This window comes from Amyelois transitella, chromosome Z (genome assembly GCF_032362555.1).
Source record: "Amyelois transitella isolate CPQ chromosome Z, ilAmyTran1.1, whole genome shotgun sequence".
In the NCBI taxonomy this organism is placed as follows: Eukaryota; Metazoa; Arthropoda; class Insecta; order Lepidoptera; family Pyralidae; genus Amyelois; species Amyelois transitella.
This window is the reverse complement of record NC_083535.1, coordinates 3670161-3792377: the sequence shown is the minus strand read 5'-3', so window position 1 is coordinate 3792377 and position 122217 is coordinate 3670161. Positions and strand designations below refer to the sequence as shown.

At 34.4% G+C, this 122217-nt stretch overlaps 2 protein-coding genes across 3 annotated transcripts; one reads left to right on the top strand and one right to left on the bottom strand.

The window, feature by feature from the left end:
• Nucleotides 1–2779: 2779 nt before the first annotated feature.
• Nucleotides 2780–102614, top strand: LOC106130527 (high affinity cAMP-specific 3',5'-cyclic phosphodiesterase 7A). Of its 2 annotated transcripts, none has more exons than XM_013329379.2 (12): nt 2780–3242; nt 6496–6544; nt 27112–27293; nt 28440–28503; nt 58190–58386; nt 61251–61382; nt 72200–72370; nt 91428–91668; nt 92284–93261; nt 93369–93518; nt 94102–94244; nt 95930–102614. In XM_013329379.2, exons 1-12 carry the CDS (start codon nt 3123–3125, stop codon nt 95972–95974), a joined length of 2472 nt encoding a protein of 823 aa, XP_013184833.1. In that variant the 5' UTR covers nt 2780–3122; the 3' UTR covers nt 95975–102614. The 2 variants fall into 2 exon arrangements, with proteins under 2 accessions (XP_013184833.1, XP_013184834.1); XM_013329380.2 differs by having other exon boundaries at nt 94102–94254.
• Nucleotides 102615–105544: 2930 nt separating this feature from the next.
• LOC106130610 (paraplegin) lies at nt 105545–121281 on the bottom strand. Its single transcript, XM_013329502.2, has 15 exons — nt 120995–121281; nt 120453–120602; nt 119853–119993; nt 119558–119695; nt 115000–115093; nt 113368–113501; nt 112319–112483; nt 111766–111917; nt 110979–111201; nt 110113–110246; nt 109466–109602; nt 108775–108977; nt 107526–107645; nt 106955–107140; nt 105545–106529 (listed from the first exon to the last, which is right to left on the bottom strand). The coding sequence occupies exons 1-15, from the start codon at nt 121172–121174 to the stop codon at nt 106323–106325; spliced, it is 2364 nt and encodes a 787-aa protein (XP_013184956.1). The 5' UTR covers nt 121175–121281; the 3' UTR covers nt 105545–106322.
• Between the last annotated feature and the right edge of the window lie 936 nt (nt 121282–122217).

Below are 122217 nucleotides of genomic sequence, written 5' to 3'. Positions count from 1 at the left end.
AAGACATTGGAATGAACACGGTTTTACCTCGTAGACCAAGAGATATACACAGCTAGACGTTAAAATTACTTTAATTAGAACACTAACCGATGCTCTTACGGTGAGGGAAAACATCGTGGAATAACCTGCACATTCAGGTCACCTATTAGTTTACCTGCAAAGGTTGCGGAGCTAAGATGGAAGTCGCTTCGTATAAAAACTTAATTCACCAATCTAGGATCCATGGTCATAGAAATACCCCGGGCTTCTTTATAGTGATAAGCATACAACTGGGATTAAAAGCCAGGAAGAAAAAAAGAATGTTGTTTCTGACTATCCCGTCAGAGATGTTCCTACATACTTACTTAACTCTATATAGGTATATATAAGATATAGAAGGAAAAAGGTAGACAGAGGTGAACTTTGCGTCATTTACAACCTATTCCATCCTGTTTCATAAGAACGTGGGCCTGTATGCAGACACCATTGTATTAAAGGGTGAAAGAGAAGAAATCATAGTCGATACGTTTACCTACTTCATTAACAGCTAGACAAGTCAGTGTTTCATTGTACTCACATTTTTCATTTTGCACTCGTGTTTTCGAATCAACAGTGGCGCATGGGGACTTAATTTTAGTGAAAACAATTTTATTCCAATAAATACTCTTAAAAACTAATTGAATGAATACAGCCTTAGCTCAAAGGTATTTGAAGTTAAATCCAAGGGGTACACAATTGGAACGCCACATATTTTTATATCAATTACCTACCAGTCTAATACCCCTACATAGATACTATAACTTTATTTTTTAAATTTCTTTCTCACCAACTTAAATAGGTTAGTAAATGAAGATATAGAAATAATTTAAAAAAAAACTAATATGAACCAAAAAAAAAACCAAAAAAGCTTAAAAATAATTGAAAATTAATTGGTCGTACCAAGGCGATTGGTGGGTTGGTACCTAAACCACCTACATCATTACACCGACTCCAAAATGTTGGTAGGTTAGGTAGGTACCTACCAGCCAACTTATCGCTTAATGCTAGCTTTTAATACGCTGTTAACTATACTGGTTTTACTAGTCACTTATTTAAATAAGTGACTAGTAAAACTAAGTAAAATGGTCTTCCTGTCTCCTTGTGAGGCATTTGCCAAATACACCATTATTGCATATTATCTGAATTACATGGATGTTTCAAGGGTGCCCCTGGAATATCTTCGACAATTTGACCAGACCTTTCAAAATCAATTTCTATGGGACTACACGGACACTACTCTTTTGAATGCAATAAAAAATTTTCAAATCGGATTATAAATACCGAAGATATGTCGTAACATATGCACTTACAAAAACAGAGGTAATTCTGTTTATGTTTGAGGTACCTATTTCCTGGAATTTATGACCACACTTTAACCTAATTTTAATCAATCAGACACTATCTACTCTATTGAAAATATTTTTTTTAAATTGGATTTTAAATGCCAGATAGGCCGCTACATAAAAAATACAGTCGAATTGAAAATCTTCTCTTTGATGTCGAATAAAAATAATTTTTGTGAAGTATACGATTTTGACTTAGGTAGATAAGTCTGACTTATAACGTAACGTCGTCGGTAAGTGTAGTCTCTATCTCCTACCACGTTGAGAATGACGTATAATATTTAACCTTGGTAATCAAGAGACATAAAGAAAACTATAATATACGTACACCACAGATATTATTATAAAATGTTTGATATCCGCGCATGGTGTGGAACGTCCCTTGCCTATTCCAGCCTCTATGCCAGTCACCAGGAAGCGGTGCGGGTTTCTCACTCAACTCAATGTCAAGCAAATTGACGCAACGACATTTAGAATAACATTGACATAACTTGATATTATTGCCATAATAAAAACGGGTAATATTATTTTGTAGGCAAATTAATATCATTTGATTAGGCAGTAAAGTACAAAGTTTTATCTTGTAGAGTATTAATAATAAAAATCCTAAGAAGTAATCAAGTAATTAATCCTAAGTAGTCTGTTTAGTGATAATATTCGAGCAAATAATTAATAATAATAAAAAAACCGGCTTCAAAGATTTAATTAACTTCAGCACTGTAACTAATTCACGCGGTGGCTGAGTTCGCGAGCGATCAGTTTTCAAATCCCTGGTTTCGATCTGATACAGAAAAAAACTATGAAGCCGAATGCCACGAAACGGTAAATTAAATTTCATACAATGGCAACACGTTACAAGGCTCCCCAAAGAAGCATGTTTCCTATTGGTTGATGCAAGAGTTCAACAAGCAAAAAGGGGCAACTAATTTTTTACATTCATGTCATCCTGTTTTTTTAATGGTATGATGTAGCATTCAATGCCGTTGCCCAAGTAAAAATTTAATTGTCTAAGCTGAATCAATTTGGAGCAAAGAAATTTTTGTAATGTATTTATGTTTGTACATACGTATTATTAAAATCATATCAATATCCCTTGCGGGGAAGACAGAGTCTTGAAAAGAAAATGTGGCCTACATTTAGCCGGTCTTTTAGATACTTTTATATTTATTATAGGTACTTTTCAATATTGGAGGTGTTTAAATAATCATGGGTTAAAGTTTGCAGCAAACAACTAGTTACGTAAAATTCATCAAAATCGATTCAGCAAGTAATGCTTAGAAGGGGAATTAACACATTTACACTTCAATAAAATTTGAGTCGGCCTTTTTACAAACATAACAATGCCATATCAACTTTCATATAGAGAAAATCATACTTGCTCCTTTTTGGGCAAAGCCCCAGTGATAGTCGAGCGGGTGGGCGCCTAGGAGTAGGTAACAGGCAAGCCTGTCGGCCGATGGCCGTTTGACGTATCGTTCGTCCGTTTCTTGTAGTTGTCTTTCAGCTATCGGTATTTGTTCTATTAACAAGTGTTCTTACAGCAATTGTAATAAATTCGGACGTCAATAATGGGATCGATGTGATCATGATTCCTTTGGAGCCGCGCTAAGCGCGCCACGCGTTCCATCGCGATTTCACGCACCAAAATACGAGTTACGGACTGAAATAAAATGGTTTTATCGGGGTGATGACAAAAATCTTTCATCGTGTCGCTCTCAGCGGCTTTCTCTGCACTTAGACAATTAACAAAAATATAGAACTATGCAACAATGTGGATTCTGCTCTATATTGTCCGGACTCTTACGGCGTGCCATGTGTGTAGGCAGCCGGAGAGGGAGCAGTGAATCCTACTACCGGGAGCTGGGAGACCAAGACACCCTGGTAAACAACTTCTATAGAATGCTTTGTTGATTTACTACAGCTGAATTTATGTTTGCATGTGCCATTCATTCATCAAATTGCCTAATTTGGGTGTTATTTACGTCGCACCTAGAGCAGTAGTGTCGTGATGTAGGCCGCAATATCTTACTATTTTGCTACTTTGTGAAGTATACACGATCTTAAAACAAAACAAACCATTTCTAAATTATGAATATGATTGTGAGCATTTATGACAACTTTTATAAAATTCTTTAATAGTTTGTACTTTGCATGCAGTATTAGCAAAGTGAAAGTTAAATTTCACTTGATGTTGCCAATTGATTGCTGATTTCATTTTGGTTACATGTTTTGGTCGAGTTCTGTTATAATTTTGTAATAATTAGTTATTACAAAATTACATCTTGTCTTGATAAAATCTGAAGACAATTGAAATCACTCATGATTTCTACAATGATATGTTAATTATAATGTTTTATTAATTTGCTATTTGAATTTTCTAAGTAATTTGATGCAATTTAAGTCTAGATAGTTAAGTCGCATCAATAGAAATTATATCAAACAACTATTTAACGAGATTGAGTAAATTTTACTCAAAAAACATTTTTATTAAATAGTGTGTTTTATAATATAGGTACATAAGAATACTTGAATTGTTTGTTTTAGGCATTAATCTTACTTGTAAATTTTACTTTAGCTGGGTAAACTAATAATTGCACGCACACACACACACACAAAACGCACATTTTAATGTAAATGAGTGAAATACTCAATTACTACAAAATGATGCTATATTCAGCATATAAACAGAACAAATTGAACATTAATTACATAGTTGAGGGTTATAAGATACTTACACAACAACACTTACCAATTTATTTATTTAATACCTACTTATATAAGTAGAGAAATATTCAAGCTACATATACCAAAGTGCGTAGAACAGGCTGTCAAAAAACATTATTTTTACTTCAAATAAATTGAAAGTAAAAAAGCTTTATTATTATTTCTACAAATTAAAATAATACCTATAGATAAAGTATAAACATAATAAATGAAAAAATGAGAGATATGTATGCCATACTTCAAAAAAATATGTAATGTAACATTCAGCTTTGCAGTCATGCAAACTTTGACAATTGACATCACCCAAAGCTGTTTTATTGTGCTTACTTTCTATAATTTCTAATGTTATATTTATTTCTTTCTAATGTTCAAGTTCTTTACATGTAAATGAAAATTTAAAGATAAGATGGTTTATGATATAACTAACAATTATTAATTAAGAACCTAAATACTTAATACTTTAACGAACCAATTCATCTTTTGATTTATTAATTTACTGAAAAAATACAATGTTATTTAAAAATGAATAGGTACTTAGTTATACATACAGCATTAAATTATTATTTTTATTCCCTTATATCAAAGTTAATCTTTGATATCTAGCCCAAACCAAATATTGGATAAAAGACAAATTATCAGATTTTTCTAAATTGTCATTTAACTAAATAGTTAGAATTTTCTTTCCTAATTTCGTTGTCATTAATTGAAGCATGTTCATCTAATTCTTCATAAACCTTTGTAGAGAGAGATATGGAAAAGATTTTGCCTACAATGTCTAACGCTTGAACGGGCAAATTACCGGTTCCTATTAGTATTCTAGATTTTTTATCACTAAAAGTGAACATTGCTTATACTTTCCAAAAACCAATGTACCAATTTTAAGCTTTCCATGACAGCTGTGCGTTGTGTGGCCTGAGAAACGTCCAATCTAAACTGACCCCATATTTAACCATTCCATCATACTATTGTAAGCTCGTCATACATTGGTTTCGTTAATCTCCAATATTACATTTTTCATTTAGTTTTTGAATGTTTGAAAGAATTATTGTTACCAAAAAAATATGTACATAAAAATCAGGCTCGGTTCACTGTACCAATCCTATCACTGGTTTAGACAATACAATCCCTTTTCCATCTCTCTATCTTCGGATGACATGGCGTGGGCAGGGAGAAAAGAAGAAAGGGTCAGCAAGGGTCCGCTCCGCTCTCTCAGAAAGGGTCAGCAATTAACTGGTCACCCACAATATTAAGAGTCGCCCGTGGAGCCAGAAGGCATCATGGTACAATTCAGTGCAATCTAGTGAACCTTTACATGGCAAGAAGGCTGCGCCGCAAATTAAAACCTATCACCACCTAACCTTCTTACTAAAAAGAGGGTAGCCTAGCAAACGAGGTGCCGGGAGACCCACTTTCCCTTGGGTGAATTGCCGGCAGATATAAAACTTTCCCTCAAAAACTAATGGATTTTGTCATCTTTTCCGTTTTGATTATGCGAACTGCCTCGCTTTGGAAATCCTTCCCCGCATCTCTGGCCCTTGATGTCTAAACTTAAGGGATTTTAAAGGCATGAGGAATATTATTTGAGATTAATTGTACTACTTTAGTCCTCTTCTTGTTTTTCCTATCAGGGAGATTGGTAACAAACATACTCGGTTTTCCAATTAAAAAGGTGCAAAAACTGTGGTCAACTTTTTAAGTAAACTTAATAGTTTATTATAATTAATGCACTCTTTCTCTATCTTCGTAAGTTCCCATTTTCACCGGAAGCTTGTCTTTGAGTATATCTCGCTAAAAGAGTTAATGCCAAGTATTTACTCGTGCCTTGACAATCCCTAAGCTGTAAACATCTGAAAACACAGATACGTTTAGGGATTATATATGTTACCTGTTAAAATCCTGTTACTGTCCAGGTTAAATAGCAAATGCATATAAAACACACATAAAGGAGCGTTCACATACACACAATACGTGTATCGCCTATGCAGTCTGTGTGCCAGGTGGTTCGCGGCATGACCCATTGTAACTCAAATTACAGTAATTTCTTTAAACTGCAGCATTGACCTACCTCACTCCGGCTAAAGTGGTTTATTATAATGTCAACTGATCACTATTCTATTGCCTCGCTTTGTGCATGTTATTGTTTATATAATGTTTAAATCTTGATGAATATAAGAAATGCTGACCGACTGATTGACTGATATAAACGCACAGCATGTTAAAACAGCTACGTCTAGAGATTTGTAATTTGGCATGTAAGTTCCTAATGTAGTCTTAATCCAGGGGCACCGAGAGAGAATTTCCCAGATGAGAAAGATTATTACGTGGACGTAGCCGCAGACGTTCTTGCAATGCCTAATAACCATTTTGTGTTTAATTTATGATTAATTGAAATACGTTTGTTTTGTTTCAGAAAATTGAAGATAAATCGGATATTTCAGATGACTCTGAAGAAACCACAAGTAAGTGCCCTATACATATTTTTTCACAAAGATGAAAATGCATTTCTATTCCTTACAGGGTAGACTCAATGGTACTAAATTCGAAAGACACGTTGGCTTAATGTAACAAAGATGATAATTTCACGGGAAACATATATGTATATTCCCTTTTCTGCAGTATGTTAAATTTCCTGAAAACGATGGACTTGTAAGTAGACTAGAAAAACCAGGGGACCACGCACACATTTGCGGACAAAAATATCTGTGGCAGACGTTATTGCGTTGAATTGTCAAATGTCACACATCATATGAGACTACGGAGAGGGGGAGAATCCATCTGCAATGATAAATATGTATATCCAATCACGTCTATATCCCTTGCGGGGTAGAAAGGCCAATAGTTTTGAAAAGACTGAAAGCCACGTTTAGCTGTATGACTTACCTAATGATGTAATTGAGATATAAACCTGTAGTGGCAGGTTGCTAGCCTATTGTCAAAGAATTCTAAGTATTTAAACCTTTCCATAAGTCGCCTTTTTCGATATCCTAATTATATTCTAAAATCGGGAAGTGCTCAGCTATGTCTACAATATTCTATCTACAGGTCCAATCTTAACTAAAATAGTTACGTTACCTCACAGGATTGTTATGTACGAGTATGTAAGTTTCAAACTTATGACCCCCAGGTTATCAGGCAAAAGCGTAGCCTTCAACTCTCGACGTCTCTTTACTTGTATTGGTAATGAATAACATATGTTCTCGTCGGAGGAATATAGGCTAAATTTTATTGCGAAAAAAGGGGAGAACGTGTCAAAAGAGGGGATCAAAGATTGTCAGTGAACTTTTACGGTAAACGAAGTCGCGGGAACTGTTATTTTTTATATGGCTAAGGCAAACGGGGCTGTTAGAATGTCGCAGTACATGCCATGGGCAAGCGCATGAGTATTTTTAGATCGCGCAATCGTTCCTAAGGTCGCTAGCACTAGTTATAGGCCAAGCTATTTTGAAACTACATAGTTTCTTATCTTACACCAGGGTTCAGTTAGAGACCATTCAATTTGTTCATGATATATGTATATTTAATTTTAAATATATAACACTCGGGCTGCTAGAATTAAAACAAGTTTTTTTAGAGATTTTCATGACCTATTTCGTAATGATTTTTTTTTATTTTAAAGTGAATAATAATATACGATCATAAATTAATATAGTAATGGGATATTGAGTTTTATTAGGGACTGTCTTTTTAAGACGCGTAGAAAAGGTCGTAGGACCGTAGTATTAAGTTACAAATAATTTTTCCCGTGGCCATATCTGCTCGTTGGGTCCAACTTCACAAAATTTGCCCGTAGCCCGGATATTTTTCATGGAAACCCGTGGAATCCGGGTTAAACCGAAGGGGGTAGCAGTGACACCCAGATATTGCGGGTGTCAAAATTTAAGTATAAAATTATCGTTAGACTACTCACGTATTGAAGAAGATAATAAATTTTAAAATTAAAGCATTGTATGAATTTTAGTTTTATCTTTGTTGCAAGGAAAGATGTATTGCAATGACGGACTTATTCAATGTAGCGATTTCTTTCAGTCTAGGCGGCTGGAATGTTATTAAGGAATTTGGTATGCAGGGATTCGGATTTCAGATGTCTCATTTCAATTTTTCGTGGCAAAGTCTCCGTCTTCCCCAACGGGATTGAGGTGTGATTTCGTAAATGTATAACTGTGATGAAATCTTCTATTTGATGAAGGTAAGGGGGACAAATCGGTGGGCCACGGCTACATGAATTAATTAAACCGTATTGACATATTTTGATAGGACCACTCATATTCTGAGATGGGTACCAATATTTTCTCCATTTCTTACACCATCTATGCTTTATTAAATTAATTAGAATATCTTATACTAAACTTCTGCGAAAACCATAGAAATCTGAACACATGTATATTTAATCTAGATTTACATTACTAGTGGCAAAGACGAATTTTATCGAGAAATCGATGCTGAAATAGTGTGTTATGATTGAAGTGTTTAGGGCAATGAACTTTGGCAACAAAAGCCATCCGACACGTTTGTCACGATTATAATGTTTAAAAACCAAGTGTAAGTCGTGTTCTCACACGAAGAGTTCCATGCGTCTGTTGTATGAAAGTAAACATATTTTTAGTAACAAAAAAACATATATTTCTTTAGAACCAAATATTTAAATTAATTGTGTATTAAAAATTCTAATAGGATAACAGGCAAGGATATGTACGCCATACAAATGTCATACGGAGTACACGTCACGTCACTTATGCGTTGCTTATTCTCAAAAAACATTTTCACTTAGGACCTTGTACCTTTTTTTTAATAATAACACTTCCATGTTTCCTAACTGAACAGAAAAAAAATCAAAGTCATATTATTTTCGTTCAGTCACCTTTACATTTATTTAATGAATGTGAATAATGTCTGCCCTTAAGCAGTATAACACAACCCTCTGAACACGCTAAAACAAAGCCATGGAGTTACTGACACAACGGTAAAACCTTTGATACACCTATATCTAAAAGTTACATGTATCGTATGGGTTTTCAAAGCTTATTTTATATACATTGGTTTTTCATTTCCAAGAAAAATGTTGGCGGTCATATTTCCATTATGTATGCTTTGAAGTTGCATCTTCGTCGACTCTAACATATCCTACTATCCTACTACTATTATAAAGGCGAAAGTTTGTATGGATGTTTGTTACTCTTTCACGCAAAAACTACTGAACCGATTACCATGAAATTTGGTATGTAGGTAGCTGAAGACCCAGAATAACACATAGGCTACTTTTTATCCCAGAGTTCCCGCGGGATTGATAGGGTTTCCATGCGGACGAAGTCGCGGGCGGCCTCTAGTGTAATTATAAATATAATAAAATTGTTACTGACAGATGTCTTGTACTTGAATTGCAAAAAAAAATTGCTGTTATATATTGAAATTGTCAGAGAACTTTTACGTCTCAGGAAATCGCAGGCAACAGCCAGTATTAGTTAAAATAAGCTTTTCAGACCTGAAATATTTTTCTCCAGTTCCCCCCTGCATTGAGAAATGTTCATAACTAAAACATTGATAAATTCTCTAAAGGTATTTAAAAATAGGTGACTTATATGACCACGGAGTATAAATATCTGTTCGTTTGTTTCCTATTTGTTTCACCAACCCCAGCCAGACCAAAAAAGCTAAAAATTGACCGGATTTGGTATAATATGAATTATTATTAGACTTATGATGATGATATATATGATGCGAAATTATCAGTTCAGAAATATGATTTACAGATGCCGCGTAAAATTTTGTTTACCTACTATACTAATTGAAGCACATCCAGCCATACCAATATTAAAAAAGTGAAATTGTGGTGTGTTTCTTTGTCCGCCTTTCACGTTAAAACCACTGAACTTATCTCCATGATTTTTTTTTATGATAACTAGGAGAATATTCAAGTGCAGAATAAACACAATTTGCAATCCGCACCTACCTGGTCGTTCTGTGCTTTTCTATTTCCTTTTAACACAGCACAGAATCCCCACGTTTATTAGTCTAATCCGGCCATGATAATTGAAGCCTTTGTACAACCTCTTATTTGTAAGGTAGGAACAGGCAGATTGACGCTCATTCAGCCTTTTATAAAAGCGCTTCGCTAAGGTACGGCGCTTTTTTCCCATTTTATATGCTACAAGTTTAATATGTATCTGAATATTAAGTTCTTTGTATAAAAAATACTCTTTGTTCACTTGTTGCTATAGAGAACAATTTTTTTCCTATAAAAGTGCTACGAAATGATAATTGATTTATTTGCGTGATTTTAACTTAACTCTCAATAAGTTCAGTGTTTTTAAGGATTTCGTTGAAAAGTAAGGAATCTCATATATACCTAGTTAAGTTTTGTTGGTTTGATGTAAATTTTGTTTAGATATATTTCAATATATATCCAATCCATCACAAAATATAATATAGTTGGTCGCAAAAAGGCTCGTTGGTGGTCGTGGTTAGTTCGTGGTCGCAAAATGGATTAAATTTTTATCGAAATTGCATACAAACAATATCTATATGATATGAATCCCAATGAGTTGAAACGTCATTTCCCGACTAAGGTTAGTCATGTAGTGTATAAAATCAGTGCAAATATTTGCTGAAATTGAAAAGTCACTTATCAAAAGAGTAGTTTAAAATTGTATTGATTACAATTCAGGTCATAGATAACATCGATAACGTGTTTATCAGAACAAATCAGCCTTGCGTACGAATTTTATCATGTTTTACATACATGTCTCACGATTTTACAGTCCCTATTTATCATTGTGGTTATAAAAAATACGCATTATCGATAGAGCGAAATGTTTTTAAAGTGCGCATGTACTCCTAAGGTAGTTGAAGGTAGGTCCTTATAGTGATTGATTTAATTCGTTAAGGACTTTGCTCAGTAAAATTGAGATTTGAAGTACTTTTAATTTTTTCAAAAAATTATAAAACAAGTTTGCATATCAGTATTGCAGCATCGATGTTTTTTTTGTGATCTTCTTTATATTGAACAAACTAACACCATTTTTAAGGTCAGCAGACAACGCACCAAACTGGGATATATTTTAATTCAGGCTCTTATTTTAAGTGCTTTTATCCTTCGGTCTTATTGTAAATGGAGTAAAAGACGTAGTTGGTACAAGATGAATTTGATATGTTTTTTTTTACTGTTCACGAAGAAAGAAATAGTTCTATTGATAAATGTACTCTGCTGATAGAAATCGGGTCCCCACATAACCTTGAATTTGAATTGTATTGTATTAGTACAGACATTCCATATCTGAGATCATCATATCACATTTCAAATTTGGAATATTCTTTTATAATTGAGCCGAGTATTTTAATCTCGTTACCCTACCCCATGGCACGATAAAGTTTTAAAAGGCTTAGAGTTTTGATGGTCGAACGGTCAATAAATGCACGAATAAAAAATAAAGGAAACAGAGAGCACTGCACAGGTTCAAATCCTATCGCTGTCTTACAGTTAATCTTTTCATCTTTTGTTATATTAATTTCATCGCTTACCGTTGCTCTTACGGTGGGGAAAACATGAGGGTACAAATATTTTGGTCCCGTTCATCCATTCCCTGCTAAGGGTGTAGAGGTCAGACGGGGTTCGCTTCGTATAAAAATCTGTCGATCATGGTCACAGGCAAACCTTTCATATAGGTGGGTACGTAACCGGGACCAACAAGGGATATGATGGCCTCAAAGTATACCTAGCGTAATGAACAGAGAACAGATAACGTGCCGTGTGCTCGTGCTCGTGTGTAACGTCGCTTTTATGCCTGAGAGATCTTCCCAAGATAATATGTATCAGCAATATTCGATATAACTGTATTATCACTGATAGAAACTTGCCTGATAGCACTTTTTCATTGCCAGGTTAACAACCAGCTTACATGAGTAGTCAATTCAGCGCATGCGTAGATTTACAGTTTAGGTTTTGAGTTTAGAAACGTGAGAAATAAATTTTAGCTTGTTATGTTAGACATTAAGTATTTACTACTACCATGGCGTTTTATTTTTTGATGAAATCAACAGAACTTGTAATCTTATCCTCTATTACTTATTTACAAGTCATTACATTGAAAAACTTGTGGCGACATGTATATGCCAAAAGTCACAAGAATAAAAAAAAATCACGCGACGCGCTGTCAGTCAAAAACTGCGAAAAACCTAAATCGCGCAAGTAAAGACACAACATCGTCGGATTCCCGGTTCCCCGGGCATAACACCTAACCTGGCGGAAGATCTTCCCTTTGGTGGCGGTCGAGCCCGAATCATATCGCTCCCGCTACAAACTCAAATCTTAGCTGCAAGCCACTGGACATATACCTTCTCTGAAGATCTTGACTGGTTAAAAGCCGCTTTCTTTCAACTGCTTGCAATTTGATTAAGGTCTGACCACTTAATGGGTGATTCTAAGTTAACCCTCATGATATGTATCGTCGTATTAAAACCATTTTATTCCCATTTGTCCTCGTAGATTTGGCTGGACATCGCGAGGGATATGTGCACAGGACCGGACAAGGTGAACAGTTACGACTGTTCTCTTTGTTGACGTAATGCTCTAACAGACCCTGGTCAGCTCCAAAGAATTGCAGTAAAAGGTGCAACCTAAATCTAGGGAGCACGCTAAATAAGAAGGGAGAGATGTGCCATCTTCTTTTCTTGTACTATGTGTTTTATGTCTAGCCTGTACCATCCTTCTGTAAGTTCTTTTGCTAGGCTAAATAGGTGAATTTAATTTTAACTTCCACGGGCCTCCTGATTCCTGATATGATCACGCAGAGAAATACCAAGTTTAACCCATCAATAGTACGCCGTTACCTTGAAACTTCTTAGCCATAATCTCTGGTAGCACACATTGATTATATTCTATCGCCTAAATAAATCGTGTGCAATTAAATCGAATCGATTTCAGGCTTCAGCATATTACCTTTCTAACTTCTCAGGGTTGCGTTGTAGAAGTAAGAAGAGCCTTTTTATTTTTACTGTTGTCAGTCTGTCTTTTAAATACATTGTTCATGATTCCGAATTACTTTAAGCTCTGAAAAATATCTCGTTTTGTTGGTACAATAATCGTATCATTGTTTTTTTTAATAATTGTAATTCTTGTCTCTTTAGCGATATGAGTGAGGTTTTTTCCGCCAAAAACATAAATGTGAAAATGAAAGGCCAAGTTCAGTTTCTCAGTCAATATCGTGTATTTTTTTAATTTTAGGATACCCAATAAAAAAACTTAATACAGGTGTAGTACAATCGTGTGCCTAGATTATAATTATCTACATTTTGGTCCATATGAGATGTGTGTCACGTGATAATATGGTTGTCGAAAAAAAATATCACAAATAGATTCATGCAACAATGTCGAACGCAATATAATATAGTGCAAACTGCACTTGTTTTTCCGACCGTGAATTTCCACACCTCTCAGTTCGCTATAGTTTCACGATATTAAAGCAGTTCATAACTTAATGTATCTGTCCTCTAACTAACTAACATATAGTTTAAAGGTGAACGCATTATTATAAAGTTGTATGCAACCTCGTATTTACCCAATGTTAGTAATAGTTTTCACAAGACAATTCGCTCAGTGTTAAATCATGTGTGTCATCATCAGGTTGTTTTATACATTCATGTTTCTATTCCTTAAGGAGTAAATAGGTTCTCTATCTATTAGCATAAAATTTTGTGTCATAATTTTACATGGCATACCTTTGTTTAGCCTAATAATTGTTACGCATAATATTATTTGGCATAACTTCTTAGGCATATTTCTTTAAGCATACCTACCATTAGCATAACCTAACCTAACCTAAAAAGTACTCGCCTTATAGCGCATTACACTACATCTGCTCCGCCCAACAATAAATTAGTCTAAACTATATTTATGCCTATTGAAATAGGATGCCAAAACCAATTATGCCAAAAAACTATAATGACAAAAAATAGTATGCGTAACTCGTTACGCCAAACTAAAATAGGACATAAAAAATTTGTCGGCTGAAAGGGATCCCGAGTAAATATAGCTAAGTCACATGACTCGAAACACATTTGTGGCTCAATGGTATATGGATATATTCAGAGATACATTTTCATTCTTTCCCTTATTTTTTGTTTGGGGATCGTTGCAAGTAAAACGATATCATCTCTGCCTATCTCTCCGGGAGAGAGGTATGATTTTATGTATGCAGCCTGTCTTGTGATTTATTTACAATCTGCTGTGCGCGAAGCAGTTGGCTTTCACTATTTTTAAAATTAGCTATCTACTACATCAGTGTGGAACCATATTTTGTTATATTCCTTTTTATCACGAAGACCACCAAGAAATATCTTGGTAAGTTATTCTACTTTTTTCGGTGAGTTTTCTAATATTACCGTTATTAGATTTGTCCTCGAAGTAGGTGTTATTAATTTGTTTATTGGCAAGTATCTGTTCGGCTGATATGGTATCATATCTTTTTTATGCGGTTATAATATTTTGAAGAAACGACCCGGAAAATTTATACCACTTAATGTTGGTAGGGTCAGTGTTTTTGTGTCCTACGGTATCTCTTTGATGTTGTTGTTTTATGTAATTAGGTGCCTTGTTTTCCAATTAAAAATAATTTCATTGCACTATAAAAATAATCTTATAATTTCTTATTTACTACTAATGACAAATTGTAAAAAGATTTCAGAGAGATAACATCATGTTTTAATTACTGCACTGCTTAAAAATTAAGAGACGTGATATGAAAAACACATGAAATTCATGGGAAATAAAAAAGTGAAACAAGGCCTTGCCAGAGCAAGATCGCGATTTTCCGAGCGTGAATTTTCAGACCTGAGGGCTCACAATAGAACTCGCATCAGCAACATAAAGTAATGATGCCATAGAATAAACACTTAATATAAATAAACAAGAGAACGCCTGTGGCTCCGCCCGCGAAAAACGAACATCACGTGTATTTCCCTACCTGTGGGAATTTCTTTTATACTACGACTATTATACTAAACTGAATAAAATCAGTACAGTATATTTTGCGTGAAAGGGTAACAAACTTACTTACAAAATTTCGCATTAGTGATATTAGTAGGATAAGAACAATCATAAACGGTAACACTTTCATCAGCGACTTAGCATGCAACAGTGCATGTTAAAGATAGAACCAACTGAATTTGTTATACATAAAGCGTTCTTGTTTTTTTTCGTTGTCAACACGGCTACAGAATGTTAAAAACTCTGTATCCTCGTTTTTGTCAGAACTTTCAGAGCAGTTTTCAACTCGTGCCATAGGTGACTCATCTGCTGCTAGGACAATATTACTTTTTCCCGTGTATCTTTTGTATGGGGCTGCGCCGAAGAGTGTTATGGGTGAATGTATTTCCTTATTTGTAACTTCCTAGAGCCTTAAAAATATGCAATTATCAAAGTAAAGTATTTGAGTAGGTTACTTTTTCACGTGATTTCTGATCGCATAAAGATGGAAACTCACTCATGGGCGTTTCGTGGGCTCTTGTTTATGTGTTAAAATAGTTAAAAACCAAAAAAATATTTGTAACTTGAGCGAATATGAAATGGCCGTATTTGACTGCTTCATATTTTCAGTGACTAGTGGAAGATGATTCCGTTTTATATGCTGGTGATGTGTTTGTGTCAAGTGTCATAAATGAGTGTTAAGTATCTTTATGCAAGTTGGCAATCAAGATGACATTTATATGCATTATAGTTTCAACCTTATGTCTGTCAGATTATGTGAATGTTTATGATTTTAAAGGTTTATGTTCTCTTCTAGCCTAATCTCTGCCAAATATATCTAGCGACAGTCTTAAAATAAAGTTTATGTCTTCAAATTAAGACTGAAATGAAAATCTGGTTAAAAGTGTCATTTTTATTATATTCGTAATGTTGATTCATACAATGTAGGCGTAGCAATCAAATGTAAAATGCAATTTTAAACCCGTGATTTCTATTTTAAGGCTCTGCTTTGTAACGTAAGTAGAAATGATTCATTTCTTAATTTTATAATGGGTGAACAAATAAATTATTTAAGAAATTACATAATAGTTTTACATTTAAATAAACCTTTCCTCTATAAAATTGAGTTACTTCACCCCGTAATGCGAAGAAGCTAACAAATTAATTTGATTTCAAAATTCCTAGTAATGAAATATTTCAATACTGAATCTGCAAATCTGGTTCATCTCAAAATAGATGGACAGAGAGACAGACAGGATGATAGGCACGTGGTTAGTCCGTTGCGGTGTGGTATATAACCACAGGATTGATAATATTACTCAGACGTACAGATCCCGCATCCTCCCGATTTAGAGATTTCATCGATGTAGGTATACCTACGTCCAAATTTTACATTCATTAAGGGAACAAACGATTAATATCAGTAATAGGCTAGGTTGGATTGTGGAACCCTGTCTCTAAAGCGACACCGGTAAATGCAAACGTATTCTGATGATGATGATGGACTTTATAATGAAAATCGAAAAAATTAACTTTATAACGGTAGAGATATCTACAGCTTTACTTGAGTGTAGGGGGAGCGACAAAAATGTGAATACAGCCTCTTAGATTTATTAATTCTTTTCACCAAAGCTGTGTTGCGAACTATGTTTAGATATATATTAAATGAATATCAAAGAAATCGGAATATGTAATATTTTTAATTTTATCTCTCTATGATTTAGATACATATATTTTGATAAGGTATTACAAATTTGGTCATGTGTAATTTTGTAATGAAATATCCTTGGCTGTAGACCTTACTATCAATGGTGAGTAGAATATTTTCCATAAGGTAAAATCGTAGTAGAAATTGCCCGAATTGTGATGTCTGTCACGCCATGGTCTAGGCCATTAAACGAACGGTGATTAATATTTGAAGAGAATCGATTTATTTAAAAGACGTCAGACTTGCAATTTGCGAACTCTTTATTTAGAAACCATTATCGTCATCATCACTTCCTTACGTTTATCCTGGATTGATACCCTGGAAAATATAAGGGAAGGTACACTATCGAAGGATAAATGTAAGGAAATGATGGTATCAAAAGTAACGTATAATTTCAAAATTTAAGAAAGTATGAACTCAAGGGTAACGGTATGGTAGCGAAGATAAAACATTATGAATCCTTCTTCTCGCGCAGATCCTTAAAATCAATCTAGCAATAAGCTACCCAACATCTCCGTTGTCGGAAACTTGCTAGACATGCCTGTTAAAGTTTAACGTTCAACGTTCAAATGACTATCACTTTCGTATCTAAAGTTTTAACTAAGCTGATTTCCCAACCCGATGAAGTACCGTACCTTTATACGAGTAGGAAAAAATTTGGTTGCGATGTTGTAGGTACACATTTGTCAGTGTTATTTGCGACGTTGAAGTTGAAAAGGACGCATCGGTTACATTTAAAAAAAAATCTCGAGCATTGTAAACAATATTAAAACTAGAAGCTCTTTTGTAAAACATCTAATTTGCAATTCATTTGCTACATATAGATTGTTGTTTACAAATTATCATTATAGTTTTATCTGCTTCCTATTGATATATATACAATACATATATATTTATAGTCAAGTACAGTAGGTACACTAGTACTCGTTTTTATGCGCTGTGGTCTGTGTATGAAAATTGTTATGCTTTGGACCTCAGGGTCCGCTTATGACAATTTCCTCCCCGCTCTGACTAGCAATAATACAGTTAGTACTTAGTGTTTGAAATATTCAGTCCCATTTTCTCTACTTTGATCCGTTTCAATAGTATTGCGACTGTATCCTTGGTTAGTTTCTAAGTCATTGATTACTTAATCGGTTCGTTAGACATACAGTATAAAGTTACTATAATTAGCATTGTTTATTGTTCTATAAGTATATTTTCATTCTCTCATCCTTAGATAACGCTTCGCGGAGCATGGAGTCTTAGGGATACATATAAATATAATATTCACAAATGACATGATCACGCCTCTTTCCCGGTTAGGAATTCAGATGTCACATATTTATTCTCACAACGATCCCTGCATAGGTAATCGTACTTCTTTTGCGTCAATCTTTTCAAACAAGCTCGCTTTAAGGGTGCTTTTGATCTGACCTTTCACCGATTTGATCAACCTCAAGTTTGTCTAGAAAAATGTATTGTGTCTCGAAAAATGTTTTAAGCTTTGTTTTTACACAAACTGGAACGTGTTTTGGTAGAAAATAGTAAATTAAAAAATATAGAAAACGATATCTATTGTTTTTATTCCGTGCCGTGACGTTATAAATACTTTTAATAACACCTTTCGCTCTTGAATCTGTGTATCGGAGCAACAGGTGGCAATTAGGCACTTTGCTGCGCAACTACTAAAATTCAAATTTCTCTTTTGACTGCTGAAATTCAAATTTTGTGACTACTGAAATTCAAATTTTTTGACTGCTGAATTTCAAATGTCTCTTTTGACAAACGCCATTGAGTTTATATAAAAATTTTTACTCTATTCCTCACTCAGGTGCCAATACAATCGACCCTGCATCCTCAGATGTCAGACCTTAATTAATAGTAAAATCACCTCTCCTTTTCAAAACGACTTTATATTTTTTCCGTAGTTTCTGAAGATTATCATACTTTTGTATGATGTAATGTGCGTTTTAATATCGATACATACTTACATGTTCTAAAAGCCGAGATTCTTATTTTTCAATTTATAAATTATTTTAACCTACCTATAAAGCCGAGGCGACACTATACAAAGAACGTTTGTGAGCATTGCAAATGCATTTACTCAGAAGCCTCCTTGCTACACTCGTCTTGCTCAATCTCCTATGGGACTGCAACGTTGGAGATGCAATCCAGACGCCATCTTGGGATATGCACGATTGCAAAGGTTCCCGCGTTGAATATTTTATTACCCTGAAGTGTATTTTAATCCGTGTGTTTGCCACATCACTAACGAAGTAATTTGAATTTGTTAACTAAATAGTCTTCGACCAATTGCCTATGCTTAGTTGTTTTCTGAGTACTCTTTTGCAAAGATATAAAAATAATGTAATTCTGTCTTTACCGATTATGCAAAATAATTGAGTTTCATATTGTGTGCAGGGCTCATGCTTTTACGCTTTAAACAGTACACCTTTTCTTCCTGATATTTCTGGTTATTACTTTTTGTATTAAAGGGCGGGAACAATGAATCACAAAAAATATTTAACTTGTCATAGTTATACTCATCAAAAAATAACTATAATCAATAGACGTAGTAGATGTTATTTGTCATGGAGGTTTCAGGAAGAGAAGCGCTGAAAGGGATTATTTCAAAATGCTGCGAAAAGGCACAAAATTAAAAAATAAACGCAGCCAAGTGCAAGACTATTCTTATTTCTTATAATTTAATTTTTCTAATCTAATTCATTTTAAAGTAGGTCAAACATCTTCCTCCGCGTTTATAATAAGTTGCCGTTATTTGCTCTGTATTTTATTATTCAAAGTAGTTTACTCTATAAACACCACTTAAAGAACGTTAGAACTCCTTCAAACGGCTCACGAGTTATGAAGATATAAGTTATTCAGTTATCAAGTAGGTACCTGAAGCCATCCATATTGCAAGAGCGTCGGCTGGCAATTTGTGCTAAAAGGTTGTCAACGGGCGTTCATAACAACGCAAATAATTAATGAAACAAAAGTGCGCAATATAAAAAAAGAAACAACTGCAATTGAGGTTAAAATAGTGACAGGTTACTAGACCATCGCTTTAAAGATGAGTCCCAAAGTCGCCTTTTACGACATCCATGGGAAACATCGTGGTCCTATTATTTTTTCTATTGGTGCCAGGAACCACACGGCAGGACAATATTCTCTACTTTAATAGATATATATACAGAGATTAATAAAAAGTATGTACATTGTACATAGACAAAAATCTAAAAACATGTAGTTCAGGTATTATTACAAAATGAAAAAACAGAATCCTTATTATAGAGATTACTTGTATGTCCAGCCTATCACGAAAATATACTGTGGCAATGTACGATGAGTGACGATCACAGCGAGGGACTGATGTTAAATGATATTGAAGGATAATTAAAATAAACCTACAAACGGGTTTTCAACCTACCCTTTTCAAGACTAAATACGGAGATATCAAAAAAACATGGACCATTTTATACACATATCTTGTCTTTTGTAATGATTAAAAGAAAATACTTCATAAAATTGGCAATTCTCTTGCAAATGCTCCTATGAAAAAGTTAATTTGATACCCTCAGTACGACGGTGAGGAAATGTCAATAAGTTATTAACGATTCTAAATACACTTAAATAAAAAAAAATGAGGCAACATAATTTATGTTAAGGTTTTTGGAAATTCTTTGAAAACGCCGTCTTATACTGAGGAGCTTAAGTTATTTTCTTTTATTGTATCTGACTTTCATTGTAATGGAATTAATGGAAATTTGCACAAGTCATATTTATATATACCTGACCTGACATAAGGAAATCAGTATCAGTACCCACTGTGGTAATCAAATCACACTTTAGGTAATATAGGCTAGCCTCAAAATAAGTTTGCGACTTGTGGGATGACTAGCATAACGATTCTATATATTTTATAATATTACACTTTTGAGATCCAGGCCAATGTAAAGCTGTGTAAAATGTCTCTGGATGTTCTCTCTCGAACGTTTCTAGTTGCACTCCCGGACATTTAGCTTAAGAACTCATGGCCTGGATCTCAGGAGCCTGGAGCCTTCTGATATTTTTCTCACTATTTTGCGCTATTTCGTCGGTATTTACCACGAAATAAAAATTGGTATTCTCAATTTCGAATGCATTAACTTGTCTATCAACCCTAGCGAAATCAAGCCAGAATTTTTCCCTGCAGTAGCAATATAGCCAGACATTTGTTCTCCAGACAGTTTGAAAGACGTGATCATACCGGCAACTAGCGTAGGCGATAGGCGGCTGTTTTGCATTTTGTCTGCTGTCTCGGACGTGAATATTGCTGCAAATTCGTAAATACCACATGCGGTCCCTTGCTACTCTTTGATTTATTTTGTTATCCCGGTGAAGTTATTTAAATTCTCTTTATCGACCTCCGATTGATAAAATCGATAAATATTTCTCTTGAATAATGATCAACACAATTTTTTGATATCTATATTTCTCATCAATTAATGATATTTTCCGTGGATAGCCCACGAGGTTCTCCATGATTTATCAATAAGGTTAGAAATTTTCAAAACACAGTTTGAATATGCAGTGAATGACTAATACAGAAATAACCAAAAGTCGAAGCCGAGAGGCAACACTAAAAATATAGATGTCTGGACCAAAGAGCGGCCTAAGAAAACCCAAGTAAATTATTCTATTTTGGCCTCTGTGTGTACCCTAGGATGAGTGCTATTTCCAGATGAAAAAAAATCTATTTTTAAACTATTTTTGAACGTACAGACGCAGTAGTAGCAAACATTTCCCATATTGGGTCTGATAACAAATGTAGTTATAATGATTTTTGGCCTTCAGGCAGAATTGCCAAAAAATTAAATGAAGCCTTCGTTGTAGCCTATGTTTAAACGGTATATGTCAAAAAGCATTGTTTTTTTACCTATTTATTACATTCCATTTCGCCTAGGATATTTTTTTCCATCTATGAAAATCGTGATAACAAAACTTTTTTTCAGGTATAGATTTTTCTGTTTTCCTTAAAAAAAATCAATTCAAACAACTAGGGCTTGTCGGTAAGCGTAAAAGACTTGCTAATATGTACGTATTTGAAATGCTAAGTAGATTGCATAATAGTTACAATATTGGCATTCCAAGCTTGCGGTTTTCTCAGAGGGATGCAATTCGGTATGGGTATTTTCTATTGTACTAATAAATGTCAAATGGAGTTATATGGTTCCAATTTGAAGTTCAAGTATAATAAATACCTATATTAATAAGATTTTGTTTAATATATTAGTTTTTGTTCATAAAATATATGACTAGCTTTGCCCGCGTTAATTTTACAACGCAAAAATTTTAGTTTTTAAACTCTTATTTAGAAAAATCGAATATATTGGTTCAGTATATAACGCGTGAATATGCATCAAACAAACGAATTAGCTTTTACATTTAAAATATTTGTATGTACTAGCTATTGCCCGTCACTAGGTTCACGCGCCGTAAAAGTTTACTAAAAAAGCTGACCCCTGAATTCCCAAAGTTTTCCCATATAAACAGACGTTCGGACAGACAGAGAGACAGCCAGAAATTCTAAATCACGTGTTTGGCTTCTGCTGGTCTTATACTTATAGATCCCCCATATCGATTTTTTTTGTCAATATCTTTTAATTACCTACAGACATCGATCAGATACAATTTTATTTTATGTATGAAAATGACATGGATTTGGAATAAGCTAAATGTTTATACTCGTACTAACCCTTTAAATGCTTTTGACTTCTTATATCTTAATAGTATAAAGTACTTAATTGACGTTGTAAGTGCCTTTTAAATTTGATGGAAAACTAAATGGTTAATCTTGACCCTAACATTAAATCATAGACAAACTACTTCAAGTAGTAATTAAATATTTTATCAAGGTAAGTGTTGCAATATCCTATATAGGATAGACAAGGCGCCCTTCTGAATAGCAGTCGATCGATTTAAAGACGGAAATGAATTACGAGCATTTATTTAATTGCTCTTGGACCTTTATGTATGGCGCTAAACAGAAAAGAGATTATGCGGCGTTCGACAGGTTTCCCCACAATTATGCAAATTTTGTATTTATAAGTGTGTGTTTACATTATATTCACCCGTTCTAACAGTAATTTGAGACATACCTGTAGAATGTGAAAAACCTTAAAAAAATTACACACATGCATATAAACATGTTTGCATCCTCCACGCGGTAGACAGAGCCAACAATCTCTAAGATTTAAAGGTCAGCTGTATCGCTGAATGATGGAATCTTGATTTAAATAGTGACTAATTGCTAGTCCATTGCCTACAAGAAGAATCCTAAGTTATCTTTCAGTCCTTTCGAGATGGTTGACTCTGTATTCCGCGCAAGGGATATAGACGTGATTTTATGTATGTGCGTATTTTAAAAATTATTATAAAACGATGAGTTTGAATGTTTTAAAATTTCAGCCGGATTAACTAAGAAACTGTGCTCAGAAATAACATGATTGAAAACCTATGTAATTAAATTTGTAAGGGGGAGATGTTGTAGGAGGAATTCAAACCATGTGAATGTGCCCGAGTAAGTATTAAATGAAAGGGTTAAATTTGTAAATTAATAAATCGGTGTTTTAATGAAAATCTCTTCAGCCGTTTAAAAGTTATTGGGGGTAAGAGTAATTAAATATTTGATTTGTTTACGTTGCGTTTTTAGTATATCTGAGCAGAATTATTGCATATTTTCCGATATTAACATTCAGTAGTGGAAGCCTAGGTGCCGTGTGGTTCTTGGCACTTTAGAATAGGAGCACTCCATCTCTTTCCCCTTTTAGGCGATGGGTTACCAACCTGTTACTAGTTGAATCTTAATTGCATTATAAAGTTATACGTCTGAACGTGACTTTATCAAGACTGTTGGCGATTTAAGCGATAAAGATGTGATTGTAATGTGAATATTACATTCGGAAGGCGAAGGCTTAGACGCCCTTTGATCAAAGGGATCAAATTCTGATCGTTATGGTCGGCATGAAAATATTGATGAATGTGGATGAAGCAAAAGAAGTATGCTCTGTCATGACAAGTGTAAAGATTTAATCACTGCTCATTATAATTAAGATATATTTTATCAATGGTCACATAAAATTGGCTCCTCCAGCTAAAAAATCTAGGATTTCTATACCTGCCTACTTTTCGTACGAATCAAGGCCCCAAAAATATATTTCATCGTAATTCAACTGATATTTTACATGAACAAGTTTTAACATTTTTCTAATAACATTTTTGGGTTCCCTTTATATGAAGCCCACTGATATTATCTCTTATATTTTCAATACGCACAATTTGCACTACAGATTTATTTAAAAACGTAATATTATGCCTATATTGCAGAGAACGCGTTATCTTAATGTGTAATTGAGTATGCACTATCGTTAGTTGCACAAGTATTTGTTGTCAATGTGGAGTTTGATAAATATGGCTCAAGTTAATCAGATATGATTTTGATGTAACACTTTGGAAAGGAGACGACACATCTTTGTGAACAAATCGCAAAAGTGACTAACTGACTGATCTATCAGCGCGCGGCCCAAACTACTGGACCGATCAGGCTGAAATTTGCCATGCAGATAGTTGATATGATGTAGGCTTCTGCTATAAGAGAGTGAGAGAGCTAGTTACATTTGCTATATACATTCATAAAATCATCCCTTTTTCCAAGAGGGGTAGGCAGAGATAACATATTTCCATTTGCCACGATCCCTGCATACTTCCTTCGCTTCATCTTCATTTATAACTCTCTTATGCAAGCTTGTTATATATTTGTATATATATATATCATTTATTAACATATATATTTGTATATATATGTTAATAAATGATTCATAATGTGAATACATGTAAATGTTTTATTTAACAGCATTAATCTAAAAACGGCCTATTGCGAGTTGTACCAAACAAATTTCGTTATTAATACACAAAATAAATACTAAATTCAAAACTTCACAAGTATATTTATGTTTATAAATTTCTCGGAAACTAAAAGTTATATCGAAATGATCGTATAATATTCCAACTTTGGTAGTCTAAGATACATACATATCGGAAACGGGAAACTTGTTAACAATATTTCAAAATGTATTGAAAGTTTTTGAAATATGTGTAAGTATAAACTATGAGTTTCTGAAGAGCACATGCATATTAAAGACGGTTTATTTCTTTTTTCCCTGTGCCATTGTGACTAGTGGCCTTTCTCAGTTGGCGACGAACCGACATGTTAAGCACTTTATGTTGTAAAATTATAGTAACCAGTTCTACAGGGTCCACTCATTAATTGTTGTGTAGGTAAGTACTAGACACAAGTGACATTATTCAATGCGCCTTCGTAGACTTGTAAAAAAGGGATGAGAAGATGTTTTTTATGTTTGTATTGTACATAAGGTTATTATCGATGTATATCTTACATAAATATATGCATTAGAACCAATCACACACATGCAATTATCTCTGAAGTAAGTTCGACGCTTGTGTTAAAGCGATATTAACTATAATATTTTGTAATAAATAATATTATCCATGTCAAAAGAAAAAGTTCGGGTATTGAATTCCCGACCATGTAATCAGAGCTTAGTAAAATATATAATGTACTTATATGTTATGTATAATGTACACGTATTTCAATATAGTGAAACACTAATGTATGTATCTTAATACATTAGTCTTAACGTCATTCACTACATGCAGCTGTCCCGTATATAGGTAACTTTCATTGTACATTAATTTTTATTTGGCTCTTTAAAGAATCTATATCTCAGAAAAAAATATAGTATTTTTTTACCGTTAGGTAATAATTTAATACGTAGGTACGGATTTCTATTAAAATTTTAATTTATGTTATAATTTGATAATAGTATTTCTTAAATCAAAATGCGAATTATATTTTTATATACAAATTGATTGACGTATCCAATAGACTTATTTTTTACAACTAATATAACACACGATCATAAAATATAGTGTAGAAATTAAGTTCGATGTAGGTACCTATCTATCTAGTTTTGGTGTCTGTTATCGCGGCTACTAATCAAATGGATGCGGTGTTTTCTACGAAATCTATGGCTTTTACTAAATACATATAATCACGTCTGCGTCACTTGCGGGGTAGATAGAGCTAACAATCTTTAAAAGATCGAATGGCCAAATTAGCTGTTCGGCTTAAGGTGAAATTAAGATTCAAATAGTGACAGGTTGCTAGCCCATTACCTACAAGAAGAATCACAAAATTATTAGCCTTTCTCTTACTCGTATTTTTGGCATCTATATTTTTTATAACGACTGATTTAAATCTGACAATCATTGATTGAGTTTGATTCAAAGCTTTTAAACATTTATATAAAGCAAAAAGATTATAGGTATTTAAAAAAATATTATAAATCTGTGTATAAATAAGATCCAACTTGCTTTTTTCAATGACAAGATTCATTGTCTACTTTTGTTCTCGTGCTGCAGTTTCGATGTTTACATACGGTTAACTAGACTATGGAAAAGATATTTCCTATACTACATTTGGCCGGCCTGTTTCTGGTTATATATTTTTACAAATTCTATAACGTCCGTCCATCGTAAACGCTTTCATAGGCTTTTTATCATCGTTAGTAAACAGTGTTTGATAATGCCTCGGTACCTGATAGTTGATAGACATTTCGTATCGCTATCTGATTTGTAATCGAGGAATCGTTGTGTCAAGTCCCTTGATTTTTATTACACGCCTAATATTATTTATATTTTGATTTTTTTTTTTGTTTTTATATTATCAACTGTGCTTGACTATGGATAACTGAATATAGCTTAAACACATATTTTTTTGCTAGCAGTATAGAATTATTGCGCAAAAGATTCGCGCGATTTTTGCTTTTAATTTTTATTTGTTAAACACTTGTGTAGTATAATTTTTAAAGAACTTAATGTTGGGGTGATGATGCATAAATTTTGATTATATGATAAAGACTGAATAATAATAATTATTTAGCAATACCCAACATTTGAAAAAAAACTCTCCGTCAAACATGTACGAGTAGATAAACGTACTTATAATATTAACTGAGGATAAAACCGGGAATATATCTAGATTTAAAGATTTGAGTTTTACGCTTGCAAAAGTTAGAAACGCTGTTTATTTGTCAATATCTAAAAACCATCGTCACTTCATAACTGTCTGTATTATACATTTCTGCAAAATTCATTCAATAGGTCGACTGTACGTTTATATGTGAATAAGTAACTTCACCGCATAAATAATATTACATAACCTACAATTTTAAGTGTTTCTTGTATACCTTTTTTTCTTCCTCCAGGCGTTAGTCCCGCTAGTTTAATATATGTATATATTTTCTCTCTTGCTTCAGGGCAGGCGCTTCAGCACCGCCTCTCTATCGACGCGTCTGATGAATTAGCTGGTATGACCCAGAAGAATCTCGCCACAGGCCGCTTCCTGACAATGCACAAACGTCGGAGAAAGAGGCTCCTTACACGGTCGCTCTGCTATAACAACGCTTTGCTTGATGACCTGCACCATGGTTTGGTTCAGGTGAGTAACTTTCACACCGTCTTTAATGAATTTTATATTTGCAATTGTTAGCTCACTGCGAGTTCTGATATAGCGAGTTGCATCCGTGGCGGAGAAAAGAATAATTTGTAGTCTTTATCGAAAGGGGCGAGTTTAAAACGAAGAGGGTAACATTACATATCAACTGCAATGTAGCGAGAATTATTCTGTACGTAATCTTGCTTTTGTTATGCTCCTATAGCTATATAGATAGTGTTGCCAACATGGATACGTCACGCGTCGACTCCCGCCATGGTCATTCCGACGGTCCTTAACTATATTGCAGTGTATTGTTCCTCGCTCCGCCACAAATTTAAATACCATTTGTTTGTATTCATGAAGCGTCCTCACGTACTATTTGTGGGTATTTTCTTGTGACATATTGTCGGATAACGCTATGCGTTCCGAGCAGTTGAAGCAAGGACGCGCTCAGCAAATAAAATCAATTTTATTAACAAAACTAAGGAATAAATTTTTTTCCTACACTCAGACATGTAGAGTACACGCTATTGGCGTCACGAAACATGAATTAACGCCATCATACTCATGTTTCGTGGATATAAATATAATAATCAAATTAATAAGTTAATAAAATTAAGTTTATGTGTTTACGTTTGAGAGCCAAAGGGTGCGAATGCGAATCATTCGCTCAAATAAACAGTTACGCTGGTTCGCTATCAAAACATAACAAAGTCTAAAAATAACTGCATCGTAGTCACCGATGTCTGCGACATAGCGGAGTTATATGAGGAAGTACCTCGTTTTTCTTGTGTGCGTTATGTACACACACACACACATAAATATATACGTAGTTATTGTTTATGTGAGGTTTTAAGATTTCTTCCCTATGTTGTGGACATTGACAATCGGCCAAGAATCTGGTAAACACGACAAACGCTTTGTTTCATCCGGACCGATTAACCATTATACCAGATGCATGTGGAGGTCATTGGCTTCGATGTGCAATTTCATTGTTTACAACTTTTTCCTTCATCTGCGCGAGTTTTATTTTTAATATTGCATGGCGAATTAACATATTTCGCGGTTTTTATTAAATATCTAGTACGTAGGTTTGTTTGTTTCATAACCATATTGAATTGTAATAATGACTGTTTTGCTTTTTTGCAGTGCATCCTGAGTCAGTCAGTGATATGGAGGTTCAATGCATTTGCCTTAGAAAACGTCTCTGGCGGTAATGTTTTAATTATAAATGTTTCTTTTTTTAATAAACACTGCACACTTTTAAACTTTTTCATAATTATTTGGGAGCCGACTTTACACAATATTGATAAGATATAGGCGTATACCTACTTTATATTTATGTATGTATAATTATTTTATTTCATTGCACCTAACAATTTTCTTAATTCTATGTTCCTTACATGTCAAAAGTAACGGTTCCTTCTTTCTCTAAATTATCCCTTTTTGCTTTTTTGAGAGATAGAAAAAAATTGAACAAGTATTCTTCTTTAAAATATATTATGATTAAATGCAATCCCTTACCGGCATTAAGCCCGCCTTTTGTACATTTTTTTTTGTGCAATAAATTTTTAAATTAGTAAAAAAATCCCTCTACTAAAATGAATTGATTGTTTTATATACAAATTCAACTACACTTACACTGTACAGTAATTTAAATTTTACATGTATTATGGCTTCATTACTTTTCAATAATTTTGCAAATTTTATTACTCGCTGTTTGTGTGTTGGCTAAATTGTTTGTTGAAATATAATTTTGCTAATTAGTACCTTATTATACGGAGTTAGAATGTTACATGTTGTTTGATACCTTTCTGCATTTATGCGGGTAACCCTGGATTGTTCCAAATTTAATTCCAAGATGGCATCAGTATAAACACGAAATATTTATTATATTTTTATGTATATGACTTTTTTATAGTAAAAACATTAATAGGATACCAGGATTCTACTTGTTTTAGTAATATAAATATTGTATGGTTGTAATACATTGATAAATATTTAATTACTTGCGATTTAATGCAAAAAAATATATTTCACCGAAGATCAGACTGTTAGCGTTCGGTTACAGTAATTTGGTGCAACACATCGTTAGTTTGAGTTAAAATGATGACGTTGAGTAATTCAACGTTATATTTACATTTTCCGTCTATTAAATATAAATTTCTTATTTCAATCAAATATATATTTAAAGGTAAATCTGTAGGAACAGTGTTGGTTCCATTTTGCTATTTGGTATTTCAATATAGTCTAATTTGTTACAATGGGTTCCAAATCATACGTATGTTTTATATATAAAAAGAAGATTTTATATTCTTTTTTTTTGAGCTAAGGTAAGTTTTAACGTACAGTGATCATCGAAAGGGTGAACGTGGACCGTTTTGGGCACCTCAAAACTAGCACGAAAGGTAAGTGCACACATAATGATATCCCATCTTAATCACTTACTGGGAAGACAGATCTGCAGTCACAAGACTCTACGGATTCGGTTCAGTTTAAATTGAGACTAAGAAATAGCAACAGGTTGTTAGTTCATCGGTTACAAGAAGAATTCGAAGTTTATAGCCATTTTAACAGCCTTGATTTTAGTAAGGTTAATACTGGGTACATCGTAACGCGTAAGTAGTGACCAAGTGAAGAAAGCGTCAAATTTGACCAGGCTTTTGATACATTTAATGTAATAGGGATTTGACATTGATAGGGCGAGCGAAGCGAAGGTCTACCAATAAACATGAGCCATTTTTTTAGATGTATGAATGTTTGTGACGCAATAACTTACGAACCGCTGGTTTATTTAGATTAAATTTAAAAGGTATTTATGATTTGTCAATAGAATTTGTTTTGTGGGGCAAGGAAATCGGCTAGGTCTCGTTGCCCGTTTTTGAAATATTCTTAATTTTGTTAAAGTGTTCTCGAGGCCTAAGTTTGCTGCGAACGACTTGTTTTAAAAATAATCTATGAGGTTATCTTAAGTCCATACCCGCATTATTTTTTGTAGCAGGTAAACATTGCATTAAATTACATTGTTGTTTATTAATAAAGAATATATAATATAAAATAAACTATTGAACGGTAACGAAGATTTTTAAAAATAATTAATTTTATAAAACTAAATCTATAAATATAAAAACTATCTGACGTTAAACATATCATAAATATCTGGATAAGCAATTGAATTGGGTAAATTCCAAGCCATTTAATTAAGTCCTGAGGTGCCCAGAGTGGATTAGGAGTCATCCACCCTGAGTGTTTGCAATCCAATACTTGAGTGCATGTGTATGTGATACATACGTATGGCTAATAACAAAGATATAGGTATGCACTTTGATGTCTGTCTGTCCAGGGTGGAAACTAGGGTTGCTAAATGCAATGTGAAATTTGGAATCTGGATGAAAGTGTCAAACCCTTTTTTGTTAAATCTCGCCTGTTCTTTTCTCAGCCTATTTATTTAAAAATGTATTTCTTTTTAGTTGGTTAAAAGATGATAGAATCTATCTATTTTAGCTGCGTTACGGCAGCCGATAAAAACCGAAGAATCTCGCGATTCCCAGAGAGTTGGCAACCCTGGATGAAGCGTATGACGGTCTTAAATTCAGCTAGGAAAATTGGCTTGGGTGCTTTAAAGTGTAAATTTATTCAGTCGCATTATTATTGCTTCTACCCTTGGTATATACCTAGATATTGTCAGGGCTCGTTCGCTTGTCATCCAATCAATCGAAGTAAAATCTACTGACAATTATTAAGAAAATACTCTAATAACATAAGCTTGGTTAGTTTTAATAAATAAATAAATATAAACGGGACAAATTACATAGCTTGATTTAGCCTCGAAGTAAGTTGGAGACTTGTGTTACGAGATACTTACTCAACGATACTATATTTTATTTGTCCAGGCCCATCAGAAAAAGTTCTTTTCTCATCATGCCCTGACCGGGATTTGATCATTGATTATATCATTAAACTGAACAAATCTAGAGCTATCTTTCCAGGCGGTAGGCAGAACTTCAGAATTGTTATTTAAATATTTAAATGAACGTGTTATATAATCAATTAAGTTTCCATAAGAATTCTATGATTTTATCTAACAACTGTTTGTGCCCGTGATTCCGTCCGCTTAAAATGTCTAATGTCGTTTATTTCCCATCCCCATGGGAATTTCGGTTATTTCCGCATATTTGTTTCGGGTTCTCTATTACCTTTTCCAAGGAATCTAAATACAGTTTGTATATTTCCATAAGTCACTTAAGCAAATAAATTTTAATACACGGCGCCAATTGATGAAGGAGTTAATGTTAGAATGAATTGTTCATTAAAAGAACATCATACTAATCATAGTCATACTATTATTATAAATGCGAAAGTTTTTATTGTATGTACTATGTAACTATTGTACGCAATATCTTCTGGATGGGTTTGGATTAAACTTACAGGTTCTATAGTACAATAGTTGAACTTAAATATTGTACTATATATTTAAGCCTGAGCAAAGACGTCAGTTTGTAACGATGTGTGTTTATTACTCTTTCACGAATGCTACTACTATACCTATGGATTTTCATGAATCTTTGCAATAATATATAGGTAATAAAATATAAAGTTATAAAAATTAATAATATAAAAATATGAATTCGCGGGCACCAGCTAGTAATGTATATAATTAACCGTACACGAACTTAATTTAACAATTCTGTTTTTGATGTACACAATACACCCTTTAATTTCTCAGTAACACCTGTTGTTCTACCGACAATGAAAGCACAACTGAGTCTGCTGTTCACGTGTTTATTGTAATAAAGATGGTGAATTATTTTATTTTGAACAAGATAATCTTTGACTTTCAAAATAATTGTATAAAATTATTTTTAAAGAAAAGGTACGTAATTTGTGTTTAAACATCATTTAATTGAATCTTGCTATTGCTGACGTTTTGGCCGCGTTTCAGCGGCACAAATTACTTTTGGGCGTTGGCCGTATCTTGTGTCCCGCCATAAGATTTCCAATATTTATTATATAGATATATGTATATATACACTTTATAACTTAGTCCTCACATTAATCAATATAACATATTATATAAAAGAGGTAACTGACTTCTTGATTGGCTGCCTGATATATCAACGGACAACCCGAACCGCTGAGTCTGGACGTTTGACATGTAGATTCCTCATGTGATTCATTGGTGTAGGTACTGTGATTTGTTTCCTTCGGGAACGGAAATTGATGGGATTTCGTTTAATCTGGCGGATATGTGAACGTATTCTAGTACCTAAATAAAAAAAATTAATAATTAGAAATTAAAATAAAACTTTGTAAGTAACTAATTGTCTCAGCAGTAAAGAGTAAATAAGCACATCATGAGGAAGCCGGCAAATTTGTTTGCAATTCGCTAGTGTGTGAAATGGAAAGGGGGTGTCAGTAAACCACCCCATACATTCTCCTAAGACGGTACTCGGGTGGCGTGTATCTTAACTCACGTTTACACAGACGGATACTAGCTCTGCGTTTTAACTATAACTATAAGTTATAATTACGAAAACAGACAATTTTTCCTATTTTGACACGTTTCATGTCCTCAGGCGGCCGGTTAGGCGTTTTAATCTTCGAGCGACTTCCGACTCTTATTAGCTTTATAGAAATAATATTTAGATAAAATTATCTCTTACGTCGTTTGGCGACGTTAAGCCTGGCTTTTTTCAGCTTTAACACTTAGTTTCGTTAGTGTCAAAATAAACTTTATGCTATTTAAGATAAATTTATTTTGGAGACCCCTTATACTTTGTCATAACTTTCTCCACTCTTTTCTACCGTTTAGGTTAGGGTTAACCGCAGAGTAAGAGGAACAGGGAAGTTAAGATTTATGTCCTTACAACCTTCGTATTAATCCCCTGCCTGCATGTTTCGTTTTTAACGTGAAAAGAGACAGCGACAGATTTTCGATTTAAATGGTGTCGCGCGTGGCGTCCTATGGTGTCAAGGGTGTCAAGAACCTGAAAAACCGATCACCAGGTGGACCTGGTGATCAGTTCAGTAGTGGACTAATGGTATAATCATACATTTCGGGTCATTACAAACACAGTTTTATAAAAGAGATGCAGGAGACATACGTTTTTCTCCTTACAATAGAAGTCTTTGGATTAGTAAAGAAGCTTAATGCATTGCTTAAAATAATGTTGACAATTTGTCATTTAGTTGCCTTTATCCATTGAAAGAAATAGTGTGGTCTTTCTTTACCCATTAAGTATAATGATGAACACGCTGGCCAGCGAAGCCAGAAACCAAAATACGAACACGGAATTAAAATTCGTTAATTCATATTCAAATAAACTGACACAATTTTAAATGAATAAGTTTTTAATTAAGCAAAATGCGTGAGAACTCTCAAAATTGATAAATCGCTAACACCACAAAACGACATGGCAAACAGACCGCAGAACTGTTGCTAAATTGCATGTCGACTACGGATTGTTCAGTAATTAATCCTTTGATTCGTATTGAAACCGTATAGTTAATAGATATAGTTGTGCGCTAATTGGTTCGTGGAATCGCATAGCTTTTCATTAAGCGAACGTCAATAAGTAAACTAGTTAAGTGAACGTTAAAGCCAAAGCAAAGAGCGTCGAGAATTGTTTAGAATCGATTTAGAAAAAAGGTGCCGGCACGATATACTATAAAGACACAAGTTTGGAAAATCAATCGTGGGAAGGGCTTATAAATTTGTCTCCTTTTAGGCGATGTGCTAGCGACCTGTCTGAATCCCGATTCCATCGCTAAGCCATTCAGCCTTCAAAACTTGCGAGTATTGGCCCTGTCCATTTCGTAAGTGAAAAGGAATCGATTTGTATTGTTAAAACTTGATTTATAAAAAATCACTACATACTCGTAGTATAAAACAAAGTCGCTTTCTCTCTCCCTATGTCCCTTTGTATGCTTAAATCTTTAAAACTACGCACCGGATTTTGATGCGGTGTTTCAATAGATAGAGCGATTCAAGAGGAAGGTTTATATGTGTAATAACATCAATTAAATAGAAATACGGTTATTTTTGTGGTTTCTAATGTGATGTCGTTATTTAAGTATCATATTTTTTCTGCTTACATTGCAAACGCAGGTCTGAACCCTACGAGATTTATCAAAATTATGTACCTACTACACATTAAAAGGTCTACAGAAAACTCCGCGATGGTATATGTCTATCTCTCATGAATATCCCACAATAACATTTATTTGTAATTTACTTTTTAGGATAATCAGCATTGCATCCGTGCGAAGCCGGGGCGGGTCGCTAGTAATCGATAAAGCAATCATAATTTCAGCATCACAAATGTATAACGCATGTTAAGCAAATAAAACTTGCCTTTGTATTATGTAGTATATTAATATACAAGACATTAATTTATCAAGCAAGAGGATGAATTAACGATGATTCGGTAATAATTAGTAATCGTAATCGTTAATCAGTTTGTATACACGCCTCTAACATGGATAACACCTGTTGATTACGGGCCGGTGTAATTTAAGTGGTAATGTAATAGCATAGACTGATTAATGAGATTAAATTAATAAGTTGAATCTAACCCGTTCTGTGTAGGTCGGCATTATTTTGATTAAAATTTCGATAATCTGCATTTAGAACGTCATATGTGATACTTTTCAATGAAGAATTAAAGATACCTACTATCGATTGTTTTTGTTGACTTATTTTAATATTTCTTCGCTCTTTTTAAGAATTATCGTGATATATGTGAAATAATTACTGATTAAGTACAGATAAAGATCGTGAAAAAAATACCTAAATCTTAAATTTAAACCGTTATTCTTTTGGAAAGAATTCTGGTCGTTCCCATTCAAATAAATCACATCGTTAGGGTTTCTTTCCAGTAGTAGAGGTAGTCTCTGCCTACCCCACCGGGAAAGAGGCCTGATTTTATGAATGTATGTTAGGGTTTCTCTCTATGTATTATTAATGAAAATAGTTATAACATTATCACATATCGGGATATCAACTACCTAATTGATACGATATAATCATCGCCTGCCAAGCCCCTTGGTGGTCAACTTCCTTATATCGATCCCTTTTGAACAAACATGGGTCGGGTCGCAAAATTAGTCAAGCGATGCCGCAGGACGCGTTTGTCCAAAAATATAATCCGCACAAGGCTGAGTGTTCAAAAATGGAGCAAACAGAATGATTCTTCCTACGGGCGTTCCCTACGTGCTCTTAAACCCATCGTATAGTAAACTTGGACTGTTCTCTGGAGTCTGGGGTGCGCATTTGATCATGATCTAGGATTGGGTTGCGTGAATATATAGGTTTCCTCACGATACTTTTCCTTATGGTGAAAATCGATTAGCAGTCATAACCGAATCATATCACGAATGTGCATTTCTAAATGCGATCTAAGTTATGGCACGCCTCTGTTTTTGTTATAGGTAATTTATTTTATGAACTGTTGTAGAAAATGTAGGGAATACTCGTAAAAACTAGAAACATATATCTTCTATTGTATTTCTTACGAGTAAATTTGTATTCTAATCAATAATTTTTGTATTATAATTAATAAGATAGTAAAAAATAGTTTTTTGAATTCACAAGCATCATTGCCTTAAATAATTCAGGGGTTTTCTGTGGGATAAAGGATACCAAGCCTGAAAAAAATTATATGTTACTAGTAAATTAATAAGTTGAATCTAACCCGTTCTGTGTAGGTCGGCATTATTTTGATTAAAATTTCGATAATCTGCATTTAGAACGTCATATGTGATACTTTTCAATGAAGAATTAAAGATACCTACTATCGATTGTTTTTGTTGACTTATTTTAATATTTCTTCGCTCTTTTTAAGAATTATCGTGATATATGTGAAATAATTACTGATTAAGTACAGATAAAGATCGTGAAAAAAATACCTAAATCTTAAATTTAAACCGTTATTCTTTTGGAAAGAATTCTGGTCGTTCCCATTCAAATAAATCACATCGTTAGGGTTTCTTTCCAGTAGTAGAGGTAGTCTCTGCCTACCCCACCGGGAAAGAGGCCTGATTTTATGAATGTATGTTAGGGTTTCTCTCTATGTATTATTAATGAAAATAGTTATAACATTATCACATATCGGGATATCAACTACCTAATTGATACGATATAATCATCGCCTGCCAAGCCCCTTGGTGGTCAACTTCCTTATATCGATCCCTTTTGAACAAACATGGGTCGGGTCGCAAAATTAGTCAAGCGATGCCGCAGGACGCGTTTGTCCAAAAATATAATCCGCACAAGGCTGAGTGTTCAAAAATCGAGCAAACAGAATGATTCTTCCTACGGGCGTTCCCTACGTGCTCTTAAACCCATCGTATAGTAAACTTGGACTGTTCTCTGGAGTCTGGGGTGCGCATTTGATCATGATCTAGGATTGGGTTGCGTGAATATGTAGGTTTCCTCACGATACTTTTCCTTATGGTGAAAATCGGTTAGCCGAATAACCGAACCATATCACGAATGTGCATTTCTAAATGCGATCTAAGTTATGGCACGCCTCTGTTTTTGTTATAGGTAATTTATTTTATGAACTGTTGTAGAAAATGTAGGGAATACTCGTAAAAACTAGAAACATAATATATCTTCTATTGTATTTCTTACGAGTATATTTGTATTCTAATCAATAATTTTTGTATTATAATTAATAAGATAGTAATAGTTTTTTGAATTCACAAGCATCATTGTCTTAAATAATTCAGGGGTTTTCTGTGGGATAAAGGATACCAAGCCTGAAAAAAATTATATGTTAACTAAATTTTTATTACTTGTTTTGAGTTGTAAAGTAATTAAAAAATATTGAGATAAAAAATTATATTTATTTTTTTTTGATATTTTTTTTTCAGTTTAAAATCATTGAAAGGAATGACATTCTGTAGCGGTGCAACTCTTGTCTTGAATCTTGTCCATCTGTGAGGTTATTTAGATTCTGTAGTGTCTTTATTCTATGATGACCTTCAGAAGGCTACGCGAATGGGTCGGGGCTCATTGCTAGCGAGAAATTTAGCACAAGTGTTAGTTTATTTGCAATTCTTTTGATCTTCGACATGATTCACAACTTCACACTTTTGTGCTAAAAGTAATTTAGTTTATGGTTTGTTTTGTGTTACTACACTTACTACTGCTACTATAAGGTCATCTTTATTTTTCTTGAGACTTAAAATACAAAATTCAGATAATCGTGTGTCGTTTTTGACAAATATAATTTCGCTGATAATACCCACTGTCTCTTTTTACGACGCGTATTGTTGATTGAGTTTTTGTTGGCATTTGAGGTATGCTGCTGATATTCGATGTATTAAAGATATTTCTTTTATAGAGATTTGACAATCTATTGAAAGGATATTATTCTTCATATTATTGGCACAATAGTTACGGGTGAAATACAGCTTATTATATAATTTTAAGGATTCGTTATCTCTGTTCACATCGAGCCCACACCATTCTAGCGTGACAGACTTAAGACACGTGAATCTAACTCAAGTTTACGACATATGTTTCGAACCCAGGCTATTATTGTCTCAACTTACATGTAAATTGCCAGTTCGTTATGCTTTTGTTCATGCGTTAAATATGGATAAGAATACGTTTTCTAACCAGCTTTTTCCCGGGGCTTCGCTTCTGTGAGTAATGTTAAAAATCCTTTTCTACCAAGTCTTCGTTGTTTAAAAGCTGTTTTTGCTAATTTTAGCAATCAAGTTCTTTATAACGTGGTTTCAATATCGCTATTTCAATTACAACCTTACCTCTCGCCGGCTCGTGTGATAGAGGACACTTAAAAAATAGCTGCAAATTTGATGCGGTACGTACCAATATATTTATAAAAAATCTTAATATATACATAAGAAAGGACATTTCGTGATGGCTCAGCGTTGACACGAACGATCACCTTTTCCTTTTATTAGTAGATGCAAGATTGATTAGCTGTGAAATTATCATGTTGTGGTCGACTTATTTTTACAAGTCTATTTCTGTATATTTGTTTATTTTAGTTATATTTATTGGTCTTGGGCGGCGCGTGTGCTCGTCTCTCGGCGTTTTAGTTGATTTTAAATCATAAGATTTTAATGTTATCTTCCTCAGTCGATTTCGTTCCACCTGCTTTATTTTTGCTCTCCTTCTCTTTGCTTATTTCGTTGAGCATTTTTGATATAACAGTTGAAATTATCTGAAACAGAATGAAAATCTAAACTATGCGCAAATAATTCTATAGACTGTACTGTGTCCGTCAGAGTTTCAAAATTAATTTATGTGGCACCCAGATTAATTTCTACAAGCATAAAAAACCATTGTTGAACAAGTTAACCAATATCACTTCTTTAAAATTGGTACAAGTATAGCGTAAAACTCTTAGAGAAGGCATGACGTATCTACTTAGTAGCACTGCATTTCAGAGTTACGTACATCACGAGGTCATTGCACCTTGCTAAGACGTCACGAAGAAGCTTCAGATAATCGCTTGATTTACCACTAATATTGATCATTGTGGAAGCAATTACGTGGTGTAACAGGATGTATTCAAGTTCTGTAATTGCATTAGCTCTGCCAGGTTCCTGGAATTAATTTCTAATCACAGAATTATTAATATTACCTTGATGCAGCTAGCTCGAAGTCTAAACCGAACCAAGTGGAAAATGATTAATTCTGAGCTGAGCTGTTTGCAATTCCAAATCCGATATTACTAGCTTAAATTCCAATACAAACCTTCTGAAATTGTGGTATTCGGTGAAGGCACTGTATTATTTATTGTTTCTGAGCAGCACATTATTATTTGTGTAAGAAAAAAAATACAGATAGAAATATTATATTTACCAGTTGCTGTAAAGGCATTTGAATAAGTAATTTAAATTAAAACATATTTCTGCGATCTACCATTACGATTTCTAAATACTGAAAGTATAATTTTCCAGTGGAAGTGTACTGACCAATCTTCCTGTGAGCGCCGTTATTAACTAGATATTATTAGTATTTCTTTAATGAAAGTTTAAAAATAGCGTCCAATTTTTTAAATCCTGAAAACCAATAAGACTTGCCTTCAGTAGCGCTCTCGATGTATTTTTCTCGATCTTCAATTGCTGATAACAAGCTCTCAGCTTTGCTCGGTATTATCAACTAGAGAGTATAATTAAAGGGCTTATTTATAGATCCGTTTTAAGTGGACCTTATCAGACGTTTATTCTAAAGGCACAGAACTCAAAGCAGTTGGTAATTCCTGAAAATGTAATACGCCCTTAGAAATACTGTCAGTATTTGAAACCTTTGAAAGAATTTTCTTATATCTACTGGCACTATCTGTCTGTATTATCTAGACTTAGCAAAGATTAGAAATTTATTTATATTAATTCTTTTGATGTTTCGTAAGGTAAATAATTCTCGGTAAAGGTTTTCTTCAATGTATTAAATAGACTCTGTAGAGTTTTCTGCTTTTCAACAAAATATTTATCAAAATGCTTAGAAGTAATATTATTTTTTTATTGTAAGTAAATTATTTTGAAAACCCTTGCCTTTGACAGCCCACTTCATTAGTTTGGAATAAATTTTATTATCAGGCTCGGAAAATTTTCTTTTTATAATTTTATATAACCAGGGCTAAATGTGATATACACATAATTTATTTATTCAATAATAATATAAAATAATGTTTACAACATTTAAAATTGGTTTATGCTGGTATTAGCGTCTGGGGGTTTCGTAATATACACCTGTCCCCGCGTGCATAGTATGGCGTTTTTATCGCGCGATAAACTATCGCTGTCCCGTTTTTCGTCATTATAAAAAGCGAAATAGCGATAGTTTAAATTAGAGTGCCATGCTACGGTGGCTGGAAAGAAAAAAAGTTTCAAGTGTATTTTGACCGCGTAAACACGTAGATACGCCTAATACTAGTTTTCGCCCGCAACTCTGCCCGCGTTAATAGTTTCCTTCTTCGTACTAAACAGCAATTTTGACGTGAAAGTGAAAAACAAACACACAAACACGCTTAGGCATTTAAAATATTAGAATAGTTTTAGTATCGATGTAGCACATATATAGCTTCAGAAACCCTGCTATTAAGAGATTATTATGTTCTACATTCTCACTCTATTAATATCAATTTCTTTGAGTAGGTGTGTCTATCAAGCTTGATATTAAATGTACATTAACCTTTATGCCTTGATAAGGTTATCTTTTATTTGATTCTTTGTGATAAAGAACATTTCTCTTAAAACGAGCATTGTTAACGTACTTTTATTTTCAAAAGAATGTATGTATGTATGTGTATGGGACGTTTTAATTTGGATCCTTCTTTCAATGTATAGTTTCGACTAAATCATTAAATTTAGTTATATAAAAAAGTCATTGAATGTTTGACTTATATACTTAAGCACAGCCCAAACCGCTGGGTCTAGTTTCAAGTTTTGCATATATGTATATACAAAGGTTCCTTAATGTGCATTAGTAGAGGATGATTTCCCGCGAGAATGGGATTCTCCGTACTTTGCCTTTTAAATTGCCAACAAACTCCCATGTCTTTTGGCAAAATACCTATGTAAAAATGTATGTAATGCTTACTAACTGCTTTTGATTAAAAAAAAACGAAATATTATAAATCACTTATTTACAGAGCCTACAGTTAGTGTTTGTGACGTTTGATTGTGAATACATATATTGTTTCAGTCTTTTTACGATTGTTGGTAGGTACTCTCTGAACTCTTAATGGATAAAGAATGATTAAATGTATGCATGTTTATTCTTTTGGAAGAAAGTTACGGGATCACACAACTCTCTGAATTGTCAAACCTTAACGGTTACTACGAGTACCATGCTTGTCTTATATGATTTTCTTCGGATTGTGGTTTTATGAGTAAGTAATCGTAAAGTGACAAGTATAAAGGGTTAAGACATGACTTGGCTAGCAAATTACAAGACGAACGTCATCTGTAGGGTTGGTTTTGCTTGGTTTAGTCATTTTTGGAGCACCAGTGGGTTACTGCGTTAGGAAAATCTCACCGGTACAGTAAATTTTATTGTGAAATAGGCCTTATAATCCGTGTCGAATACAAAGGTCCATATTTTTACTTTATCTAGCTTCTAGTGTATATTATGATTTGGTGTGATTTACTTAGTTAACGTAGTAGTTAACCTGACCCTTTATGTCCTGTCAAAAGTACCCGAAACCGCCGAGCTTGCATGAAGAGAGTTATGAATGTGGATGAAGCGAAGGAAGTATGCAGAGATCGTGGCAAGTGGAAAGAGGTAGTCTCTGCCTCCGGGAAAGAGGCGTGATTTTATGTATGTATGTATACTAGTTAACAAAAAAAAAACATAAATTCATGACCTAAAGTTACACTTTTATGGTCGGTTTAAGTGTGGACACTAAATATACATAGATGCTGAACTAAATTATTGACACAAGTAGACTTATTTTAGAAATTTATTTTTCTAATTTTTAGTTTTCTACATAACTTCAAATCGTAATCTTACACCAAATGTACTGGAATAATTCATCTGTTATATAAGATATGTTTTATTTACAGTGTATGACAGCGTTCTTACATTTCATAAAGCATTCAATGCACAGACACCATTTTACATTACAATACAGCGTTCGCCCGTTACAAATTAGTGCTTGGCAGACAATCGCGTCTTTTTAGTCGATGTCGACATATTGTAATGTTATGGGTATGGTTATGTCACAGCTTACAAAATTTTCTGGTTTATTTGCAACCTTGACGGGTGTTCGCGTACTTGGATTTTATTTTCTGATCATTTAGTCATTTACGCCTCATTTACTTGAAGTGTGTTGTGGACACAAACACCTAGGTTACGTTCTTTAACTAGCTAAGGCCAGTTGTTAGCCATGTGGCCTCGTAGAATGTTCAGGTTCTTATTATAAATTATTTATATCCCTACACTGGATAAAATTACAGAAAAAAAGCAAAATTGAAAAAAAATATATCTTTTATCGCTTACACAGCTACTGATTACCGAATATGGGTCTCTAAACTTCCAATCAAAAAAATATAAATGGGACTTGCTGGTAATGAGTGTGGAATCATGGAATCTTTTAAATTAATTTACAACAGCACATATAAAAATTAACTTAAGAACTAAAGAAAACTTTGTACAAAGGCATTACTTATTTGCAAAGAAATTTCTTCGAGTGGCTTTGTGACTAAAAGTCAAGAACATTTGCAATGCTCCACAGAAGAAGGTTTATTATAACTTGGTTATGTTAGACTTTGTTACAAATAAATAGTATTGTTGTAGAAAAGGTCTCGCATTTTCTTGACTAACCTTGAGAGCTCTTCAGAAAATTTCAAGTGGTCATACTCTTGAGGAATGAACAATGGCACTTTCCGCTTTTAAAAGACAAAATTTAAACTGAAATCTGACGAGGAATATTACGCTTCCGTAATTGTGCCGTGTGGTTTCCGCTACTTTAGAATTATTAAAAGCAAATAATTCTAAAGTAGCCATTAAATATTACTTAAAGGAAAGGCCAATAAATATTGTAATTCTTCTGGTAGGCTAGCAATCTGTCACTATTTGATTCTCAATTCCATACAGCTGAATGGAGCTTCCAGTCTTTTCAAGACTGTTGAATATGTCTACCCCGTAAGGCATGTATACGTGACTATATGTATGAGTACATATGAATGTTTGAACGCGATAACGTTTATCTTGTTCTGATGAAATATTAAAAGGTGATATGTCAATAGAATTTTTAAGTTCTCGTGGCATCAAAATAGATCAAGTGATTTTTTTTAATTATTCACAATTTGGTTAAAAAAAATTGGAACAGGTCTGCTTTTGCGGTGAAAAACTAGTATAAAACGAAAAGACCTAAACGAAGTTACCCACCGCAGACTGAATTCAAGCCAAAATAAACCAATTACATTCTCGTTAGCGACAAATGCACTCTGCAAAGCTCGAACAAGCTTTTTTTATTAAACAAACCGACACTTTGAGCGTTAGTAGTGTTCATGGAAGCTTTCAACCGTGAAAACTGAATTTATGTTTGAAAAATAATCCTGAAAAGTACGAAAGCTAATAAAATAGCAAATGCTTTCTAGTGCCTATTGAAAGTTGTAAGCTCCTTATGTTTTTTTTTTACATCTAATACATGTAAATTTTCATTTTCTTTTAGTCGAATGTAAAACGCTATTTATAACTTATTAACCTGTGTAGGTCAAAGCGGTGAAGAGTGGCTGTATAGAATAATCATTAACATTTTTACATTACACTTGATTTTGTATCTACATAGGTGTAGATATATAGGAAGGGAATATGATTTATCGACTGACTGGCATATCAACATACGAATACAACCCAAATCTCTGGTCAAGAGATTTGGATCAAAGGATCTGTTAGGTGGTCTAGGGGTGCACTAAGACAGAATTTCTCGAAATTTAAATGTAATAAATCGATCGAATCAGCAATCATCTCATTAATATATGTATGTGACCCCCCTTAATCTCATGCAACAATGACGGCCTATTTTATGCAAAAGTAGTTTGGGATAGCTAATTAATATGCATGTTATAAACCTAAAAACTGTGGTTTGGCGGATTAGTACGAATTTATCCGCATTAGATAATGTTATTATCCTATCTGGGTCAATTATCGCGTTGCTATATAATAGTAAATAGTTTGAAAATCCTAAAACCAATTTACACATAAAAGACGTTGTAAATTGTAAAAGCTGTTTACGGCTATTTAATTGGCTCGCGCCATTCCTTGATCGGTTATAGAGACCGCCTTTGGTAACAATCCAGAAGTAAAAGGTCGTATAGTTACAGTAAAACGACATCTAGTCCTCCGAATTAAAAAGGAAATCGATATTGAAATTGTATCGTCATAAAATTGACTTAGGAACGATATGCCGACCTTCCTTATATCAATAATACTAAAATAAATTATATATATATTTATGGGACAAATTCCACAGATTAAATTCGGAACTTGTGTTACGAGACGCTACTATATTTATTATAAACACTTTAAATAAATGCCGTGTAGTTCCCGCCTGTAATACAAAAAAAAGAGTAGGACCACACTATCTCTTCCCCATGAACGACGTAAAAGACGACTAAGGGATAGGCTTGGGATTCTTTTGTTTAAGGCGGTTATAAACTTGGGATTCTTTTGTTTAAGGCGGTGGGCTAGCAACCTGTCACTATTTGAATTCGCAATTCTATCATTAAGCCAAATAGCTGAGCGTGCCCTATCAGCCTTTTGGAGACTGTTGGCTACCCTTGTTGTATATGAATTTATGTATATAATAATTATCCAAAACCCTGGCCAAATCGCACGTTGCTTCCGATGGTTCAATAATTAGAGACATAAAAGTACGTTACTTTTAAAAAATATTTTCTAAATTAACGTATCTTCGTGAATTCTTGTCATTCCGTGACGATGCACTCTCCCGCGTGAAATTCTTGTCAGGCGATGAGGTAAAGACACAATGCATTTCTGAATAGTTTGTCAACTTGCTCTCAAGTTTGGAACACCTCTTATTTTACGCGGCACATTATTATTATTTGTTTGACCGAATTGGCCATACTCGCGTTGAGGGTACGACAAATTTAACCTTTTTACTCTCCATTTGATTAAATATTAAATATGCAACAAAAAGATTTTGAATTTAAATTAATAAAAAAAAGCCTCATTTTACCTGTAAGTTTCAGATAGAAATCAGGAGAACTACTGAATGGAAGACTGAATTATACATTGTAGTGATTTATACTTGTTGTAGGTAGAGAAAATCTTATGCAACGTGAACTAAGTTTCGGGCAACAGTTAGTTTTATATAAATGTCTAGTTAAAAGAAATAAAAATGTTTGCGTTCAATATAATATATTGACTCATACCTACATTACACATGTACCGTATAAGTACTCGTATTTGTTTGTACACAATTTCATTGGCGGCCCGGGGCTAGTTTTATTTTGGAGCGAAATTCATTTATCGCCTCTTTTTTGTTTCTTCCTCTCACATTTGTTCTGTATTAAACTAAATCTGAATTATCAATAGCTGGCGTAAAACATTTTGAAAAAAAAATGTGGAAATTCTTATCCCCGTTTTGATTATTTCGGTTGTTTGATGCTTACAGTGAGAATTTCGTTACCATGTCGGGTTGGTCTTGGTCAATTTATGTACTTGATCGTTTCCCTGTTGTACTCTACACGTTTCAGCTCAGCTAATATTAACTTTCACATGATATTTATTCTACAACCCGCCGAGTATTCGAAAAAAAAAAACGCGTGCAGGTATTTCAGTCCGCATGAATTGCCCTAGAATATTATCATGATGATATTATATTTTCACGTCAAAAAATATCTGCACTTTATGAGAAGCTCTGCATGTGAGCAGCTCATTACCGTAATGTGAAATTGTGTTCATTGGCTCGGGGAAAAACTTCCTTCGTATTTACCGTACAAATTAAATAATGTTTGTGGAACGAGAAACATTTTGTTTACTTTCTTTATAATTAAGTGTTTCGCTATCGCCTTTGCTTGCGAGTAATAGTCGTTTACTGCATATATGTCTGTGGGATACCTGCACGCGTTTTTTATTTCTTTAAAAGAACTTAATTGGATTATCCAATAAAGTTCTCTTACGTATGTACTGCAAAACTATAAATCGCCAAACGCCCCTTGCCTCAAACAATACGAATAGTTTTTGAAATCTTCGATAAATCGCGCTCATGACTGGCATTTGCAGAGGGTGGAAGAAGATGCCTTAGCCCGGCGATGGGACATGATAATAACACAAAAAAAGAGAGAAATCTCAAATGAAATTGGCGAAACAATACTCGTAACTAACCTTTTCCCAAAACTAATTCACTCTAAAGTAGAATTCTGTAATTACACACACGCTGCACTTCCAGTCGAGTAGGTACAGCCCTTCAAAGCATATTGGATTCGCGTTTGAAAAGCTTGTACCTACACGCGATGTTGAAATGCTTTTAATAACTGCATATGCGGATCGGACATGCGAATTACTGAAAAGCATTTCAGTCCGACTATGAAGTTGTTTATTTATTCAAAAAAATAAAATAAATTTCAATAAAATATAAATGTATTTTCATGACAAACGGATTATTTTACATTTTAATTTTAAAAAGAGGCATTACGGAATAATCCTTTAAATTCCATAATAAGTCTTGAGATTTTCAGGGCTTCGTTGCTAAGTGGATAAGCGTCAATTGAGCGTAGGTTGTTATCCATAATTTATAGCTACTAACTTTTAAATTCCATTTAGATTTTGAATTTTTATCCTCCTTTTTTATTGTGGATTTCACCGGTAATCGTAACACGGGTATACGGGGCAAATAAATCGACCTATTTATTTATGTTTTGCATTTTTTCACATTTACAAAGGAGCTTTGATAGCTTCAGGAACTGACATTTATGAGGGAATATCTGACATGTTCCGATAACCACATATGCGCAATGAGTAACGTTAAAATGGTAAGGCATTTAGGCAATTCAACGTACAGTTTAGAATTGCATTCGCGTAAATCCCATCTGTTTTTCGGAATTTAATTACACAGCTTAGTGGTAGGCTTTGGCCCATTGTTGGCCTAGTTTGAAACATTGCGTATAGGTACACCATACCGCTTTTAACAATGCAGGAATTTCGACGTGATGCCTAACTGCCATTAATCATTGAAGCTCATGTGACCTGATTCTGTCGTGGTCGGGGCGCATTCTCACTGAGATCAGGGGTGATTCGCTAAAGTTGACAAGGCGGTTACATTCCTCTTTTTCTTTCTTTAAAGTTATCCGTAGAGAAAGAGAGTTGGAAGTGAGAACATGACAAGGCATAAGTTAACATTGCTTGTTGTACAAGGGTTACATTTATTTAAATTCTGCCTGTCCCTCTTTTTTAAGTAAAACGAAAATACCACGTTAACCGCCGTAACTTCGGAAATCCTCTTTTTTTAAGATCAAGTTTCTAGACCCAGCGGTTTGAGCTGTGCGTTTTCTATAAATACAGATTATTTATTTTTTATTTTACCTTTGTTAATTTCAATCAAAGCACAAGTTAACTAATATACAAGACATTTTCTCCTCGTTAGTGCTGCCAGCTCGTGCAATATCACGGTAATAAGACTTACCTTTTAATAGACTACATAACATAATTACTAACCTGTAGACTTAAACTAGCCCCATTAATTAAAGTTTCTTTGTTATTTGTTTTTGCGTGTACGAGTCTTTTAAGTTTGTTTTGCAAATACAATTCCAAGACTCTCTATTATCTAACACTTTGATTTCAGTGCGACTCTCCTTTCATCTTCGTATTTTTTTACCTATGCCGTTCGGCCCTTTTAAATGATATTCTGGGATTTCATACTTCTCAAAAATCTTAATCAATATTTTTTTTTAATTTACTTGGTTTTGCCTAAAGAAAGTTAATAATTGCACATATGTATATAAAGCTCTGAATTTGATTGACGCCCGCATCCATGCTAATTTGTTGAATTCGAAAATATGTTTCTCTTTTAAGGAAATTGGTAGTAGTTTTATATATTTGCGGCCATGTTTACTTAATCTTAAGTTATAGCAAAGGCACTAAGGCGATTCGGTCACTTCAAACGCTTCCATATTCTGTATGAATGAAATTGCGTAAACACTTCTGAATACGCGCCCACGTTCTCAATGTAAATACGCTTTAGGCCTCTCAGGATCACATATATGTATATATACATATACGTATGTATATAAAATCACACTTCTTTCCGGAGGGGTAGGCAGTGACTACTTTTTCCGCGATAACTGCATGCTTCTTTCGCTTTATCCATCCGCATTACTTTGTTCATGAAAGTCGGTATGTCCCTCTTTTTATAATTATGCTCGACATATCACAAAAGTAAATTCCACATTAATTGGACGTAAAACTCATGTCACCAGCTAAATGTTAACTAGATACTGTAGAAGTTTTAATTAGACTGCTTTCATATTGAATCGTGGTCATAGCTGAACCCCATATTTAACGGACTTTTACGCTGGGATGGTGATAGCGCATTAATTTGTTCTCAATCATCATCACGCCTCTATCCCAAAGCTAACATTTGCGTGATAAATACTTCGACGGCAACATTCGATACCGATATGATAATAATAATTTCATTATTTACCCCGGCATTACCCAGTCGCGCTGTGTGCGTGCCCCGATCGACTGGAACGGGTTTTGCAGCTTAGTTTCCAGATAGCCTATCATGTAGATTCAGGGATGGCTGTTTCCCATCGATAACCTTGACCTTGCACGTGCTATGGTATTAGGAAAATTTTGCGTAACATCAAAAAGGAAAAATTTTTTTTTTCTTCTTTGTCGTCGTCTTAACTTGTATCCACAACAATTCGAAAAACGAAAAAAATCACGTTAATTTCCTTTCGTATGGGAATTTTCCGAAATTTTTACAAACTTCATGCCTAATCTATATATATAAAACTCTTCCGTTACTGAGTGACTGACTGACAGACAACGCACAGTCGAAACTACTGGTCGTAGACAGCTGAAATTTGGAATGTAGGTTCCTTGGGATATGTAGGGGAGCACTAAGAAAGGATTTTTGGAAATTCAACCCCCAAGGGGGGGGGGAAAAGGGGTAAAAACGTTTCTATGAAAAATCTTATTCCTTGGGTTTATAAACTTGAAACTTGGCATGAACACGTACATAGGCAAGTAAATATGTTTGACATTATAAGTTTTTTCAAACTACCCTCCAATCGTGATTTAGGGGGTGCGATTGGGTGACTGATTTATTAACGCACAGCCGAAACCGCTCGGTATAGGAGTCTGAGATTTTGAACAGAGGTTCCTTTAGTAACATAAGTGAGCACTAAGAAGGGATTTTTGAAATGTCAACCCCCAAGGGGGGGAAACGGGATAAACTGAGCCGGGGCTGCGGGAAAGTTCTAACGAGATACCGTGGCCCCGGAACGCAAAGGGCAACAGAAGGAACGAGGTGGGTTTTAGTCAGTAAAAGTCTGACACTCCCTTCCGTTCCACCCAGAGCGGGAGAGGTCATTTGATGATTTCCCATCCTTAAAAAAAAAGACTTTGTATGACAACTTTCAGTCGTCTCTTTAACATACATAATAACATACATAATTATGTACATACATGCATAACATTAATAACATCACGCCTTTAAATCCCTATTTTGTGTTAACACTACCCATACAAACAGCTAAAAGGAAACAAGTGAAGAGACGAAATTTGTCCGCATCCATTTTCACCTAAATTCTTAACGTTAATGAGATTTACTTTTTATTATCAGGTCAACCTAATAGCCTCACATGTACGTATAACTTCGTAAGAATTTTCTTTCAACTCCTAACCGTTGAGGAGTTGTACCTTCCATCATCAGCTCATTCACATGGGATGATGACTATCAGACGCAAATACATAAACAGATCTATGAAATTGTGAAAAACGTAATTGCCTGTAAATTTGAGGTTTGCCCTTGATTTCCCTGGAATACCATCATCAGATCCTGACTAGGTAACAACGGGACCAACTTGAAAGTATACTCTACCGAACAAAAAAAGAATCACGTAAATCGGTCCATAAATCTCGGCGTAATCGGTATGCATAAATAAAACACCCGAATTTTATTTTCTATTAACTATCACGAGGCTACATCATCCCTGAGTAACACAGGCTATATTTAATTCCAGTTGTAACAAGATTTCAGCCTGTGGAAGAAAAAGCCCTGTCGAGATCATTAAAAAACGCTATATATAACCGAATTACACGTGGGCGAAGCCGCGGGCGGAAAGCTAGTTTCAAATATTTAGTCACAGCGTATTGAGCTGTACGTCCATATGTAAGTCTGTCAATCAATCTGTTTCCTATAACTGATTTTAAACTTTCGCGGTGCATTATACTACTTATAAATAATACAGGTATTTAACTACGCTGATTACGGATCACTGTAACATGAGACACGTCCGAGATAAAGGTACGTTTCGTGCGCGTTTCGTACCTGTATTATTTATAAATTGGTTTTCTCGTATGTAAATAGGCTGATACGAGTATGACTGTTAGTATCCTGTTTAAGGTGGTGGTGGTATATTTAGTGCTCTGTTGTAATTGTATAATGTAAGTCATAAATAAAATTCATTTTCCGAGCTAGTTAACTACGTCTGGGCACTACGTCTGTAGTGAAAACCCATCAAGTGGAGTAAATAACAATTTCCGTTGGGTGTTTGACCGAAAGCATTTTAAGTTTTCAGTTAAATTGCACTCCGTTATCGTTATATTAAAAATTCTATTGCAAAATATGGAAGTTGGAAATTGAAAAATTAATTGTATCGTAGGTAAAGGGTATTTTTCTTTTACATCGAACTTGCGATTTTAATTTTTCACATAGTATTTTTTTATAGCTCAAGCAAAGTTCAGAATTGGTCCTTAGTCCTTCTGATAACACGATAATCTCTTAAAATCGATTAACTTCAATTTATTACTCACAATGAGTATAATGAATGCCACACTTAGCTTTTGATAGCATTGGTGATTTGAAATTAAGACTTTAATCTATACGAATATTATAAAGCTAAGTTTGTTTGTTTGAACGCGCTAATCTCAGGAACTACTGGTTCAAATTAAAAAATATTTTTTTGTTGAATATATAACATCACGCTGCAACTATTAGGAGCGAAGAAATAATGGAAAATGTGAAAAAAAAACGGGGAAAATTATTCATCCTTGAGAGCTTGTATATAACTATTCCACGCGGACGAAGTTGCGGGCACAGCTAGTAATACATCAATTAATTCTCTTCATATATTTTATATTGATTGTATACGGTCAGCAGCTTATCAAGTTATATAAATTCGCCTCTTATACTGCGAAATATTATTATCTCGTCTTAGTTCAGGTGTAGATTACATAGCAAGTGGAAGTGTTTAACTATAGCAACCTATTTAATAAATTCTAACGTTTCACTTGTTTAGTACAAAATAAATGGATTAATTGATCGACCGAAGCGTAATTAACATTGAAGGGTATGCAAACGCTCCAATAGTTATTTAAGAGGAATCGATATTGCAATTTATATTGTTTATTCAGTTTTTGTATTTGCATTGTTCACCAAAGCTTTGCAAGGTTTTGTTTACAGATGTACGTTTGTACAAGTTTATATCGAAAACACTGTCCGATCCTCGAAAGATTATGTAGGCTAGGTTCTATTTATCGGCCTATTTACTGGTTCTTCGCCAGAGAATATAAAAATTACCCCGGTTAAAAAATATTAAATTCAAATATATATATAACACTCATGGCAACAGTCATAGATTTTCTTTGACGCTTGTTTGGCGATACGTGCCGCAAGCGAGACGACGTTGTCACTTTCCTTGAACTTTCTAAAAATTGGAAAATTTATGTTAATTGCTTTTTTTCAATTTGATAACCATTTTGTTGTTATTAACTTGATCATTCACGTCTTATGCCCTTTTCCGAAAAAATAAGGTTTTTGTAGTATCAATATCGATACCTTGGTGTGTGTAAATACCTTGGTGAAATTGAATGTCATAATGAATTCATAGGTATATGTTTAACTAACAAGCGGAAACCACTGAAAAGTGCAATTCATTGACATACTTATCCTAAATAATATTGACTAATAGTTTCGGGTCGGTGGTTCTAACTGGTAAACAGAACTTGACGGAGTTTCGAACAACTTGTTGCAACTTGCATTGGGATTGGCACTTGGAAGGTTTAAATAGTGAATAGGTAAGTAGAAACCTTCAAGTGTCTACTGCATCACTTCTGAGTTCGACCTGTGTAGGAAATTACACGTTCCTTTGTGATGCTCGAACAAAGACTACTTAAAGAGGGGTATTGCATTGAACAGCGCCATGAGGCGATGTTGGGTTAGACTAAAACCCTAAGGTTACGTGTAGCGTCCGCTCGCGAGCTAGCATTGCTCGCATTGCTTAAAGGCAAAGTCCAAGATACTCATCCCACCTCGGAACTTGCGCGCTTTTGCTTAAAAGACTTAGGAGGAGCGACAAGCCCTAGCCCAAAAACGTCCCGCTAGTGAATTACCTTCATGAAAACTGTTCGTGGCATTTACTGAGTCTAACTTCAAAACGGTAAACAAATGTAAATCAGGCTGTCACTTTGATAAGCGTGCGGAATTGGATTACAATCTTCGCCTCAATGATTTGGCTGTTGCATCTAGGTTGGCGAAATATCGTCTCTATGATAGCGGTTGTTGCAAATCCTTGTTCCAATTCTATCCTAAACCACCTCTAGGCATTTGATCTGGTTTAACAACATACCTTCGGTAGCACAAAGCGGCCACGTACGGTTCCCGGAACCAAATAATAGGACCACTCCATCTCTTTCCCATGAATATCGTAAGGCGACTAAGAGATATAAACTTCAGATTCTTCTTCTAGGCGATGGGCGGCCTGTTACTATTTGAATCTGGATTCTTTCATTAAGCCTAACAGCTGAACGTGGCCTATTAGTCTTTCAAGACTTCTAAGGGATATAGTGATTATATGAATAAATTAATGAATACTGAATGCTACGGTAGCAATCTGGATTATCCGTTAAATGTATATTCTGATGATAATCCTACAATCAGTTGATTGAAGGATTGTGGCTAGTGGAGATATGTCCTGCCTACTCTTCTGGGAAAGAGCCGTGATTTTCTACATGTTTGTTTTTTCTATCGCTTACGGTACAGACAGAGGCTAGGTAACGGTAATAAAAAATTACGTCATGTCATCTTGTATCATCCATTGAATAGAAGCGACCGGCGCGTCGTACCGCGCTCTGTGGTTTTAACGGATGGCTAAACAGAACTCCTTAACGCGGTAATATTGAACTTTCGATATGAAGTTAATCGTACGTGTCGCCGTTGTAAATGAAATATAGTAGTATCGGGTGAAATAGAAATTGTTGAGAAATAATCAGGTGTCTCAGTAGATACTCGTGATATTATTGGACCACACAGTTACAAATAAAAAAGCGTGATGCACAGGTTAAAAATGTACGACGTCCATGTATGACTTCAAATGCATGTCATTTTGTTTTATTACGATATCAATGGGTTGATCGCCAACCGATGCCCTTTGGGTAAAAGAGTACATATATCGTGAGGAAACTTGCACATTCAGACAACTGCATATAACCATAATAATTTTTGGGTTGGTTTACCTCATCATTATTTACTGATTGTGAGTGGCGCACCCTGGGCTCCTTTTTGCAGCACTCATTTAAATGCTCACTTTGTTCAACTTCCATAAAAGAGTACATAATATGATTTTAGAATTTATTCACCAATAAGAATAGGACCACTCCTTCTCTTTCCCATCACTATTTGAATATCAATTCTATCATCAAGCCAAAAAGCTGAACGTGGCCTATCAGTCTTTTCAAGACTTGGCTTTGACAAGGCTCCGTCTACCTCGCAAGGGACATAGACGTGATTATATGTAGGTATGTAATTTGACTGTTTATTTGATTAGACAACGGATTCGAAAAGTATTGAATAATAGTTGTCTTAGTTGGTGCTCTAATTAACAAAAAAGAACCAATAGCACGATGTATGGAGAAGATAATCAAATTTACTTTGACGCTATGCTGACTTCTGCGGAAAGCGTAAGAATGCATTCGGGACTGTCATTTAGGTCGAATATCGAGTATTTCTTCAAATAAACTATATTGTAATCATGAGATTAGCTAGGGCTTTTGACACAGCGTGGATTCCAAAGAATTCAAATTCTGTATTCAAATACTACTCTGTCAAGAAAGTAGCAGGAAAAGATCAATAATACACAAACTGTTTGTTATTCATCCAAATTTATTTTATCACCTTCAAAATATGCTCCTTTAGAAACGATACACTTACGCCAACGAATAATCCAATCATCAAAACATTTTTTAAACGCTGTTTCCGGAATTGAGGTCAGTTCTCGCCGCGAATTCTCTTTTATGTCTTCTACCGATTGAAAACGGGTGCCACGAAGTGGTAATTTGAGTTTAGGAAAAAGAAAAAAGTCGGCTGGAGCCATATCTGGTGAATATGGTGGTTGCTCGATGGTATTTGTTGAGTGTTTGGTTAAAAATTCGTTCACAATGGAAAACAGTTGTGCCAATCTAACAACAACAAAAAAAAACAAAAATTTGAATTTGGAACCATAAATAAATAATCCATTCCCGATACTTTTCTGACTGAATGTATTACGCGATAATGATTAAGACCTATCACATGCTGATACTCAATATTTAAACTTTGTTGACAAAACAATTGTTGTATCAAAATAATAGGTTTTAAATAAAATTATTTTAACATAATTCGTACTGTTAGTCATTTTTCAGCTTTTATTATTGGATACCGAGAAACGTACAATCAGTTTAATGCCATTGTTAACTAAATTATTATTAAATATTTTAATTATGCGGCTTCCACGTAAGCCGCTAAAAGGTATATTTATTTCATACGCATTAAATTTTCTGCGCGGTTATTGACAACAAAATGGCCGCTATTTATACAGGCTAATTAACTAAAATCACGGCTAGGTAGTCAAATACAATAACTGTTATCATGTCAATAATTTTGATTTATTAGAGTTTCTGAATAACAGACTGAATAAAACAATACACATATAAAATCAATGGGAGTAAAAAGACGAAATCTAGCATGTATTTTCACGAAATCGTCACAGAAGGTTAACCAAATTTTACATATTATACGAAGCTTTGGGGAAAAGCTAACAATTTATATAACTTGAGTGCATTTCATCAGGTATACGGGAACTCTACAATCAAAGTTGAAGTCGGCTTATAATCTAACAACTGATTTAATAATGCCCCGGTTTGCAGAAGCGGGGCGTGTGAGAGAAGCGGGGTAATACGGCACCTGACTTACAAGTGACGCTAACACCCCTTTTGTCGATCCAGCTTACATCGTTTAACTATATTCAAACACCTAAGTGCTTAATCCTAACCAAACATAACCTCAGTTAATCTTCGTTTGCCACAATCGAACGTCAAACTTATAACACTCTCTCGTTACAGTTAAGTCGGCGATGAACGGCATGTTGAAGATGGAAATAGTGAAATTGAATTTTGGATTTGTGCGTGTTAATCCTTTGACATTCATTCGAAAACTTTTCATACGTTTTAAGCTTTTATTTTGTACAATCCCCGTCAATATTGGTATTGGATGGAAAAATACTCTGCTTCCAGTTTACTTATTTATCGACTATCTGAAAAGTGCGAATCAGGAATTTCACGATATTTATTAAAAAAAATTAAGGGGAAAATTCCATTAGATTTTTTTACAAAGGAATTTAGATAAAATTCGAAAATTTCATTGTAAACAGATAAATTCAATGTTTTTAATACTATACCTACAAAATAAAAATTTTTTTTATTTATTATTTCAACTTAAACTTTGTAGGCTGTATATCCGTTGATCGGGTAAAATGTTTGCAGAAATATCAGCAGCTTGCTTTGTTTTTTATTCTTTGCTTGCAAACCGACATTTAATATTATAAATAACGTCCCAATTTCATGTTAAAACTTAATTTTCTAATTACGGACATTTTCGACCATCAAACGATACCCTATAGCCTTGAAAAATCGGTTTTTGCTTAACTGTAACTCTAACAAAAAGTAATAATATTTCAAGTACTCGTATCTTAAAAGTACGATTTCTTATAAAAGCATTTGTAACTTGGATTATACAAGATTGTAATATGCCATACAAGACCCACCACTCTTTGTCATCTCGACTAATAGGCTTTTCTCCTTTGTCTGTTCTGAACGACTTGTTGGTCGGTTAGGCCGAAGCCACATAGCGTAATTGAAGGTTCCAGGCCAATATGGGATTTAAACGTTTGTTGCAAGTTGCAAGGCAATTTGTTATAAACCTTTGTAGTTGCAATTATTCAAACCAATTGATGTTTAAGGTGCAATAAGCATACCTGTTGAGCAAATATATCTATGTTTTAGTTTCTGACCGACTAGTCTTAAAATCGATGATCTAAATATGTATTACAGTTGACTAGTCCTCATACCTATCAACGATTCATACTAAGAAATCGTTGAATAATGTTTAGATATGAAATGTAACTCACGATTACAATATAAACTTAAAAATTGATCCCATCTAATATTATAAATGCGGAAGTAAATTTGTTTGTTACCATTTGACGCATTACGATGAATGAACTTTTTTTTTCAATATTTTGCGTATTTACTCATACATCATATTTTACTAGTCCCTTTTAACATTGCTAAATACTGCACTCTAGTGTTTGTTTTTATGTAAAGTGACCCGAAATTCAGCTAAATCCAAGCACTGTTTAGTTGTGGCACATAAAATTGATACTTGCAACACTTGACTTTATGGGTGTGGCGGGAAGATATATTACAGTGTTTTTAAAAAATATCACATTGTGGTGTTCTTAACTTTCTCCGTAATAGGCTACTCGATAAATTGCATTTAATGAGACTTATTATGGTCACAATGTCCTGTACATAACGGTCGCTAAGCTTAAGATCTTACAATAGATCAAGGGTCTTAAACACAACAAAAGGCAGATTTTCTATTAAGAGAAATCTCTTTGGAACATCAGTATCACATTCAATTTGGTAGACCAAAAACGAACGATGATTTATGAAAGAAAAATAATATTCATGAAAGGTTTGTAAACAGTTCGGGAATCGGCTTAATGTTTTTATAAAAACTCCAATGGGAAAAGAAAAAATTATTTTGTTCTTAAAGGCAAAAAAATGTTGAGGTTAAGTTTGAAAAGTTAAGAAGGCGACGAGAGGAGTTTGGCAAATACTTTTTCGTTGAAATGAAAGAGATAGTTTATACGGCATGGCTTTTGAATGAAAATAATAATAACTATCAAAGGTGCTATTATATATAAGGATATAAGGGTGCAACTGAGGTACCGGGAACTTTGGAACGTTATATCAAGTAATATATTGGTACTCGCGTAACAAATTTATGTTGTTAGTTTATCAATAACACCATAACAGTTTGCGTGCTATACAGAGTTCAGTGTGTGTAAGGGTGTCGTATTAGTCAGGGTAGGGTACAGTGTTATCATCCAGGGTGGCATGATTCAGCGATGACAGAGTTTGTGTAAAACGAGTAGGGATCCATGCATTTTAGGTCAGTATTTTATAATGGAGAATAAAATGATGGATACAATATACATATATAAGCGGACGCAAGGGGCGTAGGCGGAGGTTTAATTGGGATTGGGGAACAAGCAAGTATAATAGAGGAGAGAAAGAATGCATGATGGATTATATCTTATATAAAATTAAATTAAAGTAAAATTCTTTAAACCACGTGTATTCTTGACAGAAAAATGATATTGCTCAGTTGAAGAATGTTCAGTCGAAGAAATTAGATACATTTATAACACTTATTATTATTGTTATTTAAAGTGAAACTTTTAATTATTATTATTAATGAAGGTACATTAACATCTTATTTACAATATGTGGACATCTGTATTTAATTTAATATAAGTAAACAAAATAATGTGAATTAAAATATTTGCATGCCAACATTAGGTTCAGAGTGAAAAGCTTGTAACACAAGAAATAATTGTAAACCACTTTAATCGCATTTTTTATTTGAATCAATCCTTATCATAGATTACCTCCATCTTTATTTGGGGGCAATCTGTGGTCCATATAAATTATTTTTTACTCAAATAAATTTTCAATACACGCAAAGCAGAAAGCGTACCTATCCATGTAACATTTTATTCTTTGGGGCAGGAATAAAACATTAATTTAATTAATTGTTATCTTCAATTATTTTTCCTTTCATTGCACCGAAATTTTTGTTTATTTACACATTTAACAGTTTAAATTCTTTGTTCAACAGGTCGTTGCCTCCCGGTCCTCTGCGTCCACTTGTTCCACATTTACGGCCTGATGACTCACTTCCAATTGGACGCGGCCAAGGCCTGGAAGCTGTTCAGCCTGATTGAAGAAGGCTACCACAGCACCAACCCGTATCACAACTCGATCCATGCGGCTGACGTCACCCAGGCGATGCATTGTTTCCTGCAGCAGAAACAGGTATATTTTTAGTTAAAAGTAAAAAGAACGAGACTTGTGTTAATGGAAAATAGCTCAATGAATTACTTGTTTGCTACGACCAAAGACAATTGTAGAATTTCTTCAATCATGAGCTGGCTGGGGTCGAACCCGGGGATTGCCGTTTAGTGCCACTGCAGAGACCTTGTTACTCTATGTAATGATTGACGACCACGTATACTTGGTCAATAACTACTCAGTAGTTTAAAAAAAAATGTGCAATTAAATCTGAATAAGGCAATTCTTTAATTTGCACTACTAGCCGTAAATCTATCTATATATATAAAAGAAAGTCGTGTTAGTTACACAACTTATAACTCAAGAACGGCAGAACAGATTTGGCTGAAAAATGGTAGGGAGGTAGCTTAGAGCCAGGAGACGGACATAGGATACTTTTCATCCCGTTCGACAGCGTTCCCGTGTGACTTGACATGAAACGTCAGTCACTATAAATCGTGGTATAACAAAAAAGAATCAGACTTGGAATAACAAAACGCAAATGATAGCTATGTAATTGACGTAAAATGACAGCTATGTAATGACGTAGGATGTAAATTTGTATGAAATTTCGTCAATTTTAACGTTGGGCACATGAAATTTTAGAATGTATGAAATAATCATTTAAACATTGGATTTTAAAAACTGCATCTCAAGGGCGAAAAATAACAGTTGGAAGTTTGTATGAAACTTCGTTTTTTGATAGGTGTCGAAGTGCGAGAAGTCTTAAATATTGGTTAGTAAAAAATACGTATCAGTTGCGGAAAGCAGGATGGCACTAAATAGGATGGGATGGGACAGGATAGGACTGGACGGGGCAGGACGGGACACAACAGGTTGGGACGGGACGGAACAGAACGAGAAGAGACGGGACAAGACGGGAGAAGCCATATGAATTTAAACCAAATATAAACTTAAAACAGTCCCGCACGATACGGGATAAAAAAATGGGTGAAATTTTATGGCGTATCCTTATAATCTAAAATACATTTGCGCGGGCGAAGCCGCGGGCAATAGCTAGTTTGTAATATAAGAATGGATTGGATGGTTGATCGAAGCTATATGATAGTTGTAAGGAAAAGATGTTTTTGTATTTGCGCTAAACCAATAAAGTTTATTTATCATATCAATTAGAAACCCATAGAAATACATAATATTATTTATCTAATTTGAAGTTACATCAGAAAAATTTTTGGGTGTCTAAAATTAAGACACTAAAGTCTTACAAATATTTATGAGGTTTATATAGATTTCCCAAAAGACAATATGCTCTCTTAAAAAGGCGTAAATAAGATCCTACAAGACAAATTCCTTCTTTTTGCAATTTCAGACTACGTTCTCTTAATTTGCATAAAAATGCTTTGGTGAAGAGATAATGATATAAACACCATGTGTTGAAAGAATGCATAAGAACTGTACGCGGTCTACATTGCCGTGGCTAAATTAGTAGGTAAAGTAGTAATAGTTACTTACATGAGTACAACTGGCAAAAGAGGCTCATTTTTGATTTTTTACCTATACAAATACAAATATCAAATGCGTAAATGACCACTGATGCGAATAGAAATGATAATGATGATGCGATAAGACGATTCCATTAAGGTTCATACTAAGTGTTGCTAATTTTATACCAATGTCTTTCAATGTCAAGGTGCGGAAATAAAAAAAAAGAAATAGTACTATTAGGGCGCAGGAAAAAATCGTGTAAGATAAGCTCCTTTAAACAAAAAATCTTTACCCTTTTGTAAAATTAGTATAGATAGATATATATAGACCTTGAGGTCACGTATTGCTTGTTGCACCCTATATAAGGTTTTAGTTCTATTCTGTGTCATATCCGTTGAAATCAAACCCTTTTTGAACGTCAGCGTTGACATTATTTGTTCTGTATTCACTTGCACATTAGCGGGCTATTTTTACGATAAATCGATGCATACAGAAACACTGATCTAAAAATATGTCGCATTTGAATGTATCATTATCGATTGAAATCTCATATTCCAAGGAGAATGCACATGGGCTTCTATTATTTATACTGAAGGAAAGTTTTCGTGGCGAAGATTGTGAAATATGTACGTTTAAAGTTGTCATTATCTAAAAATTAAATCATGGACTGCGAGAATCTTGGAGACTATTGGCTCTGCCCACCCTAAAGTCCTAATATGTATGTTTGTATTTCCGAATATATTCTCTCTATATACAAACATATTCTCGTCCTCTAGCTTTGAGGTTGGGTCCGCTTAGGACAGAAAGTTACTTTCATGAAGTAAAAATTAAGAAAGTTTTAACGGTCGGCTGCGTGCCATGTTAAGATGTATAGCAGTATGGCTTTTTAAATGTTCCGTGCAATAAAGCGATGAATTATTTTGATGTTATTTGAGAGAAGCTACATTGGTTTGATTTCAACTTTCGTTTCTGAATTCCAAGATATCTTTTCTGTTTCCTTGACCAAATCAGAAACGGACATGCAAAAAATCAGATCCTTAGAATCAGCAGCCAGCTTTGTGTTTATATGTCAATCAATCAAGCATTTAATGTCTTCTTTTATATATTAACACCTAAGCTGTCCCGGCAAACGTTGTTTTGCCATATAAATAATTTTCAAGTTATTTCTAGTTAAAAAATGTAAGGGTGGACAGCCGTTATAACTAAGGGGTATGAAAAATAGATGTTGGCTGATTCTCAGACTTACTCAATATGCTCACAAATTTTCATGAGAATCGGTCAATCGATTCGGAGGAGTACGGGAACGAACATTGTGACACGAGAATTTTATATATAAGATAAACTCTAGGAAATCAACATACATACAAATTATTTCTCACCAATCTTTTTTTTTTTTCAACCAGATACGGGACCACCTGGAGCCTGTGGAGATCATGGCTTCGCTTATTGCGGCAATCGCACACGACATGGACCATCCAGGTGTGAACCAGCCGTTCCTGATCGCCACCTCTAATCATCTGGCGGCGTTGTATCATGTAAGTACTCCCTTTGTGTATGAATAAATACGAGTATATAGGCACCGGACAAATCAGGTAGAATGAGTATCTCAAGTATAATAATTCTGTACCATATCAAAATTCGATAAGGTGTGATGATGATCATGATGATGAAACTCAATGATCCTAAATTTTCTCTCTAATCAAGGAAAGTTTTTTCTATAAATACCTGACCGGGAATCGAACCGGATACCTGTGATTTAGAGGCAATAAAGAAATAATATACTACTGTTTATTTATAACATTGAAGCCTGACAAATCAATAATTTTAATAAATTTTAGTTTTATCCTTATTTGTTATCTATATTATACGAAAATAGAACACGCCCGCGGCTCTCAGCGAAAGAAAAAAATGGCGTTCCTGTGGGAATATTATATGTGTGTGTGTGTAACTCCTTGTGGAACATACATTCCAAATTTCAGCTTGCCATGCCCTGAAGCTTCGGCTGTTTGTTGTCATGTCATCAATCACTCAATAATGCAAGTTTTATATAATTGAACGACTCATGATTTAGCCCAGCGTTAACACTAAATACGGTTTTAGAGTTGAGCTGATTCATCATATTAGTGTTATTAGTATAAATGTACCAAAATTATTATGGAAAGCAACAAAACAAACTTATTTGAATGAAAACATGTTTTGAGAATAATTTGTAGTAAAGTGTAAACGGCAAAAGTTTGTTGTACAAAATAAAGTTCGGACGCCTAAAAAGTGTGGCCATACCAGTACCTAAGAATGGATTTTTTTTACTTAAAATAGTGGTGATGTTTTAGGTAAAACGTCGCAGGTAAAAGAAATGAGAGATTATTTAAGATCCATAGAATCATCACACATACAATTTTGGACTATTTTTACAAATTTAAAGAGGTCGCGAGTTAAGCTCTAGACAGCAAGTAGCCGCTAGAGGAAAGCGGGCTACTTGTTGAATGCTGTAGCAGTCCAAAGATGAGGGCTCAGGGTGTTCGCGTTCTTTATAGGGCTCCCGGTATATATTAGTATGAATTTTGTATTATTGATGTTGTGGCTCAATAAAGCATATGTTTTAGCATTTGCATTCTAAAGCAATGGAAAGTTACAATCGAAAAGACCTTTGTTTAATGCTAAAAGTTTAGCATATGTAACGCGTTCATTCCATACATAAAACGATGTTGCAACAACCTCCTCGAATGTATATTCCTACTTTTAGGTTATTGCTCCATTTCAATGTATTCCTAGATATTTATGGAATATGTTACTGGACGCAAATAAATTCTACTTTTAAATCAGTGTTTACTGCGCACGATGCGTTTCATCTACGCGTTATGTTAATTATATAGGCCAGGTATTTGAATGCGTACTATGGTTTTGTTTTGCCTAACGACACTTAGAAAAAAAAAACGAAATGTAAGACGTTATTATTATAGTCACGTGAATAAAGCCTAGTGCGTAGTAAATATCGCTCCAATTCTGTCTTTCTAGCTTCGTCTCATCTTGAGTTCTAGTTACTATTCGTGGTCTCTACGTATATATTTGTATTTAATGATATGAATATTATTCGTCTTATATGTCGAATATTTTAGTAGTCGTTTCTTTTTCTCTCAGAATACAGAGAGATTTTCCCATATGAAGCCCATCCATCTCTTCTTTTTTAACTAGACTGCCGGATTCCTGTGTTAATTTCACCTTACCTTGTGTATGGACTCGTGCGAAATGATGATGCTAATTCTACATAGAAAGCACGACAAGTCTCAATTATAAACTCTGATGAGACTTGGAGAGATGGTTCCTGTTAACTTCATTCTCTGAACTTTAAGACTTGAAAATTAATACACATTCAGTTTGAAAGTGAATTGCGACACCAGCTGACTTATAATCCTGGTAATTTAAGAAGTCACGTAGTACCTTTAAAAGCTTTTAAGTTTGTTATATCCGCTGCCCAGTTTACCAGAAGGATTAGATTCCTAGAAGGTTGAAGCAAACTCGTTTACGAGTTTATTTTTGTAGCCTGTTGCCTCTAGCCAAGCTCGAGTGAAAATTGTATTATAACCTTCCGCGTATACTTGAATTTTTTCCAGCGATTTACTTAAAAATAACTTGTGTACCCATATTTTATATTTTCCTTGGTATTTACTTTCAAGTTTCTTAAAAGATTGTCAGACTACGCACTGCTCCAGAAACTACGGAAGACACTAATACGACAGGCGTTTAGTCCAGGAATTTTCAGAGACTTTCTGTACACTTTCTTTACAGCTTCAAATTCGATATAAACTATAGGATAAAAGGTGATTTAGTCCCATTAAGTGATGATGTTTATTTATTTGCATTAAATTTATAAGGTTCACTAACGGTGAGACTTGATGTCATGGAAATCCGAAGAGTTATATTGTTACTTCGATTTATAGGTATGCATAAAATACAGTGACATGATTGGTTACTGTGTCTTTTTTTTCACTCGGTTATTATGAGAGCGTTTTATTAATGCCAATAGGATGTAATAATAAATTGTTAACAATAAAAAGACACTTATTTTTCCGTTCATAGATCTTGCCGCTTGGGCGCGCTATTTTTATTTTCTCATTACTATGCAATGCAATGCTTTGTGCCGCTGGTCTTCAATTATACTCTCAATTTCGTGATCAATATTCCTCATTACAGATGAAAAGAAGCTCAAGACACTCTGGGGCCAGTATTTCAGTGTTCTCGCAATCTAGATTTTCAATATCTTCCATTGAATCGCTTGTCAACTACCGACAAGATTTCTCACTATTCTGTTGGATGCGAATTCCTCTCATCCTTTTCAATTTCAATCCTTTTGTTAGATAGATAGAGCAATTTGTTCTGGATTTCTATTTACAGCAGATACATTGCACGTTTTGTGTTCTGATTATTAAGCTTCTTTATAAAAAGACTAGGTATTATATTTAGATGTGTTTGCGTGCTACATTGTTACTATTAATAATTCTTAAGTGTTGCTAAACGTCATTTGTATGCGATTAGTCACAATCTGTAATTAATACAGTAACAATAAAATTATTCTCTTTATGTTTAATGAGAATGTTCCGATAATTTTTGGTGCCTATCTAAATATATTACGAGTATGTATTATTTCATAAAAAGTCGAATCCAGCTAAAGAACTCTTGAAAACTTGTCCATTGCAATGGGTGTTTAAATGGAAACAACATTTTTACTTTACACTCATAAATTCTTCCAATGAAAGATACATATGTATAGCGTAGCGTCATAATGTTGCCCGTCCTGGGAAAATCCGGTTTTCGCCAAAAGATAAATAGAAGTTGGCTTAGCCGAGTCTGATACCTTAGCAGGATGCTCCGACATCCACGAGAAAGTTTATAATGACCAAGTAAAATAAAGAGGGGCTAATTCCGCTCGGAAAACATAAGTTCTTAAATGCAACTCATCTTATTACAATGTTCTTAGCAAATCTCTTTACATGAAAACTCCAGAAGAAAATGAAAGACGTAAGGTGGTTATTACACCCACTGGAAAATTCGAAATTGAGTTTTTCTATTTTATTGAAAAATCTGTATATATATAGGGGATTATAATAAAAGAAAAAGTAACAAAACATGTTTTAGCACGATATGTATGTATGTATATATATATATATCGTACTAAAATAAATAAAAAAAAATATAACGGCGTCAGTTCCATATGTGAATACTATAATCAATTCAGTGCCATCGGTAAAAGCATTTCATTTCCCACAAATCTGGTTAACGGTGCAGATGAATCTCTAATGAAAATTGGCACTTTAAATTTCGATAGTTTCGAAATTTCCCCAGCGTTCCGGAACTGATCGGAGTTTCAATTATTGCCTTCAATTAAATAAACACGGCCTGGATCCTAATGTAATTTGAGGATAGGCATTACATCGCATTGCATATTAATGAAGGTTTCCCTACAGTGAGCAAAAGACTGTTATTTGCTAGCTTTTGTCCGCGGTCCGACTTGTTTTGGTTATATTAAGCTGGTTAAAATCGAGAGACATCGGAAATAGCTTGTAAATTACTTATTATTCTACGATTTTAAAAATTCATGTCGTACATAATTCCCGAATCCCGATTTTTGTCCAGAGCTAACTAAGTCAGAACAATGGACCTAGAATTATTAAAGTGACCCCAACGAAAACAAATAAAGTTACAGTTTGCTGTCCTATCGAATTTTTCTACTTTGCAGAATACCTCCCACATTTTCTTCGTTATTAATATTTTCATAATTTCAAGTCTTGTTATGTCTTACTTGAAAATCGCGTGTGGGTTTAAGCAATCGAAAAATATCTTGTATCATCTGTTTTGTTTTTTTTATTAAGAAATTCACATTTATATTTCATAGGACACTTAATATGATACGCCGTGTAGGTCCGTACTAGAATAGCCCAATTAATTTGTTCCTATTCATAGTGGAAAACGAGGAAACCTGGCATTTCAGGCAAATGAATGTGCAACTGTAATCCAAGTTGGGAGTGGCTTCGTGTAATAACCTGTCTGTTTCATTCCTGTATCACGGGCACAGGCCGTATTATGATGTTCGGATATAAATACATTTCAAGTCTGTATCCCTTACGGGGTGAACAGAGCTGATAGTTATAAAACTTGAACGTCACGTTTTAATTGATGTACTTGTATCTTAATATTAATTTTATTGTATTAGATATTTTGTCAGTTAGTCTTCTGGTATGATAGGTTCTCTTGTAAACGAAACCAATAAGTTTAAGCTATCAGCGTCTTAATACCATATGAACCATAACCCTTACAATTAATATTAAAACAAATGTAAACTATTTAACTATTTATACTGAGTACATAGCTGATGCTGATGATTCGTCCGCCTTAAATCTCTTTAAATTATAGCAAATTAAATTATTATTATTTCTAAGCTAAATATTTTGCAAAGTTATATAAAAAGCCGGTCAGTAGTTTGCGCGAAAGAGTAACAAACACACACATCCTTACTTAAAGTCAAAATAAATTCTAAAAGTATAGTTGCCACATAGGGCAGAATACCTCCCTCTTATGATGTTGAAGCGCTACAAATGCAGAGAGCTTTTGAGCCACAAGATGTCGTAATTACTGAAACCTGATTAGACCTTTATGCGAAGTTAACCTTTCGCTTTAATTTTTTTTTAAATTTGTTGTGCGGATTCTTCACTGAACTTTAATTATTACCACATTTTACTTAGTGGAAGAATATTAACAAAGAAAAATGTCTGCTTCGGAGTCACTTAGTCTTTACTTGCGCGGTTTCGTAACAAAATTAAAATAGTCATGCTTTTTATATATACCTACTAATATTATAAGTGTGATATTTGGTATGTATGTACTCGTAATTAACGGATTTGGATGATAACCACAATTTATAGTCTTATTTTATAATAGGTAAGATATAGTGTGTTTGGTACTAAATTTAATAAGTTCGTAGCTATTAATACCATAGAAGACCGTTACAGGCGTTGTTTTTTCTATGTATTTTAAAAATCACATATTTCGTGCTCCATACGGCCTTCGTTTAAGTATACATTGAAAATGTCTATGGAAAATGCACTAACAATTATCTATGACCCACTTGCGTTGTCACCACTAACAATAATTCGCTTCTGTCATCGGCTATGATTTTTTTAATTTAATGTGCTATTTTTATGGCAACGGCAATTTTAATGTACGTTAGAAAAATTTTGATGCAAACTCGGCATCTTCGCTGATTAAGTATTTCAAATCTAAAAACATTACTTTTATTTACTTATAAAAATAAGGTACTAAAATGTTAAGTTACGAATATTATAATTTCCGTTTCCACTTGTATGAATTCACAAATAAGTATAAGTAAAATCAAACTTAAAAATAAAATTTTATAATAATACCCTCTATTACATTTCGAAGAAATAAACTGTCAAAATCTTTCTAGATAATGTTTTTTACTTCTGACCAAACCTGACATTGCAATCTGGGACTTCGTGGAAGTCAATATTAAGAAATGAAATTATTTTAACCCGGTCTTTACCAACCATTTGCGATTCTCTCAACTGATATTCCCTGCACACCTGTTACCTCAATTTCGCGATTAAAAATCCTCCCAAGTGAATTGCGAAAAAGTTCGAGAGCTTTCCTGCAAGCTATGCTTCAAATAGCCCTGACTTTAATAGCTCGAAGTTCGGTTTACCTAGCCAAAGCTTCAATATGGACGGTGAAACGTTACCAGTATGTTTTCTTTTCAGTTTTATCTAGTTCGGAATTGCCTTCACGTGAATAAAACAACCTGTATTGCATAAAAGTTTTATTTCGATTTTTATGACGGTAGGTGATACACGTATGTATGTATCGTATATACTATACATATCACGTTTTCATAACTTACGGTGTAGACAAAGGTAATAGTGGAACACATGCTGCGGTAAGTTGGGAGGATTGAGAGAACTGCTAGTCCATCGTCTAAATGAAGGATGCAATAAGTAATAACCCTCCAAGCTTACACATATAATCTAAATTAACGTGTGATTTCTAAACCCACAATTATCATGTTTTTTTAAATATGTTTGAAGATCTCATAATTTCAAAAATTTACACAGTTGATACATTAATCTCTCTCAACATTTTAGTTCTCCAGTTTTCGGTTCCGTAGTAAATAAAGAACTTATACTAAACAAAGTTATTACTTTTTACCTTCCACGTTTTCCTTAAATATCCCATAAAAATTAAAGTATTTTTATTTTACAAATTAACAAACCCCTAAGAAAGTTGCGAAATTGCCGTTTGCACAAATAATGTGTTTGAGCTTGGGTAAGTGCGACACGCACTTCGCTGGCTTTATACTTAAATAAATAGTACCTACAGTGAAAAAAATACCATTTTTCATCTTTGCGTGTTTCATGTTGCATCATCAGTTAAAGTTCATAATTAAAATATTACCGCTTCACAAAAGAAAACGCCTCACAGTTTACTTTAATAATAAATTAAGTGCAGTCCGACATCCTATAAGACTTCACAAGCTCCATTTGAAACTTGCCAAGTTTGCGTCGGTAATTCTAGATATTTTTCAATTGGTTCTCGGAAATAGCCTCAACGGGGCTTCTATTTCCAATTAATAATTAAATTTTCTGCAACGGGCCCGTAAACTTTACAAACTATAGAAAATTAGTTGTCAGTCCTTCAATCTGCCTGTTCGGTTTCATTAATTACTTATAGGGCCCGAGTCACAGGAAATAGCTATCTGCATATTTATGAAAAACTTTGTGGAACATGAGCGAAACTTGTTACCGTTCTGATATTGCTGCTTAAGAACTTATTAATACTATTACCATATCTTGTTTGTTGGAGAACATTTAAGTATACTCCAACTACATAATTAAAATAAATTTCTTTTAATGGTGTGTTTAAGCCACTGAAAAGTATACCGCAAAATTAAACATACAAATTTTACTATTAGTATCATAGTCCTGGCTGGGTGTGTAAAGAACCAATAAGGAACAATTATCACAAACAAAAATAATACTACTTCATCTGTAGTAGAAGTAGAAGTATATTCAAGAGGACAAAGACTGACCTTAGGCTAATGAAATTTCTGAATTCATAATTGAAAATAAAAATATGTTCCTCTAAGCTTTATTTGATTGTGGATCGGTTTTAATCTTCTTATCTACAAACAATTTTCCGCATCGCTTGTAGGGGGTGTAATTTATTTGTCGCCGGAGTTATTGGTGGATGAATTAACACTTCCAACGTTACGTTGGCGTTATTCAGATTTGACCAAAGAAACGTCTGCGAAACTTTGATTACTTCAGAATAAATCTGATCGGCGGTTTGGAGGCGGGATTTCAAACAACTCGGTCGTCACACTGAAAATATTGCTGAATAAATTGCTTTCTGATATTTTTTGAGTATTTTTTCCATATTCGGTAAGATTAATTGCTATGTTCGCGGAAGTGTCACTTGTACGTTGTGTGTTTTTACAAAATGAGAATTTTACAACTATTGAAGACTTTAAAGACTGCTGGCTCTTTTTACCCCGTAAAGACGTGATTATATAGATATAGAAATAAGTCGTTCGCCAAGATTTTTTACAAAATATAGTTCAAAATATTTCAAGAACAAATTAACTGATTTTATTGCCCTACGAACTTTAAAAAATTCCATTCACAGATTCTACATACATTTTAAATTTCATTAAAATTAACGGTTCGTAACGTATCGCCTTACACACAGACACATATACAAATAATGTATTTTCGCCCCAAGTTGACCGAGCGCTCGCCCGGTCAATTACTTATATCACAAAATCCGTTGTGCAATTAGCAAAAACTTTACATTCTTGATGAAACAACGAGTCGAAAAGCATGTGCCAATTTTAACTCCCAGACATTGCGAACGATGTACCGTCATTATGCATTGTCCGTTGCACATCACAGTTTAAATTCTCGGATTAAGCGGAATGGCACCATACATGCCGTCCACGCATTTCACTCGCAAATCCGTTGGTGTCGACCTAAATCCGCCACGGTGTATGTGATTGGGCCCTTATATTTATCTGATTCATCTAAAACAGGCTAACGTTTATGCGATTTGAACTTTACCCCGAGAATCCCGCGAAGTTATTTGCCGAAATTAAGTTTGCAAAGGAGTTATTCGCGATTGTTATTGATATCAACTTACTGGCCGTCGAGATTGGTATCTGTAATTTGTTTTACAGTCGTAGATGCGCTATACATTTAAATGTTTAAACGATGCTATTATATATATATATATATATATTCAAATTATAATTACTGCTGCCTGCTTACAATATAATTTTAAGTACAGTGTTTTACAGCCCCATTCGTAGGAACTACTTATTCGTAGGAAAATAACAAATTACAAATAATAAAACATAGATATCTCTTTTTATTCCGCCCGAGACCACGGGGCTTTATATTTAATGGACATCATAACTTTATTGAATGCTTTTACTGATCCACAATATTTTACTAAAAGGTTATCAGTTTTTCACTTTACTTGTAACATATGAAAAAGTGGTTAAAGTGACGTGTACCGCGCGAACGAGTGGAAAGTGGTCACTTCAGCCGCAACATTTTAATGCCTGTCGTGTTTCATGAAACCATATCGACATTTGGCCATACCAGCCATTTATTCGGACAATGTCAATTATATTTTGACTCGTTCGATCAATTCGCTCAACAAAATCCAATTATATTTGCATCCGAAACTGAACATTTTAACATGTCAGTTGTTTCTTTTTTGCTCAAACGGAAAATTAAACATTTCATGATATGATTACTGAAGATATTTGAAACTGGGTATATAGGAAAGCTTATATAGGAGGTAACTAATAATAAATGCGAAATTTTTAAGGCATTAACCCTTACAGAGGTCCTTTGCAAAAAATTTAAAAGAGGGCTAAAACGCAAATTTAAATCCGCTATAATAAGAGATACATTGCAAACTAAAGAGATCCAAACAAAAAAACGGATCGCGTCTTTATTGGCCATTAGTCCCACAATCCAGCATTCCGACGTCGGATATCAAAGACAATATAATCACTATCATTCTCCGATATCAAATAATATCATCGAACGCCCTCGAGATTCTGTTATTTTCTATTTGTATTGCATTTTCTGCAATCTCTGTTTAACAATCGCTGATCCGATCTGGTATTATGTCCGGTAAAATGTTTTCTGTTTATTATTGCTTTGGTTAAATTGTCTAGTTGTCTTTGTGACTGTTGTTTAGATCCCCTGGTTTTTCTTCTTGTTTGTTATGTTGATTTAGATAGGACTTTGCAAAAATATTTTTTACTCGATTAAAAATATACTTCTTTGGAAGATACGTCAAGTAGTCACTAGTCACACACATACTAGTTACATCTACAATTCAGAGCTAATTTAGAGCTGCATCCTAATTTGAAAGACAAGTCAAGACATTTATTGGTCCTAATTGTTATCGCTTCGACACCAAGCAGACTACTAAACCTGATATTGTACACGAATTCTAATCTCACCTCCCCATTTCAGACACAATTATTATTATTGACGTTGAGTTGCAATAGCTTCAGGTAATAATACTGCGTCAATACTAAATATTAGTTACTCATTACTGATTCAGGTATATCTAGGGGTTGAATTTGAAATTTATTAATTCAGCATCTAAACATAATACCTTCATATTTGGCATCTTTAGATTTGATAGATTGGTCCTCCTATTATTTGTGTTTGAGAAAGGCATGAATTAAATTTCTTTAAGTCTGGAATTACCGCCTTAATCGCAATAAAATGATAGTGATTAATTATATTGCAAAAATACACATCATTCGCTTGAGTTGCAAATCATACCCGACTTCTAACTTTACCGCGTCCGATATAAGAAGAGAAAGCAGATAAATAAATTCCCGGCTAGCGCATGACAACAGAACAAATAGCTGAATCGTGTACAGTTTGTGCTTGTTACGAGTGTGTTGCGTTCCTGGAACTCTTTTAAGTAGTGTAAATACTACGTGAAACGGAACTGCATTCTCGGTTTATTTGCTCACTCGTTTTTTATTCAAAGTTCAGCAATATAATTTATTAATAAACCCATGTTGTGTTTGATTTTTAGAAAAAAATATTTCCCATTACTTAGTATTATTATTACAGGATACTAGAGAACGCACGTGGCTCCGCTCGAATAAAAAGAAAGGCCTGTTAATTTCTGCAGATTAAGACGTGGTTATATAAACATATGTTAAAAAACGCCAGGAGAGAAGACTGATTGACATTACTGGTTCATATACACTTTTTATTTATGTCTGTATTGATATTTTTTTTCCTTCTAGAATACATCGGTCTTGGAGAACCATCATTGGCGTTCAGCCATCAGCTGCCTGACGGAAAGCGGCATCTTCGACCAGATGAGCGACCTGCGCGTCAAGCTGGAGAACCAGATCAGCTCCTTGATCCTGGCCACGGATATCACCAGGCAGCAAGAGTATCTCAGCCAGTTTAAGGTAAGTTTCTACTAGTGTCAATTTTTTGTCAACAGATATTACAATTTTATGATTGATTCACGTTGTGTACGCACATTTGCGACATTACATGCCATTTTAGTATCAAATGGGCATTGGCATTCTGGACTAGATGACCGATCTTAAGTTGGAATATCAGATCCTTGATCCTGGCCACCGCCACCAGGCAGCAAGTAGTGATATGTTTGAGAGGCTGTCAAGTTCCTGCTAGCATTGACTAGATGTGCGATATCCGTTTTAGTTGCAGCAACAAATCAACGCATACATCTTAACCAACGACTTACTAGGTGGCAATAATGTTGAGCCAGTTAATGTACGTTATATATATTTAAAATCTCACATCGAAGACGATGCGGTGCATTGTCGTGACCGCGGGTTTTTTTGTTTGCATATGAAGCATTACATACCGAAAGCCGACCCGCACCGTGTCGCTTCTGGTATGTGGAGCTCCTGAGACAGCCAATTTTTTTTACCAGCATTAACATGATTATACAATTTTTTAATTTACGCTGTAACACGCATTTGCGATATCTGATGCAATCTTGTACTTGTGTTAACATTTCTTCTACCTCTAAATTAAATGGACGCTAGATTTTATATACGATCCTGCGATGTTCTGGAAAAGAAGCTTAAACTTAAGATATGAAAAGTAAAAATGCGCTATCCCAAGATTACACTCCTCTAGCTATCTTAAATTATTTTTGGATGTATTCCGCTTACAGATTTAAGAAGACTTAATTATATTTTTCAAATACTCTTCTCCGAATCTCGTGTAAAATTTAATGTGAACGTAAAAAGCAACAAAACACGCACGGTTTTATAAAAGCTGCTTCGCCGAAGGTACAATTATGGCATGGACTATGGACGCGGACTCAATTAATTTTAAGGTGAAAAATAGAATTTTTACGACTATTCTGCTTTACAATTATTAGAAAGTCCTGAATTTGGGCCACGAATGAAAAAAAAAGTCCTAAATGTTGCCTAGACGCACAAAGCCAACAATGCCGGGCTATACTGTTCTAAAACCATGGCTGCGTAATATAATGCCCCTCTTTAACGACATTTAGTTTTAATATATTATCAAGTACACCACTAAATTCCGCATGAATATGAAGGACGCGCCAAAAGACGACATTGCTAACAACTGTCGCATCGACAGTTCCCAAGGCACCATAAAGCGGTGTAAGCGGGTAGAGACCATAAAGAGCATATGAGCTCACTGCTAACATATGCTGCCTTTGGCGGACCACGAGCTTCCTCTAATCCGATGCTGAGAATGCAATCAGGGAAACGCTTTGATGCGAGAGAAATACTAGTTGCTACTAAGTTTTCCCTCAATCGGAAGAATTTCATGTTGAACAAATAACAACATTGAGCGAAGTGTATTTTTCCGCAAGTCCGCAGACATTTATTTGTATTTCACAAAGAAAGATACTTTGAAATCCTGGTTTATTTATTTTCGCTGCAGTTACACGCTGTATACAGCTTTTTTTGTTTGCACCAGACCTCGATGTGTTTGAACGTCAACAAGTATCGCTGTAAAGTTTGTCGGGAAAAACAAATTGGGATTTTATACCTTTTACGGTCAGCCTTGATTTATTGCTAAATTTATTGATTTGTGCAGTGATGTAATATTGACGAATGAAAGAAATATTTATTTCTTTAAAAATCATAGATAAATCGGTCGAAGCAATCGTTTTTTTGTATTTTTTGATACAATTTAATATCGTAGTGCCGAATTTTAAACAAGTACAAAAGTGTGAATAGTCTAATGATATCTTAACTATTACTGAGATTTTTTATGTAATATAAAGCCTATTTTTAAATAATTATTTGGGATTTTATGTTATGAATAATTTGACAACGTTACACAATAAAAAAGAATCGATCGACTCATTACATGCAAGAGTTCATTACCTATCTTACACTGAAATATTCTTTAAAATTATTCTATTAATCAAGTAGTTTAAACTTAAAAAAATATCCAGTAGAAGTATTACGTCGCAAATAGTGAATTCATTTTCGTAAAATGTTGTCAGATTGCGTTCAATAAATAGAAAATGCATTTCGCATTGTGGTTAAGTGCAAATATTTAAAAATGGAACTAGCCATCAATTCAGTGACTGCGACCAAGAATGTAATCCCCGGGAATCGCGACCAGGTGTACCCTTATTTCCGAGAAATTCCATTTTATACAGAGTGGGTTTATGAAGTGGAACACAGATGCGGCAAATGTGGAGATATCTTTTTCCTTTTTTGTATCGATGGCTTTAAATTTTATTCTTTTGACATAAACCCACATTTGTTATGTTCTTTACATTCAGGATTGCATACGGTGTGCAGGTGTTTCAGTACATTCGCATAGATTTTGTAAATTGCCAGTTCTTTATCATCGTACTTTTTGCCAAGTAAGCCAAGAAAAACAGAGACAAATAGGCCCAGGATATTTTACTGTCCAAAACACTTCTCTTTTAAATGTGTGTGTAAATTTTTTATATAACATTTATGTCAGCAGAATATATACCTACCTACAAATAAATGACCACGCCTCTTTCTCTGTGGGGTAGGCAGATACTCCTTGTCACGATCCCTGTAAAACCCTTTTGTTTCATTTACGTTCAATTATCTTTTCATGCAAATACGAGTATGTCGATTTAGAACATTCATGACCTGACCAAAAGATATTTCTTTATTTAACTAATATCATAAACTTGTCTGCTCTCTTCTATTATCTTTGATTTCGAATTGAACGTGTTATTCTGGTGAAAACCTAGGATTTTAGAATATCTGAGTTGTTGAATGGATGTTGGACACAAAGTTTATGCTCCTGACGTGATTTGAATTCAAATATGCCATTACTTTTGGCTTATAACTTCACAAATAAAGAAATGTTCAAATGAAAATTCTTATAGAAATGTAATGGCACTTAATCTTTTAATAAAATTAAATTTTAATTAAATCTTAAATTTCATAGCTGCAGAACTCAGAGAAATAAAATTGATATATGGAATAATTAACGATTTATTATTTTCTGAAAATATTATTAATCTGTTAGTTGAACACACGTGGTTGAAAATATAAAATTAAACATTAAAATGTGGACCGAATTTATACCGAAAGTCGGGGGATATTCGCATTAATTTATTAATGAACTGCACAATTCATTGGCTTCATATTTTCATTGAATTGTAAATTGATTTCGTATTTTTATTTCTTCCACTTTCATTTTTTCACGATTTTTGTTTGTTTTGTAGATTGTAGGTATATAATTTCTTTCCATCTTTTGATTGATTTTATTATTACTATTTCATTTTTTTTGTAGGCTTTTATTATTTTTGTGAACGTTGGCTCTATCAACCCCGTAAGGTATAAAGACGTGATCATTGTTTATATGCATTTATGTTTACTTTTTTTGGCATTTGCAAGTTTCCTTCACATCACATTATCTCATTTCATACCGCATCGCTACTCGCGCTGTCTTTTTACAACATTATTATTGGTCCTCGCATAGTCGCCAATTAAAAGGAAATTTTTATCTCTATCATAGCTTAGTCAAATTACAGCGTTGCGTTGTATACATTGCATAGAAAGATCATTGCATGAATTGTGTTTACATCAGAAGGCAAAGGAAACGAAACAAAGAAAGGTTCCTTTGAAGTTACATTTTGAAATGAAATGTTGTGAACCAAAGGGGACGTAAATTTATCTCAAGACTTGTCGTTGCAAGCACGAGTGTGCGGTTAGAACTGTGGTGCCTGATTGACGTCGACATGTTTGCTCTTTACAAGCATTTTCTCTGTGTGCATTTCCCAGTGGTAAAGCATTAACTAAATTTAAATCCGCAGGTGAAGAGTAAAATCCTGCAAGAAGCATTCAAGTTGTTTTCATGTTAGTTTGGAACTTATATATTATGAACAAATAAAGCCTGAAAAATGATACTGTCAGTATAATTTTTTCAGGCTTTATTTGTTCCAATTTTTCTATTGTACACGTGACTTCGTGCTTCGGAATATGTAACTTCCACTCGATTTAGACGGACCAAAACAAAATAAACAATATTTGAACACTTCCGTTCTGTGTAACGACCATGGCAAAATCCAGACAGCTTCGCTCACTGTGTTGCCTTTGTGAAATGTTAGAAAGTATCTAAAATACATTTCATACGTTTCAACGAAACAGACATTCTTACATCTTTTGATAATAGATAGAATTATTTTATGGCATCAAATAAATATATATATACGGAACAGATTACACAAAACGGGTTATTGTGCGTATGAATTCGTGGGCAAGTTTTCCAAAGCACGCCTTAGCCTTAAGGAGAAGAACAAGAGCACCTTATTCCTTTCATCCTGAATAAAAAACTATTTAGTAGGATTTGCGTAATACAACAATGTCCGTGAGCGAAGCTTCAGACAACAGATAGTTATTCAATGATAGGTAAGCATTTTATTTACTGTGCAACGTTAGGTATGTAAAAATAAATATCCTGTCGTATCTATAACACTTCGTAGTTTCCATTTCGGACCCAAGGCTCCTCAAACAAAAATATGATTTCCCTCACGTACGACTATAATGGTAACTCGTTAGCTCACGGTTTTCCTTCAATCCGATCTTGTTCTGCAAACACTAAGCAATTTATGATTGTGAATAGGATTGATTAACTTTATATCCGACTCTAAATAACTAGAGTGCGCTGTGGTTCCCGGCAGTTCATATTAGGACCACTGCATCGTTCTCTATGGATGTCGTACATAAATATATTTATAATTATATATAATCACTCTATATCTCTTTCGGAGTAGTCAGAGCCAGTCTTAAAAACACTGATAGGCCACGTTCTGCTGTTTGGTTTAATCATAGAATTGAGATTCAAATAGCGACAAGAAAACTGTCTTAACCGCATACCGCGGATATGTCAATTTAATTCTGAAGTATAGTATCGTTATCTGGGGAAATTCGATTGATCTTGATAGAGCTTTTATTTCGCAGAAGCAGTGCATTCGCAGAATTTGAAGTACGGCTCTATTAACATGTTGTCGACCACTATTTAAGAGTCTTAATATATTAACGGTCCCTTCTATATACATATATTTATGAATGTTGCGTCTTCGTGAAGATGAATCCTCATTTACTTAAACAAAAAGACACCTTCAAAACGAAATCAATTAGGCATCCTAGAATGCTCATGTTGCCCGCTAGTCAAACTAAATACTTTGATAAAAATTGTTATTGTAGTTCTATTAGATTTTTCAGCGATCTACCATATAATCTTAAAACACCTGACTTGAAACCATTAAAAACTCAACTACTGAACCTATAAGTGTTTTTCTCTCAATCTAGGACTTTTTGACGAGTAAATTGACATAAGAAAATTATAATAATTACTGACTGTAAATTATAATAATTACTGACTGAAATGATTGATGATAATGTCATGTAATGTCTGATTTATATAATAAATTATTGTATTGATTAATTTATTTTATAAAGTTAATAATGTAAATTCTTAAGGCTGTATTTTTGCATGCCAACTGCGGCTGAATGTTAAGTGCTTAAAACAAATGTAACAACTGTATTATGACTCATTCAATGTATAATAAATCATTCATTTAAATCATTAAATCATCGCCTAAAGAAGAATCCCAAGTTTATAAGCCTATTATCCGGAATTTTTAAATTATCCTACACAGTAAATAGGAGCACATTCTTATAGTCCAAGCTTCCAAGCTGGTCCGGTAGCGAAGTAAAAACATAAAGTGTGCCATCTGCGTTTCTTACCATGCAGGCTGTAAAAGTTCATCGAGGGAAAGTCTAATAAACTGTATTCATCTTTTAGGTAATAGGCTAGCAACCTCTCACTATTTAAATCTCAATTTCATCATTAAGCCTTACAGCTGAACGTGTCATAATAGTATTTTCAAGACTGTTGGCTCTGTCTACCTCGTAAGTGATAAAGTCGTGATATATATATTTATAAAGTCGAAGATTCTGCAGTTTATCTAGAAACTTGACGGTAGCTGAGCGCTCAAGGTTATTTCAACCGGTATTTTAATTAGGTCAACTGTTGCAAAATATCCCTGGATTTATGTTTTGTACCTAGATCAGGGACGGATCGGAGAAAGGTCAGGTCACCTCAAACCGATGAGCTTGTAAATGAGACTATATAAATGTAGATAAAGCATAAGAAGTGGAAAGATGAAGTCTCTGCCTAATCTTTATGAAAATAAATCGTGGGTTGTTTAACGAGCGTTGAAAAGACATGAATACATATGCCTTTTCAAGGTTCATGAATAAGGGGGCCGGAGCTCACGATTCATTCTAATAAAAGTGATAAATAAGATCACAAAACACCAACAAGTATTGCATCCAGTGTTGGCAGTCTCAATCTATGTAGATTAAAACTGCAATTACTTTTTTATTTTTATAAAATAATAAGTAAAATTAGCATAATCTGAAAAAATACTTGTTAAGCTTAGTTAAGGTTTTTAGAACATAAAAAGAGACTTTAAAAATTAATTTTTTTAACAGTGTTATTTCTCATTCTACAGTTTTATTATTTGTTCAAATTCGTTATAAATAAATATCTTCGATCGACTTATCGGTTGTACGAGTAATAGTATTTATTATGAAATGTAATTTAGAATTTCTCGTGTAATAGGGCGTACAAATTGACAATCGTCTTGATAGGACTATTACTTAAAGTTCTTGTGCTGTCCGATAGAAATTTATTATTTAGATTTCTGAGTTGTTTCGCTACTTCAGGTAATTTTCAAGCGTCTTCGATTTCAAGAAATGAATTGTAAATGGCAGACGTTTATGAACTCTGAACTGAATAATTTCGTTAGAACTGCCTAAGAGGTTGTAATTTTTATTATTGTCAATTCCATTTAAAGTAACTGAAAATGGAATTTGTGTTTTAACCGCCTGTATTTAAAGCAATTTGTATTTATTTTGTACGTTATCTTACATGTATAAAAACCGTTCCTCTAGGAATGTTATGAAATATTTCTTGTTCTGCGGTGTTCACTTTTACATGTTATATTGCTCTATATGCTTTGAGGCCTGGGTAAGCTTTCTTATATTTCTTATTGTCCTCTCTCTGGTCTGCAATATCCTTACTTTTATGATCATTGACACGTATGTCATCTCTTGCGATGTCAAGCGAGGATTCACGTTTTAATTCCTCGCATCTGGAGAAAGAGAAAATTTTCTGCGATAGATCAAATCTGAAACCGTTAAATAATTTATTAAAGCAATGAATATTTAATACTTGGCACTCAAACATTCTCAAAAAACTTTGATTTACTATGCAGTATACTGTCAGTCAATGCCATTCTCATTGGCTGAATGGGACGTCCATATCACCAGCTGCATTTCCTCTCCGCCGAAATTCGATTGTTCGAGGAAATATCATAATAATGGATTGCCGCGCGTCACGTCGTGTGAAAACATGTATATTCAGATAACTGGATGTGTACCATGTTCCAGCATGGGTAAAGCAAAGAATTTGCTTTCAATAATAAAAAAGTACTGCAAAGATTGTGGAGGTCAGACAAGATTCGTTTTGTGTAATAACCTGACATATGCAAACCATAGGGTTGACAATATAACTGGACTAACTGCAAAAAAAAGAATAATACTCAAATTCACAGTTAATTCCATCATAGGAAATCCATACCGCTAGTTGCATTTCACTCCGTCAAAATTTGATCGTGTAAACTATCATTATAATGGTGGCACGTCACCGTGTCATCGACCTTCCGAAATCCCGAGATAAGGCGGCGTGACGTCAGTGAAAAACCGTGTGATTTAGTTTACGGTTTCGCCCCATTAACCTCCTTACTCAGGCAAATATACCGGCAAAGCGCTGGCTTGACTCAGAAAGCATTATTTGTGAGGTATTTAGCGCCCCATATTTTTGTATGCGTAATTTAGTCACTGACACACTTTGATGTTTGTGTACCTATCAATGTACATACATAAATAACTCATTGAATTTTAGTAGTAATTTATTTTCTTTACATCATTAAAATGGTGTTTCTCTTTCTCTCTGGTCTCGAAAAGGCTCGAGGGCCACGTTTTACCGGTTGGCTCGATGGTGAAATTGACGCCATATCAGTAGTTTTTTCCCCCTACCAGACCGACATGAAACCTTACATTTCATACCTAAATAATTGATAATCTTTCTCTCTTATTGGCCTTTTACGACATCCGTGGTTAGGATCCGTAATAGAGAGATTTTAAAGTGCTGTAAAACACATTGCATATAATTTCTTCTCAGTTTTGTATTTACTGCAGTATTCATTTTTTGTAGTAAAACAAAGTATATGTCATAAAGGTTGTTAGTTTTATTAGTATTTGGCATTTTTACTGAGTGCAATTAAATGTCATACCTACCTAGCCAGATGCAATAAATATATGTTTCTGCACATAGGTTTTCACATGACTTAGTCTTTGTTGTATTGTTATTGAATATGAACCAAATTTGAATACCAGCCCCTCGGTACAATATTAAGTTACAATAGACCGAAGCTTGGAGCTCGATATCAAAGACTTTATTTCAGATCTGTAAATGCCAATCAATAATACGTAGTGATCCGCTTATTTTCTATTCAATTGAAAATACAGCTTTAAGAATATTTTCCATGAAAAAATATGTATGGAAAGGGGCGTGATTTTATTTACATATGTACGTGGTACCTTTCAGTATTTGAATACAGTACAGCTAAACGTGGCCTTTCAATCATTCCAAAACTGCCGGCTCTGCCTACCCCATAAAGGATAAAGACATGATTTGTATGTGTGTGTGGGGTCTTAAGTATTGCTCATTTTATTAACAGTCGCTTGCTGCATTATTGATAAAAAATTGACAGTGAATATGCTTAAAAGAGCAGAAAGATTTGTAACATGTAGAATAGAATTATTAAATGTAATTGACAATTTCTTGTATTTTGAATATTGTGTTCCCGATGATAAAGTTGCACCTTTTGTCCTAATATTTCAATAATAATTAATAAGCTGTTCATTAAAAAATAAACAGATACATCACATGTTTCGAACTTACTTCGATTATGTCTAATATAATTATATATATAATAATTTATTTAGATATAGAAACATACCTTGAATAGGTATGTAATTTCTGAAATATTATTTGTCTAGGTTCGGCTCAAGTCCGCTGCTTGTTTGAACCTTATTAGTGTCTTTGTATATTACAATCATAATCCCATAACGAAAAACTGAGAACAAACACATTTCAACATAGGGATAATCTTCACTTTATAAGAGAGAAAAATATTTTTTCTTGTTAAAATTTGTACGGTATTTTATTATAACAATAGGATTTATGTCAATTTTTTAAGCTCTGCGGCGTTTTGCTTATAAAGGCTTATCTCAAAACTTATAATGTGTATTTTGTCGTTTCACGTGGTAAGTAATTTCATTGACTTTTGACCTTGGCTTCCTGTGAAGGTAACTAGGTGTACATAATAGATAAAGGCAGGATATCTGTTATCAACTTCCTAACAGGATACCTTTTTAATTTTGCAAGGCAATAAGATCTGTGGGTGGGTGGATCCATTAATTGTGGTTAGTTATTCAGGCCTATACATAGACGTTCTTGTGGTCAATATATTTGGGATAGAGTATAGAGGTTAAAGCCAGTTAATACGGTTTGTATTATTCCCTGTTTATATTTCTTCCCATTTTGACCAACTGGACATAAGTATTTTTGAAGTTTGCTTGCTTTCTTCACGTCCTTAATAGAGACGGAAATGTCTTATACTCAACTCAGCTTACACGGTTAGCAGTTATTTTTAGCAGAAATACACGGTTTTTGTTTTTATAACGCCTTTATTAAAAGGATAAATCATTAAAGTTTAACGATGTCATCCAGTAAGTATATTGTATGTAAATTCAATGTTTCTCCAATCAGAGTATTTGCAGGTTTTTCGTAGAATTCATGTAACGGAATCATTAAATCGTCATTGATTCAGATTTCAAAGGGAAACTCTGGCTGTCTCTCATTAATTGGACTGTAGTAAAGACTGAAGCTGTAGTGTACACTCTACAGTATGGGATAGAAAGTTCCTCGCTTTGTGTACTGTACATATCTCATTAGCGGCTTCCTTTGTGGTCCCGTGGTCAAAGCGTTTATCTTACTTATCGCGGTATGCTAGTGAATGTTGTGGGATATACCTATACCTATCCCATTAGGTGTATTAATGTATAAATGTTATATTAATACATATTTTTTGATTAACAGGGTAGACAGAACTTGTAGTCATAAGACTCGAAAAGCCACGTAAAGCTAAACGGTTTAATGATGGAATTGAGATTCAGATGTAGCAACAGGTGGCTAGCCCATCGCTTAAAATACACAAGTAAACCTAGTTTGTTAGCTTTTCCTTTGACTAAGTTTTATAATGTGCATTGAGTGAGATATAACTAGAACAAACTATGTTTTTTTATTTGCAACCTGAACCTTGACCTAAGGTTAATTAGAAAATATTTTATTAGCCCTATGACCAAAGTTCGAATAAGTATAGGGCCTTGCAATATTGTGCACCATTGTTAGCGTAATCGTCGGCTTCTACGACGAAATAAAGAGGTTTAATATTTCTATATATACACTTCATTGAAAACCATCCCTCTGTATTTATGTAAATTTGCTTTAACCAATTTATATCACCGAGCCTAATGAATTCATCAATGCCGATATTGTTTTAGTGGGTTAATAAGGGATAATCTCTTTCGAGTATGTCATGCTATGTTTATCTAATGAGGCATTAATGATATCATTAATGAATTATAAATAGTTTGTGAAGCTATGTTTTTAATCCCTCACGTGGGATAGGTTTCACGATAAACATAATGCTTGCACGCAACAAGTGTTAGACTTAGCTTTCATTTATATTGGATTTCTATGAGAATCATAACAATTATTGATCAGTACTGTAAAAAATGTTTTTTTTTAAGAATATTATATTTTATTGAAGAAACCAATTATAACCCTTGATATTTACAGTTTCTTTACTTTGGACTAATTATAAAGAATTTAATAGTATCATTGGGAAAATTAATTCAATACAAAATAATATAAAAACTTGCCTGAAATGCCCCGCAAAAATTTAGTCTTGCTTGAACTTTTCCCTCCAAAGTACAAGCAAGGTTAAATTTTCACGGGGATTAATCGAGAACAACGCCAGGAGGATGATGAGTGACGTTACAATTGAGGTATTTTCTATAAACCTTGTAATCTATGTCCTCTCGTAGATGTGTGTAACAAATTTCATGTACCTACCGTTCATATTTCCTAAGAACATAAAGGACACAACAAGACAAGGTAACTTTATCCCACCGGCTACGTGATTAGTTATATTTACTTGCGGACCCTAAACCAAGAGCTTACTCGTCTCTCGTCCCTGTTCCTGACCGACAATAACGTAATCTGAATCCCAATTGGGTATCTACAATCGATATTATATGTTCTATTTGTTAGAAAACCACAATAACCGTCCTAAGGGTGCGTAAAACGGCGAAGCCTTCTGAAGGGAGAGGATTTCAAGAGAAATCTGTTTATTCGAATGTGAATTATCGTCAATGCGTCTCGTTTTTCATTTATTTCAATATTATTGGCACGTTTACTGGGCAACACGAACGTTACTAGGGGACACGCACAATGTATTTCGTACTGATAAAAAGAAAGAAAAATCTGTCTATGTCTGTAGATTCGATTCGTTTGTGTGATATTTATTTGACTATTAAAATAAATACGAAGTTACGTTTGTATGTTTTTATCTTCAGAAGTCAAATTGTCATTTTGGAAATTCTCATACCTACTCATATTTACTAAAAAGGTCATAGTGAATTGTTACCTTTCGTCCTGGCCAAAATACTATTCCCGTAGGACTTGAGATGAATGTGTAATTAATCTAATTAAAAATTAAATGTCTTTTGCGAACGCCTATTCTGGGATTACTACAAATCGGATACATATTTTTTCATTTGATCGTAATTCATGAGCAACGGACCAGCTAAATTAATTCTTGCGAAATACGTAAGCCGTGTCTTGGAAGTTTTGATTATATTCTTATGACTGGATATCGCCCGCGGTTCCGCTACTTTTAAAAAATATCCTTTTTCGTACTCAACACATAGTGTTTCCAAGAATCATTGTGTGTGAATTTATGTGTGTTACATACAAACTAAATTTCGCATTTATAATAGGTACTTGTGAGGATGTATTTCTCTCGCATTTTTGTTATTACTAGTTCGGGTGCCGCTATGCTTTGGAGCCTCTCACCGATTTCTCTTTCCACTTGGTCTGGTCTGCCGCGTCTTTAAGGCTATTAGCACAAATATCATCTTGAAGACGTTAAGCCAGATTTTCTTCTTGGCGCGCAGGTGGCACGGCCAATCACACTTGCTCTCAGGAAAGCGTGCATGCAATATAAATGCTGTATTTATTATTGTAGTTCTTACAATGAAAGTAGTATTCACTTTTTGTCATAATGCTTAATAAAAATCTGTGTGTTTTTTTCTGTCAGTTTTATTGCCAGTAGTAGTTTTTCAGTATTTCCAAGATATCACCCGCCTAAAAGTTTTCATATGAGTGTGAAAAAATGTTGTGATTTTTCTCAAACTGTCATGTAGGAATCAAATTCTTAATTTTTTGCAGAGAAGCATTCGACGACCTATTTTCGTCTTTGAATCACATTGCTCTTTGCGAAATCGACACCTTTGAATATTACACATCATTTCTTGTAAAAACTTGGCCGCGTTCTTATACAGTTGTTTTGCTCTAAAGCTCTACGGAGCGTCGCATCTGACATTTTTGGCTTGTTTCCAAACGTTTTCTCGTTATCAACTTTAACAACAATGACATCTTTTTGATATATTTATATGAATATGTTAGTTTTGTGTAGGTATAACATGTACACAACACATATGATAACAGGAACAAGTTTGTAAAAAGGCTAGAAAAAAGCACATTTGTTTCGTGTACCTAACGAATATAATTCAAAATCGAAGTAAACGGACTACACGTGCTAGCGAGTCTTGGACTAAAGTCTGTCTCACACGAGAATATTGTTCACCTGACATTAATTGACATTGTACCCGTCAATTGACTCTAAGCCAGATGCTACTTGCTTTCACATCAGCATCCTCCTAACATTAGTTCTGGTTCTATTCTCAGCTTGCAACGGGACTACTACCAACACAACTCGTTGAAATATTCTGAGGGCAGAAACAATAAGTTTTATTTTTATTAATTTCAAAAAAAATATGTGAGTCCATATTTTAATTATTATATACACAAGCCAATGTTCCTTTCTTTACACTTTCTTGTCGTGGGCCTGCCGGAAGACATTTATCTAGAAGTAAGTAGTGACCTTGTACTGAATTGCTCTTTCTTTTAAGTTTTATTCCTTGATGTACATAAATATACAAAAAAACTAAGTAGGGTCTCGTTTCTTATCGACGCACAGGGTGATTCGCTGTGCCGGTGCGTTGAAGATCCTAAAGACAAACTGTTATATAATGAGCATTCGATAACGCAGAGATAGTTGCTGAAACATCAACACGGGTAGTTGCAGCCTCCGGACCTCACCCTAACCTAGAGATGCTGATGTCCACAAGTTTCCTTTTTTCGGGGTTCTATGAGCACTGTAGTGCTGGTGATTCAAAATAAAAGAGGTACACTCTTCATCATGCAAACCTTTCTGGGTGTATGTACATAAAAACTATCTGTGGTGCAAAAATTTTCTTACAATAGGTAGGTACTTTTTCCGTTTCAAGGTCAACTATATTAAATTATGCTCTCGACTTGCCTATTATTTATAAAAACTGTAAATTATGTTCTCGGTCAAATCGCTCCCTTTGAAATTGCGCAACGCGTCGCGCGTTACCCGACGCTCATTATGTTGAAACGAAAGTGGGTAACGTAAAGCTAGTCGCACATCATTTGATATTGCGTTCGCATCTTACATGAACTATTAATTAAACCTGGCGTACATTATTAACCTTATTGGCATCATTAGCTACGGTTTCAGAAGTGTAAAAAAGTACTGAAGTATAGAAAGTTTGTGTGCTGTGTTTTATTTGTTGCTTTCATCAAAAATTCTAAAATGACGAATTTCTATTTACAAATCTGCCTAAAGATTGACCAAACCTTAAAAATTCTATTTATTTTCTACAGACTGAAGTCTCATTCAGCATGTCAGGTATAATTTCAATAATTGGATACCTACTTAGTAGGTTATTAGTTAAGGATTGATCTGTCATTATTATTATCGCCTATCGATTAAATGCGAAAAAATATATAATGTATGTGTATGTATCACCAACCTTACCGCGAAAACGACACGGCACGGGAGCGAACGTGAGCTGTTCATTTACACGCATCTTTTCGTAATTTCGACATAACCTTCGTTCGATTTACGAATTGTAAAGAAAAATGTCGGTCACTTGTTTGTGACGACGACACTCGCGCTGAATTTTAACGAAGCGATTTGAAGAACCGTTTGAATATTTTCTTCTGCGATAATCGTGCTGTCTTTATATATAAAACTCTGGATTTTAATATTTGCCTTCTTTATGTGATCTGGTGATGTACAAAGTGAGGTTTTCCTGTAATTCCCGCGGGAACGGCAATTAACGGGATTTTTAGTTTTACGCAAGCGGAGCTGCGGGTGTATCTTACTCGTAGTCCACACTAATAATAAAAAGATAAAAATTATATTTTTATTAGGAATAATATAGGTTACTTTTTTCTGGAAATTACCACGGGAGAGAAGCCCCGCGCAAAAGCTAGTCGTTTATAATTTTAACTAAGTTTTTGCCAGTAGTTCCTTTCTCAATTTTTGTGTTTCCAGTTGCACCCTCCTGTTTCCCGGGGTCCGCAAATTTCCGGGATTTTCCGGTATAAAATCTATATACGTCCAAATCAAAAAATCAGTCCATCCAATCAGACTAAACTGTAAATTGTATTTTTTTTCACTCCCTCTGTCATAGCTAAATATTCCTTTTAGCTACGAGTATTTGGTTATCTTCCTGGCACCAACTCTTTTCGGATGAATGATTGGTAAAATTATACCTTTACATGCTCTGAAATATTATAGAAATGTTTTGCGATCGTTTGCTTGCCTAGCAACAGTCCGTGAGAACATAAATTATACAGATTTTTTTCTGTATCAAACGACAGCTTCAGTAAAATAACGATTTCTTACTATTAAACTTTCACGTATTAGTGCCGTTAAGGTCTAATTCGCTACATTCTTATAGGTTAGTGGTAACGGTCTGGTGTCAAACCTTTATATTCGTTTTCATTTGTCGAATAAATATTAGGTGCTAGTATTATACAAGTGTACAGGTGCTTTTACTACATATTAGATTTGGCCGGTTTATCTAGTGGATCTGCCACGTAAGATCTTTTAGGTTCGAATAGAAAGCCCTGATGTGGCCCGATACGCCCTTATTAAACTCAAGTTCCTCAACAATACAACACACACTGGTACTTATAGTGTGTCTTTAAGATAAAATTGTTTGTAAAGTTTCAGGTAAAGCTTATACAAAAGATATAATACCATACATGGTACTTGAGGAATAGTCGTGTTGTGTGATTGTGTATTCTTATTGCAGTCAACTAATTCGATTCCTCGACTTTGAAGCGTTAGTAGAACTCAAAGATATTTCATTAAGTAAATACTTTGAACTAAATTGATGTTGTCGAAATTACCATATTTCCTGTTTGACATGAATGTGAATGTTGTCGTTTAATGTACATAGCTCCCGGAAAATGTAATTAAGAATTAAAAAGATTTCTTATTATTTGTACTTAGCTGTTCCGAGTATTTGTAATATTGCTTTCAACAAAGATACAAGATCATGGTTCACTGTGTACAAGTCACAGTAAACAAGTGTACACAGCCTTTTTTCCTTAATAAGAAAAAATTAATTACTTACCCTGGAATTGCTCTTTGAAATGATAATAAATAAAGGACATTTTTTGATCTTATTTTCTTTCTGAAACTCGAGATGTTCATCATTAGATAGTCTCGATTTTCGCTCTTGGTTCAAATTTTCTGCAATATCTAATATCTTCTAATCCATGGTGGTAACAATAATAAATAAATAATATTTGTTGTATTTAGTCGTAACTGATTGATAACTTCAGACAGATATTAAATAATGATTTAAATGATTGTCATTAGATTATATGGCCGCAAATTATCCTATATAAAACAGGAACAAAAAAAAAACGAACGAATGAACACAGGAAAACATTTGTTTTTCAGCATATAGCTTTATTATGTAATTACGAAGTGTGTATTTGAACCGTACTTAAGATTTATTCGATTTTGTGCAAAAGTATTTATTAACTGAGAAATTTACCCTTTACCTAAATATAACAATGGTCTAATTAAAATAAAATTAACATTGACGAGGTTTGATCGACTCTAATTTAAACATTTTCGAAAATGACTCACATGAAAGTAAATATGAACCATAAGGATTATTAATAAAGACTTTCGGTATTTGCTTTTGCAACGTTGATTTTCATATCTATGTTGCTAGTCTGAGTTATAACAATTCACATCCGTTCGACCCATTTGCAAACAAACACCGCTTGATAACAACTTTATGCGTATACATACATATGTACTACTCAAACACCCTGTTTTTTTTTTTACCGGGGTCGCAAGTCTAAATATGTATCAAAAATACACTTGATTGCCTGATTGATGCATAGCCCGAAGCTATGGCTATTAAGATTATGATTTATTCGTAAAGACAAAATTATAAGTGTAGGTTGGTAATAAAGTAAAAAATTTATCAATATCGTGTCAATAGTGTGTGATTAGTTTTTTGACGTTTGTTCTGTATTTCTTACTACTTATGTACCTTCTTGCCGTGACACCAAATGTCAAAAACTATTCCACTAACTACACCGCCAAGACTCTAATATACTCTAGATAGAAATAACTAGTTTCGTGTTAGGCTTTGACCTTAGTAATTCCACACTATTGGCAAGCAGAGCTGCCGTCATTACTTTGATAACAATGTAATGCGATTGACTATTAGCCATTAGCGATAATTGAATGATCAAATTAGTCCATAAGTGGTCTGTGACTGGAATGCAAGCCAGTGTTTGCAGTGTTACGGCAACACTGACTCTATTAACTACCTAACTAAAATTGTAAATTACAATTCTTTCAGCATAGTTCAAAACATCTCACTCCGTTTAGTACCCGAGTGCGATTATTATATTAGTTCAACGTTTTCACATTGATTATAAAGCGAAAAGTCATAAAGCGGCGACTACATTTTAGATCATCTGGTAAACAAAATTCATCATGGTTACAAGATCTGTCGCCTGAATGTTGGCAGGTTTCCTCGCGGTATTTTCCATCACCGAAAAAGATCGGTTTGCATTAAATTACATAGGCCAACATACAAAAATGAACAAATTTGACATATTGATTAAACTGCTTAATACCGTTCTCTTCTTAATACCGTTAATAAAAATAATAACACTAGATAAATACGTGTTGGAAACCGAAAGCGTAGTTTTGTGGTGCATCGTTAATTCACAATTGATCAAACATTATTTTGAATGTTCGCGGTAAACATTTAATTACATGTTTATTGATGGTCAATGTTCAATGTGTACCCATGGAAATGGAAACGGTTTTACGGTGTTAAAATAATTTAACCATTCAATTCATATATAAATTCATACATATGAATTGAATAAAATCACGCTCTATAACATCGGAGTTGGCAAAGACTACATCTTTCGATTTGTTGACACGATCTGCATACTTCTTTCGCTTCATCCACATTAACTCTTCATGCAAGGTTTAGAGAAAAATCTCTCGTGTATTTAGCTTGTCTAATTCGTATAATATGTGTGGATATTTTTGCCGTGTTTATGTTAGAGCCCACTTGTTGCTACCCTCAGCGGATAATATCTCCTAAGGGTAGGTACTCACTAAACGATTGATTTTCACCAGTGTGTGAAATAGAGGCAAACCATTCTGTAACAGAAATATTGCCACCACTAATATATTATTGTTCGACGAGGCGGCACAAACGTGCAGTCTGAGAAAATAATTTTATTAAAGCGCTTGCTCGGACTAAATTTATTTTTAAAAGAGACTTCATTAGTTATGCGGGGACGAATGTTTGAATGAGATATTTAATGGCATAAAAAACTCATGTTCAACTCCATGGAAATCAAATGAAAGTGTTTATTACGTATATTAAGAATTTGTCTTTTAAAATTTGTTTCATTTAATGTTTGTTTTCGGTGTTCTAAAACGCAGGCTTTGCTTAGTTCAAACACCAGTCTTGTAGAATATTATGAAAGTTTACAATACTGTACCACAAATTGATTTAATTTAGTCCAATCGGTTAATACCGATCCATTAGTAAAAGCTTGAAAATAAATAGAAACAAAAATAATTTTGTTAATTCAGTCAAAAACTATTGGGGACTGAATTTCTTATTCCGTTTTCATATTTGCATGACAATAAGCTGATTAGCCAACGGTCATGAAATCCTCTTACTTGATAAACACGGGAAAAATCACCCAAATCATTTGGGGTTCGATCGGAATCCATTGAGACTGATATACAGAATGACCCTTTCCGAATCCGACCACGCTTTTATGCGAGATACTCCATCAGTATTGATACTTCAAAGAGCGATAGGCTGATTGTCATGTCATTACTGCAAATGGACTTATCTGGTCGAGAAATCTGTGTCATTGGTGTTGCGATCAGTTTCAATTCAATTTTAATCACGTTTACAACAATGAATGCGTTTCGGTTGTCATTGTCGAAATTACTTGTTTAATGGTCGTTTGTGAAGGGCTGTTATACTATGTTTAAAAGTTATGAATATTTGTGTCACATGGTTCATCTATCACCATTACTTGAGAATTGTATATTTTTCAGTCGCCGACCCTATTCTCCCCCGATTTAGCTGCATAAAAAATAGCAACACCATTCAATCTTGCATTTACTTTCAGGGCCACATGGACAAGAATACCTTGGACTTATCAAAACGCGAGCACCGGCACCTAGTTCTTCAAATCGCGCTAAAATGCGCTGACATATCAAACCCTTGCCGCCCTTGGGAAATCAGCCGCAAGTGGAGCCTCAAGGTTTGCGAGGAGTTCTTCAGGCAAGGGGATTACGAGAGGAAACTCAACCTGCCTGTGACGGCCCTGTGCGATAGACACACCACGTCTATTCCGAAGATACAAACAGGTAACCATTTTGAATTAATATTTACGGGCAATTCACATGGACTGAGCTAGTCCGAAAGTTGCTAGATCTTGCGCTCTTCCTGCTGGTGTTATTCCCGATTACATCCTCACCTCTCTGGAGAAGAGACCAAGGTGCGCTTTTGATCTGGATCCTAGATTATGTCAGGTTTTTACAAAAAGCGACTCCCTTTGACTTCTGCTACTTTAACATGAGCACCTAACCATGTTGGATAATAGTTACCTGAGCGTAAGAGTATTATTACACAGATTAAGAGTGGTTCCATTATAATCGCCGAAAAGTATACGGTAAACAAATAGGTAACAAAAACTATTCTCAACAATAAACTAGCGATCAACTTCACCTTCAATCATCATATACTGTGGACAGTGAGTCAGTCAGCCTTGCACTTTAGCAGTTTATTGAAATTACTATAGCTCCCTACGTTTATTTTTAGACGATCATCTGCCTGCATTTTACAATTTACTACGTACTTCGGTATACGACTGTTAGTTACGAGATCTAGGTCACTACTGCTCTGATAGCATCATATGTCTCTGCTTGTTTATGATACGAAACATGTTTTGTGGCAAAAATTATGTTTTATTTTGGTCTCAGGGTTCTTCAAGTTCGTCGTGACACCTCTCATATCTGAATGGCACCGCTTCTTGCATAACGACTTATCCACCCAAATGCTTACGAACCTATTATACAATCAAAACAAGTGGGAAATGCTGGTGGCGCAAGAAATAGCCGAGGAAACCGGCACGGAGATATCAGATGCTGATATGGTGGATGACGACCTGGAAACCAACATCTCTGATAGTTCCGAGATGCTGCTGCCGCTGCGAAGGAGTTCATTGAACCCGACCAAATCCGACAAGGGGCTGAAGGAAAGTCTTCGCCGGTTCTCGGTTCCACTCAATGTGTTCCAAGATTCAAAGTTCAAGAGCAGGGATAAGAGCCGCGCCTCTTCCATTGCGGAGCCACGCATTCGAGGCAGCTACAGCCCGCAAGGCAGCGAGCATTCCATTCACTCGCAGTTGAGCCTCCGCGGACATTGCGAGCATGGACTGACGGTAATCGACAAGGTGCTTAGTACGGAAAAACTTTTGCCTGATACTTCGATAGCATCGATTACTACACCGATACAGGCGACGAGGCTCAACACAGTGATAAGGGACGGCGGAACTTGGAAACTGATTCGACAACAGACGTTCCCGCCACTTGAGACAGCTGCGCGTGCGCTCGCTCTCTCCGTAAAGCCCCTCCATACCAGCAACGAGGATGCTATATATCTTTCGCGTAAGACTGAGTTTATAAGGATCGAGAGAAAAGGGGAAAGATTTAGTTTGTTCAAAAGGAATGATACCGATAAGACTGAAAACGATGACGCTTCTGAAAATAATAACGTAGGTGTTACTACTGAGTGTTCGCATAATTTAGAGAAAGAGAATTTGAACCCGAAACCTAAAGGGGCTCGGCGTGATTCGGGGGTTGGTTGTCAGTTGAGAGATAACTTGCAGCTGGGCGCCTTGGCATCGGACCAGCTGACGCGCCGCAGGAAATCGATGCCGGCTGAAATAGTTGTTTTCAGTAAGTTTTCAACAATTTCTTTTAAAATAACTTTAAATATATTCGATAATGTATATACATATTCTATACCAACATAGTTCACTTCACACGCTTTAAATGATCCACAGCACCGAAAGAAAAGAAAATGCGTGAGATGACAGCCGCATTGCCTCAGATACTTCGCCGCACACTCTCGGGCAAGGAGTGCTGGACGCGACGACGTGGCTCCGCCCCCGCCCCAGTGGCGCCCTCTGAGCTCAGGGGACTTGCCTCTTTAGGTAATATTAGCCGTTGACTGCGACTTCGCACGCGGGGATTTTATGAGTGTATCAGTTTTAATATAACGTCAACGTCATGAATTTAACGTCAAGAGAAAATGCGCAATAGGCTGAACAACTTTTGCTTAGACATATTCATAGTTCTTGTTTAGCTGTTCTATTATGGTACTTCATCAGTTGATCGGGCGTTTTAAGATAAATTATACATTCCCAGCGGGGACAAAGCAATACAACAATAAACCCACCTGTGACCACGATCCTGAAGTATCAAATTTTTAGACGAAGTGAGTCACGTACGACACTATAGGGAGACGTAACACAGTTTCAGCTTAGCTTAATATGCAGGTTACGTTACGATGTTTTCCCTCACCGTAAAAGTATTAAAAATATTTATCAAAAATTATTTTTGTATAGACACAAAAGGCTAAAGCTATTTTGGTTAATTTTTCCTATTTTACAATTTACGAAATTTAAAATTCGTTTTGCACCAAAATTCATATAGTACATATTTACTATATGCTTCCACATATACATACAGCTGACATATATCTTACTTTGACTCACCGTTGACCACCATTTTCAGGCTCGATCCGCCACAGCGTGAACGGCGGTCGCCGCAAACAGAACCCCATAGTGGCCTGCCAGCAGTGGCTCTCGAAGACCACCTACTCGGTGCAGGAGAGGACGATGCACCAGCTGCCGCGCCGCAGCTCCTTGCCCGTTGAGGTGCTGACAGGTGCATCACGCTCGACGCTTTTAATTTTTTATTTATTTTTCACTTGAATCAGAATGTTGTACCCTTTTCTCATACCATCATTTTTTTTATTAATTTACCAAACACAATATTCATATTCTGTTTGGTAAATTAATGTTTCTGGAACATTACATTATTCTGTTTACACAATTTTTCGACTGCGGTCAGTCTCATCTAAACAATTGCACAAAATATTTGAACTATAATTACAATTATGTATCTAGAAATTTTATAATTCAGGACGTTTAAAGGGGAGATGAGCCAACAGTCTCGAAAGGACTGAAAGGCCACGTTCATCTGGACAGCTTGATGATGGAATTTAAATTCATAGAGTGATAGGTAAGCAACTCTATGAATGTCAATTCCATCGCCGCGCCGGTTATCTTTCATCTTTGCCCGGTCAATTCACCATACTTAACAATTCCGAAACTTATCTGTATATATATCTTAGTAACTGATAACTGAATCATTTAGGACGTCTAATTTGTTTTCAAGTGGAATACGCGTTTTTCCTTTTTCAACAAATTTATAGTCATATTTCTACCAGAATTGAACTTATTGTATTGATGATAAGGTTAAAAAGCAATAATTGATATTTAATTAATGTTTTGACTTATCTAAAAGGCATGCGATACGGGGCATTCGTTTTCTGTATTTCTAAAGAAGAACCTCGATTATTGGTTCTTATTTTCAATGCCATTAACAAGATCCCTAGCTTTGAGCTTTCCTTTGCTTCCGTCGTATGATGGCCAGATAATCTAGCTGTAAATTGATAACCTTTAATTAAGTATTTAATTAAGTATAGCGTCAAAGCTGAAAGCCTCAAGGTTTTTCACTCTGTGCCTGGAACTGACAGGAAATGCAATTATAGTTTCAAGCACGTAAGACGATTAGAAGAAGGTTAAGTTTAGTCATAGACTTCGGAATCGTTTAAGTCTATAGAAGTGGTAATGGTAAATGTGGCGTCGCACCATAGCAGGTTTTGTTCCATCTTCAATCTCAATTAGGTATGAGTTTATTTGACAGCTTTACAACGGCTTAGATAATTGGGCGCTTCTGACAATATTTTATGGTTATACTCAACATTCTGATTCAGACATTTATTGCATGAAGTTGTATTTATTTGCGGGGCTTCTAATTAATTGTGATGTCAGAGTGAAAATCATCGGTTCAATCAATTATCATATCAGTGTTATCGTCTTCATATCGGTGTTATATTGTCATCAATCATGCATGTTCGTGTGTGATTTACTAATTTAGTTATAAATTAAAAATGTTTATTGATGAATCTAAGAAGAATGAAGATATACATATATTTCATCCAGTAGATGTTTTGGGTGTCGACTTAAGCCCTGACGATTAGCGCATCTAAAAACTTCGGTGTCAAGCCCTAATAAAAATATTATATATTTTGTAATTTAACAGTTTCAACTAAAATGCGATATCTATTTACATAAAAGAGGACACTGACAAACATATCATCGCACAGCCGAAACCGCCGAGCGTCTAGAGATTTGAAATCTGTCATGTGTGGGCCGGGGGCGCACTAAAAGAGGATTTGCCAAAATTAATTCAAAAATTAAAAGATCAAGCACTGCAATCTATGTATAGCTGTTGAACGCTATTCTAAAAATGTTTGTTTTTGTTTATTCCACAGGTATTTAATCCCCCTGAAGTGATGAAGACATCAGAATCAAAATAAACGCTCGCTTTATATAGTGGCGAACGGCTATAATGCCGTTCTTGTAAATAAACGTGCTAAAATATTAATTATCGTAATCTTAATCTGTGGATTGCAAAAGAAAAGTGACACAAACATTGTGATGTGATATATTTGAAGTTACTGTTTGGAAATCAAGTGAATGTGTACTCTTACTGTATGAACTGATGTGTTGTGTACTGTTTGAAAATCAAGTGAAAATATCAGGTGATTTTTCAAAAAGGATTATAAAGTGATGAGTTATAAGTGACGCTGTACTTTACGGTGAAGTGTCGGGTAAGAATATTGTTCATATTGCGTAGTAAGGGTCAACAGCCTTAAAGGCAAACCCTTTGGCGTTTTTTGCCCAAATGTCCGTAGTTCCAGTATTCTCTTTGTATTATATAAATTCTATTATCAAATGACAATGTAGATTACTTTATTATTGTAGTACAAATTTATTTACACTTATTGGTATGAAGGTTTATTTTAATGATGAGCGTGTTTATGAATTATGTTATAAATTGCCATATCATTTAATTATACACGATCTAATTTCATTTTGTGTTAGTTTAAAATTTTACCAAAAATGGCTATTTGTTTTTCATTTAAGTACCTATTTTATGTTTTCACGAAGGAATAGAGTCTCACTATCGTTATTGTTTAGTATTTCAAATTAAAGTCATTGATTATAAGATTAATTTAGTAGTCGCTCTTTTTGAGTGAAATGTGTATTGCGGTACATTGTTTGTTTAGTTTTTAGTTTAAGGCAAAAGCAGTATTACTTTACCTACACTTTATTGGGCAATAGCATTGCAGCCCTTACCTAACATTAATTCGCTTGAAGTTAACGCTTACCCAAAGTTTTCATTTGCTGTCATATTTTTTTTTAAACAAAAATCTATTGTATTGGTAATAATTTTAGTTCATATTTGAGAATTGTAACTTCGTTGAGCCTTATAATATTCAATAAGTGGTTCGCTTTTGTTTTCTTTAATTCTTGATCATACCTTACCACGACTACAAAAAGGCTAGTAAGTGAAATATAAACTATTTAAATTTTTTGTTTATCTTTATAATAAACATCCAATCATACTAAATAAGTACTATGGCTATGTTTGGTTATGGTTTACCGTACTTTCTCGATTTTTTATAAAAATGTTATTTTAATCACGAAGTGCTGCTATGCTGACTACAGGATGTCATCAGAGATAGAATTCAAGAACACATTTATTTTGACTAAAAGGCAAGGTACCGTCTGGTTTTAGCGAGATAAACGTATATAATGGAGAGGAACTTGTTCACGAATCATAATCATATGTATCTTACTTATAAGAATCAAGACAATTATCTACATTAAATTACCTAAAAAAAAAGAAAAAAAAGTGCTTATCTTAAATTAAAAACGTAAATTTGATCTGGACTATAAACTAATTATTTGATACAATTATGCTTTAATTAATTTGATATTCAATTTCTTTTATTTATTCATAAGCAATGTGCCGTAATAATGTACATACAATATGTGTCTAGTGTCTGTATATATCTGATAAAAAGTAGTTCGAGTTATCAAAATGTTACATATCTCGGATGAAAGAATAATCTGTTGTAAATAAAATGTTGCAAGATATTAATAAGATGTAAAAGATTTGAGCATCAAATGTTCTGACAGCTAAATAGATATCTACATTTACGAATAAGGCTTATTTGAGGGATAGAAGAGCTTAGTGTTGCGCGAATATTGATCAGAGAGACAGCCATATTTTTTGACAATTTTAGAGTCTACTAGAGATCAGGCAGGTTTAAGTCAAGTGTACAGGTATTGCGCATCATCTTCGTCCCGCACCAAGCTCAGAGTTTACAAATAAGCCTTAATTTCCACACTGACGTGTCATATGGGTTTGCGGTAACGTTCATGATAAAAAAAATCACAATGATTGAGACTGAGTGTTATTTTGAGAGCGCGTAGTTGGTTAATGATTACAGAGTGGTTTTGTTGCAATTTTTGTTAATGGCGGACATTTGAACGGACTCTGAAGCCCGTGGCGACAGAACGCATGCTAACGGGCGGTAAGTGACCAAGTCGCTTTCTTTGTTTGAAGCAAATTTTTTACGCGAGTTGGCGAGACAGCTGTACAACTGAAATTGTTGGCTCTCTAGTAACTACACGCGTAATATACAGTTGCATCGCGTCCTGTCGTAACTAACTTAAGAGCATACCTCACCATACTGGATGGATTCAAAATGACTAGGCTTGCAGTTAATGAAGAAAGGATAAAGTATGTGTAAGGCTTTGACCTACACATACTGCCGGCTTAGACAAAACATTGGTCGATAATAGACATAACACGATGTCATATATGTATTACGACCATGTCAACACACTAACCATTTTAATAATAATAGTTGTCATTTTAATGTTTTAGGTGGTTAAAAAAATAAAAAGTAAAAAAAAGCATCTGATTGTACAAGCTAGATAAATCTGAGTAGTTCTGTTACTGCAAACCGTTACTCTTAATACTACCAAATCAAATTAACTTGATACAAGAAATGAATAAATCTTTGAACGTACATAACTATCATATTAAGATAGATTTTACTGTCATTCAAAACATCTAGATGTCGAGTTAATTTGATCCGATAGCCTAATCTTTTAAATTAGATTCAATGTAACATGGATGTTAAAATATTAATTATTATAACAATTTTAATCGTAATTTTGCTGTACCAATACAAGGAAGTCTAGTAAACATTGGATAAGGTCTTGTGGCATTTAAGTCAATCTATTGCCGTTCAGAGATATTCAAAGTTCAGTGCGATTTCGTTTGCAAAGTTTTACCAACAGTTATCCGTACTTTTTGTTGTTTCTAATTTAATATTTGTAAATTTTTTCCAAGCAAATTGTTTCCGATTGATGATAAAAAGATGGTTCATGCATGTAAATGGAGTTGACCCAGCCATCCGCCGGATGTGAAACTCGTAAAATACAGATTTACGGGGCAGAGAAGAGCTAGTCACAACAAATGTCACATTTGACTGGATAGGTTTAATGATGGAATTGATACGCAGAGAAAGTCACAGCCAGCCTATAGAAGGAGGACCCCAAGTTATAAGCCGTTCTCATTGCCCGACTTTTAGAATCTTGGCTAAAAAGAAAGAGCTGGTACATTAATATTTGTCTTCGCCACTACACCGGCATTCACGTGATTAAAAACAATGTCTTAAATAAACCTGAACGGCTGTTGTGTGACAAGTGCCCAGTTGCATACAGAACGAAATGCATATAAGGGAAAATTATTTTTTTAACATAATTATTTTTGTAAGTCGCTAAATAGATATGGAGATGAGAGATTCAATACATTTACTGCCACGGTATTATTTGTGTAGATTAGGATTTTTGTTTTAAATAATAAAAAATGTTCACTGGCTCAATTTCAACGCAAAAGTTCAATACAAAAACAAAAGGTTTCTTTATTTCAAACACTTCTGATGCAATTTCATAAAAGAAATTTTTCATTTTTGGTTTACGTTGAAATGTAGTCTTAAAATTATTTAGCTGAAGTTTCTCAAAAATATTTATACAGTTTTTGTCGAATACGCACTAGTGGCAGTGAGTGCATTGTATGAAGTTGTTAGTATATTAATGTTTATGACGTGTTAATAGGTGTAAATAATGTGTTAAAATGTTCATTATAATCGAATCTCTATTCAATTCATTAAGACCTTGTAAGTTAAGTTTGTTTTATTTTGGGTGCTGGCGGGTTGAGTTTTGTTATTAAGTATGTAAAATATATGGTTTTATGATAATGTGATATTTTTGTTGTATTCATTAGAGTGCGTTTTCATATTAGAGCCGGAGGAATAAAAAATGTGTGAACAATAAGCATGCATTCGCATAATATTAATTATTGTGATTGCTTCAAATCAAACCGATTCGTTTCTATGGAAACGTACTTAAAAGGAAGTCTTTTAATTAGGTAATATGATTGCATTATTTGTAACTTGACATGAATAAAATAATAATCGACAAGATGCTTAAAATTAATTATTTTTGGCAACTTAATTAAGCACTTTTTAGTTGTATTACACCTTACCCGCCTAACCTTGTCCGCCGCCATGGCAAAGCGTACATTATATTACAAGACATTTTCAGTATACCCAATTAGTTATCGTCTCAAATTTTCAACAATCAAATCCGTACGCTTCGCAAGTGGGGCAGTAGTTTTAGATAAAGGACTATTCGAAATACGCTTAAAATAGTTTTAAACATTACTATTCTTCTTTGTATTGTGTGATAAGTATAAGTCATGTTCACAAATGTTGTTCTAGATAAATTATATATGATAAGGTTAGTTTTAGATAAGTTCTAATGAAAATGAGGTTGACTGCCATAAATAACCTTTTGCGATGACCGTTGAGCGAATATTTTAATTCGGATTTTTCTGTTCTGAAATAATTGTTCCATGTCTGTCTATATTCTTTTTTTTTTGTTTATTTTTTCCCCTTTAAAATATTATGCGTTAAATGAAAAATTTGGTAACTTTTGATACCTAAACTTACATTGTTTATCTACTGCATATAATTGTCAAAATCTCAGTTGCACAATCAACATTGATTCATCTCTTATCAAGACCTTAAATTTCGCTGAACGGTTATCACAACACCTATTTTACATCTTTAAAAGTCTAAATTATCGTAATTAATTTCATTTAGTTTAGCGGAAACCGTGTGCTCAATGAATACGCCACATAGTATTATAAATCCAATTTTTAGTCAATCATTTCACGTCTGCCTGTGCTTGTTTTTTTAACATTTAAGACAGCATAATAATCGTGGTTACTATATAGTTTTAATTTTCATCGTATATACAAATTATATGGAGTTAAATATCGAGGTGGATCTTTGGAATCCTAGATTTAGGTACACCGCCGTAATCTTCGACAGATTAATTATGTAATAGTAATTCATGTTCTAAATTTTAAGTGCTCGATAGGGTATTTCGTATATATATGTATATATATTTCGTTTGGTGTCTCGCTCAAAAAAGTCTATCATAATAATAAGATTAAATATTTATCATCTTGAGTTTAAAGTGAAAAGAAGGAAGGAATGTAAGACAATGGAAAGACTCTCATCGCTGATTTTGAGAAAGAAACCAAATGTAATAAAATATCTTGTGATTCGCAGAGTCGAGTGTACTTTATCGTTGCTTAGGGTGGTCAAATAATTCTATTTATGACAAGTATTATATCTCGTTTACATGTAATTTGGAAGAGGTGCTGGTCTGCTCTGATATTTGCGATAATCTTAAATATTCAATTTGTGTCACATTATAACCGATGTAGTTATAAAATGATTTAAATGTATGTGTTCGTTAGGTTTAATACAACAAAAGAACGATTCATTATAAGAGAAAATATGTATAATGTATTATGATATGCAGATTTCTTAAAGTTGATCAACAAACTCGACATAAATATTATTAGTTTAGTAAATGGGATTATTTAAACATGGTTTATTGATGTTCATGATTTCCTTCATGGCTATCACATTTATTATCGCCAACGAAGTTGACAAGAGTATTCTTAATTTCCTAGTCTCAGTGCTTACAAAGTACACAAGATATCTTTTATTTATTTTTTGTTTTAATTGATTTCATATTGAATGATGTGAGCACATATATTCAGTTCTCGTTTTTAATTTTATCAATCTATTATTTGATAGTCTTAAACAACTATCAATGTAGATTTCAAAATAAAATCATATTAAGTCTGCAAAAGAATTGGTGGTACTGTTAACACAAGTACATATATAGATAGCACAAAAGTAGCTTTATTTTGTTTAAGTTCGATATAAGCTGTGAGAGGCAATCTAACATATTGATATTTTTAATTTGATTTAAAATTTTACCGTTTAAGTGAATCTGTGTTTAAGCCAAATTGTAATTAATTAAAAAAGTACACAAGAATTTGAGAATCAGTTTTAATCGCGAGATAAGTTGAAATCTCAAACGAATCAAATGTCTTTCATCTGAATATGCAAAATGACCCGTGGCGTGACAACAGGAAAAACGCATATAGTCACACTTGAAGTAAAGTATTACAACTAAACACTAAACAATATACTAAATAAACATAGATTCAGTAAAACGGTACATTAAAATATGGATTTGTGAGTTAGCGCGGCTTTGTCAGTATGGAACGCCATCTTTGAAGTACAAACATATGTATCCCGTTCGAAGTATAGAATAACGAGAAGGCGGTAAAACAGAGAAAGTCGGCATTAACGTCGCCTAGTTTTATTGACAAACGTTTTATTATTAGACTCATTATCACATGCACAAGTGCATATTTTTATACATGTAATGAATATATATAGGTAATACTTGGCCATAAACCTACATCAAGAACAAACATATTTTCTCAAATCCAAGCGCAGCGCGTTCTTTTTTTAATTTGTATTACATTTTTTTTTTGTTGAAGAATGACATGTTGTTACATTTTACCGCCTTAAATGCGTTTTGTCCATTCAGCTATATCGATGTGTTGGATTAGATTAAGAGACGTCTAACAACTTGTCATTATGAAGTGCAATATGTCGTACTTAATTTTATTTTTAAATAAATGTTTTTTTAATCTCTTCATTTTTTTATTTTCTTTTTAGCGTTATGTTAGTTTCGCCACAACTGATTCAGTTAGTATATATTTAGTTTATAGTCTCTTTAATATCTTCTTTTCGTTTTTTAACAAACTCATTGTCAAATATCTTTAATCTTTACCATTTATATCGTGATATACCTTATATTAAAAGTATTAACCTAGCTATGATTATACCTATTCAAAATTTATATAAATATACGTATACTTTAATTATACATACTTACCTAGTCCTCTATATAATTAAAATTCAAACAGTATTGGTATTATTAATTCTTTGTATTTAGTAGATACATTTGGACCATTAATGTTCCTACTCGTATAAAAAAAAAATAAAGCTGGAAAATAGTAGAAGATGTAATCGTCGTTGATCTCACGAGACCATAAATACCTTCGCCATGAAAAAAATATGGTAACTACGACGTGAGGAAACCTATGAACTTAATTTATAATATAACACGAACTAGTACCTACCTATCTTACAAGTATCATACAGATTTCATAAAAAAAACACATTTCTATGGATTATATTTCCCATTTAATTATTAAAACGACTAAGAGAAAAAATATTATTCCTTATTTTAACGTATTATCACGAGGTAACATTGATGTGTCCAAGACTTTCCAAATTTCCATTCGATACGTATCATAGAAGAGTGTCCTTTAAGCTACGTAAAACTGGCAGTTCTTTTTTGCCGAAAGCAAAATTGTGTTCAAGTAATATAAAAATACTTCAATAATATATATATATTGGATCATATTATAGGGACATTTAAACTAAAATCGTTAGTTTGATGATAATAAGTTGTATAAACATGTTGAGTTGTTTACCGTCTTAGTCGTCTCGCATAACCGCCATCATTGAACCGGTTTCCAATAAATACAGGAAAGTATAATCTCTGTACACAAGGTATTCAATAGAAAATAATCTTCAAAACTTAAGAGGGTATCTCGGCTCAAACAGACAAACTTCCAACTTTCAAGGCGCATGTTGGGAGGAGCGCCACCTATATTTAGACCTGCAACACTTGATAGTAGGTAACACCAATTTATAATAGCTATAGCAATATTGTCTTTATTTTTTTAAACATATGAAGATGGTGCTAGCTTTAGCCATTCATGTCTATGTTGTGATATCCACTTCCAATATTACATCTAGATAAGGCAGCACACTATTTAATTGCTCCTATTACCTATAATTTTGTAGCCGCACAAACAGCGCCCGTTATTAAAATTATGCAAATTCTTTGTTTCATGACCGTGTGTACGAAGATAAGTTTTAGAATTCTTACAGTAGGAACTGTAAGAATTCTAAAACTTAACTTCGACAAACGTTTCATAGATTCTGAAAAGTTACTACTAGAGATTCTTCTATGATACATATTGTCTATTATGTTTTATATGTATGAGCTTCTCAACTCGACCACGACCTCGGCATGCAGGCGTTATCTTCGAATTTACATTTTTAGTAGTTATATTAAAAATTTCGGAATAAGAATCTTTAACGACTTATAATGTTTAATTAAATTTTGAAGACTGCGATTTTATTTGATACTAATATTCAGGTAGTGTGTCGTGTTGTACAGTCGGGGGCAGATACACTTGTGGGGTTTTTCACGATTTTTGATAATGCTTAAATATGCGTCGCTCATCGTGAATATTTATATACAGTAGGTTCAAAGAGTGAAATGATAGGCGATATGACTACTGATGTTCAAAAAAAGGATTATGAAACGTTAAAGTACAGTTATAAACCATGCGCGCGCTTCATGAAAATACATTACCTATATACCTATATATGTATATATATATATCATCGCGAACATTGAAAAGACATGTATTTATTTAAAGGTATAAATACATGTCTTTTCAATGTTCGCGATGGTATTACGAAAAGCTCTTTTGAGACGTACTTATGCCTTATCAAAATTCGCAAATTGCCCTACTAGTTCGATTGGCGTTGGTTTATATAGGCACAGATAGGTTAGGTGTATCTGCGTACGATTGTAAGAAAGTAGTGTCTAAAATATGTAGGTGTAATGTTGAATTAATTGTAATTTCTCGATATGGTATGCTATTTAACGTGAGGATCAGTGTCGCTCCGTGTGTCTTACTTACCCTTTCGAATGTGAATAAAATTGTTCTAATCAGGATCAGGTATTTCATTTCGTAACCAAAATTCCTGTAGCTTCTAATTATGCTTTTGATTATTAAAGAAAATTAGGTTTGGTTGGCATGGACATATCATGAGGAGAGAGGAAGGTCATGTTACAAAAAAGGCTTAAAATTTAGAAGTTGGTGATAGAGATGGATGGACAGCGTAAAGGAATGAGTAGGAAAGGAGTGACCAATGTGATAGCGAGTGACAGAAGCAATTGGATAAAAACTTACATACCGTGCCGAACCCACGGAAAGAGTGGTAAAAGGTAACGACAAAAAAGAATTACCCATTAAAGGCATTTAAATATGGACCCGTCAACGACGTAGGTCAACTTTTTATACCTACCTAATTGTCAATCATGGTTATCTAAAGGGCTAATCATTTACAGCTTACAACTGCTGCGCTGCGTGCGATGCAAAATGACGTCACTTGTGTCCAGTACAATGAAATTTTATTGTCTTATAAGTATTATTCGAATTTCTATGATGCAAACTTCTTGGCCGGTTAAGGGTTAAGAACAAAAATAGTGTTTATAACAATACTTTTCCTTATGTAGTGCATAATTCAGCATCAAATTATTCGCTTGCTAATAAAAATATCACAACACATGAAAATTCGCATTGCCTTACCTAAGTCAAAAAGTATAACATTCGCAGAAGCATTTTAGCACATTGTCCTGTTGGCTCTGTCTACCCCGTGACTTGATCATATGTTTGTATGTAATTAAACAGGTAATTAAAAATAAAACAGTCAACATAACATGATCGTCAACTTTATTGCTGTGAAACTTATTAATAAAAAACAATCTAAGACATTTACATAAGCCAGTACTTTGTTCTCATCGCACAATTATTGCATTATGTGTAACGTAGCACATTTATACGTCTGTTGATGGCAACACCACGCTGTTTCTTACTAAGAGGGAAACACAAATATAAACTTTCAATACTTACTTAACTTGAGTGATCAAAATGTGTAGTATACAGCACCCGGCACATAAGTTGACCTTAGAATTTGACGCTTCCGGTATGCGCCATTTTCATACCAAAAATCTTATGCGCAGCAACCATAGTGTAAAATTTTGGTTCAACTTATGTGCTGGGCATCGTACATAACATTTGAAATTAAATTATTCGCAAAAATTGCGGGCTATTTTAAGTGAGCTCTTTTTATTTTTATGCCATGAAAAAAATCGAATAGACAACATAACAAATAAGTAGTAAAACAAAGACAATATAAATTATGCGGGCATTTTCACAGCCATAGATCTTATAAAGGAATCATACTGATATTTCATGCATTAATATAATATACTTCATTCCTAGCTTCTTTATAAATGTTAGACTTTACAACTGTACTTTGTCAACTATGCGAGTAAGGAGGCTAAATTTAATAAAAGAAGCTATATCAAACAAGAATCAGTACGTAACGCGGTTCAAGCCAAGAAAAAAACAGACGTACACGACTAAGTTTCGTGGCATCAAATGCCATTTCTTCCTAAAATTGAGGAGATATAAAATCTAAAATTGAGGTGTTAAAGGCCCGGTTGTGCGTCGGGTTTAGCCGACGGGGCGCCTACGGGGTTCGAATCCTCTACGGAGGCTGCACTTTCCATATTCTTTAGACTATTCTCGAACTCAACGGGGTCAATGAACTTCTTTCTCGGGAACGGGGGCGGTCCAAGGATGTCGTGCACTTCTTGGAAGTTTAACGTTTCCTTTGCTAATAGTTTTTCAGCGAGCTGTGAATAAATTAATCAATATTATTCTTCATCAAACAATAGTGTTTATCCCGATTGTTTCTCTCCTGAGAAAGTGCAAAGCACGCGCGACTCCGTTTTTATCGCCTCCACCTTGTTATTTTTTATATTATATCCACTTTATTTTAACGTATTTTTTGGACAAATTGCACATATGAAATTTGCCTTGAACTAAATTCGAAACTTGTGTTACAAGATACTAACTCAACGATACTATATTTTAAGTATAATATGAACAATAGATATCATAGATAAATATATCAATCATCAACAACCAAACCAATCAAGAAAAGTTAGTTTCACATCATGCCCTGGCCGGGATTCGAACCCGAGACCACCGCTACGAACACAGGCCCTCATTTAATAGTACCAACTAATGAAATAACATTTGGTCAAAAAAGACTTACAGCTTCAAGCAAATGTTCGTTCTTCCTAATTATATCTTCCGTGCGGTAATACGCGTTCGCTATCAGTTTCCTCGCCTCCATATCTATAAGGTTCTTCAAGGTTCTGCTGAAGGGACTCTTGCCACGCTCCTTCAAGTCCGGGAACGACAGGAGACCTACGGTGGGCGACATGCCGTACACACGTACCTGGCAATATGAATGTTCCTTTAATAAATACATATGGTCACGTCTATATCCCTTGCGGGGTAGACAGAGCCAACAGTCTCGAAAAGACTGGTAGGCCACGTTCGGCTGTTTGGCTTAATGATAGAATTGAGATCTAAATAGTGACAGGTTGCTAGACTAGAAATAAAAAGTATTTCAAAAAGAATGAAAACATTTTTTTTTTTACCTTTATGGAAATAATATGATAAAATTTTCAGTACTAATTTTCATAACATGTTTCTTTAACAATTTTCTCAATTCCCGTTCACTATGAGTAGGGTATATTTGTATACAAAACATAAACATATATTATTTTTAAATAATTATATTAGTTGAGCTTCATGAACTACATCATATAAATAAGTACCTGTGCGTATGCGATCTTGGTGACTTTCTCCAGATCGTTCTGAGCACCGCTGGTGATGGAATTGAAGGTGATAGCTTCCGCCGCGCGCCCGCCAAGCGCCATGCACATGCGGTCGAACAACTGTTTATCCGAAAAAAATTATTGATTGAGACGTCTTTATCGCTAATGTAAGTGAGTATCGCTAATGTAAGTGAGTATCGCTAATGTAAGTGAGTATCGCTAATGTAAGTGAGTATCGCTAATGTAAGTGAGTATCGCTAATGTAAGTGAGTATCGCTAATGTAAGTGAGTATCGCTAATGTAAGTGAGTTACAAGTTGCCGTGTAAGTCAATTACAGTGCGGGCGGCATCATCATTATTTACACATACACGATTCATTGCATCTGTGCCGTGTGGTTCCCAGCACCAATACAAAAAAGAATAGGACCACTCCGTCTCTTTCCCATGGATGTCGTAAACGGCGACTAAGGGATAGGCTTATAAACTTGGGATTCTTTTTTAGGCGATGGGCTAGCAACCTGTCACTATTTGAAACTCAATTCTATCATTAAGCCAAATAGCTGAACGTGGCCATTCAGTCTTTTCAAGACTGTTGGCTCTGTCTGCCCCGCAAGGGATATAGACGTGACCATATGTATGTATGTATTGATTGCATCGTATAGTCGCGTCATGTCGTGTCGCTCAACGGTTCAAATAATGTTGATAACGCATATTTCTTTCCTACCCTCTCTTGTAAATTTACATACCCTATATCACATCTATATCACTTGTGGGGTAGACAGAGCCAACAGACACGAAAAGACCGAAAGGCCAGCTCTATGGGTTTATAATGGGGATGATATTCAAATAGTGACAGGTTGAAAGACCATCGCCTACAAGAATCTCAAGTTTATTAGCCTATCCATTAGTCGCCTTTTACGACGTCCATGGAAAAGAGATGGAGAGGTCCTATTCTTTAGTGCCGGGAACCACACGACCAGAAAAGTAACATCGTATTGTTATAATTACTCCCGATTAAATTTTTTTGTTTGTTACAGCTTGTCTTCCAAGCCTAACTATTGACCAATGCTGATTATTTATGAGTATATGAGTCAAGCTTTTCAATAAATTTAATGAAACTCTTAAAATCTTATAAATAGGTACTTATAATCCCGATCCCCGGGGTAGACAAAGAACTCTTGAAACGACTGCAAATCCACGTTCAGCTAATTATAATTATGTAATCGAGATATTATATGGTATCACTTACCTCTTCCTTAGAATACAGCTTCTGATCCGAGGTCGTATACTGCGCGAATCCTAACGCCATATTTGTTCTAGGCACAATGGTGACCTTTAGCAAAGCGTCGGTATGTTCCAGGAGCCAGCCGACTAAGGCGTGGCCCGCCTCGTGGTACGCCACTACCCGCTTTTCCGCGGGGGACATCGCGTGGCTACGCTTCTCAGTGCCACCTTTTCATTGAAAAAAGTTAAAGTAACTTTAAAAAACAGTTCAGATATAGTTAAGGAATCAAGATAAAACTATGTTATACATTCGCATATGTTAATTTCTAAGTTATGTATGTATGTAATTATTAAATCTTTAATTTACATCAAAATGAATAAAATAACATAGATTTTGCTTATGTTTGCGAACACATTAAAATTCCCGTCTTCATACATAGAATAAATAGAAAAAGTCGGAATAATCAAATAGATTAATCCTTTCTTAAATATAACTTGATATCTGTAACAACAGGATGGAACGATAAATATGACGTAGGTGCGCAAAAAATAAAAAACATAAATTATATGCATTCAGAACAGACACTAAGTAATAAATACAAATACAAATGTCTTTATTGCGGAAACACAGGTATAAAAGATGATACAGTATAGTTTACAGAGTATATTTGGAGTTTCTTATGCTTGGTAGTTACAAAAAAGAAAAAACAACTCACCAACAACTCTTTCGACGGCGTACTCCAAGTCGCCCGCTTTGACGATGTTCTGCTTATGCCTAGCGGCGTGTAAAGCGGCTTCGTTGCACACATTAGCGATGTCCGCACCGCTGAAACCGGGCGTCAGGTACGCTAATCTGAAATGATATGAGTTAAGCCGATTATAAATAACTAGCGACCCGCCCCGGCTTCGCACGGGTGCAAAATTATAAATGTTATTATACATAAAAACCTTCCTCTTGAATCACTCTACCTGTTACAAAAAACCGCATCAAAATCCATTGCGTAATTTTAAAGATTTAAGCATACAGACAAACAGACTAAAATAGCGACTTTATTTTATACTTACTATGTAGTGATATCGAAATAGTTTTGGCCGTCTCATAATAATTGTTCTAAAATTAGAACTAACAAACTTTAGGCTAAATTATAAAAGTATGCGAGAAAAAACTGTGTGCCGAAACACGGAACAAATACAACTTAGAATTTTTACGCAAAACGAGATACCAGCTTCTTTTATGGCATATCATAGACATCAAAATTATTATTTTTATTTTTTGTTTTTTTTTTTTATTTAAATTACTCTTATGTGCTAGATCAAAAATGTGTTATAATATATAATATAAGTAATAAAATTATAAACAAACCTTTTGACATAGTGCTTTGGTAGGTCTTCTAGAACAATGTTCTTAAGGTGGCGTTCGAATATCTCTTCTCTCTCTTGTAGCGTCGGCAAATCTATCAAGATGTGTCGGTCGAAGCGCCCAGGGCGGAGTAGAGCCTGAAATATTTGCAAAGTTTCTAAGAATAAAGTAAATAAATAGTTCTTTATAAAAAAAATTTTACCGTGTCCGCTAGGGACCTATTAAAACATCAAACATGCGTAATATTAGACAAATAGTTTCATAAAATATTTCTATTTTCATTCCCTCTCATCCTTTAATTGATAATGTGACTGGGAATAGGGTATGTAAGGGGTCTTCGACAGATATAAATAACCTACAAGTGATAGGTACTGGTAAATGTATCGTCGTCTCGTTAACAGCTTTACAACTGCACAAAATCCTGCGTACGTTGCAATAATGAAGACACACGATGACTGTAGTTTTAAATACACAGTCTGTGATAAAGAGTCACCATAGTTTTGAAAAGACTGATATGCCACGTTCAGCTGTTTGGCTTTATGAGAGAATTGAGATTCATATAGAGACAGGTTGCTAGCCCGTCGCCTAAAATTTATATTTATTACTAGAGGTCACACGCGACTTCGTCCACATGGAAACTCTATCAATCCCGCGGGAACTCCGGGACAAAAAGTAGCTTTTATCTTATTCTGGGTCTTCAGCTCCCTACATACCAAACTCCATCGTTATCGGTTCAGTATTTTTTGCGTGAAAGAGTAACAAACATCCATACTGACATACTCGCCAACTTTCGCATTTATAATAATAGCAGGATTAGGTAGGTACCTATTTCTATCCTACACGATTCCGATTTTAATGAAATTACCTACCTTATCAAGCACGTCCGCTCTGTTCGTAGACGCCAAAACGACTACCCCCTCCCTGCTCTTCATTCCGTCCATCTCGACCAGCAATTGGTTGAGCGTCTGTTCCCCCTCCCCTCCCCCCGGGCCGAACGAAGTGGGTCCGGTGGAACGCGCGCGACCGACAGCGTCCATTTCGTCTATGTAAATGATACAGGGTGCACGAGAGACTGCCTCTTTGAATAAATCCCTGGAATATATAATTGTTATAGGTTAATGGTTCTGTTCTTGATATATTATTATGTACCAAATAAACATTTTTTCTTTTTTTTGCTCTCTTATATAAATTGCAACTTGACATAGCGCAGTCAGGAAAGGGGGTCAATATGGCGCCAGGAAGATGGCGATTGTATACGGATACTGGTTACATAGGACTTTTAGAATTTTCTTCAGAGAAATGACTAATTTTTTAAGGTACTCTACCTAGCCCAATGGTAGACCATTGGCTTAATAAGATATAAATAAAAGACATACTAATAAGTTTTATAAAAATGATAAGAACACATTCATAATAAAAAGATTTATAAAAAAAGAGCTATGTTCCCCTTAAATCTTGTGTAACCTTTTGAATAAACACTGCAAATATTATTCACTAGGGTGTAGTCATCAAATTTATATGGAAGAGTCTTACACGGTACAACATGAGGTATTCTGATAAATTATACAAAAATGAATTTATATCATTACACTTTTACTATTTAATTATGTCTTAACTTGATTTTGATTGATGATAGTTGAAAACAACATGCATCACCTGACTCTCGCCGCTCCCAACCCTCCGATCATCTCGATAAACTCCGATCCGTTCATGGATAGAAACGGTACATTAGCTTCAGTGGCAACCGCTTTGGCCAGAAGAGTCTTACCGCACCCCGGCGGCCCCAGCAGTAGGGCGCCTTTCGGGACCTGGTAATAAATACAACATCCATAAGTAAATGAAGGATGAAGCGAAGGAAGTATGCAGAGATCGTGGCAAGTGGAAAGAGGTAGACTCTGCCTACCCCTCCGGGAAAGAGGCGTGATTTTATGTATATATAAGTAAATGATCCTGATAAAATATTTACCAGTCCACCTTTACCTAATCAATATTATTGAAAAAAACGTTTTTCAACACCAATGAGCTACTGGTTTTAAATCCGGTATTATTTTTAATTGTTGTAAGGCCGAACTATCATCGCATAAATAATATGAAAAACGTTTTTTGTCCGATACAAACTTCCCAAAAACACAATCGCTTAATAAAACCTCACAAAAGCTACAATAAAGAGATAACACAGGATCGGAGCAAAAACAAAGGTTTCACTAACCTTGGCGCCAAGACTCTTATAATGTTCTGGTCTCTTCAAATAGTCCACAAACTCCATGACCTCGACCTTGGCCTCTTTGAGGCCGGCCACGTCGTCGAACTTCACGCCTTTGCCTTGCCCAGTCATCGAGTCCACCAGGGTAAACTTGGCTCGGCCCAGTTGGTTCTAAAAACAAGGATACTTTCAATGATGTCGTCCGTTGCGATCCTTTTTTTAGGCGATGGGCTAGCAACCTGTCACTATTTGGATCTCAATTCCATCATAAGTCGAGCAGCTGAACGTGGCCATTCGGTCTTTTCGGGACTATTGGCTCTGTCTACCCCGTAAGGGATATAGACGTGACTATATGTATGTATGTATGTATGTTGTCCGTTACCGACCGAATGACAACGTTCAGCCGGCACCATACTGTGTACGGTAGTTAACCAGCAAGACTGAATATTTCGATTTTTCCTTAGAGCAATGTGTATTCAAAATGTTATCTGTCGGGTGAAGATAATAAAATTGAACGAATGTAATATATTCAATTAGAAGTTAAAATAAAATAACAAACATTATTAATATTTATAATTAATCATATTTACAGTGTTTAATATTTTTATAGTTTATATTATTCTAACATTATATATATTATAATATAAGTAACAAATTATAAGTTATGATTGAATAGATGCATTAAATTCAGATGAACTTAAAATCTTATAACGTAGATTGTCCATGGTGATAGAACACTTTTAATTAAGTAACGAATTATTTATTTATTATCACATATAACAGAATACAATGTAGTACATATGTATAAAAAGATAAAAATAAATAGTAGAATCAGATGTGGGTCTTTGGTCAAACGACTCATCAAACAAAACATATGTCCTATTGTTAAAAAATAGGTACATATGTTCTGAAATGTTAAAACACTTGTGAGATATTTTTTAAATGTAGTCTTTAAAATGTATTTATATTCTTCAAAAACAAAATAAATTGCACTGATTCAGTCAGTCCAAAAGAATGTTTGAGACTAAATATATTGTAGGTATTAAAAAACTCACAATGCCACCTAGGTTGATGTTCATCCTCATAGACTTGCTGGAGTACAGGAACGACAGGATGACTGCCACAATGAGCAGCGTACTGATTATCTTGCCGGCCACGCCTCCGTTACGGTCGTAGATTACTCGAACACCTGAAAATTTAACACGAGTCATTGCATATTAATAGTTTTTCACGCGATACAATAACGGCGTCGTGCATGCCATTCTACGGGGGCTGAAAAAGTATTTTATCCATCATAACCTGACCGCGAATCGAACCTGGGACCTTTTGGCGAGAGTCCGACAACTATGCCAAACAGGTCGTCTCATGATGTCTCATGATTGTGAACACAAACTGATTGCCTGTTTCTTTCAGAATGGACAAGCATTCCAATGAAAAGCATGTATTGACAGTTTCTTGTTTAAACATTAATATGAATAATAAATAATAAATAAATGATTTATTATTAATCAAGGAAGGCTTTAGGCTATATAACATCACGCTGCAACTATTAGGAGCGAAGAAATAATAGAGAATGAGAAAAAAATCGGGAAAAATTATTCATCCCTCCTCATTAAGCCCTCAAGGCTTCAATGATGCCCAAAATAATTATTCCACGCGGACGAAGTCGCGGGCATAGCAAGTCTTTTATAAAATACGGTATTATTAAAGGCTCAACTCTTAAAACGGGCCACCGCCAGAGAGGTTGGGGAGGGGGTGGGGAGGGTGGGGGAGGGTTTGTATGACCCCCCCCAAGTATTTTTTTTTTCCGGAAGCCCCCCCTTTTTTTCTATGAATTTTTGAAAATCTTAAAAATTGCACTAAACAACGCAATATTTTCGGTTTGTCATTGTAAACTGTGTTAATTTAGTATTAAATAATTAGTTTGTCCATTAAACATGTACAATACTTTAATTAATATATTTTAGCACTAAAAATATAGTCAAAAACTTTGCTTAAAAGTAAAAACAAAAAAGACACTAACTATGAACAGAACGCAATCCGCCGTTTTGGTTATGTGCTACTGTCATTTTATCTACTGACTTTGAAAGTAGCTGTCGGTAAACGGACAGCAGGGGGTGCAGGGGGGCGTAGCCCCCCCGCTTGGGGGGGTCGGGGGGCGATAGCCCCCCGCAATGAAAAGAAACAAATTGGTCACAAATCAAACTCGGTTTGGTTAGGTTAGGTTGGTGTAAACCACCAAAGCGGAGCGAGCGAAGCGAACGGAGCGTTCAAACTGAGTGAAAAAGTATAATAGTAAGTATGTATAGGTTAGGTTAGGTTTAACTCACCTTCGCCCCTTTCATCCCTTCTTACTTTTCCCCCCCCTTGCCCATCTGGCGGTTAATGACCTTTAGCACACTTTTTATATGAAAACTTTAAAAATTCGTAAAAAAAAAACTATAGGCTTCCGGCAAGAGGGTGTCACGGGAGGGGGGGGGGGGGGGGTTTACCCCCTCCCCCTTCGCCACCCCTCTCCGGCGGTGGCCCGTTTCAAGAGTTTAACCTTATTAAACATGAGCGTTGGATCAACCTACCAGATTTTCGTTTTGAACTTACAGGGAAACATGACTCAAACTTACTCGGAGAGGTAACTTACTCGGAAGAAAGAAGGTTATATTAGAAAGAAAATAATTTTATGTACTAACCCTCTTTGACCCCTAAATTCTTCTCGGTCTCTCGTAACTTCTCTTCGAATCTGTGGATGTCGCCAACATTCATGTGATAAACCCGATGAGTTGCCTAAAAAAACATAAAATATTTGAAAATCCACATAAAAATATACAGTACGTTTTACATTGTGATAAAAAGCAAAACAGCGAAAGTATTTCGCGCGATAAAAACTGCGTCTCGCGTGCGACGCTGCTGGGGCAGAGTATAAAAAAAAACAACTATCCTGATCTAACCTCTGTAACATTATTGGCACCTAAAATTCACCTTTGGATTAATTATGTAACGTTAGAAGCTACTTTCTGTGTGTGATGTGATACACATAGATACCAAGTCTCGTTAAGGTGCAGTAATATTATAGATTCTGTACAAGTAATGAAACTGTTGAACATTCAAATTACATACATATATCGCTCCTTTAGAATTGAAGTGACTCAATCCAAAATTCTTAAATTTTGGTAAACGATAAAAATGTGATTGAAGTGTTGGTCATTTTTTAGTTATTCTATCGTAATATTAAGGTTAATCATTTTGACGTTACAGTTATTGTTAATAATTGTAGGTTTGGGGTTGTTTTAATGATTTGTTTCGAAAATTGTAAGAATAACTAATTAGAACCTTTGATAATTAACGGTTAAAAAAAGATGTCACTTAATTTCTGAAAAAGAAAAAATATAATTGACTTATTTAGATTAACGTCCTTTTTTTATTGAATAATACTAATACAAAATGAGTCTATTTTTAAAACAGGCAATTATTTACTAATGTTATGTTTATGTTTAATGACTAATTTAGGAATATGCTAGTTTATTACATTAATGACTTTCAAAATTAAAGGAAAGTGAAAACCTGAGTATGCTTTCATGAACATTTATTGGGAAAATTTTCTTCAGTAATTATCATCAAACACTACTAATCACAATTATAGGTAGGTACTACTATAATATCACAAAATCAGTCACAAAAATATTAGGTTTAATACCTATTTATAATAAAATACAGAATTAAAAAATCAGACTTCAAGTTACAGTTTTAGTACATACTGCAGTCAGCTTATAATCTAATGGTTATTATTAACCATAAAATTTCTAATAAAATATGTTTAATATGTTTTTGCTAACATATAACATAACAACAAGTAAGTTTTTAAAAACCTTTGACAAAGGAATATGAAACAAAAACTCTCTCGAAAATAACAATAAACAAAAAGTTATTAAGCATCATCATATAAACTGCTCAACTTGGCTATAAAACAATAAGTATCTCAAAAAATAAAAAAACTTAAAAACACTTTCTAAATAAAATTAGTTAGAAGACAACAAAATAAATTGCTTCGTCACAAAATGAGATCGATTTCTTACAAAATAGTTTCATAAAACCAGGCATATGTACTAGGGATTGCTATAGTTCTAACAAGATAACTTAAATCTTTCTGTTTATTTTCTGCAAGTTCTATTTTGTTACTATAAGCCTTCGATAGTGTAATTTCACAACCTTCTTTCATTTTATTTCTTTTATTACGCATATTTACTTCCTTAAAATTTTCTTCGCCGTATGTAGTTTTATAGTAAAATACAAACAACTTGTCTTTCACAAATTTTATCACCTTTATCTCATTGTCGGAATCTCGCCAACCTACTATATTTTTATCAATATCCTGATTAAAGTTATACCCCCATTCATTCTGTAAAGCTCTTAGGTCTATGAAAAAATTGTAATCTAACTCTTTTACTTTAAATGGTGTGCCTGTTTTTCTAGCACTCCTTAATAAAGGTACATATTGTTGAGGTATATAAATAGGACCAGATCTTAGGTTTCTCTTAATTTCTTTTTCTATTAAACTATGTGCATTGTCCCCCTCGTTATGAGTATGTCCCTTAATTAAATATTTATGTGTTATTGACTGAATATTGTCAAAATGGAACACTGCATATGAGTATAAACAAGCAATGTATTTATTTTTATTCTGCCCATTAGCATTGTCAGAATAAAAAGTAATATTTAAAGTTTTTCCTGCATTATTTTCACTAACAGTCTTTAAGTAATCAAACACGCAAGAACCTATTTCAGTAGCCCCCTTATTACCCTGTGTTTCATTCCAAAAGAAACAGTATACATCTTTATATGCACCTAAGTCACTATCATTTTTCTGTTTATTGCTATCTTTTGATTTAGGAGCTAGTTCAACTATAGTAAAATTATAACAGTTAAGTCTAGATCTGTAATAAAACGAAGAAACATCACCCTTAGGACAAGTCATTGCAGCTTCTAAGTCGTAAACGGCGCAAATATTTGTTTCATTAATGTTAGAACGATCATTTCTCTTCTCCTCTCTACACAGATTCTTTTCTTTAATATGCTTTTCATACTTTTCTTGTATACCTAACTTTTCTTCTGATAATGCTAATTCATAACTTGTACATAAATCACACAAATCCTTTTTGGGTTGAAAGAAGCTTATATTAAATTCAGTTGTAAATATCAAGTAATAGATCCAGTATGCAGCGTGGGGTTTGTTTTCTTTGGTTTGATTTGTGTAAAAGTCTCTACATAGTTCTTTTATACTCTTGCTGCCATCAATATATTCTCTTGTAGTAGAAGATCTTAGATAATGGGACTCTATGCGCGGTATACTATTAATATGGTTTTTGATATCTTGTACAAGACTTGGATCGATCGGCGCTCGGCTTCTAGAACGGCCCCTAAGATCTTCTGCTACAAATCCAGTGGAATTAGTTTTCATTTTCACAGTTCTTATTTGTCTTTCTGTTATGTCTAAAGTATTTATAAAAAAAGTTTTACATACGCGGATTTTTTTGCCATCAACAGTAAAATAAAAGGCCGTATTTGGTTTGCGAGGATTGGCAGCATTAGTGTATTTATATTTGGGGTTTACCTCCATCATACAAGATTGGATAAAAGATCGCTTCAAGTCTATATTACTAAGCTTCCAATAACAGTCGAATATCTCGCGTCTCTTATCAGGTGTTATGTTATCAGAACAATGAAATCTACAAACGCAACTATCTTTTACTCTTTTAGCAGGGACCTCTTTATTAGATTTTGAGAGTGATTTATAGGCTTTCCCACTGTTTCGAAGCAATTTCACGATGTTTTGTTTCCACTGAGATGGATTGCGAAGGCGCTTTCTAGATTTTTTGGTTTGAGGAACTAATTCATATGAAACAATTGCATCGTTTATATCATTTTCACTATCTGACATGGTGGTTGATGAACTAATCCGACGTGGTGGTTGTGTTGATGAGATATTATAAGTGGGATCAGTATCACTTAGATCAACGTCTGATTCTTCAGAATTCACAGGGGATTGGTGGTAGTTGATGACTGTATCTAAACGATTTTTGCTAGTCGAAGGCTCTGGAGTACCTGGTATGACTGAAGGTGAGCTGTCAATGTTCACGTCATGTTTGTACTGTTTCGCCGATGTAGAAGCCTCTGCCGATGATGACGATGAACTGGAGCTTGAAGATGTTGATGTGGAAGAACTGGATGACGATGTACTACTAGACCGAACTCTCGTGTTCTGTGACATTGGTGCTAAAATCCGCTGTTCAAGTCCGACTTGCGGTGAAATTACAGAATTGATACCAATACCTTCATCCGTCGCCTTATTCAATGGTTGTAAATAGTTTTCCTTCTCACACGCTTCAGAACTTCCGGTTCCCATCTCTTCATACTGTTCTTGCCTCTTATTTTCATTACAGTTATTATTTAATAGTTGTAAAATATGATCTGCTCGTTTCATTATTAATCTCAAAATTCAACTGAAATAAAATAAAAAAGACCCAATCACAATAAAGCTTGCTAATCCACACAACATTTAGTAAATAATAAGCCTAATTCCGTATCCGTCTTCGTAGTCACAAAATCGGTTAGTAAAGTAAAGCCATAACATATAATCACGCTCATTCGTTCATGCAATGTTTAGTAATATAATGACGGAAATATAAATATGTCAAGAAAATATTATTATAATTCAATATTAAAACGCCCGAAACCAAAAACAGTCAGTACAAAAATAAATATCGTGCAAATAACTTACCTTGCGTTTTGTATTAAAACGACGGATTACAGTTTACGCCGATCACGGAGCAACCGCGCAGGACCCAGCGTTTAGCTCTGTCGACGCAACACTAAAGGGGCTCCTTCAAAACCAAGGAGCGCGGGGTAACCGCGTGATTTGAAAGAGACGGAAATAGTACGTTTGTCCCGTTCTGGCCCAAAAGAGTCTTTTTAATATTGATAAACCGGTAGATTACATCTTTTTAAGACATTTGATGTACGAATTTCGTTTTCTTAAAATTTTGAATTACGCCACTTTAATTCTAAAGAAGCGATATCATAATCACATATCCCTTGCGGAGCCACATTCAGCTGTTTGTTTAATGATAGAATTGAGACTCAAATAGAGACAGGTTGCTATTGCTAGCCTATTGACTACATGTAGAATCCCAAGTTTATAAGTCTCAAAACTCAAATTACTCTGAAAATATACAATAGTAGAAAATACCTTACCCTCTTTCCTTTGACAATGGCTCCCTCATGGAGAATAATAGTGACCACTTCCATATCTGGCCTCACAATCAGCTCTTCCACTTCGCCTTTCGATAGCATAGAATACACAAACTCGTTCCAAGACACGTATCGCACCAACTGTAAAATTACATAAGCATCATCATTAATAGTAATAAAAACAACAAAAAATAAAATTGGAATGGCTAAAAAGATTAAGGTTTCAGATAAACAGATTTAAATATGTACACATCAACATGGTTAAAATGACTGCAGAAACCATGCATATGCGTCTTACCTCATTCTGAGTATTATCACTGGGCACTAGTAGGGAACTGGCTATCACTAAGGTGATGGTAGTCATCATCCAAAACAGTGCTTTCATCATCAGAGAGGGCATGTTGTTGTCCAAGTCATCTTTCTTTTTATTTTTCTTATCCTGTAAGATGTAAAATTTTATGGAAATCAATTACATTATTTTTAGTTTGAATTTAGGTTTTCTAGCATGTTAAATATTGCAATTATAGAAAAAAGTAGGCAACAAAAACAAAATAAATAAATATGCAAATATTCAGTAGTCCAAAACAAAGTTAGAGACTGGTGTTAGAGTACAATAATTACTCATTAAAAATTTTTCATACAAATGTCACTTATCAATTTTTTCATTTATTTGGTCTACCATTGTATGCTACATTGATACATGATATACAATGAAATAGATATGTTAATTCAATTCCTAAATGTGCAATCATTGCAGGTAAACACTACTTACTCATTTATAATACAGTAATATTAAAGCAATGTTCGAAATTAGTAAAATACTGTCTTAGTTAAAGATCTTTTATTTTTTGTTGACTCCAAAGGAACCAGTGTACTCAGTTAACAATATTCAAGTTACCTTTTCTTTTTCTTCTTGTTGATTGAACTGCGGCGGTGTTGTATGCAGGCAGTGCTTCTTGAGGTCAAATACTTCATTCAGAGTTGGGAGATTTGACCTTTTAAGCAATTCACAAGCTGCTTTATATTCTGCGTTGAATTGCCGTAATTGCTGAAAAACTTAATAATTATAGGGAAGTAATCAAACAATTTCAAGCCTATAACATTAACTATGTTATCTACTACTTATTGGTTAATAGAAATAAAATATAAAAAAACGGACATTGAGAAGGTAACCAAAACCATTTATGATCAACATCTTTCCTTGACATAAGACAATTTATGAATGTAACCCGGAAGACTCATTATTATATAAAATACGTGGATCGATACTTTTACGTGTGTGTACTGTAATCACCCTATCACTGATGATTAATAAAATGAACATTCAGGTTATAACAAGAAATAGGGTACCTACTGGTGTAATGTTGTTGCAATATTTTTATGGTAATTCTTTGTATACATACTTAGATCATAATACATTAAAGTAAGTGCTATACTCACAGGATTTTTTGATTTACTGGATATATGATGCAATACTGAAAAAGATCTACACAAATTCAATAAATTCATGTGACAATGTTTATTTATTTGCTTTTCTTGAACTCCACTTCGGAGGGCAAAATGTAATTTTGACTGTATCTTGGACGCCGATAGCGTTGGTAGCCTCTTTATTGATAACATATTTGATTTTGATTGAACTTTGTTTATTAAATAAATTAGGAAATTATAATGTAATCTAGACACAGTTGATCATTATTTTCTAAAGTTATTTTCCCATCAGTGACTGGACTGTGTGTTGACAGTGACATCACAATATTTAGTGACAGCTCAGAGTGACAGTGACAACAAATGGTTATTTTCTTCAAACCATGACGTTGGGGCATAATCACAAAAAGTTATAATGGAAAAGGAAGAACAACTATAAAAGTTTTTTTGGACAAGGGCTGATATCTAAAATCTGGGATGGCTTGGCTAAGGAAAATGGTTCTTTGGATACACAGACGTATAGTATTAGAAAGAAGACTTCTTGTATATTATGTCTGTGCTAAAATAAATAACTAGAGAAACTCATATTATGCAGCTTCCTGTAAAAACCTGACTGAACTGTGATCAAAAGTGTAGGTACAATCCCTGGTTTCTCTCCAGTGAGGTGAGGGTGTAACGGGATTTTAAAGCTAGGAGAAAGAAGGTGTGCCATGTGGTTCCCGGCACCAATAAAAAAAGAATTGGACCACTCCATCTCGTTCCCATGGATATGGTAAAAGACGACTAAGGGATAGGCTTGTAAACTTGGGATTTTTCTTTTAGGCGATGGGCTAGCAACCTGTCACTATTTGAATCTCAATTCCATCATAAAGCCAAACAGCTGAACGTGGCTATCAGTCTTTTCAAGACTGTTGGCTCTGTCTACCCCGCAAGGAATATAGACGTGATTATATGTATGTAGAAAGAAGGTAGCATCATGTCCTGGTACCTTATTGAAGACATGACATGACCTACAACAAGAAATATCACACAATCACTTTTCTAAATTATGTTGGTACTTAGGTACCTACTGCCTCTGTTATCTTGCTGCAATCATCGATGCAAAGCACTCTGAAAAGTCGATGGGAAGGGTCGCGCGCGCTCACTTTGCCTAGGTACTTATCGTATACGTTCATCTATGAATCAATCACGATAGTATTTAATCACTTGTCTAAAAAAAAGTCACACGCCTTTTACCC

Excerpts from the sequence above, each read along its gene's own strand:
- LOC106130527 (XM_013329379.2), top strand. The coding sequence starts at position 3,123 with ATGCAACAATGTGGATTCTGCTCTATATTGTCCGGACTCTTACGGCGT. Across the intron at positions 28,504-58,189 it reads CTTAGAAAACGTCTCTGGCG|GTCGTTGCCTCCCGGTCCTC; the intron begins GTAATGTTTTAA and ends TTTGTTCAACAG. Across the intron at positions 58,387-61,250 it reads GTTTCCTGCAGCAGAAACAG|ATACGGGACCACCTGGAGCC; the intron begins GTATATTTTTAG and ends TTTTTCAACCAG.
- LOC106130610 (XM_013329502.2), bottom strand. The coding sequence starts at position 121,174 with ATGTTATCAATAAAGAGGCTACCAACGCTATCGGCGTCCAAGATACAG. Across the intron at positions 113,502-114,999 it reads GAATTTAGGGGTCAAAGAGG|GTGTTCGAGTAATCTACGAC; the intron begins GTTAGTACATAA and ends TTAAATTTTCAG. Across the intron at positions 112,484-113,367 it reads ACATCAACCTAGGTGGCATT|AACCAACTGGGCCGAGCCAA; the intron begins GTGAGTTTTTTA and ends CCTTGTTTTTAG.